At 44.5% G+C, this 144,179-nt stretch overlaps 1 protein-coding gene and 2 long non-coding RNA genes across 5 annotated transcripts; 1 reads left to right on the top strand and 2 right to left on the bottom strand.

The window, feature by feature from the left end:
• Positions 1-27,724: 27,724 nt before the first annotated feature.
• WNT5A (Wnt family member 5A) lies at positions 27,725-46,762 on the top strand. Its single transcript, XM_040246392.1, has 5 exons — positions 27,725-29,021; positions 34,895-35,028; positions 36,305-36,555; positions 40,733-41,025; positions 44,401-46,762. The coding sequence occupies exons 1-5, from the start codon at positions 29,016-29,018 to the stop codon at positions 44,857-44,859; spliced, it is 1,143 nt and encodes a 380-aa protein (XP_040102326.1). The 5' UTR covers positions 27,725-29,015; the 3' UTR covers positions 44,860-46,762.
• Positions 38,148-44,149, bottom strand: LOC120867941. Of its 3 annotated transcripts, none has more exons than XR_005722084.1 (4): positions 43,960-44,149; positions 40,116-40,248; positions 38,744-38,866; positions 38,148-38,462 (listed from the first exon to the last, which is right to left on the bottom strand). It is a non-coding gene; the product is annotated as an uncharacterized LOC120867941 (long non-coding RNA). The 3 variants fall into 3 exon arrangements; XR_005722083.1 differs by having other exon boundaries at positions 38,744-38,869; positions 43,960-44,143; XR_005722082.1 differs by lacking the exon at positions 43,960-44,149 and having other exon boundaries at positions 38,744-38,869; positions 40,116-40,383.
• A 25,903-nt stretch (positions 46,763-72,665) lies between the features above and the next one.
• On the bottom strand, positions 72,666-97,618 carry LOC120867938. The gene is made up of 3 exons (XR_005722081.1): positions 97,608-97,618; positions 93,994-94,008; positions 72,666-72,745 (listed from the first exon to the last, which is right to left on the bottom strand). It is a non-coding gene; the product is annotated as an uncharacterized LOC120867938 (long non-coding RNA).
• Between the last annotated feature and the right edge of the window lie 46,561 nt (positions 97,619-144,179).

Here is a 144,179-nt window from a genome sequence, read left to right as displayed (position 1 = left end):
CAGGTGTCTTTATTCCAAAGAAAAACAGTCTGAAGGAATATTTGTGAGACACCACACGTTTATAGCCTGCTCCCCTGGGGGCGCTTGTCCTGGGGCGAAATCGACTGCTGTGCCCAGCTCACCAGCATCCCCCCTCTGCCCCAACACCCCACCCCTGCACACCAACTGCAGGATTCCCTTAGAAAAAAACAAGTCAAGAGCATTGATCCCATTTAGTACTGATTTTTTCACAATAGAAATAACTCTCTTTTCTGCTCTGATACTCGTTACACATTCTCTGGTTTAAAAAATCCAAAAAGTGTAACCCCCCCCAAAAAAAATCAAAAGGAGAAACTTTTAAAGCACCACCCAGAAAAGATAATTATTAGCAATATTCTGGCATATGCATTTGTGAGTATGGGTATGGTGATGCAAAAATGAGACTGAACTATATGTATGGAATTATAATTTTTGTTAAATTTATTTTGGTTTCATTGGGTCTTTGTTGCAGTGTGTGAACTTCTCTAATTGGGGCACGTGGGCTGAGTAGTTGGGATGCATGGACTTAGTTGCCTCGCAGCATGTGGGATCTTAGTTCCCCCAACAGGGATTGAATGCTTGTCCCTTGCACTGGAAGGCAGATTCTTAAGCACTGGGCCACCAGGGATGTCCCCTGTAATCTGCTTTTTTCACTGAAAAAATATGGACACCTTTCCATATTAAAAAATTTAGAATAAAATTGTCATGTAGTCAATAAATCTTAAGCATGACTGTCACAGCTCCCTGTTAAATTCCTTTCAAGCACAAAATTTTCTTATGTATTTATAATAAATAAGAAATGGATAATTTCTAGTTTATTATTTGATCATTCTCTTATTTATATATCTATTTGTTTTTTCTCTTACTCTTGAAAATACTGGCTCTGTGAGGGCACAGATGTTGTCTGTTATTTTTACTATTGTATCCTTGGCAGCAAGCAGGCCGTCTGGCACAGAAAGGAGGTATATTAGTTTTCTATGCTGCATAACAAATCACCACAAATTTAGTGGCTTAAAACAATACCCATTTATTATCTCAAAGTTCTGTAAGTCAGACAACCATTCATGCTCCACTGAATTCTATTCTTAGACTAATAAGGCCAAAGTCAAGACTTTGGCTAGATTTAACCTGGCTAGATTTAACCTGGAGGGTCTGGGGAAGTACCCACATCTGAGCTCATTTAGGTTGTGGCAGAAATTAGTTCCTTGTGGTTGTAGGACTGAGGTTCCTATTTCCTTGTTTGCTATTAGCTGCTGGCTTCTCTTGGATCTGGCAGGACATTACCAGGTCCTTGCCCTGTGGCCCCCTCCATCTCAGCACAGCAGTTCCCTCTTATGTTCCAAATTTCCCTGAGTTTCTTCTACCAGCAAGAGGAAAGTCTCTGCTATTAAAGGGCTCCCATGATTAAATTAGGCCCACTCATTTTCTCAAGTCAAGTGATTAGTAACCTTAATTATATCTATAAAGCTGTAATCATGGTGTGAGATATTCATAGTCCCAGTGCCAGGGATTGCAGCAGGAAATCTTTGGGGTTTGGAGGAACTTTAGGATTCTACCTGTTCCAGCTGCCCTCTAATACCTATGGGAAGAGTGAGTGAATCAACTTATTCATTGAATGCACATGGCCTAGAGGATGCTAAGTGAACAAGACTGGCCTGACCCTGCTCTCATAGAGCTTGCAGCCTCGGCCAATGTTGTTCAGTAGAAATATATCGCAAGCCACATCTGTAGTTTTGAGTTTTCTAGTAGCCACATTGAAAAGAGTAATAAGATACAGATGAAATTAACTCTAAATATATTTAATTTTGTCCAATATATCCAAAGTATCACCGGAGCACACTTTACACTTACAGTGCATCTCAAGTTGGACTAGCCCCACTTCAAGTGCTGAGTAGATACACATGTTCGGTGGCTGCCATATTGGACAGTGACAGTCTAGGAACGTCACAGAAGGGGGGCAGTGCAGTGTGTGTGAGACTTCCTGTGCACCATCCCACACTCAGGAGGGTCAGGAGAGATCTCCAAGGAAGAAGTGAAATCTAAACTGAGACTGAAGAATAAGTAGGAATCAGTCAGGTCAAGGGTTCATGTGAGTGCATGTCAGAAAGACAAGTCTGTGCAATGAAGAGGAAAGAAAGCTTTAGGACTGCAGAAGCCAGTTCAGCTTAGGGGGAACAGGAAGTGTGGAGCTGGAGAGAGAGGCCGGCAAGCCAGGAGTCCATCCTCCACCCTGACAGCAATGGGGTTGTAAATGAAGGCTGTAACAGGGAGTGCAAGATGAAGTAGATATTGCTGTGCTGGTGAGAATGCAGAGTGGGTGCTGAAGGAGAGGACACTGGGTGTGTGGGGAGGGGTGGGGGGGGGGGGCCGCTGCGACTATCCAGGGCAGGGAGGTCAGGCCAGAGATTATCTCACTGTGGGTGGCTGCCCAGATTGCCTCCTTGGTAGAAGCCAGGATTCCTTTTTTAAAAATTTTAAAAAGTATATGCTTCTTTGCTCCTCAATGAAGGTTCATTTGCCTTTGCAACTCCTGGCAGTGTCATCTGAGATTTCTTTTTTCCCTCAAATCCATTTAGGCCTACTGGCAAATGGGTTGTCTGATGGAAGGAGCAGCGACACTTTTTGAGAGCTCCCTTTCCCTCAGTGTAAACCTTACCCTGAAGCAGTGTGTACGTATTCTGCCTTGTGACCTGTTACCCAGCTGGAAATCTTTGTCTCGACTGAATAAATGACTGTTCTTTGCTACTTTATCTTGGAAAAACATCAAGGACATGGGACATTCGCCGTAATTGTTTTTCACTCATTTCCCCAATCTGTAAAATATGACCGGTGCATTTTAGTACTACTTTGGGTTTCTCTTTACCTTTTAATCATGTGGCCTTTTAATATATTGGTCAGCCCCTTAAAAGGACGATTAAGAAATGCTTAATGCACAAAAGAATTAGAGCTATGCACAGCTCATGAAGCAGAAAGCATGCTCTGACTTAGAATTTTCATACGAAGTTCGCTGAGATTTTATGTGCCAGAATGAGTAATATGATCTGCTCTAGGAACTCCCTAGTTCTCTGGCTCTGCAAAAGTCATTTTTTGCCCCAATTCAAGTTTCTTAACCAGAAGGGTTACACCAAACTCCTCAGAGTATGAATTAGCCGAGTTCATCCAAGCCACATATTTCATTTGCGCTGCTTAACGAGGGTTCAAAATAACTGCCTACCTGTGCAGACGCTGGGATCTTTGGTTGGCTCATTAGTCAGTGTGACTTGAGAAATGCTGTGTATCAGCCACCAAATCAGACAGCTCAGGCTGTATGTAAAAACTGGCTCACACGTGTGTGAGTTGGGTGTGTGTGTGTGTGTCTGTGTCTGTGTTTGATCTTTCCCTTCCCCGCCTTATTCCCCAGATAGCTGCACTATTGCCATGTGCCCAGAAACTCCCAGAGTATTTCAAGGCAGTATGTGAACGGTAACCATGCAGGCACAAGGTGTCTAGCACCAGTAGGGAAGAAAGTCATCATCTGAGGGTTCGACGTGGGATGGTCCTCTCTTCTTACCTGTTCTACCGTTTCTTCGCAGGCGGCAGTTGTATGCCACACCCTGGGACCCTTAATGGGGACCGTGAGAAAACTTGAGGTGCTTCTGGATACCTCTTCCCCAGGGCCTGAAATATGCACACGGCTGACTGTTGTACTTATGTTTAGGGCTAAACATATACACACGAGCCACAGGATGGTGGGGATGATAGCCAACTTCATTTCACTCTGTTCTAGTTAAGGAGATACCAATATTCTTTAAGTTATGCTTTTATTACGCTAAGATACATACTAAAAATTACCACTGTAACCAGTTTCAGTGTACAGTTCAGTGGCATTTAACACATCCATGGCATAATTCAACCAACACCACTATCCATTTCCAGAACTTATTACCACAAACCAATATTCTGTGCCCATTCAAAGATAACTCTCCATTCCCCTCTCCCCTTGGCCCCGTAATCTCTTATTTATTTTGTGCATCTTTGAATTTGTCTATTCTAGATCTTCCATGTAAGTGGAATCGTACAGTATTTGTCCTTTAGTGACTGGTTTATTTCACTTACCGTGATGTCTTCAGGGTTCATCCATATGGTAGCATGAATCAGAACGTCATTTGTTTTGAGGGTTGAGTAACATTCTGTGGTACATATATACTACCTTCTGTGAGCATTTGTGTGCAAGCAGTCTGTGTAAGTCCCTGTTTTTCATTCTTCCAGGTATATACCTTGGAATGAAATTTTCTGTGTTCTTCTAAATTGTTTCTGTTAGAAAGTCTGTAAGTGAATGCTAAGTTTTCTGGTGTCTCGGCCATCTTTAATTCTCTAATATCTAAAAAGTCAAGTTTAAAAATAATTTAAAAACCATACTCATGGTAGAAAACCATGGAGAGGAAAAAATGTTGACACATGATCTGGTCACATAGAAATAATCTCTGTAACATTTGGGCTTATTTCTGTTCCCTTTCTTCTTATCAAGAGACATCTCTATCTCTAGGTGAACTATTTTTAAAAAGGCATCTTATTCAGATGTGTTTGCAGGACATAATTTAACTTCCTAGTCACCTCCTCACTCTATTCTTCCTCTGCATCAGCACCCTCCCTGATCCCCATTAGCCCTTATCAAAGAGAGGGATGGCGGGTGGGCACAGGGGTAGGGAGTGTTTACCCATAGTCCCTCCAATCTCCTGCCAGTTCCTCTCCCTACTAACCTCTGTGCTTTCTTGTTGCAGCTATCAGAAGGGCTGACTAAAGGGCAAGCGCAGCTCTGCAGCAATATTCTGATAATCTATTGCAGTGCAGCTCACATCGCTGTTCACCACCACCTGGAGCGCTCATGGAGACTGAAGAGGAGCTTTCACCTTCGTTACTGAGCACGGTTCTGTTCGACTCAGTGTTTCCTTCATCACCTCCTATCCTTTCCCATGGATTCAGACACGCTGGAGGGGAGAATGTGGAGGAGGGGGAGACAATGGCAGGTCCTCCATTTTTCGGTCGGGATTCGGGCATTTAAAATGTGTTCATCTCTTCTGAATGTCATTATTTGATAACATTTTACTTCTGTTACTTAAACTTCACTGGATGAATCTGAACTCCATGGGGTCGTAACTGTGGATTCCGCTTCTGTTGGACAACTAGCTTCATCTCCTGTCTCTCTGCTGGTTCAGTCTAAGTGGTCATCTCTAATGCATTAGATTATCAAAAAGTGTGAATTCTGTGAGTGAGTGAGTGGTGCTGGTAGTGTTTGTATACCGAGATGCATGGAGTGTTTGACAGAGAAACCAAAGCACCAAAAATGGTGAGCCTTTACCCTCCTCTGTTTCTTTAATCTGCGGTTTGAAGAACCACATTTCGATGGTGGAATCAGTCATTACCTCTGGGCCAGGTTGGAAATGAAATCAATTCTTTAAACCACTAATACTTGCCAAGAAATCGCCTTATGAGAACATGGTGTGTGTCTCTGACAATGCATGGCACATCTAAATCGATCGTTCATAGTGCTGTTGACCCTGTGTTTGTGCTAGGGAGTGGCTGCAGCCTGAGGCGCCTGCATATTTCCGTCCCATGTGTGTCAAACGTCCCGCACAGTGGGGCCGCAGCCAAGCCTCAGACTCTCGCCATGCCCGTACATCCGGGTCTCCACGAAGAAGCTGGGACTCATTCATACTCAAAATCCAAACGCTGTCCAAACAGCGAGTGTACGCTTAGATCTTCTGTAAATGAAAGGTCATTTCTCATTTTTCGTTTTGAAAAAAAGTCTCCAACATGGATTCCAAAACATTTTCAGCATCAAACATGAAAACATTGATGAATGAGGAATAATCACAAAAGCTGTGTATCTGTATATAGCTCTACACAACATGTTTGTGGTACAGAGTCATTATTTAAAGCACATGCCAGAGAGAGAGACCACATTTTCAGGTCTTTTACATACAGTGACATGGTCCTGAGGATAATTAAACTCCTCCTGCTTCCTCTCAGATTAAAAAAAAAAAGAAATAAAGTTGTTGTAACATCATGAGACTCGTGACCGAGTCTGGAAAACATGTGCGACTCTTGTATTGATCCATTTCCTTGTCAATGAAAGAAACCCTTCCACGTGTATGCAAGTGGGGGATGAAAATCTGCATTTCTAAAGGACAAACAGTGAATTTAAGCATGAGTGGCCTTAATAAATATAGTCGTCTTTCTTTGCTGCTGTGGAAAGGATTCTAAGCAGATGTTCCTGAAGTCTTGCATTGAATTTAGTTGTTATTACTTCTTAAAATGTTGGTGCAATTAACTCTGGACCTCTCTCGTGAGCCATAGAGATATTTAAAAGTCAGACACCTTATTTATCTATCTGAGAAGACGAAACTGTGTCTGGGTTGCGCTGTTCATCCTTGGTGCATTAAGAGTAGTATATTCAAGCAGGTTTCTTGCTTCTGGCTTTGTTCTTGTCCTAAGTATTGCGAATTGTGTAAAGCTTTCATGTTGCACAAGCAATCCAAATACATTCATGTTTAATAAGTTTGTCCTTTAACTATCAAGGCAATCTAGTTCTTGACTGGAGAAACGAGCAGAGTTCTTTACAAAAGTTATTTCGCACATTTTGACATAATGTCTCCCTGAAAACCCAGGCCTCCTCCAACTCGTGGCTGTGAACAGTTTGAGCATCCTTAAACAGGCTGCCTCACTGCCTCCTACAGCCAGATCCTGATCTGAACTCTGCCACTGAATACTTGAAGTAGGAAAGCCACTAGGCAGTGAGTGTCCTAGAAGCAGAGAGAGCAACCGACCATGAATAGTTAGCGATTTCCCAGTGTGTGCCAATTCTGTCCCAGCTGTTGTTTTGAGGGCTCATTTTTGCCCCACTTTTGTTTGCCTAAAGTATTACTGATGTTCCTTTTATGGGACAATTATCATTTAGTCCCTTAAAAATTAAATTATGTCTAATATAGCATCTTTCCATTATGTATCATGTAATATTCTCTGATGTTGAGGGGCTACCAAAAAATTCCCTTTTCACATATTAAAAATAGTTTGTTTACAGCAAGCAACTGTGCTGTTGGGAAGACCCTTCCTTTGCACAGACTTTAGCAGGTTTCCCCCTTGATCATAATCAAGTTGAGAAAGTTGAGGCTGACATTTAGGAGAAGTTGGTCTTCTTGCTTTGTGCAAAAGCAAGCTTGTACTTTATACCCCTTTTGATTTCAATGTACAGTCTCGATTTTGTACTTAATGATTTTTGTGTATCCAGTATGCACGTTAACAGCGTGTCAACTTTCATTTAAAAGTGGATTTCCATTTACTTTTTAAACAGTGTTCATGACGAGACCTCAAATGTGTTGACATAAGCTCTATCTGAGATGTTTTTGTGTTGAGTGGCGTTTGAATGCTGCCAGGGGTCAGTGTATCTAATTCCCAGAGACCCTCGTTTGATAGTGCTTCTTGTAATATTTCTCCAAGTGAGTGGCATGTGGGTTGTGATATTGACCATGTGATTATGGACTTCGATATGAAAAAAATAAATAAAACTAAGGAACCCTCAGAAACTACCAGTGGGCATGTAGTAGCCAGTCATTGTAACCTCGTGTCTAGTAGAAGTACAACGTACAAGGTATGTACAGTTCATAACTTTGTTATCATGTGTATGAGAAGTACTTTGTGCTGATCGCCTTATTTATATTCATCAAATAAACTTTGTTTCTTTCTGAAGCGGGTTCATTCCATCTCGAATAAATGCTCCAACTGTGATGGTTTCTAGTCTTGTTTGGGTCATGGATCCCCACCTGAAGAAGCTATGGCTGTGAAGACAAGAGAAAGAAAAAGGGAGGCTATGGACTCATTTTACCAGAAGAGCCAAGATGTGAATTTCCCTCTGTGTATAGCTGGAGCTCCGGGCGTATAGTGTGTTATGAACTTAAATTATCGGTGGCATCTCCCTTCCTCTTTCCCTTCCCTGTTGGTCTTTCTCTCTCAGTTCCTCCCTCTTCCTCCATCTTTTTATCCCTCCCTCTCTTCCTCCTTCCTGCCCTTGCTTGCTTCCCTTTCTTCCCTCTTTCCTCTTTTCTGCCTTGTTTCTTCTGCTCTTTCCATGAGGTTGACCTCAGTCCTGCCAGGCTCTCTCCACTTGGTGGTAAAGGTGACCCCAGTAGCTTTGAGTGTTCTTGGGTTTTTGAGAAGAGACAGCCCTCTCTCCCAGCAGCCACATCAGGACTCTAGAGGGACTCTTATAAGTCCTCTTGGGATCATACATCCAGCCTCACCGGATGTGGGACATGTAGTTTTCAAAGGAAAAAAATAGAGCTCTAGTCTAGAAGAGAGACAAGAAAGCTGAGTAGGTGGAAACGGTAGCCCTGCCATCACCTGGGTACACACACAGAATCATCCAGAAAAATAGAACTGTCCATACAAGGGCTCCCCAGCCTTTGTAGCTCACCTGTGGATCACAGTGGAGGACCAGCTCCTGGTTTCTTTTTAAATTTGAGTTCCAGGAAACAAGTGATTGACTCTTGCCAGTTGCAATTAAATGGTAATTAATTATTAGTGCTAGACAGTCTATGTCATGTGACCAAATGCCTTCATTTTACAGATGGAGAAACTGAGGCCCAGTCAGAAGTAGCTGATCCAGGCATATGTGGTAAGTTCACTGCCGTCCCAGACTGTCCCTGGAGCTTCTGGGACAGGAGTATGTGTGCCTGAAGACCCTCTGCAGAGGAGAGGATGAGACAGAACCTCCTCCCTGTTGGCCCTAGAAGACACAGAGAAAATAGCATTTTTTTTTTTTTTGTCTGTATTTCATGGACTCTGAGCTACCAGGTATGAAATTTTCTCACAGTCAGGGACGTTTGGGGGCAACCTGCAAAGTCCTGTGTCCTTTTCTTTATGTTACCTTTTTATGGGAAAAGAACTTTTGTTAGACGAGAATTTCTTACCTCATAGAGCCCCCTGAAGCAGCCGGCTGGCTTTCAGGCCTGATTGTATGAGGCCCGCTGGCTGGCAGACGTAATCTCTGCTCCTTCACGCACAAACTGGTCTGTTTGGAGGAAAACTACCAGCTCAGACTTTGCAGGTCCACCTATCCTTCAGTTCCATCGAAGCATGTAGATAAGCAAAAGGTTTTTTTTTTTTTTTTAATCTTAAAAATTCACCTTGACTGCCTTGTATCTGTGAACTGCTGTTTCAAAAAGATTGGAGAGACTTTCTAAGTCTTGGGGTTGCTAATCCATAATAATAATCACACTAATAAGTAAACAGATGAAAATAATTGAACATGATTGTGTATTTGCTAGGAGCCAGGCCATGTCACCAAGGACTCATGTGCACCCACCCCTTTATTCCTGACAACAGTTCCATGAGATGGGTGCAGTCACGACCCATGTTTCACAGTGCGGGGAATGGAGGCCCACAGAGATGACCCGAAACAGTGAGTATTTGTAGAGCACTTACTTGGTACCAGTGCTGTGCTAAATGCTGTGCTTACATGAATTCATTTATCCTGGCAGTAATCCCTTGAGGTAGGTGTTATCCCCATATATTCCGGTATTATTACTCCCCTCACCATACAGACAAGGAGAAGGAGGCCCAGAGACCTTCCACACCTCACCCAGCGTCTCCTGGATGGCACATGGATCATGGAGACAGGCTTTGCACCCAATGCTCGGGGAAGCTCCCTGCTTTGGGCCCCAGGTCAGGTGAGTGAGGGTGTATGGGACTGGGGTTCAGATCCTCCTGGTATCCACCCAGCAAAGCTTCTGTGTCGCAAGCTTAGTCTCAGCTCACAGAGGCCTGAGGGAATTGGTTGCTTCATCGGTGCCACTGCTGGTTCTCGTGAAAAGAGAATGGCAGTGGGGCCTAAGGGAAGTCGAGCCACATGTGAGAAGAGAGTGGGGATGAGCTTAGCACATCAGATTTTAACCTGCTAGTCCTGGGCCTCTCCTGTGCGTCCTAAGACCTCAGTGTCCGGGCATCGGCACCTGACCTCCTTGGGTATGCTAGGGGGAGCATCCTGTGACAGGCTACTCTGGACAGGTGTTCCCAGGTAGGCGAGGACCTCAGTGCCAGGATAAAGGGTGTAGATCTAATTATGGTGGCCACTGGTTCTCAACTCCGGTAATTGACCTCCTGCTTGCCTGATTCTTCCGATGTCAGAAGACAATATGTAGCTTGAGTTAAGTACCTTATACAATTAAAAAGACTTACTGTTTTATTTATACAAATTTACTTTAAGGGAAAAAATGCCTCCATCATAAATGAGAAAGTAGGGTAATTTTCCATACATAGCCGTCACCAATTCTAAGGGCAAAAGAGTAAATAAAAAGAATGAAGACAAAGTTCTGAGGCTGAAGCTTTCCCTTCCTTTGGTGAAAAGGGAAACTGGCAAAGGTTAGAGATGGGTTTGCGGAGCTGAACAGAGTGTTTCTCTGTTACTGAATGGGAAGGGCTGAAGATGGTCAGGGAAGGAATATGTAACTCTGTGGCTGAAGGGTGTTTCAGACTGTGCCTGTGGACCGCCCTGTCATTATTTCAAGGGCCCACTTTGATCTCCGAATTTTAGGAAACCCTCCTGCAGAAACAAAAATGCAGAGATGAGTTTTTAGATAAACTTTATTTTTAATAGGCTTTATTTTTAGAACCTTCTTAGATTTACAGACAAATTGAGCAGATAGTCCAGTGAGTTCCCATATAAACTTCCTTCCCACACAGATACAGTTTCCTCTGTTATCTTACGTGTTATCTTACATTCACATGGTAGACTGTCACCAATGGAATAGACACAAATACACTGTTATTAACGGAAGACTATTCTTCATGTATGTAAGGCCGACCCCGGGGGCCATGATGGGCTGCCCTCCTCTCCCTCCTGCTGGCGGAGGAAGTCCCTAGGAAGGAGCCTCCCAGATCCCGGGGACCAATGACAGCACACTTCACCAGCTAAAGCCGCCCCACCCCAGCCACGTAGAAGGACCTGTCAGCCCGCGGTGCCTCGGCCTGGTGACCTATCCGAACCCCACTCCATCTAGCCTGACCATCCCTCGCAACGAACGTATAAAAACCACCCCCAACACGGTCCAGGCGCGGACTTCCTTGACCTGCCTCGTTAGGGTCTGGGAACCCCGCCCGGAAGCGCTTCGCCATTAAAAAGCCTGTTGGACGCTCTTTTGGTGTCCTGGTCGCCTTTACCTGACAATGTAGACTTCTTTAGTTTTAGCCTAAGGTCCTTCCTCTGTTCCAGGAACTCCTCCAGAGTCTACATTGCATTTTGTTGTCACATCCCCATGAGTTACACTCTTTGTTTTTGGTGATCTTGACAGTTTTGAAGAGGACTGGTGAGTATATTGTAGGTTGCCCCTCTCCTGGGATGTGTGTGATCTTCTTCTCATGGTTAGATGGGGCGTATGGGTTATGGGCAGAAAACCACAGAGGTAAAGTGACACTTTCATTACATATCACGGGTACATGGTATCAACCATGGTTTTTGGCTGTTTGCTGTTGACCTTGATTGATCACCTGACTGAGGTAGTGTTTCTCAGGCTGGTCCACTGTATCACTCCTTCCACTTTATGATGGATTGTTGCAGTGCAAAGGTAAAGGATCAAATCTCTCAGATAGAACTTTCTGCTGGAAGTGTAGAGAACACACTGGCTAGAGAAGAAAATTACTCAAGTCTTTTGGATCAAAACTGTCTAAATCGCCAGTCCATTGATTTGGTCTGTTTTTTGAACCAGCCAGTTTCTCTTCCATTAGAGAGGCTTTTGTCACCTCTGGCCTTGCATTCCCCTGTTAAGTTACTTCAGCATCTATGGCAGGCGTGAGCCTTGTGAGTGGACAGACCATTTCCCTGGTGCAGGGCAAAGCCAGCATCTCTGTAGGTTAAAAACAGATGCTGACTGTGCCAGCACTCTGGCTTCGCTTAGAAAGGACTCAGAAAAGAAACTTCGCATAAACTCAAGACAGAACCTCTGTGTCTGCATAACTCACTGGATAAGGGTGTTATGGCTGTTTGAGAAGTGAAACGTGAGTGCTTATTTGAATAAATTTAACTGTTGGATTGTTTTATTCTTTTGCAAGTACCCATCCCCCCACCAAAGAATTCCTTCAAAAGTCTTTGAAGAACAAAAACATAACACAAGACAACTTGAGCAAAAATAAATATATGCAGGCACATACACATACGTGGCTTCGTGCAGTGAACAGTTCACACGTAGTGAGTTTCAGGAGTGGCTTGTTCCAGGGGCTCAAATGACTTCTTAATGTCCTTTTCCTGGTTTTGCTCCCTTCCTGGTATTCCATTCTTGAGCAGCCTCAAGGTTTCAGGTGAGACCCGAGGCCCCATGTCCCTCTCCCTAAGGGAGGAGTCATGTACTCTTCCCCACTAGGTGTGGAGCCCACCTCAATCTTGTGGACTGAGAAAGGGGAAGGGATGGACTCCCAAACAAGAAAGGAAAATGATGCTGAGGAGGCGAACATCAAAGGCACAGCCATATGATGTAGTCACAGTAAAACATCGAGGCTGGTTTATTTTACCTTTGACTAGAGCCTTGACCCAGAAGGGAGCAACAGGATGCCTGTTCTGATAGAAACAACATTAGACTGGAAATCAAGACATAAGTAAAATCGCTTATTTGATAACCATTTTGTTACAGCTGCTCAGTGGTAGCCTGCCATCGTATAACTGCATGTACTCTCCATTTCTGAATCTAACCGGCAGAAATAACGTATCTCTTAACTACCTGATATAGTACATGAGAAGATAAAATAAGACAGTAAATGAGAAAATGTTTAGAAAAAATATTTTAGCAACAGAACTCTGTCCACAATTCTAACAAAGTCCTCAGATGACTTGTTTCAGTTTTGAGAGCCAGTTTGCACAGAAGGCAGTCTTCCTCCTTGGTGGCTCATCTATACAGTATTCGGGTGGATATATCAAGATTTTAGGATAAAAGCTGTCGAGAAAGAATTACTGCTATTTGCCACAACACAGATGAATCTCCCACAGCATTAGGTGAAAGCAGATGAACACAAGAGAATACACTGTGCGATTCCATTTACACAAGGCTCAGAAACACACGAATTTCATCTGTGGGGTTAGAAATCAGGATGATGTTTAACCTTTGGAGGGTTTGTGCAGTAAGGGCGCAAGAGAAGGTTCGTGGGATGCTGGCTATACCCTGATTCTTGACCTGGAAGTTGGTTACATGGTTATGTTCTGTTTGTGAAGATTCATCAAGTGACATAATTTCTCTACTCTTGTGTCTCTATGTTGTCGTCGCTCAGTCGTGTCCAACTGTTTGTGACCCCACGGATGGTAGTCCGCCAGGCTCCTCAGTCCATGGGGTTTCCCAGGCAAGAATACTGGAGCGGGTTGCCATTTCCTTCTCCAGGGGATCCTCCTGACCCAGGGATCAAACTCTTGTCTCCAGCATTGGCAGGTGAATTCTTTACCACTAAGTCACCAGGGAAGTCCTCTGTCTGTATATCTCATTGAAAAAATTTATCCTATACAGGTTTAATGTCATTATGTATGAATCCAGTTGCAAATTGCAGAGGCTGGAAAACTAGGGCCTGTGGAATGAATTTAGACTTTGGATATTTCTTGTCTGACCAGCACTGTGTCTCAGGGTTCCTCCCACCGCCCCAGGGCAATAGTGATAGGCTGGGAGTCTGGGAACTTGGAGAAATGTTAGGTGTACTTGCCATTTCTCCACAGCCTTCATTTCTGTCTCTAAAGCTACACCTGGCCAACTTCACCCCTGCCTGACCCCCTGAAGGTATTTGACTTTTCAGACTCTGGACAGGCTATAATCCTGACTCCATCAGAGCCCAGAAAGTGACCCTGGGCTGGTTACTCAGCCTCTCTGTGTCTGTCTTCTAATCCTAAAATTATAGTACATTCCCAGAAGGTTGTTTTTTTTTTTTTTAACCAAGGATCAAATGGGCATGTAACACAATGCCAGCCATTCAAAGATTAAAAAAAAAAAATGGAAAGGATAACTATTAGTTGTAGTAATTTTTAAATAATAGAAATGTTTAATGAAATAGAATTGCTGATCACCTGTGGACTCCCAACCATTGTCTCACAAGAACTGCTGCTAAGCCAGTCCTTGTTCAGGTCACATTTGCTGTGCCAGTGTTTTCATCAACCATGTTTAATAACCAGTTACCAGATCTGGATATTGGGGGCTGTAAATTTCCCTGGTGACTGTTGCCAGTGGCAGGGAAAGAAAGACCTGGGTAATTACCACTTGTGTTTCCAGAAAACACATGAACTCAAGTCAAAATCAAGGGGTTTGGACAATAAAACATCAGGGTCTTACAATGCAAGAAAGAGCCGCCCAACCTGTATGATGAGAAATGGGTGCCTGGTTAGAAAACAGCAAAGGGGCGAAGACACATGTGGCAGACACTGCTGGAGCCTCTGCACTGGCAGGACCTTTTCTCTTTTTCCTTCCCAGATGCTGCACACATCTGGCAGAAGAATTCAGGTTTTAAGATTAGTCATGGGTTGGTTAGGAATCAGTACCTTCACCCCAGCCACAACCCATGGCCTTGGTCTTCCGTGATCTGTTAGTAATGCAGTTGCCTTTCTTTGTTTAGCATGGTTGTTTGGAAATGATGCAAGGCTGTTCAGTATCTTTCAAACAAGGTAGCTTAATAGGTTGCATGGAAATATCCCAAGACAGCAACAATTCAAGGACTTTTAGAAATATGCAGACACCATAACTCCAATAGAAAATGCTTAAGACAGCTCTTTGCAAGATGTTGGAGTTAGATCCAAAACTCTAGTTGAAGATTCTTTGATTTTTGAGCATCATGTTTTCAGTGTATGAGAAAAGAGGTTACAGTGGATTTCAGGGGAAAATGTCTTGCCTTTGGATTCCCCCAAAGTGTTTTATTTCTTAAGAAAGAAGAAAATGGATAAACTTTAAGCCCCACCCCCACCCCACCCCACCCGGTGCAATCTTTGTGTATCAGCAGGCTATCATTCCTACAGTAGGTTTGTTTAGGTGAAGTTTGTGTGTCCAGAAGGAGCTGTCCACATTAACACAGACCTGGGGCCTGGGCGGGGGGTTGGGGAGGGGGGCTGGGTGGAGTTGAGCAGATTAAGCAGTGATAGGAGAGAATTAAAATTTCTTAGGATGACCAGTTCCAACTCTCCTGGACTTCCAGAAATTATAAAAATCATGGGAGAAAAATTTCTCCAAGAGTTTTGTTTTGTTATAGTCAAAGAAACTGAATTTCAACAAATCCAAGGTGATCACAGTGAATTCTTAAAGAACAAGCTCAGGGCATGGCATCTGGCCATTTTTAGGAGGATAGATGCTCTGCTACCCAGCTAATGAAATGGCACTATTTTCTTTCTGACGGCAATGGTCAAAACTGATAACAGGGTAGTTGATTTTAAATCACCTACGATTCAAGGAGACAGTAAGAAATAAAAACTTGCTCCAGGTATTTGGAGGGGCAAGGCTGTTTGCACAACTGGACAAGAGAGACCGTTAGCAGCACTTTCTCCAGAGACCAGTTTTCTGTGCAGATGCATCCTTGCAGTTGTTCACAAGAGCATGGACTCCTCCTGGCTCACCTGGAAGTGTTCTCTTTCCCTAACCTCTGACTTGGTTCATACACTGTCACCCACTGTTAGAGGTATTCAGCTGAAAAGAATAGAGGGTGTCTGACTGAAGAATGATAATAAGGGCAGGTTGGGTTCCAGATTTTGTATAACTCTGAGATAGTTTATGCTCCTCTTTTCTCAATCTCAACAGAAGAGCAAATTGCAAGATGCTCCCCCATTCGAACCCCTTTACATGCTACAGTTTATCTCTAAAGGAAAGAATACACAAGCAGAATAACTTTGTAGGACAATTCTCCCCTTAGCCTTGCAAAACAGCAGTTGTAGGTACGATGAGATGTAACTGAGCTAGGCAAAACAGATACCACCTTTGGAGCAGGGAGCTGTATTTTTCTTCAGCCAAATTTTGGGAAAATCTGATGTTGGTTTGGACATTGGTATTAAAACAATCCATACAAGTTTGGGCAAACAGAACTGCAGAAATCTTTAAAAGCCAGTCGTTTTTGTGCTGAGGGCATCAAACTGAATATTAACACACAGTGGTAACTAGCCAGTCATTCTGTGCATGTGTTTGGACTTTCAGAAGACAATCTTTTCATATCCAGGTCTGTCTCTGGCTTATTTGACCTTGGTCTAATTGCTTAATCTCTCTCGGCTTCAGGTTTTCTATCTTGAAAGTGAGAGGAATAACAACATCCAACCACCTGTCTCATCCGGGTATTGAGTGGCTTAACGGGGTCATGTTTGTAAGGCCCTGGAAAACTCTCAAGAGAGAAAGTTCTACCACTTTTCCACTTTCGCCTGGTAATATTTTCGAGTCATAGATGGGAAGGGGTGCACTTAATGGGGCCTTTATTACAGACGGATGTTCTCTGCTTCCTTATAACTAGAGGACGGACATCTTTTGAAAGCAGACCTTTTCATTACTGTGAAATCTCTGACTCTCTTGTCAACACAACAGTCTGGAACTCCTGTGGTAATCCAGGCTTTCTCCTCTAGCTAAATAGTCTGTGGAGCTCTGAGGAAAGCACCATGATTTTATGGCCACAAGGAATTACCAGGACTATTTCTGTATCAGTAATACTTAGATTGACTTCTGGGGTCACACAGGTGGGTTGAGTTCTATCTATCTCTGTCATTTTCTGGCTGGGTGACCTGAAGTAGATCTCTCAGCCTCCCTGTGCTTTGTGTTGGAAGCACAACCTTGCGGTAGAATGCTTGCCGCAGTGTGAGCACATGGCAAGCTCGCAGACACTATGACCTGTGTTAACAGTGTATATGACCATAACTTCACGTATATATTCTCCAGGGCCATGAAGACTTATAATGAGTGCAAGTCTCCGACTGAGCAAATCCTAACTCATTGGAGCTTAACCAGAAGCTGGCTTGTAAGCTGGCTTGTCCTGACTGTCCATTCACAATACTCACATTTTGTAAGTACTCTAGATTTAGAAAAATGGGAAATTAAAAGCAAACAACTCAGCATCAGGAGTTTATACAAATTCCTAGAGTGTAATTTTTTGTCAGTACTAATCTAGTTCAATCCTCTGACTTTCTAAAGGCAATAACCACAGAGTACTGATCTGAGCAGATGGTGACTGCAGCCATGAAATTAAAAGATGCTTGCTTCTTGGAAGAAAAGCTATGACTGCAAGGAGATCAAACCAGTCAATCCTAAAGGAAATCAATCTTCAATATTCATTGGAAGGACTGATGTTCAAGCTGAAATTCCAATACTTTGGCCACCTGATATGAAGAACTGACTCATCAAAAAAAACCCTGATGCTGGGAAAGATTGAAGGCAGGAGCAGATGGGGATGACAGAGGACAAGATGGTTGGATGCCATCACCGACTCAATTGACATGAGCTAGAGCAGGCTCTAGGAGGCGGTGAAGGACAGGGAGGCCTGGAGTGCTGCAGTCCACAGGGTGGCAAAGAGTCGGACATGACTGAGTGTCTGAACAACAACAACAACAACAACTGCTTTGAGCAGCTGACATCCACTAAGAAGGAACTACATGCTAAACTCTGCGAATATATGTTCTCATTTAATGAGAAAATGCCAGTGAGGTAGGTGCTGTTAGTAACCTTTTCCCAGAGGGAAACCAAGCTTTAGTGAGGCTGTTATCCATCCATACAGTTATTAAATAAAGAAGACAGATGTCAATCCTTGACTCTGACTCCAGAGTCCTGTTCTAACCTATTACTATCCAACATATAATAATGTGAGCCAGGCATACAGTTTTAAATTTGCTAGGAGCTATATATATATTTTAAAGTTAAAAAGAAGCAGGAGAAATTAATTTCAATAATATATTTTCTTTAATCCAATATATCCAAAATATTATCATTTCAACATAGTCAGTATAGAAGTTCTTAATGAGATATTTTGTAATCTTTTGCTTTTTTCATACTAAGGCTGTGACTTTCAGTTTCTATTTTGCACTTGCGGCCCATCTTAACTTGGGGCAGCTGTATTGCAAGTGCTCGGCGGCCGCGGCCGGCCCATGGCCACCGCACTGAGTAGTGTACCCTCACCCGTGCACCATCATGCCTGAGTCTTTGAAGACTGTGTCATCCGGGTTTACCAGACTGTATTTATTGAGGAAGAAGATTTTCCTTTTTTCAACAAAGGTAACAAAAAGAGGAGGTTTAGAGTTATAGCAGGAGTTTAACATGTTAATTCGTACATTCTCGGTTTGCTAAACAATTAATTTATCATCAAAGAATAGCTTTTTCCTGGAACATCCTGCTCGCTGAGCTTTCACTTTGTCATATATAATATGTGTATTTATACAAGTTAGTATAAATAGAAAACCATTACATGAATGAAAGAATGAATGTATTCACTACCATGTAATAGGAAGATCTCTTAGGCAGGGAAGATATATAAGCACCATAAAGGCAAGAACTTGATCTCGTTTTTGCCCAGCTCTGTAACCCTGCATGTAGGAAAGTGCCAGGCATGCAGGAGGCTTACAAGAAGTATTCTCTGTAGAGCAACTCAACAAATCCACCTGGAGAAATGAGTTATTTCACATTTTATTCCTAATGGGCAGAAGGAATCTGAGTTCCTTCCTTCTCTCCCTTGAGTGGATTTTAATGCTCAAATGATGAATTTATTTAAACCATGTATGTTTCCAAAAGAAATAGCATCAGTGAGACCCCAGAAGTCGAGGGTCTACTTTTAAAAGACAGTTGTTGACTTCCTCACGGACAGTCCACGTATGTCAGAGGCAGGTGCCCTGGGAGGTGCTGGCGTAGGCCACAGGCTGCACCACCTGTCCCTCAGCCCTGAGTGTTTGGCCTCCAAGAGAGCCCCCTCGCATAGCCTCCCTGACCCCGGCCCCAGTGTGTGTCCTCAGAGCGTTCCCAGGGCCCTCGCCTGGCTCGCGTGCACTTTCCCCTCCCACCCCACAGGATTCCTGCATTGGTGCTCACCCACCCACCCCCGTAGTTTCTTCCTGGTCTGACAAGATGTCAAGATGTTCTGTCTCAGGAGAACCTGAGGACGGTCTCACATCAAATCTGCTTTAGTTTTGAGGGGGCTGGTCCAAACCCCAGTGACTAACAGGTCTCCTTTAACCCTGAAGCTGGCTCTGCCTTTCTAACTTAAAAATTAATTTCCCTAAAATGACCAAACACTGTTGTATTGTCAGAGTTCTTTGAACTGCAAGTGCCAAAACCCAACTCAAACTGATTTCACAAAAGAAAGGTGAGAAGGTTAAGATGGGCCTTAGGCATGGCTGGATCCAAAGGCTTCAACAAGGTCAGAAGGCCGGTGTCTCGTTTTGTTTCCATTTTAGGACACTGCTTACTCCTGTATCACCTGCATTTTCAACACTGCTTATGTCATGGGACGCTTCCTAATCCCTTGCCCAGAAACCACATTTATAGCCCATCAGGATTCTTGATCTGCAGGACTCATCTTTACCTGGCTGTGTCCTGGGGCCAGTTGCTTCACTGCTCCAAGCTCAAGTTTCCCTTCTCTGACTCAGGATAATAACAGCCTTCAGGTCAGGCTCGATATCATGTCCGTAAAATGCTTAGCACAGACAAGAGTGAGTGTTCTAAGACAGAACTGTGGGGAATTCTGTTTCCCAGGGGATAGGTAGTCAAGACTGTAGAAGAGAGACAGTTTACAAGTCCTGCAAACCTCAGGCCAGTCTCAGGTGGCAGAGGCCAGTGTGCGTCTGTGCTCACAGCCTCTAGGAAGTCCACAGTGCTTGGGAGCCCTGCAGTTACATGGCCGTAGGAAGGCCTGTTTTCTGATGGTGACCCATTAGGCCAAGTAAAGCCCTCCTTCTTGCTGGATCCCCCCTGGAACTTGTAGGGTAGCCAGCCAGCAAGAGGAAAGATCCTCAGTGTTGAACTTTGGCTCTTAAGAGGCCAGAGGCCCAATGCCCTCCCTCAGCAGCAGTAACAACAGATATGTTTACAGACACATTTAGGGGGCCTCCCTCTTATTCTAGAGCCTGTTCAGTTCTAGTGATTAATGTAAGTGCTCAGTAACTACCTACTCACTAAAATGAACAAACCCACATGATTACATGACCCAGAACATACACTACTGCTGTGATGAATGACGCACCATAACGCTTGTTAGAGTAATAGTTGATCCACAGTAGATGAGCCACAAGTATTAGCTGAGTGAGTACAAAATGAATGACTGAATGAAGAGTTTATCAGTCTCGGTTTTGGCTACTACTTTCCGTATGTATGAAGCTGATATTTGACTTGTTTTCTGTAGCTGCAATTCAGTCCCAACAAATAGATGATCTAAATTTAAGACTTGTTTTTATTTTCTGTTGTTGAATTCTAAAATAGATGATGCCACCATATGGATCAAATTCCATCTTCAAATAGAGATATTTTCAAACATCCTTGAATTGAGCGTGCAGAATGAGGGCGGCACGGTGCTTACATACCCACTAATCTCTGTTATGACATGTCTGCATGACAGAGAGGATCATACTCCCAGGTTGAGGAAGGGAGGGCTGTCCACAGATGACACGTGAGTGGAGCCATCATGTTCCTGTATATACTCGGTAGATATATGGACAGGCTGGACTAGGTAAATCTAATCCTTTGCCATTATTCATTTCACTTGCCTGAATTCTGTGGTATTTCCAAGGAGTGACTGCTTTTCTTCTGGGTTAAGTAGAAATCTTTGCCTAAGTCAAAACCACTTACTTTAAATACATTCGGAGACACCAGGATCTTTGGCCCTAGGAGTGTTTCTCATGATTTCGAAGTCAATGAATTGTCACTTGACCTTAATGGACACTTATAGATCACTGAATTACAGATTACACTAAGTGGAGAAAAGAAGCTTTTCTCCAAAATTCACTGATTTACTGAGACAGATTTGAGAAGTCATCACAGTGTCACTTTATTGAGCACTGATGATTATAGTGGCAATGTATACAAAATTAAAAGGACTTGGGATTTCATTCTGCTACTTGGAATTATTTGTGGTCCCTTTTAAGGAGGTCAAGGATATTTGCACAGAAGAAAGAAAATCTTGTCAGAGCCACTCTGGTTAAAATTCAGCAAGATGTGCAATTGCTATGATGAGTCAGAACATTCTTGAAAAGTTATTAATAAAAAAATGTGCCTCAGCTTCCTAGATATTTTTTTGCATAGGTTGGTATACCAAATAATTGACTAAATGGTAAAATTCTGTCCCTTTCATTTAGGTATGTTGCTATTATGTTTCTTTCTTACTAAAAAATTTTCTCCATCATTGGTTTGAAATTAAAAAACAAAGTGTCACATAGCTGAAAATAACCAGAAGAGGTGTTCCTATTCTTAAGCAGTCTTGAGATGCCCAGGTGCACTTTTCTTCTTCAGGCAAAGTCCATCTTAACACTTACCTTCCAGGTAGGCTTTCTAGGTAGTCATGAAAGGAAGACTGTTCACTGCTTCTAACCTGGAAAGAACAGATTTGAGCCGTACTGCAATCTGCTTAGAACTGAATCTGTACATGGGCCGTTCTGATGAGATTGTATTCTTTCACTAACTGGTTTCACTGCCTGCTGAAGTCCAAAAATTTTGAAAAATAATTGCACTTTTCTAGATTTCCCTTCCAGAGAAAGGAACTTAGCTGAAGAATTTGAAAACCTGCTCAGACATACCCAGAAGTTGGGCTGGGTAATGGGTTGTTTGGGAACAAAAGTAATTTTTAACGAGTGTAACCAAATCAGATTTCTAAACCCTAATGCACAGATTTAGGCATATGATATAGAAATCTGTGGCCAATAAATAAATAAGGCAACAATGAAATTCCAGCATTTTCTCCTGTCTCTCTGATGAGAAAGTCAGTTTCTTCTGTGCTAATAAAGGGACTTGGGTTCTACTGCAAAGAGTTAATCTATATTATCCTAAACCCAGAATCAAGAGGTACAGTGTCCCACAGAGAATGCAAATGGCAACAAGACTCACCATGCCAGCTGCCTTTTAAAAGAAAATGCCAGTTAAGGGGAAAAATCGCCTTTCCAAAGAAATGATATAGCAAAAGGGGAAGTCCTTCTTCACAAGAAACTATTTCTCCTATCAGACTCTTTCCGGTTAAGGTAAGCCTTATATGGGAGAGGTCAGAGGGGAAGCGGGGGGCACATCTGGGGAAACAGGGAGACATTAAAGAATAGTTTTGCCTTTATCGGTAAAGTATATATACAGTATTAAACCCCTAATATTTAGAGTCATATTATCAATGTTCAGACTGCTGCTTAGCAGTTATGCGGCTATGAGCATGGCCTTCATTCATTCTGAGCGTTTTCTCTCAGCCAGTCAATGGAGGTTACAGTCTGAAAAGAGAGACACGCCTGCTCTTCTGGTGCTTACATTCTAGCAAGGGGAAGCAGAAAACAAACATGCATGCCGATGAAACGATCATTTTAGACCAGGGTAGAACAAGAAAATCATACAGAGAACCACTGCTGGGCGAGCAGGGGTTCTCTTAGGTTACTGCGTATGTTGAGGTGACCTGAATGCAGTGAGGGGACCCGGGTGGGAGGAACAGCTTTCCAGGCAGAGGGAACAGTAAGTGCAGAGGACACATTGCAGTGGAGCTGGCAGGCAGGCCACCATGTTTGGACTTTATCTGGTAAACTGGGAAGCCCGTGCAGGACCTCAAGCAGGGAGTGATGTAATCTGAGCCTCACTGGGGAGAGTGAGCCCTCATGTCCTCATCCCTCGCTTCAGGGTTAACATGGGAGGAACACCAGACCGAGGCCTTTGCAAAGAGCAGGGAATCCAAAGGACGCTGTCCAGACAAGGTCAGAATTCACGGTGAGTTGCTGAGTGTGGATGCTGTGGTTGCTGATGGTGCTACTGGAATGAAGGCAGGGAAGTCACGGCTTCCTAGCAAGCCAGAGAGTGAAATAAGGACCCGTCTTTGACAGATCCATCAAAGTGAACCGGACTTGAATCAGGCTTTGCTGGTGTGGCTTATGGAGCTTACCTGAGCTCAGCTGGTAAAGAATCTGCCTCAATGCAGGAGACCTCAGTGAGGCTTATTCCGGAGGTTTCCAGGTTTGAGGCATAGTGAAATGAATTAAAAGATTTCAGGGAAAGACTCTTCCCACTAAGGTACACCTTTTGTGGAGCTGGCCAAGGCAAAAAGTGTGAGCACATTTGGGGAACCAGGGAGATAACTAAAAAAACAAAGAGGTTTCTCATTATTTATAGGTAAAGTATGGTTGTTAAGCCTCTGTTATTTAGAGTCAGATTACCAGGGGTCAAACTCTTGGGTTTGAACACCAGAACTGTTTGGGTTTATAGAAACTGTGACCTCTTTGAACCATATTGTGCAGATAATAACAAGATCTAACCTCATGAAATAGTAAAGATGAAACAAAGCAGTGAATTTAAAGAGTTCAGACAAGGGCTGGTATCTGGTACCTAATAAGAGGTCAATAAATGTTACCTGCAATTATTACTATTATTTATTACTCAGTATTATCTCAGCATTTATCAGCCTCATCCATATTGAATTCTACTGCACAGACCCAGAGGATCACATATAATTGTATTCCATATTTTTCTCTTCCCACACCTCCATCCATACCCTCCTTAGGCAATTCGTTTGTTTCAGGATTTTACTCAGAGACCCAGGGACGCATATTCCTTGTGTTGAAATCACTGCAGCCTTCTTCTCCATGGCTGGATCTGGAAAGAGACCTTTTGGACATGATCTCAATTGTAAGAACATTCCTAACAAGTTCCATGTTTACAGGTGAGGAAATCGGGGCTCAGAAGGGGAAGTGACTCCTGTAGTCACCAGGTCAACAAGAAGCAAAACTGAGATTCAGACTCAGGTCTGTTTGACCTCGATGTCTTGTAAAACTAAAAAAAAAAAAAGGCATTTATTCAACTCCCTCAAATACCCCTGACACCCACACAGAAAGTACCAGTGACTTTAGGGCTCAGAATTAGAAAACTGTGATCAGGCCCAACAAATGGAGAGCCCAAGGTTCTCAGAGAGACTCAGTCTGCAGGGAGTCACAGTGTCTCCCCACCCCTGCCCCCGCCCGCCTCCCACCGGCCAGTGGTAACACAATGTGCTGCTATTACCCTGACTGTGGCGATGTGGTGGCAGCAGCCCCGGGCCCCTTCCGGCCTCTTTGTCCTGTTTAGTGTTCCATCTGTGGGCCCCTCACCGGCTGCCCGGCTGGTCTTGACTCTGAGGTGGAGGAGTAAACATCTCGGGAATCTTTATTAGTTTATTTCAGAAGATGGAGCCTGTTTGTCCCTGGGGCCCGTCCCTTTTTTATGGCCTCCAGCCCTTCTTGACAAATTCTAGTGACTGGAGAGAAAACCGCTTTCTACAGCGGATCATTAAAACACCACCATAAACCCAGGGCCATAAAATATTATTTGCTGGGCATAAAAGAAGGGTAGATTTTCCCAGAATGACAGCCCAGCCCTGCTTTCTCCCACTGAGAAAGCCAGCACAGGGATGCGATCGTTCATAAATTCCTTATCTCACACTCTGTTTTGTGAAATAACCCTGGTGGGAGAGCAGCCAAAAATATTGATTTATTTGTTCCACAGGCTCAAAAGCATTTTTAATGAGTGGAGTATGGTGATGCCTTGCCAGTGTGTCTGCAGATGACTCAATCTGTATGCACACACCCAAATGCACACACGCTTGGAAAAGGGAAACCATGGAGTTGCACAAACTGGAGGCAGGTGAGGCCAGAATATCTGAAGAGGGAGGTGAAGGGGCATCCATTTCCCTCCTTCTGGCTGTCTGCCTGTCTGCCAGCCAAACTGACCAACACCCATGGTGGGGCTGCTGCTTACAACAGGGCCCATTTTGCAGAGGAGAACCTGATTGAAGGCTCACAGTGGATTTCACAGTTGGTTTCCCTTGACATTTTCCCCTGGAAAGAATTCCTTCATCCATTCATGCATTCATCAGATCATTCATCAAACACTACCAAGCACTTACTAAGCACCAGGTACTATTCTGAGCAGCAGAGTGAGTGAGCACTGTGGAAAACAGTTACCGAGCTTACTGCATCCTCCTGGGGTATAATCTCAGCACAGACATTATTAATATCATCAGATAAAGTTCACAATCTTTTATCTGAACTCCTTGGGGGATAGACTGATTTGTTGGAAATTTTAGAATTTTTTTTGAAAGATAAAATGGGAGTATATGATAATTTAGTTTGCAAATAGCCCCTGTGAGGTCTGGGGAAGTACCCAGTAACCCAACACCATTCATATTTCTTCTGTGAAAAGTATGAACATTCACTTCAACTGGGATAAATTAAGACTCTAAGTGATCTTGTCACAGGAGGTCCAGTTTCACCACCAAAGGAGCTTGAAAAGCCGTTTTCAGAGCTGCTTTTTGCAGAGGAGCAGGTAATGAGTACCCTGTGTGCTGCCTGACTCCTGCTAAGTTCTCCATGAGCTCTGCTGTTCATTCTCACTGCACCCCAGATTTTCAAGGTCACCTGTTTGATTTTCACTGCTTTCCTACCAGGTAGGTCATCATATTTCTGATTTTCTTTGTTGTGTGGCGAGGTTATCATATTTTTCGGGTTTTTGTTTATATTGTAACAAAATCAATATTTTTGTTATTGTTGTCATAGGTGTGTGTTTAAGAGGATTCTGAGAGGCTAAATGACATGTCTAAGGTTTCACAGTTAGAAAGGGGCAATTTTAGGACTGGAACTCCAGACTTCAGAGTTTATACTCAGCCATAACCCAGCTCTAGTGTCTTCTCCAGGAGAGAAAAGACAGCAGAGCAGGAAATAAAAGTGCTGGGGCTGTGTCTACACACACTAACAAAGGCAGTGGGAGAGAAGCAGGCAATTGTTCAGATAACTCAGAATATAACAAGTTAATACAACATGTTAAAAAAAAAAGAGATTTGTGGTGAGGAAGCTGGTGTTTCTGGACTGATGGTATGTGGGGGGCAAATTCTGCCAGTACGATCTTGTAAACATTGGCCTCCAGCACTTGGGTGACAAGCCCCACCAGGGGAACTATGTTCTTAGTCAGCTTACTTCTGGCCACTTGTCAGAGCCTCCGTGAGTGAACTGGGTCTGTGGGGCATCGCTGGGGCACCTGCTTGGGATGAGAGTGTGCTCTCCACGGCCCGGATAAGCCAGGTTGCAACCTGGGCCAAGGAACTAGAGAGGGAACTGCGGGGGCGGGGGAGGGGGCGGGAAGGGGGGCTGCCTGTCCAGCGGAGACCCCTCTTTGTTTAGACCCTCCCTCCCATGGGCAGATCTAAGGCTAGATTATACATTGGAAAATAGCCCCCCAAGTGGTCAAGGCCTAGAGAAGGTCTAGCGGAAAGCGGATTCAGGTGAATGGGCTGTGTCCCAAGGGGATCGAAGATAAACATGTATTGGCCCTTAGGTCTGCGCGCACCCCTGATGAAATGAAGCGAGCTTCACACTGCCCTTTTGATGCGCCCAGCAGGTCAGGGCCTTGGAGGGGTGCAGTCAGCTAGGACAAGTCAGGGTCAGGAAGGGACTTGGGAAGCACCTGCGGCGATGCCCTGGGGTAGTCCGCCAGAGATGGGAGTGGGGAATGGAAAGAATAAACAGCTACCATCCCAAGAACCCGCCTTAAGGTCAAGTACATGCTGGAGTTACTGCAGAAATGTTGTGTGTGTGTGTGTGTGTGTGTGTGGTGTGTGGTGTGTGTATGTGGGGTGTGGGTGTCCCTTCCACCTTCGGTTGGGGATGGCGAGAGCTGAGAAGAGTAACTGTGTTCCAGTGAGGCATGGTTTAACCTGGGTGGTGCCCTTGGCATACTGGGTGTAGGCAACAATCTGGCAACCCCGCCCAAGCAGGACCCCCAAACCACAGGTGTCTGGAAGTGCCTGGAAGTCGCAGCGGAACCCGATTTTGCCAAACTCTGCAGGCTTCTCACCTGAGAATGGGAACCAGTCAAGATCCAACCGGCAGGACCACGGGTCGCTTCTAGTTGCACTGGGTCACAGCCAGATGCTCAAATCTGCTACACTGGGGGCAGGACTTGAGCACTTACCCTCTTTTCCAGCCCGGGGGCTTGGGGACCCTCCCCCAGGGATAAGAATGGGGAGGTGGTCCTCCTAGAGGTTCTGTGGCATGGCGGCAGCCCGGGTGCAGCCCGGTGCAAGCAGCCTTGGACAGGCGAGCCAAGGGGTCCAAGCTGAAGTTGGGGTTCACCTTCCAGCGGGTAGGCGGCTTGGAAGGAGAGCAGAGCGCCAGGCGGCTGTCAGGCTGCGGCTAAGGAATGGACCTCTCTCTTTCATCAGATGCCTGGGGGATGGGAAGCCAAGAGGAGGGGGCTCCTGCTGGGAGTGTATCCCGACGCCCCCCTGCACCCCAGCTTGTGGTACGGCTTTAAAATCCTGCGGAGTTTGTCATAGGTCGGCCTTACCACGCATGCGCAAAGGCAAAGTTAGTTTTTTTTCCCTCCCATCCACCCCCCCCCCCCTCCACACACACACACACCCGCCCCTTCTTTCCAGCCGCCTTTGGTTCTCCAACTTAATTTTTTTTTTTTTCTCTGAGAACACCAGGGGAAAGAGGAGTCCGGAGAGAGGGAGGGAGAGGAGGAGGCAGTTGGCCAGGAGGGCCGGGGGGTGGGGGGGGGGACGCGGTCCCTGCGGTCGGTCAGTCTGTCTGCGGGGCTCAGGATCTCGTGGAAGTTTGCTGCAAGCTCCCAGGCGCCGCCTCCGCCACCCGGAGTCCGGTTCCGTGCAGCCTCTGCCGAGTGAGCTCCTCCGCCGCTGCCGGAACCCGACCGCCCGCCGCCCGCTGCCCGCTCTCCCGCCCCTCCGGCCCCGGCGCCAAACGAGGAGGTGGGCAGCCACGCCGGCCATGGACCGCCGGAGCTGAAGAGCCTCTGCGAAGCCCCTGGCCCTCGCGCCTCTTCGCCCTTTTCCCTGGAAAGGCGGGGGAAGAGAGGGGGACTAACCAGAAGAGAGAAAGAAGAGGGTAGGGAGGGGGAACCGGTGTCTCCCCCGGGGGCAGTCGCGCATCGACCCCGAACCCACCAGAGGCAAAACTTTCAGGGACGACTTTTACCAGTTTGCTCCCACCTTTTTGCCAAATCCTAAAAATGAAAGGACAAAACTTGGCGCTGACTCTGGCAGCTCGGATGACGACTGGAGCGTTTTCAGCGGCATCTCCAGGAGAAAAACCCGTGCGCGTCTGATTGTTCTGTGGCCCCTAAGCTGCAGTGCGCGTGTGTGTCGGGGGTGTGTTTGGGTGTGTGTCTGTGTGTGTACACAGACGTCCACACACTCACTTGCAGCCGCGGGATCAGCGCCTGGAAGCAGACGTTTCGGCCACAGACTCAGACTCATAGAGGAGGAGCTGGCGATCGGGAGGCGTGAGCCGCCGAAAGTGCAGGATCCTGGTGTGAATGAACCGGAGGCACCTGGGCGCAGGGATCACCTCCCCCACACCCCGCCCCGGGCCAGAGTCGAGTGGTGGGGCATTTTTTTTTCACCCTCTTGTGAAGAATTTTTTTTTTTATTATTTGTTGTAAAGTCTTTTGCACAATCACGCCCACATTTGGGGTTGGAAAGCCCTAATTACCGCCGTCGCTGATGGACGTTGGAGAGGGAGCGCCTCGCCGAGGAACAGTCGCCTGCGCGCCCTCGCCGGACCCGCGGCTCCCTTGTTGCGCGCCGGCCGGGCCCTGCTCCTGCTGCCGGCAGGCGGACTTCGGCGCCCCCTCGGTTCCCGCGCGCATCCCAGCGCTACTCTGGCTCAGGCACCCAGACTCGAACGCTAGTGACGGCTTAGGCTCCAGTCCCCAGAGCCTGCCGGACGAGCCCTGGAGGAAGCCGCAGCTCTCCGCAGGATCGTCTCCTCAGGCTTAACGAGGACGCTCCGCTCCAATTCTTCAGCTCTGGTGGCGACTTCCTCTCCGCGCCCCCTCCCCCTCGCAATGAAGGTAGGTGTTCTGTGTGCCGCCGAGGCTCGTCACTTCTTTTTCTCTTTACATTGTTTTCTTTTGGAAGTTAACTGACCCCCCCCCAACCTCTCCCTAACCCCCCTCCATTTCTCCTACCTCTGGAGACACTAGAACCCCCGGCGTAGCTGGCAGAGACCCCTACCCTTTCGCCCTCCCCCCATCCCCGTGCACTACCTCGGTCTCCCAGGAGACAGACCTCTTCTTGGCCCACCAAAAGTTCTGCAAACTCTTTTAGACTTTGGAGAAAAAGTGGGGTAGAGATAGCGCAGAAAAACTGAGAGGTCCGCAGACGACTTTCCTTTTGCCCTGAGAAACTCGTGTAGCTTACTATGTATATTTCAGTAACAGGATAATGATTCAATTCAACAAATATTTACCAAGCGCCCACTGGCGCAGACCCCGAGAGGGTGGGTGGCCGGGGCTCAGAAAGGGGAAGGGGACTCCTTGGTTGAGAGACTGTGAAGCCAGACCAGGAGCCGACTATTCCTTAGCCTCGTACCCCCGCCCTCTGCTGCCAGAGGCCAGGTTGCCGGCTCAACGCAGCCGGGGAACCCAAGCGCAGCAGGCCCTGTGCCTTTAAGAGTGCCTGGCAGGGGGCCAGCTCGCACCCTGGCGCAGGGATGGGGTCCTGTTATTAGCATTATTAGCCGCCACTGGGTAAGCTCCGCACTTTGCAGCGGTGATGGGGGTAGGGAGGGCTGGCGGTGGTTGCTCTAATTTGGTCCACTGGGAGAGCGCACCCCGGCCCCCCGCGCGGAATCCTCCTTGTCCTTTAGAAACATTTGGGCCTCCGGGTTGGGAGAGCGGGCGGGGGGCAGTTTGTGAACTCTTGTTTGTTTTAATTGTCAGTTGTATGTTAAAGCCGAGTCACACACTCCGAGGGTCACCGAGAGTTCACTTTTACGAAAAGTTAACATTTCCTGCAGTATAACTAGCTATTTTCCAAACAGTTTTTCCTCTCTGTCCTCCAAGCTTCGATCCTTATTTTCATTTTTCTTGAGTCTCCTCTTTTAAGTTTTCTAGAAAATAACTTTGGGATTGGAATTCAGATGTTTCCTAAAGCACCCCCCAAAAAAGTTTATAAAAAACCCACAACTTGGAAACCCCGTGGCCTGTTTTACTCTCCAATCGCAGTCTGGCATGGGGGCCCCTTCTCGTCTCCCGTCTTTCTTTAGATGGACAGCTCGCTGTTTGGAAGTCACTTGGAGTCAGTGGTGGGATCACACCTCCTCACCCACTGCCCTCCTGCCAACGTTCAAGGCTACTCCGGCCAGATGCAGAGATTTTGCTTCTAGACAAACTCTGTGGGGAGCCGAGGGTGTGCAGGCAGTGGACATTGTGTGTCCAAGTGTGTGGATCTGTGCCCTGCATGTTGTGGAGAGTGAAGGGCCAGTTGTTCTCGGGTCTTGCACATATTGAATCCTCAGCCAGGACCGGTGCCACAAAGGAAGACCCTTCCTCCCCAGGAGGCTCGGTCACAGTCCCTTGCGTTTCCCTCCGCTCAACCGAGCGCTCTGGTGCACAAGGGGTTAGCACCGTCTGTCGGAGTTCTGCTAGTCCTCTGCCTTTTTCTTTCTCGCTGTGCGGTGCCGGCTGCCCCCTGTTGGCTGCCTTCAGGTAGGACATCTTGGAGCCTGTGTCTTGGCTGGGCAGGCAGCTTGCTCGCCTCTTTCTCCCACCTCTGGCTTTACAAGAACATCCCTTCGGATCTCCAGGTCCCACTCTCCCAGGAAGGCCCCTCGGAGGCCCCCAGAGGACATGCTGCGCTGCGTTGCGCGGCTGCGTTAGTAAGGGGCCAAGTGTCCGACCCAGCGAATGGGGCTCGGGCGAGTTGGAAGAAGGGTTGGTAACCTCCCGAGCACATTAAGAAGCAGGAGGGTCCCCCTAGGAACTCTCGGGTCTGGTCTAGATGCCCTCACTGGTTCACCCTGTAGCCGAGGACCAGCGCTTCTTTTTCGCTCTTGGCCTCAGTTTCTTGTCTATTAAAAAGTAGAGTTGAAACCACCTCTGAAAAATGGGTGTTGAAGCGTTCTGTAATTTCCCTTCTCTTTCCTTCCGCTGACAAACAGTTCTTTGGGACAGAGTTGAGAGGCTGTGCCTAGAGATCTAGGGAAGGTAGAAGTGATGTTTCCCTCTATTCCCCGGTCCCCCCAGGTGCGTGTGTGTGAGAGAGAGTTGCCTTGCAGTCTGGAGATCTTGTCTGAGGATGGATGAGGTGAGGCCGGCAAGAGAACGATACTTGGCCACTGTCCTTCGCTCGGAGACTCCCTGGTACCCGACTTGGTGTCCCTGCTGAGTCAGGGCAGTCAGAAGCCGCACACCTTCCTTGCACTGATTTGGGCTCAAGGAACTCCCGCCTCCACCTCCTCTCTTGGTTCCCCCACCCCTTCCGACCCTCAGTGCTGTGGATACATCCGGGTGGCTAGGGGCAGCTCCGGCTCTCTTGCTCCAGGCTAGAGGCCTGGGGGAGCACGGGCTCCTCCTGGGCTCCCCCAAAATGGACCTCCTTTCAGCCCACCATCCCCTCCTGCTTCTCCTCGCGTTCCCCAACTTTGTGGCTCCCCCTGAATTTTTCTCCTGCGGTTTTCTCCATCTCTCTCTCCTTGCTTTCGGGAGAGACTGAAGTGGGGAAAACAAAATTTATCTCTCACTAAGAGCTGGGATTCTTAAGAGTTTCCTGTGCTTTTCGCCACCGCGAGCCCAGGTCAATCTAATTTATTCTCCCAGTTTCTCCATCATTTCCGCTTCCAGAGACTAGGGCCTGGGGGCTGGGGCTGGACGTGAAGTGGAAGGGGGTGCCCAGACCGAGTGAGGTGGCGCCAGTGGCTGAGGGGCGAGAATTTTCTCCCTGCCTCGAGGGAATTTCTTTTTAGGCGCTTCTGGCCTCCGACTTGGGCGTGCTTTCCCAGGCTTTCTGCCGCCCCCCAAAGTCCTCTAGTTTAGAGGATTCTCGGCCCGCACACCAGTTGATAAAGAAGGGGTAGGGACACTTTTAATCCAGCGGGGAAGAGTTTGGAGGACAGACAATATAAGCCGACTCTACGTGGATCTGTTCTGGGGCTGGAAACAAGGGCGCGCAAACGCCCTACCCCCACCTCACCCCTCCCTTGCGCTTGAACCTCTCAAATGCCCGCAGCCCTCCTCTCTGACGAGCACTAGAAACAGATTCCAAGTATCCTTACAAAGTCCATTTTCTCGGACCCTGAAATTGTTCAAAAATTTTAGCCTGGTCTTTCTTCGGTGAATTCAGCTTCTGCCCAGAACTTTTACCCTGCGTGTTACGGTCTCCGGAGAGGTCTTATTTTGTCCTCTTTTTGGATCAGTTCTCTTGGTAAACAGGCAGGGACGTTTACCCTACAGTTCGATGTATCAGTGAGTTGGCTGTGGGTTCCTTCAGTCTTTAAAACTTGTGGGGCCTTTTCTGGGTTGCACCGGGGATTGGAGCGGGAAGAGGGCCAAGCTGTTTCCGGGCAAGCGCGCGGGTTAAGTGGAGACGCGACTCGCGGGGCTCTCCCGGCAGATTCCCTTCGGGATACCTCCGGCCTACTCCCAGCCCCGGGCTTAGAGACCCGTGTCGCGGAAGCCAACTGCCCCGCTCCCATTTTGGCCCCAGTTCTGTGAACGAGTGGCTTCTCCCCGAGGTTGTCGGGCCGAGAGTGGGATCGGTTTGTGTGGCTTCTCTTCTAACAAAGAGATCCGCAGTAATCCGCGGAATCTGTTATCAATTTCTGCGCTGCCCGCGCCCCGCCCCGAGTGCCCCGCCCGTCGGAAAGCTGGAAAAGTGTGCGCGTCCCGCAGCGCGGTCTCTGCCTCCGCCTGGGAAGCACGTCGGAGAGCGTGTGTGTCTGTGCACGAGTGAGTGTGTGAATGTGCCAGAGTGTGAGTGTGTATGAGTGTGTGCACGCGCGCGGCCTTGGCCCCCGATGGAGAGAGTTGACTTCGCAGCTTGGGCCGCGCGAGAAGGCAGCCCTCGCGAGCTACCCCCTCCCCTAGAGGAAACTTGACACTTCGGGCGGGGGTGGGGAGGAAGACCGAGCCTTCTCTCTCCTGGGCTGGGGAAACCCCAGGCTTCTCTTCTGCGGCATGCGCCCCCCAGCTTTGCGACGTTTTAGGGATGAGTGGACCTCGGGCGCGGAGCCCTGGGTGGCGGGCACTGAGGACCGCATAAGCATTTCCTCTAAAGAAGCCCCGAGGAATCCGGGCCAAAAGGGAGGCTAGCAAGGGAAAGCTGAGGCGCGCTCCTCAGCCCCTTCGCGTCTCCACCGCTGCCTCGGTCCCCCCAGTCTTTTCTGGTGCCGGTTCCAGCCCAGGCCCTTCTGCAGCCTGGAGGAGGTTCACGTTTCCTTTTCCGAGGAAAGGGCTCCCTTGGCAGCCGAGGGTGGCGCAGCGCAGCAGGGTTACTCTTATCAGAGATGTAAAAGGGGATTTTGGAAAGCCGTTCCTCCCACCCGCCGCCGTCTCGCTCCGCCGCCGCCTACAGGTGGAGAAGTCACCAGTGGGGAGGACGGCGGCGGAAACCTCCAAGGCCGTCCCCTGCCCCCGAAATTCTTGACGACGGGAACCTTCGCTGCCGAGGCCCTCTGCGCCCTGGAATCCAGGGGCTCGGCCGAGGCGCGGGAGCCAGCGCATCTCTGGCCCAGCCGGGGGCTCCTTCGCACCGGCCACTGGCCCGGGCCTCGCCCTGCGCTCTCATCTTGCGGGACTGACCCAACCGCGTCCGAATTGGGCTGGAGGGTTGGGTAGCGGAGTCTCAAGACCACGCTCAAGGTGCCCCGATGGCGAGATGATGAACTCCAGACCAGGACCAAAGGAAACTGGAGTCCCCTCGGCTTCCTTTCCCCTTTCTCCGTGGCAGCTGCTAGAAGTGGGGACTGGAGGGACCGGTAGTGGGAGTGAGAAAATCAGATTTTGGGGGAGTGCTGTGGGGAGGGCCGGGAAGGGAGCCCCTCTCTTCGGACAGCTCGACCGGGGTTGGGGGGGCTGTATCCCTCCTCTGGGATACACTCCAAGGCGGAGGCCGAAGGCAGGGAGAGGGCACTGATTTCCGGTTTCCTGCGTTGGGAGAGCAGCTCGCCCATCCCCTTATGCCCCGTGTGCCCCCATCTCCTTCTCCCCACTCCAGTCTGGCCGAAGAGCGGTTTAAGGAAACCCAGGCTGCCTTGCCCGCTATGGAAGCGGCTAGCCCCGGAGCGGGCCGTAAACTGATTATGAAACTGATGATGTTAATTCAGAGCTGCATTTCCCAGCTGGGCACTCCCGTGCGCGCCGCTCCCGGGGGCCTCGCCCCCCACCCCTTGCCCTTCCCTCCCGCGTGCTGCCCCCACCCCCCACCCCCGCGCCGGCCACCCCGCCTCCTCCGCAGCCGCCGGCGGCGCGCTTCACTCGCCTTCGCGCTCCTCTCGCCCATGGAATTAATTCCGGCTCCACTTGTTGCTCGGCCCAGGTCGGGGAGAGGACGAGGGTGGCAGCGGGTCCCCGAGTGAATTCCCGAGGAGGGACTCAGCACAGCGCGAAACTAGAGGGGAGCGAGGGGGTGCAGGACGCGAGCAAGCAGGAAGGAGGCAGCGCCTGGCACCGGGGCTTTGACTCAACAGCATTGAGACATGTTTGTAATCGCTGGCGTGCCCCGCGCGCAGGATCCCAGCGAAATCAGATTTCCTGGTGAGGTTGCGTGGGTGGATTAATTTGGAAAAAGAAACTGCCTATATCTTGCCATCAAAAAACTCACGGAGGAGAAGCGCAGTCAATCAACAGTAAACTTGAGAGATCCCGGATGCTTCCGTTGTTTAAACTTGTATGCTTGAAAATTATCTGAGAGGCAATAAACATCTGCTCCTTTCTTCCCTCTCCAGAAGTCGATTGGAATATTAAGCCCAGGAGTTGCTTGGGGGACGGCTGGAAGGGCAATGTCTTCCAAGTTCTTCCTAATGGCTTTGGCCATATTTCTCTCCTTCGCCCAGGTTGTAATAGAAGCTAATTCTTGGTGGTAAGTTTATCCTATATGCATATTCTTTTACTTTAAGATTCGTTTGTATTGTATAATGAATGCTGCAATATTCTCAGTCGTGAATTTGGGTGCATTTATGTAATGCACACACACATATATATATTTTATATATATATATTTATATATGTATATATATATATATAAACATAAAATGTATCTTTAAATCAAATTTTTCTTTAAATTTTGTGAATTAAAATTTTTGCTAATTTTTAACACTGTGAAGCTTATCTTTAGCTCCATAGGGAATAGAAGCTATAAATTTAACTTTTGTGTTTTTTTTGAGGTTCAGATTATGCTTGTAGTACATCATGTAATTAAGGGAAACCAGAATTCAGTTCTCTAATAATTGTAAGCCCATCTATAAAATGTGCTTTTTGCTACCTCTAGGTAGTAAAAGTGAGCTCCAACACTTATTTTCTGTCACTTGACGTTACTAATTTTCAGGGTCTGAGGTAGGCAGAGTTACTAGGAAGATAGCTAAACTCCAAGTGGGGAAGTACTGGGGGCTTGAAATTTAATCAAAAGAGGTTATCTTGAGTAGTTCAGTGTCCCTAAATGCGGGTTTCTTGCTGGTAGGGGCCTAGAGGGTAGACTGCATTATATCTAGAGGATTATTTTTGACTGCGTTCTTTTTTTTTTTTTTTTTACTGTAAATGAACAGTGTTTTTCTGTCAAACATGACTTCTGTTCCCCAGATACTCTGTCTTGGGTCCCTCACAGTCACATAAGGAGCCCTTTTAAAACGTCCAGAACAGGGTGAATTTTCTTCCGTCTGTATACTTGTCCTCCTGTTCGTCCATCAGTCAAAAGGAACTGCTATCTCCTACCCGTGTCGAATTGTGTCTGCTTTCGGTATTCATACATTTTCAAGCAGATCGGTCCAATTTGTGGGGCAAAGTGAGTCATTTTCTCTCGTCAGACGCCCATCCCCTCCCCCCCGAGTGCCTTTTACCCCATTTCTGGTGTGGAATATCAGAAATTTTGGTTCAGGTATATGGCAGAAAGGGGCAAGGAGGGGAGTGAGAACTCTAGCTGAGAAGCCAGATGGCGGGATAGGGGCTATACAATGCCTCCGTTTTCTGAGTGGAGTTTAAACAGAGGAGTTCTATGAAGCCCGTCTCATACTTTGTCATGAGGACAAGCAGGAGAGAAAAAGCATCTGTGTGCTTAGACTTCTGTATTGCTGACATGTTTTCAGGGGGCCCACCTTGAGAGTTCACGTAAATCTTGAATGCACATCTCCCCCCCTTTTTAGGTCGCTAGGTATGAATAACCCTGTTCAGATGTCAGAAGTATATATCATAGGAGCGCAGCCTCTCTGCAGCCAACTGGCAGGACTTTCCCAAGGACAGAAGAAACTCTGCCACTTGTATCAGGACCACATGCAGTACATTGGAGAGGGCGCCAAGACGGGCATCAAGGAGTGCCAGTATCAGTTCCGACACCGGCGGTGGAACTGCAGCACCGTGGATAACACCTCTGTCTTCGGCAGGGTCATGCAGATCGGTAGGAAACCGTTTCAGATATTGTTAACTACATAGAAACTCTTATCCTAGGAAATGTCTCTAGTGTTAGAGACTTAGAGCTTCATCTGGTGGGACTCTTCCAGCAGGGTGGCGGCCTGGGACTTCTGCATTATGGCTGTGTTGGTGCCTGTCCTCTAGATGTCTAATGATAAGTTTTGGACTTCTTGAATTAGATCAGGAGGGGGTGGGCATCAACTACACCTTCATTTTTCTGATCACTTAATTTTCCTAAAAAGCATTTTGTGTAAAATAGTACCAGAACACTTATTTTGGTTTCACTAAAGTAGATGGGGAAAGCTGAGTCATTTCTGTCCTTAAACTTCAAAACTCTTAACTGTTAGAAGTTTCCTAACCTAAGCCACAATTCAGATGGCCCAGGCATCAAACTGAAAATTGCCATCTTGCAGAATGCTGGATGAGCTGGATGTAAGTAAGGTTTTAATTTTCCTAATACAGATATTTCCTAAAGCTATCTATCGAGATATATGTTAGATACTTTACTTTTAGTCCCAGGAAGAATTTTAATTAGAAGTGATCCAATTTACATTTGTGTTGGCCATTGATATAAGAACACCTGCTTCAAAGGGCATCCTGGAAACTTAAAAGTGTTCAATATATCTTTCACAGTCCAGTTCTTTATTTTTAAATGTGTTGTTGAACTTGTTATTCTATTCAGGGAGAAGGTGGCACTAAAACTGGGCTAAAGGCAAAGAATTTGGAAAATCAGTCTGCCTCTGGTTTGGTTGAATAGCGTAGGCTACAGTCTGACAGATGTGGTCCTGTGTGTGTTTGCTAGTGAATATTTTTGGTCTCTTTACTTTTATGCAAACAAGCCCATATAATTAATATGACTGCAGTGACTCCTAAAATAAGAAGCAATTTATCAAAGCAATTAACTATTTATACTGACTGAAGATAAAAAGTTGGCTTAATGTCCGTCACGGACGGATAAAATGCTTTTTAAAAAAACCCTGAAAAGTGCATTCATTGAGAACAAAAAAGAGTTGTCAGTGGATGTTTGAGCCAAGTGGCTTCATAAACTAAAATAATACAGGACTGGAAGCCGTTCCTCTAATTGAATGGGAGACCGGTCTGCAGCCTCAGCCTACAGAGCCTCCTAGGGCTTTCCTGTTAATGATTAAAATGTGCTAATGCATATTCTGGGCCCTGAATCTAGGAATTAAGCCTCAGGATCACAGGAGTTTTCCCCAAGTATGGGCTGCCTTATGTGGTTAACTTGGGGGTGTAGTGAAGATGTAATTCTCCTGCATTTTGATGATATTGTGAGTGATCCAATAACATCTTTGTCAGCTATATCACAGTAACCTCTCAGCTTTCTCTTCACCTTTGCCTTATGTGTTCCCTCTATCTGCCTTCCTCTCAAACTTTGGGAGTTTTCCCCACGTGTATGAGTTAGTGAAAAGCATATACCTATGATGGTAACAAGGAAGGAAAACAGCAACTGGAACTGGTTTTCTGTATAGTCACTGGGACACAGCTTTGATTTAAGATCCTCTTTGTATGTAGCCTGTTTGGGGCCAAAATGTTCAGAATAAGCTATCATTTGCTAAGTGGATTTGAGCTCTGCTGAAGATTTATTTAAAATGTGGTCCAAGATTCAAAGAGCCTGCTTCCTCAGGGAACAAGCAGAACCCCCGGTACAAAGGCCTGTGTTTAATTGTCTCCTGTAGACTCTCTGGTCCTTAGCTGTGTGGCACCGTCTTGGTTGATGGGAAGTAGGCAGGAGTGGAAGCTCGTGATGGCCCCAGAGGAGGGAGCCCTCCTGGATCCTACCATCCCCGAGGCCCCCTCGCCAAAGGGTCCTCAGGTGTCCGAGCTCTCAGAGCAGACAGCTGCTGCAGGGTGGCTCATGGTGGAACACAGGGCCTTAGAGAGACAGAGATGAAAAATCAATCGATTTTTATGGAAGAGGAACATGAACCCCACCCCAGCGGTGGAAAAGTTACTTCATTTTCACTTTTCTACTTTAAGGTTTGTTAGATGAGAATGAGCTAAGGGAAAATTTGAAACACCTTTGATGCGAAGTGTGTGGGTGCCCACTCCAGAGTATGGAGGTCACCAGGGGCGTGGAAGCTGGCTCTCCTCCCTGAGAGGCCCTGTGATGGGGCCAGTGTCTGAGCCTCAGGCTGCCACCCCCAAGCGCTCACCTACTTTCTCGAGAGGCCAGTCCGGGCGCTGTACGCAGTCGCCTCTTCATTATGAAAACGTCCTCATTTTTCATCATGCTAGTCTTTCCTTCCAGCTTTTGTCTGCGGCTTGTCTTTGTTTGCCTGCTGTGAAAAGATGTGTAAGAAAGGCACCGTCTTGCCAGAGGGTGAGGACAGGAGAGGCTGATCTCTCAGGGAGGAGCTGTCACCGGATGCAATGGTGCTTCTAGGAGGACTGGGTCCCCATGCTGCAGCCAGAGAGCACTTCTCATGCTGACGTTTTCCCTGCAGTGACCAGCTAGCTTAGAGATCGCTACCAGGTTTGATTTCTGGGACAGAAAAAGAACATGGTCAAGAATAGCACTGTCGTGCTTTGTATAAAATCCCTTTGATGCTCTCTGTATGCAGGACCGTGTTTTTTCTCTTCCTGTGTCTCCAGAGGATGGTTTCTCTCTCTTCCTCAAGCTACCTCTGTATTCTACGAGTCTCCCGTCCCCAGGGTTTTCTGTACTATCAGTGTTAATGCTCAGATCACTCCCTAGGATCTGTCTGCTCTCCTCATTTCTCACCACTCCCTTGATGTTCTCTGCCTTGCTAATTCAACTAGATAGATGGAACACCCCACAGGAACTTTCTGGATCCTCCTGCCAACCACCAGCACACTCCTCAAGTTATTCATTTTTTACAATGTGGGAGGGAAGGTTTGGTAAATCAGAGCCATCGCCATTTCTGAGAGGGGACTCACAGGTGGTCGCAGATTGAGGGGCAGAAGCTCAAAGGAAGGGCAGTCTGCAGGTTCCCCGAGTTGGCAGAGCCACCCGCCTGCAGGATGGTCCTTGAGTACTACGGTCAGCTGTTGCTGTGATTCCCTACCCCCACCAAAAAAAGCTCTTTAAGAGAAACTGATCCTGGTACAGGGATCCCAGTGTCAGAAGGGGCCTTTTCCCCCTGGGCATCTAGTTCAATACCCTTATTTTATAGTTGAGGAAAATGAGGCCTCCTCATCACCCTGTGCCCCTAGGCCCAGCTTCAGCTGGCCAGGTATTAACCCTTCTCCCTCGTAGTATAACACTTTCACTAAGTGACTTGTCCCATGTAGAAATGTCTCTAGGTACAAGTGGAAATTGGAAATTAAGATAGTCTATCCTCACCTCCATTTCTCTCCATACAAATCGGGCTCCTATAGAACTGTTTGACAGGAAGATATCCTTTACAAGTTTTAGGGAAGGAGAATCTTTCTCTTCTTTTCTCCTTAAGACTGTATTTTCCCCCTCTTTCTGTTGTTTTCCTGACACTTGGAGTCAGAGGCTGCTGCGGAGTCACAGAAGTGACATTAAAGAACGGCAGGCTGTTGAGAAAGTAAGACACTCACCTTCTTGAGAAGCATCAGGCCGGTCAGCTTGGGAACTGAGAAGAGGCGAGAATTTCATTTGTAACTCTCTAGGAACCGGTTGATAAATATCTTCTGGGGAAGTCAGGAGCCTTGTTCTGAGTCAGACTTGATGCTGCAGATGGAGGAAGGGGAAGCCAGGTTACTACCAGTGGGGCCACAGGAGCGGGAAGGGAGGGGTGGCTGCAGTGTTTGGCTTCCCTGGGGGCCTAGGGCTCTCAGTGGCTCTGAGCCTCTCTGCTCCTGTCCTGTAGGTCACTCAGAATGAAAATAGTAACCAATGTTTAAAATAAGTCTCAAGAAGTCTACCCCAATTGTGTGTTTTCTTCCCTTGGTGACTTCTTTCCTGGGCATTTGGGTTATTTTCAGAAGAGGTGATAGAACAATCCATCTCTGAGCATCCCGCCTTGGGCTCTGCCTGAAATGGCAGAGCAGAGGTGGGGTGTGTGGGTGTTAATACCCTCCTGGCTTGTTTCTGCGTGTTGGGGCGGAGGGCCTGGGGCCTGGGGCCTCCTAGTTCCCCCTCTAGGAGCCGGGTAGGTGTTCGCCGTCCGGGGCTGCAGAGTCAGGGGCGCCCGCTGACCGGTCCTCGCCCGCAGGCAGCCGCGAGACGGCCTTCACGTACGCGGTGAGCGCCGCGGGGGTGGTCAACGCCATGAGCCGCGCCTGCCGCGAGGGCGAGCTGTCCACCTGCGGCTGCAGCCGCGCCGCGCGCCCCAAGGACCTGCCGCGGGACTGGCTGTGGGGCGGCTGCGGTGACAACATCGACTACGGCTACCGCTTCGCCAAGGAGTTCGTGGACGCCCGCGAGCGGGAGCGCATCCACGCCAAGGGCTCCTACGAGAGCGCACGCATCCTGATGAACCTGCACAACAACGAGGCCGGCCGCCGGGTGAGCGTCCCGTCCCGCCGCCGATCTGGGCGGGGCCGGTGCTCCTGTCTCTCCCTGTGTTTCTGCGACTCTCTTCCTGTCTCCGCCTCCCTTCCTAGCTTTTCCGGTCTATTTCCCCCCTGCCTGCTCCTCTCTGTCCCTCCACTCCCCTCAGCCAGCTCCCCACAGGCCTCCCTGGAGAGGGGTGCACACCCCAGAAAGGCCTCCTGGAGCGGAAGCAGCCCGCCCGTGGCCAGCTCCAGCCAAGGGGCGCCTGCAGTGGCCTGAGAAAGATCTTTCTCCGCCTCTTTAATTAGTCCCCAGTGCAATTGGCCAGGCCAGAGCTAAACATGCTGCTTAGGTTCGCAGCCCTCCTCCCTGGAACAAGTTTGTGGCTGTGATTAAGTCGGGGAGAGGGAGTTATTTATTTCAGTAGGTGCCCAGTTGAGCAAGCCCTCGCCCAGCTCCCGGGTTACCTCCTCCCCTCTCTGTGCCCCTCCTTGTGTCCTCGGACAGCAGGCCTGATGGATTGAGGGTTTATAAAAAGAGCTTTTCTAGGAAAACTCTCCAACCAACGGGGTGGAAATTCGTAGGTCTGACGATCAGGCCTGGAAGGGAAGAGAGAGGACCTCGGAAGTGTCCAGAGAGAACGTCCTCCCAAGGCAGCCCACCTCCCCACCCATCCCCCGTTTCACTCTTTCCTTCCCCTGGTGGGGCTGTGAAAAGCTCCCTCACAATAGTTAAAAAGACCCTTTTTTTCCTGCGGTTAAACACATGGCACTTTATGGCTGCTTTAAAATGAAGGGGTGAAAACTTTTCCTAACTTTGGCAGCACTGAAAACCAGGACCATTATTTTTTTCAGAGAACCCAAGGTGGGTGCCAGGAACTTTCTGGTCAGAGATCTCACTCTTCTGTATTTTGGGGTGAGGAACAGGAATGGTAATCACAGAGTAACATCCAGGGGACAGGAAGGAACCTGAGAGCCCCCCAGCTGCACACCCTCACGTGAAAGATGGGAAACTGAGGCTGGAGAACCACTTCCAGGTGGGGGCAGAGAATTAGGGGATGGAGCTGTCAGCCCAGGCCCTTTTTTCCTTAAACTAAGGCGTTGCAGCTCAGGGGTAAATGGCTGCAGGTTTGGGGATTAAATAAATCTAGGTTAACACCCTGCTCTGTTTCTGAGCCTCCATTGCCCCATCTGCTCACCAGTTAGATGGACATTAACACTGTCACTTGGGGTTGCTGTAAGGACTCACTGGGGTCATACAATAGACTGAACTTTGTTATCAACACTTGGCCACCTCTGAGTTCTAATTAATAAGACTCAACTGAAGGGCTGAGTTCAGTGTCAACCAGTGGTAAGTGCTTGATAGATGATGACCGAGTCACTAGACCTAATGAAGCAGAGCACATGGGAAAGTGTGTGAACCCAGATCCCTCCAGGCGACCTGTTTCCTCTCAACTTTGATCTTGACTATGTGGGGGATCACAGAAGGACTCACCTCTGTGGAATCTTCCCTGTGATGCCTGAGGGGTCAGATGGTTGCTCCAGGGGAGTGTGGCCACTCCTCTCTGAGGCTCCCCCTTGCTGGGGTGCCTCTACCGGGGGTGGACTTTCCGCCCCTTGCAGCTGGCCCAGGCCTTGGAGTGGGCACGGCCACCCCACTGTCTTAGGAGCCTAGCACCTTGGTCCTGTTCTCTACCCAGCACACATCCCCTTAATCTGCATGCAGGGCGCCCTGCGTCTCAGACCACAAATGCCTCCAGGACAGAGGTATGGCTGACTCGGGCCCTACTGTGTCCCTCTCTGGTGCTTTCAGCCTTCTTTGGGGATTTCCTAGGTTTCTCTCATGGAGAGAAATCATAGGAGCTTAGCAACCAAGAAGAGCAGGTCAAGGGACTTCCAAGGGGAGACAGGTGGGGTCAGAGAGTGGGAAAAGCACATTCGATCTAATTTCATTTAACATGAGCATTTGTACATAGGTTTTTTGGAAATGTTATAGTTGGAGCAGTGAACTATGCTTGATCCTGGTGAATGAGGTTACAGAGAAGACGGTTTTCCTCCAGGATCGTAGGGGTGAGAAGAGGAAAGCTGGACACTGGGTCAGGAAATTGTATTAGACTCCTAGAAAGAGAATCTAGCTTCAGATTCTCCTCGAAGGGGAGTGAAGGTTAAACACGTTTGCAGAACCCTTTCCCACACTAGCCGCGGGCCTGAAACCCTTCATGTGGAGGGGGTTCACTTGAGCCCCTTTGAGGAAAGCCCCTTCTGAAGCCCTGGAGGGAGAGGGTGGCTGCTGCGGCAGGAGCTGCCTCTCGCGGCTCCGGCCTCCAGGTCCTGACAGGCCGCTGCCAGCAGTGCGCCGGCTCGGGAGGCTCACTGGCACAGCACTGGGCAGCTGGCACTGCAGATAGGCAGTGGCCACCCCTAGACCCGTGCTGCAGCACCAGGGGCCTGGCAGGGGCCCAGCACCATGCCCTCGTCAGACCAGCTTTACTGACTGCATCCTGCCCGCAAGTACCTCAAGCCAGCATCTCTTGGTTTCACCCTTGTAACACTGCCGTGAGGTTGGCACCGCCACAATTCCCTTTGCAGATGGGGAATGGAGGCCTGGAATGGTGATGCCCTTGCCTAAATTCAGGGGCAGGACAGAATCTGTGTCTGCCTGGGTCCAGGGTGCATGCGCTCAGCCTATGCAGAGCATAGGGGCTGTGCAGGAAGCAGGAGTGAAAGTACCTTGAGATCCAGGCCTGATCCCCGTCTATCTGGCCTGTGTGACCGTCTGGGCCGCTTACCTTCTCTGCGTCACTGGGCCCTCGTCCGGTCCCACCCAGGTTACAACCTTGCTGGGAGGATTTGGTGATATGAGAGTGGAGAGGCTGTTAGGACAGGGCTCGCCCCACGGCAGTAGGAACAGAAAAAGTGAGGAAAGATTTGAACCCTGACCACTTACCAGCTGGGTGCCCATGGCGTGAGCTTGGAGCACACCTGCCTGGCTTCCAGTCACGGCCCCTCCTTCCCAGGGCTGGGCTGGCAGCACGCCTCGCTGGGCCTCCCTTTTCTTCTCTGAGACGCAGGCGGTGGAGCTCTTCCCTCACAGGCCGCTGCTGAAGGAGGCCAGGTGGTCACCTGACGGCAGTCTCCTGCTTCCAAAAAAGAAGCCGAGGCAACAGTTTTGTTTCTTGTTCCCGTTCAAAACCAGGCAGTTTATGATGATGATGTGTGACAATGAGGGCCTAAGAACCGATTTGTTTTGCAGACTGATTTTTAAAGAAGGCCACAAAAGGCTCCAGGTCTGGAGGACAAGGGAGAGGTGGCCTGGACTGAGCTGGTGACCAGGGTCTGGGTTCCCAGGTGAGGGTGCCCCCCGCTGACTGTCCCCTTCTCCCCGCAGACGGTGTACAGCCTGGCCGACGTGGCCTGCAAGTGCCACGGGGTGTCAGGCTCGTGCAGCCTCAAGACGTGCTGGCTGCAGCTGGCCGACTTCCGCAAGGTGGGTGATGCCCTGAAGGAGAAGTACGACAGCGCGGCGGCCATGCGGCTCAACAGCCGGGGCAAGCTGGTGCAGGTCAACAGCCGCTTCAACTCGCCCACCACCCAGGACCTGGTCTACATCGACCCCAGCCCCGACTACTGCGTGCGCAACGAGAGCACCGGCTCGCTGGGCACGCAGGGCCGCCTGTGCAACAAGACGTCCGAGGGCATGGACGGCTGCGAGCTCATGTGCTGCGGCCGCGGCTACGACCAGTTCAAGACGGTGCAGACCGAGCGCTGCCACTGCAAGTTCCACTGGTGCTGCTACGTCAAGTGCAAGAAGTGCACGGAGGTCGTGGACCAGTTCGTCTGCAAGTAGCAGGCGCCCCGCCGCCTGCCCGCCGCCCGGCCCCGCTCCCAGGACCTGCTTATTTATAGAAAGTACAGTCATTCTGTTTGTTTTTTTTTTAAATGTTTTTTTTATCCCTAAGAATTGCAACCGGAACCATCTCCCCCTGCCCCCCCCCCCCCGATCCCATCTGAGAACTCTGTGGTTAATAATATTATAATTATTATTTGGCAATAAGGGGGTTGGGAACCAAGAAAATATTTATTTTGTGGATCTTTGAAAAGGTAAGACAAGACTTGTTTTGATGGTATAATGGATAGGGGGGATAAAACATGCCCTTGCTGAGATGTGTGCACATCTGGAGGTCAAGGAAACGTTCTCTTTGTCTCAGCTATTGCATGGGACAGGTAGCACCTCACTGCAAGGAGGTGGCCCGGAGCTATGCATGACTCAGCAGCGGTGAGCAAAAGGAGTTCTTCGGTCTGGGGAGCCGGAAGGTCTTGAGAAACAGACAAAACAATGAGAACCCCACCCCTCTCTTTCCCAGGGGCTGCCAGCCTGAAATGTTTCCAAAATATATTTAAAATTTAAGAACAAGAATCTTATATCCCTTCAAGAAAGAAGGTTTATCATATGTCTCACTGTCCTCCAGCATTCCATCTACAGCTGGTCCATTCTATTAGCTACTGAAACCTGGGGAGCAGGGAGAGAAGCCCTAGATATTAAAAAACAACTCCTTATATTGAGTCAGTTGGTTTAACATTCAAAGCTGTTGTGAGAATCAGGTTATCCACTTGGAAAAGGATCCGTGAGTGATTCTGGTACCAGACATTTTGTTTGGAGAAGGGCAGGGAGGTTGGCTTGGCAATAAAGGAAAATATACTGTAATTTTCTTAGGGATACTTGGTTAATAAATGATAATAATGAAAATACACATGAATTCCATTCACAGATCCTCAACCCGAACTTCAAGGTACTTGTGTGCAGTTCAGCCCTGCACCAGAGCAGAAAACTTAGCTGAGGGAAAAAAGTGACCTCCGCCCTCCCTCCTTGACCCCATGCCCCCTCCAATAACGTGCCTTGCTGCGCTGCCGCCGCGTTTCCAAGCGGAGCTCCGCTGGTCCCCTCTGATTGTAGGACAGGGAATGAAACCTTAGGAGCTCCTCTTGGAAAACAGCTCGCTACTTAAGGATTTTATTCCCCCTACAACTTTTATTTCGAGGAACAGTAGTTTTCTGTGTTTTCATGACATCACTTGGCGAATGGACGTCACGGAGGCGTGGCCCCATTTCTCCCTTCTGCTCCTGTGATCAGACTCTCCACTGACGCTTCCCGCTCCTCTGCAGGTGTCTCGAGAACTGTTCCCAGTGGACTTGAACAGTTGGTTCAGTGGTTCCTGATAGCTCAGTCTCTTGTACATAACATATATATATATACATATATAAATATAAATATAGTTATATCGGCGCAGCCAGTGATCTGGGTTCCAGTTTACTCTGGGGTTATTTCTTCGGTCTAGAGCCTTGTGGTCCTCCACTGCAATCCAAGTGGGATTTTCCCCGACGGTTTCTAAGCTGAACTTGGGCTGTGGCCCTGCTGCCATTACATGCTGAGCATCTGGAAGCAGCTGTGTTTCTGAGGAGTCTGGAAGGTCTTGGTCGTGGGCATGGTGGTTTGAAGATTCCTTTGTCTCCCCTGCTCCGTCCCCTGGTTGTCCAGCCTCGTTTTCTGCACCCTTTCTGGAGAGGGCATTACTTGTTCACTGCAGAGGTGGGGATGGAGAGGGCATACTGCCCGCATTTCTCTCTCCTCTGTTCACTTTGCAGGGTGGAACTTGGTGCCCTTTAGACCTGAGGGCACCTGTACCGAGTCCCTAGGGAATATCCAGCTCACAACATCTTCAGCTAGTTAAAACAAAAACAGCAAAAAACCAGGACACCTCTTTGCAAAGAGTACCATCACCTGTGTTCTCATCTCAGACTTGTGCTGTTTTAGAAGTTTGGGAAGACACGTGTTCTGCAGCCCTCACAGGCTCAGTGGCCCTCAGGTCAGCCCGGCCACCTGTGGCTCTTATTGCACAAGGATATTCGCTCCCCCTGCCCCCAGCTGCAGTGAATTGCAAGCAAAAGATCTTGAAAGTAAAAAGCACTAATTAGTTTAAAATGTCACTTTTTTGGTTTTTATTATACAAAAACCATGAAGTAATTTTTTTTATTTGCTAAACCAGATTTTTTGTTCCTTTCTAGTGATTCATGTTTATGAAGAGAGTTGAATTTAACAATCCTAGTTTTTAAAAGAAACTATTTAATGTAAAATATTCTACTTGTCATTCAGATATTATGTATATCTTCTATGGCCTTTATTCTGTACTTTTAATGTACATATGTCTGTCTTGTGTGATTTGTATATTTCACTGGTTCAAAAACAAACTTCGAAAGGCTTATGCCAAATGGAAGATAGAATATAAAATAAAATATTACTTGTATATTGGTAAGTGGTTTCAATTGTCCTTCAGATACTTCATGTGGAGAGTTTTTGAGAAAACATGAGGGATAGTTTAGGGGTGACTACATGTTAGAATAATAGAAGAGTGGAGAATTTTACCAAAACCAAACTATTTGGGAGCTTCAAAAGATTTCTATATGTAACAGAACAAAAGGGGAATTCTCTTTTCCTATATATGTTCCTCAAAAAAATCAAGCAGATGGCTTAAAGCTGGTTATGGGATTGCTCACATTCTTCGAGCATTATGCATGTAGCTTAATTGTTTTAGAGCGTGTTGGTGGTGTAGCATCTCCAAGAAGAACTGAAAAGGCACGTGCTTTTATCCTTGAAGAGAATTTTAGTGCAGAACCAGCGCATTTGGGTTCAGCACTGCAGCTAGTGCGCCATTCGACTTGAGCTTCTGTGGATGGAGTGTCTCTGTGCCCCTTGGGAAGCAGTTTTATGAAAAGCAAGCCTCGATCTGCAGAGAATGAAGGAAACTGAAGGTTCGTTGTGTTAAGTGCAATTAATATGGGCCCCTGTGCTTCTTGAAGGCGCAGTGAGTCTGGGCCGCGACGCACAAGTTGATATGTTAGCCCCTTGCTTTTTTCTTTCTGGATAACCTTGCAACATATTGAAACCTTTTAAGGATGCCAAGAATGCATTATTCCACAAAAAAACAGTAGACCAACATATAGAATGTTTAAAATAGCATTTCTGGGCAAATTCAAACGCTTGTGGTTCTAGGACTCACATCTGTTTCAGTTTTTCCTCAGTTGTATATTGACCAGTGTTCTTTATTGCAAAAACATATATTCGATTTAGGAGTGTCAGCATTTTTTTTTTTTTTTCATCTCATCCTGGACTGCATTCAAGATCTTCCCAATACAGGAAAATTAGCAAAAAATTTATATACAGGCAACAGCGAATGGAGCTATGTTCAAAATAGTAATTATGGGCTTAAGTAAAAGGAAGGCTGTTTTAAGCTTTAGTCCAGTGTATCTGTTCAGTTCTTTGAGCTGTTGACCTCCCGAAACCGGCACTGTTAGTAGGCCATGCAAACCCTCTGCTTGTTCTATTTGCCAATACAGTTATCAATTTGTTTTTGTAAGACCTTATTCAAGCCACCAGAATCATCAAAGATGACATGTTACCACAAGTACTGCAAATAAGAGACTGTCATGGACTGACTCCTAGAGATCGTTAGCAAAAGCAACCCCCGAAGAGTGAGTGATCCATAATGTAAACAGAGACATCTAGAAAAGGGACTAATAACTTGAAGGATATATATATGATGCAAATACACCCCAAGGCATAGGTCTGCAATACTGCATTAGCACTGTAAAATATACTTCTAAAATATTTATTTCTTTAAAAAGCATTTGTTACTCTCCCCTCTCTGTGGATTGGTGAGAGCCAGATGCAGATGCTATACTTTGAAAGTGAGACAATGAAATACATTCTTAATATTGGAAACAGCAATGCAGGAATTAAAAATGAGTAAAAAATCTTCTAATTTACCTATTCACACAGACCTTATATTTAACTCTGATGACTGGATAATATTTTATGTTAGAGAAACAGCATCTTGTGAGCCAACTTTTAAAAAATGAATGATTAAAGGTCGGTATGATTTTTTTCTTAAAAATGTATCAATTTTAATCTAGAAGATTTAATTAACATGCTGTCTCTGTATTTCAGAGGCAAACGAGAAATGAGGAAAATTGCACTGTAGACCAGTTTTACGTGCAGTGTACTATTTGCTGGGCTAGAAATGAGATAAAGATTATTTATTTTTGTTCATATCTTGTACTGCTTTTCCATTAAAATCATTTTATGAAATCAGTGCAATCACGTGTTATGTTTGGCAGAGATGGTGTTCATGACAACTGAAGTTTAATGTGGACCTAGAGCTTGATGATGGCTCAGAGAATCCAGAAAAAATATCCACATTTCAGGCATGTACATCCTATGGTCAGATTTCAAGGATCTATTGTGGATCCAAATACTTATCTTTCTTTTTGCCTACAGCTATTTCCCACCCCCTGCCATCCCCATCATTTCTCATTTGTTCTGCTGCTACTAATGTTTAATAGAGTTGTATTTGGGAGATTGTTAGTGCAGGCATTTAGCACAGTAACATCAGATTATGAAGACATTCCTGGGCAAGAGAAGAAAGAATGATTTAAGAAGAGAGAACAAAGTCTTAGGGAAACAGACTGAATCAGCTGGAATATTCTGCTGGCTCCCTTTTGGATGCTGCCATGGTTGCCAGCCAGCTGCTGAGATCAGGTTCCTTACCTTGGTGGTGTTGACATCAGAGGCTGGAGCATTCTTTATTGTGGGGGTGCAATGTTTAGCAGCATCATTAGCCTCTACCCATGAGATGCCAGGAGGGGCCCCCATTTGTGACAAGCAATAATGTCTCCTGACACTGGGGACAGTCTACCCCAGGGAGTAGAATCAACCCCAAGCTGAGAAGCACAGCCTGAGATAGAGGGACTGAGGTTCTGAGCACGCGGGGAAGGACGGCCGATGGTGGACGGGTGCTTGCCCCAGGTGACACCTGAGCCCGAGAAGTTCCCTGCAAGCTTCCCTGTGTGGAGGACGGGGCTGCAGCACCCCCCAGAGGGCAGCCCGACTGAGAATACAGGCTCTGCATCTCTAGTGGATGCCACAAATAAGACCTGGCGCAGCCAAACCAATATTTTAAAAATATACATAGGTTCTGAAGCCAGACTCCTGGTTGAGATCTTGGTACTGCCATTAGCGCTGTCCCCGTGGGGAGCTGTATAACCTCTCTGCGTGCTCGTGTTTGAAGTGAGAGAATATTATACTGCAGGTTTTGTGAATAAGAGTTGCCATGTTCGGGATGTTCAGAGCAGGTTCGAGTCCACAGTGAGGGCTTGCTCTCGGTTAGCTAGCAAGGACAGAAGTCTGGAAAGACTACACCCTGGAGGGCGGGGCCCCTGTTGTGTACAATACCCCCAGCAGCCAGCTCAGAGCCAGGAAGGCCCTCTGAGCGTTTGGGGGAGCTTTCACACCATGGCCCCCTGGCTGTGTGCTGCCAGATGTGCTTTCTTTGACTGGCAAAACATTAAAAAAAAAAAAAACTCAAATTAGTTGCCAGCACTTGAAAGATGAGTATGTTCACATTCAAGTGTGCAGTTCTGGCTACGACACGGGAAGAACTGGCCACCTGGGTCCATGGGGCCACAAGTCCCAGCACAGGGGACACTCAGCTGCACCCCAGCAGCCGCTGCCCGCCCCCCTACCCGTCCAGGCTGTGTGTCCAGTCGGCCAGGCTTTCTGTCACCTAACTGAGCCCGCGGGCTCACGCACTTGCCGTGGTCTTCACCACTGTTTTCCTTCTAAGTCAGTTTCTCAATGTCATCCTTAATGACATTGTGGCCCAAGTAATTGTGAGCAAGTTGCCATGTGCATCGTACCCTCGGAGGGGCTCACCACACGCCTCTTGCCTCAGAGACCCTGACCAGAGCTGCCCACCCCAGTGGTGACCCTTTGATGCTGATGCTGCCAACCCCGTGCTATAGACTCAGGGCCTCGAGACTCACAGGCTGAGCTTCTTCACCCTCTCTGACAAGCGTAGGCCCATTTTACAGATGAGGACACCGAGACCAGAAGAGTCAAGTCATTCACTTTACCACTTGTCCATTGTTGAATAACACAACACACTCATACAAAAATTAGTGGCTTAGAACCATAGCCATTGTATCTGCTTATGGTCCCGAGAGTCACCGACATGGGCCAGGTTAGCTGCAGGGGACCAGTGTCCTGCTGCTCTTACTTGGGGCTGGCAGATGGGCAAGGGGCTGGCTGATCCTACACGGCCTCTCATACACACCAAGAGCTGGTTCTGGCTGTTGGTTGGGCCTTTCTCTCCACACGGTCTCTTATCTTTAGGGATAAGGGGCTTCCTGGGCTCTTTCACGCTGTGGCACCGTATCCCCTGCAGGTGAGATTGGAAGCTTCAAAGTTCCACTAGAGTCATCCCTCTGCATCCACAGGTACAGGGTGCTGACTGTGGGACTCAAACATCCTTGGATTTTGGTATCTGAGGCAGTTCCTAGAACCAATGCCTGTGGCTGTGGAGGCGTGAATGCATATCACATCTGCTGCATTTACTGGCCAAAGCAAGCCCACGCACAGCCTGATTCCGAGAGAGAAACACACACCACCTCTCAATGAGAAGAGTGGTGAAGCCAGAGTGCAAAAATCCGCACCAAGTGCGAGAAGCTGCCGAAGACCTTGAGACCGTCTCCCTCACAGGCCAAGAGTCCTAGAGGCCCTCTCTCCTGCGGCAGCACCTGAGACAGGATTCCCTTCTCTCACCCCCAGAAACCAACCGTAAGCACGGTACAGTGGGCAGGACGAAGACTTTGGAGTCAAGAAAACCTGGTTCCAAGCTCTGCTCCTTTGAGCTGTGTGTCCTTTGGCCAGTTACTTAACTCCTATCCTCATGTGGATCATGAGGCTATGACGCTATAGAGTGTAGGTGACGATGGCTAGTCATGGAAGTAAAGGGCGTGGCAACAAATAGGACCTCAGGCAGTGGCTTGAATGGCAGTCATGGCGGCAGCAATCACCCCCCACCCCCCGACACGGCAGGAAACCAGCCACGTTCCTATCACCCTGCTTTTGATGACTCATGAGCCTCCCTGATTCAGCAAATTGCAGGGTGCTTCCTCGGAGGCACTGGGAGGGGGCTCCTGAAGGTTCTTGATCAGGCTCAGGCTGGGGAAGCAGAGGGTGGGGAGTGAGGAAGGGCTCGGCCTCAGCTCAGGCGTGCCAAGTCCTCCCCCATCCCTGGGAAACTCCAAGGACTGTTTTCCCATGTCTTAGGAGAGACCTGTACCACGAGCAGGGTGGGGACCTACCTCCTCTTTACGGAGTAAGATCCTGGGGCACAGGAGAGCAGCCTGGGCTCCTGAACCCCAGGTGCACCCCGCACCGCACCCCAGCTGGCTGGCGGCAGGTAACTGTGCCCTCGAGGGGAGCCTTTGGGCCAACTGCGCTTCCTTTGGGCCTCAGGTTTCTGTTTATAAAGTGTGAACAGTAAGACCTGTGCAACTCACACCACTGATTTGTTAGCAATTCCTCCCTTTTCCTGAACACACGTCCTGGGGGGCTTATTTTTTTAAGCTATTTTCTTTAAGTTTATTTTCTTTACATGACTGTTTGATTTCATGGCATCTGACAAAAAAAAGAAGGGTCACTCTTTCCATTTTACAGAAGAAAGAGAAGCCCAAGGAAATTAAGTGTCTTTCCCAAAACTACAGATCTGGTCAGAAGCAAAGCTGGGTCTCTCTGATTACAGAGCCCTTGCTTTCATCCACAAGATAATAGCGCCTCAGGGCTACTGGGAAGAGACAAATGGCAGGCTAGAAACACTAGGAACCCAACCTTTCATTCCTGACCCAGGCACTCGTCCTAGTTTTCAAGCTGAGACCACCTCAGAGTCCTTCATCCGAGTTCACACGCCTGCGCAAGGAGGCCCCGGTGTGGGTCAGGAAGGGTCCCCTCCACAGGGGAACCAGGCCAGGGAGACCCCGACGCTGGCTGTACCACGAGCCAGCAGGACCCTCACCATCTGGATGGTGGCCCCGCTCTGGCCACCACTTTGCTGTGTGGCTTTGAGCGAATCTCTCCCCTTCTCTGGGCCTTACTTCCTGACATGTGCACAAGAGTTTGGTCACGGTCACATGACTGAGTTTGATTTCCTGTTCCGTAGTTTCGCCTCCCAGGAATGTGAAGGCACGTGGAGATGGAGAACAGGCCTCAAACCCCATCATGTGGAAAGAGAATGCAAATGAAAACTGGGGCGACGCAGGGAAAGCATGTCAGTGGCATGCGCCCTCCTCCGGGGCACACGCTCTCACACCCACAGGTCCCTGCCGCGAGCCCTGGCGGGCATAAGGTGGCGGCGCAGGACAACTCTGAGCGTCGAAATCAGAACTGCCTGCACAATCTTGGGCAAGAGCCTCCACCCTTCTGAGCTCCCATTACCTGGTCTGTGAAAGGGGCAACCCTGTGCAGGGCAGCGGCCCGGGGAAGACCACCTGGGAAAGGGTTCGCCTAGCGGTAGGCAAGCGGTGACCGCTCATTAAACAGAAGCTCCTATCTTACCATCCTAACCCGCAAGCCCTCCTGTCTGCCGGGATCCCTCCCGCCCTGGAGAGAGAAGCCTGGGGCAATTACTTAGTGGCTGATGGCTCCTGAGTTATTCCAACACACTCGCTCCTCTGCACGCAGCTGGGCACCAGGCCTTCCGCAAGGTGCGAGAAAGAGGCCACCCTCCTATGCCTCCAGCTGCTCCACGTGACCCAGAGGTCATCCAGGCCGAACCTTCCAGAGGCTGCACGGCGATCGCCTGGAGCCTCCACATGCCGGCAGGAAAACCACACTCTGAGCACGTTCTCAATGAGCAGTGTAAACCACTTGAATTCGGGTCTCGCAAACCAAGAAACCAGTTCTAAGTGTTTTCACCTCTCCCACTGCTTCCTTCTAAATTTCATTAGGGCTGACAATTTGTATATCCACTTACAGTGTAATGTGATTTAAATGGCTGACCGTAACTGTTAGCGATGGAGTTTTCCCGGGGCGTGGGGAGCTGAGAGGCACCGGGGACCTTTTTCCAGCGCGGCCGGGCCCCCTCGGCACCCAGGCGGTCGTTTTATAAGCCTGGATGTGGCTCGTCAGACGCGGTGTCCGTCCTCGGAGATGGGAGGGCCTGCCTCTTGGCCCCATTCCCTCTTCACCCCACAGTCACTTTTGTTCTTGGAGGCCGAGCTGTCTTGGAGTTTTCGGCATGCAATAAAACACACCCGACCGCAGGCCCCGCGTCGAGCCAGGACGGCTGGGGGAGAAGCCAAGCCCCTTGGCCGGCCGGCTACATGGTTAGGCGGAATTGATAGTGTGTGTCCTGCTCTGCGGCTTTCCTTTTTGTTTTGGCTTTGTAACTAAAACAGAGCTGATGCCTCGGAGATGGGCTGTTCAGCTTTATTTTATTCCCATCAGTGTTTCACACACATTGTGTGTGTTTGTGTGTGTGTTTGCGGGGGAGGTAAGCCGTTATCATGGGTTGAATGTGGGTTTGAATCCTCGCCCTGTCTCGCTTGGGGACGTCAGGCATGACCTTCTGCGTCTCTTTGAGTATCCATTTCCTCATCTGGAGCAAGAAGCTGGGCGTTCCTTCCATGCAATAATTAATTAGGTGAAGTATCTAGAACTGTGCTGTCCAGTGCAGGAGCCACTAGCCACATACAGCTATTTCATTTTAAGTAAAACACAAAAGTAAGATCCCACGTGCTGCCGCTAAGACCTGACATAGCCATATCAAGAAGATGCCATTCATTTAAAAAACAATAAAATATCCAGTTCCTCAGTTGCACTAGCTGCGCTTCACATGCTTAACAGTCACACAGCCAAAGTGATGGTGATGCTACAGGGCTTTCCCACACTGAGAACAGGTCTGCTGGGAGCGCTGGCCTGGAACCGCACCTTGACCCACTGGACACTCAAGATGGACCAGCAGGAGGAACCGGGGGCCACCACCGGAACCAGCACCAGCGCCTGTGGTGGACAGGGGCTGATTCAAACCAGAAAAGCATTAGTCACAGCGCAGCTTCCCCAGAATGAAGAACGTGAAACTCACAATTCAGCTGTCTTGTTGCAAGGACCCGTTTCTCGTACGTAGAATGCCCAAACGTGGGAAAATACTCCACAGAGAGGCAGATGCAACAAGAACAGCCAAGACTGCAACGTGCAGAATGGAGGCTGTCACTGCACAGGTGTGCAGTGCCATCGGTTCTGGACTGTGTTAGCTACGGTTCTTTTGGCGGCAGTCCCGGAACCCCGCTCCAGCTGGAGGAAACCAGTGCTCCGTGGAAGATGGTGTCATGTCTCCTGGAAGCCAGCGAGGCCTCGAGCCATGGGGTGGCTCCGGGGACCTCGGATCAGAGAGACGCAGACCTGCCTTCTGCTGTGTGCTCCACGTTTTAATGTGGGACCCTGCAGCCCCCATTCTGGGTCTTTATTCAAAAGAACCCGAATCAGGATCTCAAAAAGCTGTCTGCACTCCCGTACTCACCGCAGGTTTATTCACAACAACCGAGACCTGAAAAGAGCCTACACATCCACCAGCAAATGAATGGATAACGTACACACACAAGGAAATAGTATTCAGCTTCAAAAAATTAAAAAAAAAAACAGAAATCCTGCCATACGTGACAACACATGAAACTCGAGGACAGACGTTACACTAAGTGAAGGAAGCCAGTCACAGGACAGGTACCGCGTGATTCCACTTACATGAAACATCCAAAATAGTCCAACGCCTACAGAGAGAGAGACTAGAAGGGCGGTTGCCAGGGGATGGAGGGGAGGGGGAGACGGGGGCTGCTGTTCAAGGGTATAGGGTTTCAGGCATGCAAGAAGGATAAATTCTTGCGACCTGCTGTACACCCCTGCGCCTGCCGTTAACAATACTGTATTGTACAGTTAAAATTTGTTAAGAGGTAGATCTCATGTTAAGTGTTCTTACCACAATTTAAAGGGGGGGAAAAAGAGGGAGAGAGAATTCTGATGAGGTGTCCAGAGAGCGCAGACACGGCTCCTGCAGGGCAATGCCGTTTCAGGACTGTATTTTGTGACGTCTAGGGGTGGTAAAGCAGTCTGTCATGCAGTCACAGATAACCGATGCAAAGAGCTATATTTTATTTTCTTTTGGGGGGGAAACCATTTCTCTTACTATTTGTTGTTGATTTTGCAACTTTTCAGTGAAAAACTTAGTCCTGAGAACACGTGATTTTAACGGGTGTGTCACACGCCTGACTTGCTGATATCCAGGGGTCTTCATCTCATTTTGCCCTTAGACTAACTGCTCTGTTTCATAATGGAAATGAATGGGGAAAACTTCGTCTATGTGTGGGTGGGGAATGTCTGAATAGCATGCACAAAAGTGTTCACAGCAGCAGAGTCAGTGTTTAATTTGATTGTTTATAATATTGATAATGAATTTTTTTCAAATAAGTCATTTTAACATATAAAAGGATATATGAAATAATGGTTGACGTGTGTGATTACGCCTGGGAAAACTGTGGAAAACGATCTCTGTCAGCTACCTTCAGGCTTGAAGTTAGAGCAGTTTTGGGTCCCAAGGGTGGAGGGTCGCTGAGGAGTTCGGCAGTTGTTACCACACTCCTCCCTGCCCGAGAGTCAGAGAAGCAGGATGTGCTAGGATAGTTCCAGAATGTCAGGCTAAGGGCTCCCAAGGAGTTTGCTCTTTGTACTTGGGACAGTGCTCTGTGCTGATAATTTTGTAAAAGTGCTGAGGGAACAGATAAAGAAAGAATTTAAGTCAGACTCACAGGGTGAAGCTTGGAGAGGGGGGAGAATCGGAATGCTAGTGGTAAAGAGCTCACCTGCCAGTGCAGGAGATGTGAGAGATGTGGGTTCGATCCCTGGGTCAGGAAGATCCCCTGGGCATGGCCAGCCACTCCAGTCTTCTTGCCTGGAGAACCCCATGGACAGAGGAGCCTGGTGGGCTGCCGTCCATAGGGTCGCATAGAGTCGGACAGTACTGAAGGGACTAAGCGTGTACACACGTGTACATGGTGAAGCTTGGAGAGCAGGGATAATTGGAGGACATTTACTCGACACAGAACATCTGGGTTCCCTTACATCTCTGACCTGGGGCTGGAAGAGCAGGGGACCAAGGACGTGTGGCTGAGCAGTTGCGGCTTTCAGCGGGGGTGAACTGTGCCGAACAGTAGTGGAAACCGGTCCACTCTGCCAGCAGTCAAGGGAAGCGAAGCTGTGGTGAGCACGGGGAGGTCCTCCTATTCAAGGCTGCGGTAAAGCGGGATGGCAAGCTCCTAGCAGGCAATGCAGCCCAGCCAACGGAGGAAGCTGGGAGAGAGCTCCCCCTTGGCTTCAACAGAGCTGCCTGCCCCCTTGCCATGGACGTGTTTTCTCAACAACTTGAAGACAGAAATGAATTAATGACTTCTTACTCATTTGTTCACTTGCTATCTTGCTTGCATATGAGAACTTTCATTACTATTATTCATAATTGTAAATTTATAATTTATATGTACAATTATTAATATCAAATAATGTTTTGCACCTCAAAGTCTATTGGGTTTGGTATCAATATGGCTATGGTTGTCTTCTTTTGGTTAGTACTTGTCTCTTTCAATCCTTTTATTCAACTGCTTTGAATCTTTAGATTTTGAGTGTTTCTTTTAAACATCTGGAGTTGGATTTTCTTTACTCTGACAACCTTTACTCTTTGTCTTTTAACTGAAAAGTCAGTTCATTATAGTGACTGTGATCATTAATATATTTTGAGCTTTCTATTTGTCCTACTTTTGCTTTTTTGGGGCTTCCCTGGTGGCTCAGCTGGTAAAGAATCCACCTGGTTCGATCCCTGGGTTGGGAAGATCCCCTGGAGAAGTGAACAGCTACCCACTCCAGTATTCTGGTCTGGTCTGGACTGTTCCATGGAGTCGCAAAGAGTCAGACATGACTGAGAGACTTTCATTCACTTTCTTTCGTTAATCTTCCTTTTTCTTTGGGGTGAGTAGTGTTTCTTTTTCCTCATTCCATTTTCTGGCTTTTTGTTTTGAAAACCACATTTCCTATTTTTTGACAATGTGGATACCCAATATGCTTAAACATTTACATTGAAGACAGTCTAATATTAATTAGTACCTTGATCCTCATCTCAAACAATGTGAGGTTCTTAGATCATTTCAATTTTAGTTTTTCTCCTAATGTATATGCTGTTATTTGACCAGTGTGTTAGTTGTTTAATGCCCTATAATAGACACTGCAAGTATTATTTTATACAGTGTTTAGATTTTCCAATATATTTGCCAAGATCTTGTTTCTCAGACCATCTGTGATTTGTACCGACCTTGCCTAGTGCTGAAAGTACAGCCTTTAGATGTTCTTTTGGTGAGTTATCTTAGTGGGAATTAGCTTTTATTTTATGGAAAATGTTTTTATTTAACCATCAGTCTTAAGTGGATGTTTTTCTGGGTATAAATGATAGTTCTTCGACTCTTTGCAACCCCTTGAATTGCAGCACGCAAGGCCTCCCTGTCCATCACCATCTCCCAGACTTCACTCAAACTCATGTCCATCGAGTCAGTGATGCCATCCAGCCATCTCATCCTCTGTTGTCCCCTTCTCCTCCTGCCCCCAATCCCTCTCAGCATCAGAGTCTTTTCCAGTGAGTCAACTCTTCACATGAGGTGGCCAAAGTACAGGAGTTTCAGCTTTAGCATCATTCCTTCCAGAGAACACCCAGGGCTGATCTCCTTTAGAATGGACTGGTTGGATCTCCTTGAAGTCCAAGGGACTCTCAAGAGTCTCCTCCAACACCACAGTTCAAAAGCATCAATTCTTCAGCGCTCAGCTTTCTTCTCAGTCCAACTCTCACATCCATACATGACTACTGGAAAAACCATAGCCTTGACCAGATGGACCTTTGTTGGCACAAAATATTATTATAACCAAGCTATGTGCTAGACACTGAGGAATCAGGTGTAAACTGGTGCACACTCTGTCTGTGTTCCTATGGGATTAACCAGATGGGAAAACAGACACTCAAACCGCTACACCCACGACAGTGTTGGTAACCGACATGAAGGGTCCACCGTGCTCTGCTTGTGCGAGGGAGCTCGTCCCAGTTGGGGGACCAGGAAAGGTTTCCCTCAGAGAAATGAAAATTGACTTGGGGATTAAACCAAAGCTCAGTGAATAAGTTGCAGGTACCCTGGGCACAGGCAGAGTTGGAAAGAGTGGAGTCGGGAGAGTATTCCAGCCATAAGAAATAGCAAATGCAAAGGCCCTGTGTGGTATGGCATGTCTGAGAAGCTGGAAGATGGTCAGTGGGACTAGATGACCAAGAATGGAGGTGATGGTGGCCAGCAAGGCTGGGAAGTTCAGCTGGAGGTCTGAAGAATCTGCAAGAAGAGCTTGCAGATTGTGGTGAAGATTTGGGGCCTTCTACTAAAATGATATCTTTCTATTTAGAATTCATAGTGGAGAAGTTGAAGGAAGGAGATAAGGAAAGAGGAAAGGCAGCTAGCCAGACAGGTTTGATTCCCAAGGATAAGACCCTGTCTAAAGTACAAGGCACTTGCTATCAAAGTCCTTCTGCTAATATGTCTGTAGCCATACATATACCTAAACTTCCCGTCTATGGTGTTCACAACTTGCTAAAGCGCATTTCATCTAAAAGAGAAAGGTAGATAATCAACAACTTTTCCTTGACTCACTTTTCAAAATAGTTGACAAAAAGCATTAAAGTCAGCGTCAGCAACCTCCTGTCCCATCCTCTACTCCTGTCCTCTGTCTCTCCCCAAATACACCATGGAAAAAAGACAGTCTCTCTTCAGCAAGTGTTGTTGGGACAATTGGACAGCCACGTGTACATCAATGAAGTTAAACACATCCTTCCACTATCCACAAAAATAAACTCAAAATGGCTCAAAGACTTAAACGTAACACATGACACCCCAAAACGCAAAATAGACAAAAATAGGCAAAACACTCCTAAATTGCAGCAGTGTTCTCTTAGGTCAGTCTCCCAACACAACAGAAATAAAAACAAAAATAAATGGGATGAATCAAGCTTAGCAGCTTTTTTACAGCAAATGAAAATCATAAATAAAAGACAAGACAACGTATGGATGGACTCGGAGAAACCATCTGCAAATGATGCAACTGACAAGAGCTTAATTTCCAAAATATGCCAATAGCTCTTGCAGCTCAATAATGAAAAACTATCCAATTAAAAATGGGCAGAAGACCTAAGCAGACATTTCTCCAAAGACAACATATGGGTGGCCAATAAGAACACGAAAAGGTGCTCAACATCACTAATTATCAGGGATATGCAAATCAAAACTCCAATCAGGTATCACTGCACACTGGTCAGAATGGCCATCATTGCAAAGCCTACAAATAACAAATGTTGGAGAGGATGTGGAGAAAACGGAACCTTTCTACACTGTTGGCAGCGATGGGGTTGGTGCAGCCACTATGGAACAGTATGGAGGTTCCCTAACACATTATTGATCACAGACATATTAATATGCCTTTTGCTACCTGAATATTGCTGACTAGAGACATATCAATACATTTTTAGGGAGTGATACAATTAACATTACCGTGTGAAATTGTTAGAGCTTTAAATCGATCACAGGTTCATTATATGACTTGATTGTTATTATCATCCACATTTTGCTCCATTAGGTTTTTGTTCCAACCATGAATATCATAAACACAAGTTTAGGACTGTAAAATTTTCAAAAAAGATACATCACCAAAAAAAAATTCAAAAATGAGTGGATATTTTTCAGTGAATTTTATGCAAATATTTTCTCTGATTGTCCAAGCAACATATATACTAGTATCTCAGAAGATGATAATTCTTCAGAATATAGTTATGATTCAGACGATGTGAAAATTAGACCAACAGAAAGACAAAAAACCTTACTGATTCTGATACCGACAGTGAAAATGAAGCTCACGGTGATGGAGAATGCTCCTTTGCTTCTGCAGAAGAGTACACTGAAGACAACATTTCCTGAAAATTAGAAGACTTTACAGCTGTGTCAGGTATAACCACGGGATGTGATAACCCACAAAGTGTTTGTGAAATGACAGATTTAATTTCGGGTAGTGACTTTTTTGAGCTGGTTGCTTGTCTAACTTGTATCACCAACAGAATGAAAAACCATATAAAAAATATGGTAAGGCTTTAAAATGGACCGATGTAGCCAACAGTGACATGAAAAAGTTTCCTGGATAATAATTTTGATGGGACAAATAAGAGTCACAGTGGAAAGAACACTGGTTGACTGATAACCTTACTTGAAACATCTATCATTCCAAAGTTTATGATAAGAAGAAGGTTCAAATAAATAATGTCACTAAAGTTGTCAACTTTAATGACAACTCCCTTTCCTACAGAGAGAATTTCAAAAGTTAAGCCTCTTCTGGATTCTTTTCTACCAAAATTTCAACTGCTGTGTATACTCATACAACAGCTATCACTCGATGAGACAATGATAAAAGGGGAGTGGATGACTCCGATTCAAAACCTATAATCCAGGAAAACCCCAAAAATATGGAATTTTGGTTAGGATGGTTAGTGAAAGTGAAAGTGAACACATATGCAACCTTGAGATTTACACCTTGAGGTGAAGGGAAGAAACTATGAAATAATATTATTGGCAGTAGCCCTATTTTGGGTCATGGAACCATGTTATCAAGACAATTATAATGGTGTGTGTCCACATCTGAAATATTTTTGAAAAATAAAACCAGAGTTTGTTGGGCTATAAGAGAGAATCATGGTCTATGAAACCAGTTTAAGGAGAAATCTAAAAATCTATAGAGGGGAAAAATGACATTCTTATGGAAGGGGGAAGCAATTCTTACATGGAAGGACAAGAGGCTAGTATGCACAGTGACAACTATTCATGACACCACCATAGCATCTATAGGACAGGAAGACAGGAGGACTGGCCATCGCATAACTAACCCCATTGGCACATTAGAGTATAATAAATATATGAAAGGAGTTGATCAATCCATCAATATCTGGCAAACTTTAATGTCCTCTGGAAAACTTGAAAATGGTATAAGACAGTGGGTTTCTATTTGAATAACTGTGGTTTGTTCAATGCATTTAAAATTTATTATAAGCTTGAAAGTGAAAGTGAAGTCACTCAGTCGTGTCCGACTCTTTGCGACCCCGTGGACTGTAGCCTACCAGGCTCCTCCGTCCATGAGATTCTCCAGGTAAGGATATTGGAGTGGGTTGCCATTTCCTTCTCCAGCTTAATGCTCCAAATAAACTGCCTCATAAGCAATGTTTCTTAGCCGGACCTAGATAATGGGTCACTCAGTGGTAGCCCCACACCTGGTCCTTCTTGTGGCATTTCCAAAAGAGCCCCCGGGAAACATCCACCCTATTGACTATCGCATAAAACAAAAGAACGTGTTCTAGACACAATAACACCCCCAGGACTAAAAATAAAAGGTGGCCAGAAAGTACAGAGTCTGCTCTTCGGCACAGTGAAACACTACGTATTTGTAAGAGGTGTTCTCTCTCCCTGCACAGAGGTGTCTGCCACGCTGCCTATCACACTATGTCACGTCATCCAGTCAATCGGTCCTGTCCAGTTCTTTGTGACCCACAGTCCGCAAGGCTCCTCTGTCCATGAAATTCTCCAGGCAAGAATACTGGAGTGGGTTGCCAATTCCTTCCCCAGGGGATCTTCCCAATCCAAGAACTGAACCCAGGTCTCCCACATTGCAGGCAGATTCTTTACCATCTGAGCCGTGCTTCAGTGAGACGTCTACAAAGTTTCAAACAGATACATTAAATGCAAGAAATTGTTATTTACTCAAAGGCAGGTGTTTCAATACTCACACATCACAAATTTCTGGTCATAGGCATTAGTTCCTGCAAAAATCACCCAGTCAGTAATGTGTTAAAACTAAAAGTAGAGTTATCATATGATTTAGAAATACCCGCTCCTGGGCACATATACAGACAAAACCCTCATTCGGAAAGACACTTACTTGCACCACTCCGGTCATCACGTCACCTCACAACAGCCAAGACATGGAAGCAACCTAAACGTCCAATGACAGATGAATGGACACAGATGTGGCATGGAGATACAGTGGGATGTTACTCAGCCATAAAAGAGAACGAAATAATGCCGCTTTCAGCAACATGAATGGACCAGATAGTGAATCTCACACTACGTGAAGTCAGAGAAAGACAAGTGTCATATCACTTATGTGTAAAATCTAAAATACAATATAAATGAGCTTATTTACATAAATAGACTCTCAGACATAGAAAGCAAACTTGTAGTTACCCAAGGGAAGGGGAGTGGAGAGGGATAAATTGGGAGTTGGGGATTAGCAGATACAAACCACTATATATAACATAGATACACAACAAGGTCTTACTATAGAGCACAGGGAATTATATTCAATATCTTTTGGGAGAGATCAAGAAGGTAGAACAGAAGGACATGGAGTTCCCTCCTCCCATAAATACATCAAAAAATCTACATGTGTAAAAATGCTCACAGAACACCTACTCACTGCTGGTAGAAGATCTCCTAGGATCAAAACCGCAAGAAAGGGCTTCCCTGGGGGCTCAGTGGTGAACCTATCCCTGCAGGCAACACCGGTTCCAGCACTGGCCCAGGAAGATTCCACATGCGTAGAGCAACTAAGCTGGCGCGCCACAGCTTCTGAACCTGTACCCTAGGGCTCGGGACCCGCAACGACCGGACCCACGTGCCGAAACTACCGAAGCGCACGCAGCCTAGAGCCTATGCTCTGCAACCAGAGAGACCACCGCAAGGAGAAGCCGGCACACGGGGACTAGAGTAACCCGTACTCGCGGCAACCAGAGAAAAGCCTAGGTCTCATCGAAGATTCAGCACAGCCAAAATTAAAGTAATAATAATATTAAAACTGTAATAGTATATAATAAAATTACAATAATATTAATTAATAATTTATAATAATAATAAACCTGCAAGAAAGATCACCAAGTGACCAGGTACAAACGAAGGGGAAAACAAAATGGATTCAGCATGGGGCCTGTACCCGTGGGAGGGTGCTAGGAAAGAGGAGAGGTTCCTTCACTCTGGGAACCCCCCTCAACAGCTGGGATACCAGCCAGGACAGGAAGGAACTTCACAGGCTCAGAGCAGAGTGTGGCAACCAGCCTGTGGCGGGCCAACAGAGAGGAACCATGTGGACGCTGGCCATTTCTGTTGGCTGCAGTCCACAGCCTGAGACTTGCGCCTGCTGGCGTGCGCAGTGGCTGGGTGCTGAAACTCAGGTTTCAACAAAAAGATCAGGAGAGAGGACTGGGGCTGGCTGTGGGGAGACCACCCCAAGGGGCTAGAATTTGTATACACCCCTGGTTGCCCTGGGGGTACAGGCAGGATGGAAGCCCAGCCCAGGTCGACAAGAAGCCCCCTTGTTAATGCACGTTTAGAGAGGGGGTAGGGCTCACCACTGCAATTTCTTTCTTGAGCCATGCACTCACAGTGGGGGTGGCTCCACCTCTATGAGGTCTGCGGGTGTGCAAGCCAGTGGGCTGACCACACATGTAGGTGGGGCCGAAACTTTAGCTGTATCTTGGCAGCTTTGGAGGACTGATGCTGCTGGCTCCTTTGAGCTCAATGCCTGAGTGACATCTGAGCCGACTGCAGGTATTCCCATGGTGGGTGCGTCCACATCAGCAGCTGCAGGCTTTGTGGGTGCAAGCATGTAGAGGAGAGGCCAGGGTCTGGGCTCACCCCATAGCTTCCATTTTGGGTCCAGGCATGCAACTGCCGCTTGTTCTGGTACCTGACCTCCATGGATCTGCACTGGAGGCTGGGTGAGCTCAGTGCCTGAGGGACATCTGGGCTGACTGCCTGCATAGCCATGGCTGAGGCATGGCCAAGGGCAGGGCCCAGATGACAGTGTCCTCTGGGAGTGGGCACAGTGGGTGATGGGTGACATTATAAGTGTACTTCCTGTACTTCCTGGTGTAGCTCCTGTGAAGGAATACTCACTGTCTCCTCTTCCAGCTGAAGCACCCCAGTCCCACCTACTCAGATCAGAGAGAGAGCTGGGGCCTCTACTCCAACAACTGGGGCGCAGATCCTGCCCTGGACAGGGCTGTGTAAAACACAGAGCAAAGATGAGATGCTGCTCAACATCCTGACCAGCTCTGGTCACACTACCAGTCATGACCCCATCAGGCAATAATGGCCAGAGCTCACCGAGGAAAGATGTGGTAGGAACCCATACTCAAAAAGGCTCTTTCATTAAAAATCCTAGACTCATGCAGGCTACACAGATATCACATCTAAATGCAAAGTTCCAAAGAATAGCAAGGAGAGATAAGAAAGCCTTCCTCAGGGATCAGTGAAAACAAACAGAGAACAATAGACTGAGAAAGACTAGAGATCTCTTCAAGAAAATTAGAGATACCAAGGGAAAATTTCATGCAAAGATGGGCACAATAAAGGACGGAAATGGTCTGGACCTAACAGAAGCAGATGTCAACCCACTCCAGTGTTCTCGCCTGGAGAATCCCAGGGGCAGGAGAGCCTGGTGGGCTGCTGTCTATGGGGTCACACAGAGTTGGACATGACCGAAGCGACTTAGCAGCAGTAGCAGCAACAGAAGCAGCAGATATTAAGAAGAGGTGGCAAGAATACACAGAAGAACTTTACAAAAAAGATCTTCATGATCCAGATAACCAGGATGGTGTGATCACTCACCTAGAGCCAGATATCCTGGAATGTGAAGTCAAGTGGGTCTTAGGAAGCATCACTACAAACAAAGCTAGTGGAGGTGACGGAATTCTAGCTGAGCTATTTCAAATCCTAAAAGATGATGCTGTGAAAGTGCTGCACTCATTATGCCAGCAAATTTGGAAAACTCATCAGTGGCCACAGGACTGGAAAAGGTCAGTTTTCATTCCAATCCCAAAGAAAAGCAATGCCAAAGAATGCGCAAACTACCACACAATTGTACTCATCTCACACGCTAGCAAAGTAATGCTCAAAATTCTCCAAGCTAGGCTTTAACAGTATGTGAACCAAGAACTTCCAGATGTTCAAACTGGATTTAGAAAAGGCAGAGATCAAATTGCCAACATCTGTTGGATCATCCAAAGAGCTACAGAATTTCAGAAAAAAACATCTGCTTCACTAACTACACAAAAGTCTTTGACTGTGTGGATCACAACAATCCTAAAGGAAAACCCAGTCAATCCTAATCAATCCTGAATATTCATTGGAAGGACTGATGCTGAAGCTGAAGCTCCAATAATTTGGCCACCTGATGCACAGAGCCAGCTCATAAGAAAAGACCATGCTGCTGGGAAAGATTGAAGGCAGGAGAAGGGGATGACAAAGGACAAGATGGTTGGATGGCATCACCAACTCAATGGACATGAGTTTGAGCAAACTCTGGGAGATGGTGAAGGACAGAGAAGCCTGGCGTGCTGCAGTCCATGGGGTCGCAAAGAGTCAGACGTGACTGAGCTACTGAACAACAGCAACAAAAGGCTACAAAGGGACACTTTTATAAAAAACAGCATTTCGAGACCACAGTAGATAACTGTTTTTCAATTCATAGTGTTAGAGAAATGCAGAAGCGGAGGCAACACTCCAATTAAAAGAACAAGAGAAATTTCCTGTAAGAATGAAGAATGAAGCAGACCTCTCCAGCACAGTAGATCCCTACTTCAAAAAAGGACATAATAAAAATACTGAAGGAATTAAGAAAGGCTGTTGATAGAAATACAGATCACTGTCACAAGGAACTAGAAACTGTAAAGAGGAGCCAATTAGAAAATGCATTTGCTGAGATGAAGCCAAGTTGCAGTCAATAAATAGCAAATGAAAAAATGCAGAAGAAAAAGTAAGTAGTCTGGCAAACAGAATAATGGAAATCACTCAATGAGAATACCAGACATAAAGACAAATTTTTAAAAAAATGAAAGCAATATACAAGACCTACGGGACAATACAAAATGAGTTGATCTATGTATAATAGGGATCCAAGGAGAAGACGACAGACAAAATGGGATAAAATATGTATTTCAAGAAACTATAACTTCCTTTGTGGGATGGGAGACAAGATGGTGAAGTATCAACATGTTAGGTAGAATAGGAAAAAAGAGTCCAAAATGGTGGTGGGACACGACTCAGTGACTTCACTTTCACTTTTCACTTTCATGCATTGGAGAAGGAAATGGCAACCCACTCCAGTGTTCTTACCTGGAGAATCCCAGGGACGGGGGAGCCTGGTGGGCTGCTGTCTATGGGGTCGCACAGAGTCAGACATGACTGAAGCGACTTAGCAGCAGCAGCAAAAGGCAAAGAAAGGGAAAAGCCTACAAAAATGGAACAAAAGAAAATCCATGCACCAAAGTGAGAACCTCAGGTGAAACAAACACGCCCCTTCCTGTGGCTAGCCCAATTTGCACAGGGCAGGCTCAGTGGGGGAGGAGACAAAACATAAAAAGAGGAAGTCAAGATAGATTGAGGTCTTTCCTCTGGAGTCAGCCCGCCCTCACACCTCTAGGGTGTACTGTCCTTTGTTTGCTGAATAAAACTCAGAGCTGTAACTGAGCTGTAACACTGGTCCACCATTTCAAATCTTTACTGTGGTAAGACAGAACCAGGGAAATTATACACTCTCCAAACAAACAGAAGACCTTTGAGCTCACTCCTCTCATGACCACACCAAAATCAGAATTAACTGCTAAACAGCCATCAATTAAAAAACGTTCAGTTTGGTTGCTCAGTCATGTCTGACTCTTTGCAACCCCATGGACCGCTGTCCCTCACTAACTCCTGGAGCCTACTCAAACTCATGTCCATTGAGTTGGTGATGCCATCCAACCATCTCATCCTCTGTCATCCCCTTCTCCTCCTACCTTCAATCTTTCCCAGCGTCAGGGTCTCTCTTTGCATCAGGTGGCCAAAGTATTAAAGTTTCAGCTTCAACATCGGTCCTTCCAATAAACATTCAGGACTGATTTCCTTTAGGATGGACTGGTTGGATCTTCTTGCAGTCCAAGAGACTCTCAAGAGTCTTCTCCAACACCACAGTTCAAAAGCATCAATTCTTTGGCACTCAACCTTCTTCACAGTCCAACTCTCACATCCATACATGACTACTGGAAAAACCATAGCCTTGACTAGATGGACCTTTGTTGGCAAAGTAATGTCTCTGCTTTTTAATAGGCTGTCTAGGTTGGTCATAACTTTTCTTCCAAGGAGCAAGCATCTTTTAATTTCATGGCTTCAGTCACCATCTGCAGTGATTTTGGAGCCCAGAAAAATAAAGTCAGCCACTGTTTCCACTGTTTCCCCATCTATTTGCCATGAAGTGATGGGACCAGATGCCATGATCTTCATTTTCTGAATGTTGAGCTTTAAGCCAACTTTTTTACTCTCCTCTTTCACCCAAGATGGACAGGTCATGGTGGAGAGTTCTGACAAAATGTGGTTCACTGGAGAAGGGAATGGCAAACCACTTCAGTATTCTTGCCTTGAGAACCCCATGAACAGTATGAAAAGGTAAAAAGATAGGACACTGAAAGATGAACTCCCCAGGTAGGTAGGTGCCCAGTATGCTACTGGAGATCAGTGGAGAAATAATTCCAGAAAAAATAAAGAGATGGAGCCAAAGCAAAAACAACACCCAGTTGTGAATGTGACTGGTGATGAAAGCAAGGTCTGATGCTATAAAGAGCAATATTACATAGGAACCTGGAATGTTAGCTCCATGATCAAGGGAAACTGGAAGTGGTCTAACAGGAGATGGCAAGAGTGAATGTCGACATTTTAGGAATCAGTGAACTAAAGTGGACTGGAATGGGTGAGTTTAACTCAGATGACCATTATATCTACTACTGTGGGCAAGAATCCCTTAGAAAAAATGGAGTAGCCATTATAGTCAACAAAAGAGTCCAAAACGCAATACTTGGATGCAATCTCAAAGAATGATAGAATGATCTCTGTTCATTTCCAAGGCAAACCATTCAATTTCACAGTAATCCAAGTCTAAGCTCCAACCAGTAATGCTGAAGAAGCTGAAGTTGAACAGTTCTAAGAAGACCTACAAGACCTTCTAGAACTAACACCCAAAAAAGACATCCTTTTCATTATAGGGGACTGGAATGCAAAAGTAGGAAGTCAAGAAACACCTGGAGTAACAGGCAAATTTGGCCTTGGAGTACAGAATGAAGCAGGGCAAAGACTAATAGAGTTTTGCCAAGAAAATGCACTGGTCATAGCAAACACCCTCTTCCAACAACACATGAGAAAACTCTACACATGGACTTCACCAGATGATCAACACTGAAATCAGATTGATTATATTCTTTGCAGCCAAAGAAGGGAGAAGCTCTATACAGTCAGCAAAAACAAGACCGGGAGTTGACTGTGGCTCAGCTCATGAACTCCTTATTGCCAAATTCAGACTTAAACTGAAGAAAGTAGGGAAAACCACTAGACCATTCAGGTATGACCTAAATAAAATCTGTTATGATTATACAGTGGAAGTGAGAAATAGATTTAAGGGACTAGATCTGATAGAGTGTCTGATGAACTATGGATGGAGATTCATTACATTGTACAGGAGACAAGGATCAAGATCATCCCCAAGAAAAAGAAATGCAAAAAAGCAAAGTGGCTGTCTGAGGAGGCCTTACAAATAGCTATGGAGAAAAGAGAAGTGAAAGGCAAAGGATAAAAGGAAAGATATACCTATTTGAATGCAGAGTTCCAAAGAATAGCAAGGAGAGATAAGAAAGCCTTCTTCAGTGATCAGTGCAAAGAAATAGAGGAAAGCAACAGAATGGGAAAGACTAGAGATCTCTTCAAGAAAATTAGAGATACCATGGGAACACTTCATGCAAAGATGGGTTCAAGAAAAAAACACTAGAATCTATCAACAATGATATTCTACATCCAAAGACATAAAGAAGAAACCACAATGATATGGTAGGAGGGGCACAGACACAATATAATCAAATCCCACATCCACTGGATGGGTGACCTACAAACGGGAATAATTACATCACAGATGTTCTCCCACAGAAGTGAGAGTTCTGAGTTTGATGTCAGGCTCCCCAGCCTAGGGGCCCAGCATTGGGAGGAGGCACCCCCAGAGCATCTGGCTTTGAAGGCCAATGAGGCTTGACTGCAGAAGCTCCATAGGAATGGGGGAAACAGAGACTCCTCCCTTGAAGGGTACACAGAAGGTCTCATGTGCACCAGGAACCAGGGCAAAAGCTTCATAGGAGTCTGGGCCAGACCTACCTGCTATTCTTGGGAGGTGACCTGGGTAGTTGGGGGGACCTCTTGTGGCTCACCCTGGGGACATAGAAACTGCTGGCAGAGATTATGGGAGTACTCATCTGCATAAATTCTCACTGGAGGCTGACATCTTAACTTAGGTCATTAGAACCAAGACCTAGCCCTACTGCCATAGGCTCCAGGGATGCCTCAGGCCAAACAAAAATCAGGGTGGGAACACATCCACACCCATTAGCAGACAAGCTGCCTAAACACCTCCTAAGCCCATAGCCACCTCTAGACACACCCCTTGACGTGGCCCTGCCCAGAGGGCCCAGACTCAGCTTCACCCACCAGTGGCCAGGCAAGAGCCCCTCAACCCAGGAAGCCTGCAGAAGCCTCTAGATCAACCTCATCCACCAGGGTGCACCAGAGGCAAAAATCTACAAGCCTGCAGCCTGTGAAACTGAGTCTGCAAACAAAGGCCAACACCTACTCTGGGGCCAGCCGGTCCCTAGCCCTTGGGTGACAAGAGGGGAGTGTATTGCTGAGACACATAGGACTTCCCTGAAAGAGGGCCACTTCTCCAAGGCTGAGAAACAAAACATACCGCATCACGAAAATACAAACAGATATTTAGGCAAAAATTAGGTGGGGCAGGAATATGTTCCAGAGGAAGGAACAAGATAAAACCCCAGAAGACCAACTGGACGGCATGGGGACAGGCGATCTACCTGGAAAAGGAAATCCACACAAGAAAGAGTTCAGAGTGATGATCACAAAGATGTTCAAAGAACTTAGGAAAACAAAGGATGCAAGAAGGAACAAAGTGAGAAGTTACATGTAGTTTGTAACAAAAAGAAAATATTAACAACCAAACAGAGCTGAAGAATAAAATACACGAAATGAAAAGATACACAGAAGGAATCAGTAGAAGGATAAATGAAGCATAAGAATGGATCAGTGAGCTGGAAGACATAGCAGTGGGAATCACTGCAGGGGAACGTAATATGGAAAAAAGATCAAGGGGTCATGGTCTGTTGCCACCTCCCTCCTGGAGCGGCTGTGAACTGCCGCCTCCATCTGCCCAAACCCCAGGACCAGGCACAAAGTGCTGTCTCTGCCCACCTGGACTCCACAAGTGGTTGTGAGCCGCCTCCACTCCCATCACGTGCTCCAGGGGTGGCCTGAGCCTCCACCACCGCTGACCGCTTCTAGACCAGGCATCAGCTGCCACGTCTGCATACCCTATCAAGGGCACAAAGATCAGCACGTGCTGAGAAAAGAGGCGATAGGCCCCTCTACTAACAACAACCCTGGCACCAAATATATTCAACTCAGACGAGCTACACAGTGATGTCTCCACACACAAAGGCCTCAGCAGACAACTGTTTCTTTTAACTCGGAAGGTAAGAGATATATAAATAAAGTAAAGAAGCTGAGAAACCACTCCCAGTTAAAAGACCATGAGAACTACCCTAAAAGGCCAAACAAGGCAACAGACGTCTTCTAATAGACACCGACTTAAGAAAGGATATAATGAAAATGGTGCAATGATAAAGAATCTGTCTGCCAGTGCAAGAGACACAAGAGATACAAGTTCGATTCCAGGGTTGGGAAGATACCCTGAAGTAGGAAGTGGCAACCCATTCCAGTATTCTCGCCTGGAAATTTCCATGGTCAGAGAAGTCTGGCAGCCTATAGTCCATGGAATTGCAAAGATTTGGACACAACTGAGTGAGCACACACACAATGAGAATATTTAAGGCATTAAGAAAGGCTATTGATAGAAATGCAGAGTACTGTAAAAAGGAACTAGAAACTATAAAGAGGAACCAAGAAAAAATAGAAAACTCATTTGCAGAGACAGGAACTGCAGATGAATGAAAGCAGAATAAGTAAATCAGAAAAACAAATAAGTAACCTGGAAGAAAGAATAATGGAAATCACCAAATCAGGACAGCAGACAAGCCAAAAAAAAAAAAAAAAAGAAGCAATACAAGACACCTGTGGGATAGTAAAAAGTGAACCAATCTACCCATAGCAGTGATTCCAGAACAGGCAGAAAGATAAAAGGAAATGGAAAATATATTTGAAGTAATTATGGTGGAAAGCTTCCCAAATCTAAAGGAAAGAGTATACCGGTACAGAGCGTTCCAAACAAGATGAACCCAGGCAGGCCTACACCAAGACATATGTTAATAAATGGCAAAAGTTAAGGATAAAGAGGATTCTAAAGGCAGCAAGATAAAAATAAAGAGCTAATTACAAGGGAACCCCCATAGGCTATCAGTTTATTTCTCTACAGAAACATTGCAGGTCAGAAAGGAATGGCAAAATATATTCAAAGTTATGAAAGGGAAAAATGTACAATATAGGATACTCTACCGAGCAAGATTATAATTGAGAATAGGAGAGAGAAAAAAATGCTCAGACAAGAAAAAGCTAAAGGAATATAGTAACACTAAATCTATCTTAAAGGAAATACTGAAAGGTTTTCTCTAAATAGAAAAGGAGTAAGAATCTATAGGGAAGATAAAAATCTCAGTTAAAAAGTATATCACTTAATAAGCCAGTACACAGATCTTTAAAAAAGCAAAAATATTCTGTGAAACTGTTAATAACCACCATGAACCAGAAAAGGATAAACATGAAAATGTAAAAGAGGACATCAAAACCATGAAATGTGGGGGAAGAAAGGAAGAAAATATAGATTCCCCCCATCCCAAATCTGTTTGAGCCTATATTATTACCAGTTTAAGATATGTACATACAGGAATGGGGCAACATAGTTGAAAATAGAGTAACATAGTTGAAAATAGGGTAACCATAAATCAAAAACAGACAAACATTCACAAAAACCTAAAAGAAAAGAATGTAAGTATAACACAAAGAAGATCATCAAACCACAAAAGAAACACAAAAAGGAAAAGGAAGTGATAAAGAAGAAACATAAAATGAATGGGAAAACAGGGTATAAAATGGCAATAAATACAAATTTATCAACAATTACCTTAAGTTTCAATGGACTAAATGGTCCAGTCAAAAGACACAGCCATTGCAGATTGAAGAAAACAGCAAGAGCATATATTATGCTGTCTACAAAAGATCCACCTTAGGGCAAAGGACTCACATAGATTGAAAGTGAGGGGATGAAAAACCATATTCCAGGCAAACAGACAACACAAGAGAGTGGGGGTCATAATAGTCATTTCAGAAAAAACAGACTTAAAAGCAAAGGCCATAAAGAAAGATAAAGAAGGTCAGTATATAATGATAAAAGGAGGATTTTACATGTGTCAGCAAATATGCACCCAATATCAGTTCAGTTCAACCGCTCAGTTGTGTCCGACTCTTTGCGACCCCATGAATCGCAGCACGCCAGGCCTCCCTGTCCATCACCAACTCCCAGAGCTCACTCAAACTCATGTCCATAGAGTTGGTGATGCCATCCAGCCATCTCATCCTCTGTCGTCCCCTTCTCCTCCTGCCCCCAATCCCTCCCAGCATCAGGGTCTTTTCCAGTGAGTCAACTCTTCGCATGAGTTGGCCAAAGTACTGGAGTTTCAGCTTCAGCATCAGTCCTTCCAATGAACACCCAGGACTGATGTCCTTTAGGATGGACTTATTGGATCTCCTTGCAGTCCAAGGGGCTCTCAAGAGTCTTCTCCAACACCACAGTTCAAAAGCATCAATTCTTCGGTGCTCAGCTTTCTTCACAGTCCAACTCTCACATCCATACGTGACCGCTGGAAAAACCATAGCCTTGACTAGCACCCAATATAGACACACCAAAATACATAAACAAATTCTAACAGACATAAAAGGAGACACTGACAAGACTGCAACAGTAGTAGGAGACTTTAACACCTTACTCACATCAGTGGACACATCTTCAAGATAGAAAATCAATAAGGCAAAAAAGATTCTAAATGGTACAACAGAACAGTTAGATTTAATTGATATTTTCAAAACATCACATCCACAGAACTCAGAATACACATTCTTTTCAAGTGCACATGGAACTCTATCTAGAACTGACCACACACTAAGGCACAAAACAAACCTCAACAAATTTAAGAGTACAGAAATTATCTCAGTATCTTTTTTGACTAAATAGCATGGAACTATGAAAAAAAAATGATTACATGGATACTAAACAAACAAAAAAACAGTGCAACCAAAAACCAATGTGTGAACATGGAAATTAAAGAGGCAAATAACAATATGTTGAGACAAATGACAATGAAAACACAACCATAGACAATCTATGGGATGAACCAAGAGCAGTTCTTGGAGGCAAATTCATAGCAGTACAGGCCTTCCTCCAAAAACAAGAAAAATTTCAAATAACAAAACCTACCAGTTAAAAGGATTAGAAAAAGAAAACCAAACAAAACAAAACCATAGTCAGTAGAACGAAGGAAATAAAGATTAGAGAGGAAATAAAACACAATAGAAAAAAAATCAATAAAACTAAGACCTGGTTATTTGAAAGGATAAACAAGATAGTCAAACTTCTGGTCAGGCTAGTCAACAAGAAAAGAGAATCCACATAAACAAACTAAGAAATGAAAAAGGAGACATAACAACTGATACAACAGAAACACAAAAGTCCACAAGAAAATACTGTGAACAATTATATGTCAACAAATTTGACAACTTAGAAGAAATGGACAAGTTTCTAGAAACATACAATCCACCAAAACTGAACCAAGCAGCAGCAGATACTTTGAACAGACTGATCACTAAAAGTGAAATAGAATCTGTAACTTAAAAGCATACTGCAAACAAAAATCCTAGGCCAAATGGCTTCACAGTTCTACCAAACATAAAAAGAAAAACTTTTACTGACCCTTCTCAAACTCTTACAAAAAACTGAAGAAGAGAGAACACTCCTCAAAACATTCTATCAATATGAAGCCATCATCATCGTGATATCAAAACCAGATAAAGACACCATGAAAAAAGAAAATTACATTCTTTGATGAATATAGATGCAAAAATTCTCAACAGAATATTAGCAAATCAAATTCAACAACGCACAAAAGTGACCATATTCTACAACCAAGTGTAATTCATCCCAAGATCACAATGATGATTCAGCATACACAAATCAACCAACATGATTCGCCATATATATAAAAGACAAAAAGCACGTGTTTATCCCAACAGATGCAGATAAAGCATTTTACAAAATTCTACATTCATGCATGATAATAAAAAGTCTTGCCAAAGTGAGTATAGGAGGAACACATCTCAATATAATACATGCTATTTGTGACAAACCCACCATCAATATAATACTAAATGGTGAAAAGCTAAGACTCCCTGCTCAGATCTGGAACAATGCAAGGATGCCCAGTCTCAACTCTATTCAACAGAGCATTGGAATGTCAGCCACAGCAATCACATGAGAAAAAGAAATAAAAGGACTCAAAATTGAAAGAGAAGAGGTAAAACTGTCATTAAGTGCAGATAGTATGATAGTATACATAGAAAACCCTAAGACACCTAACAAAATCTCCTAGAACCGGTAAATTCAGCAAGGCAGCAGGATACAAGATTAATATACAGAAACTGGATGCACTTTTTACATCAACAATGAAGTATCAGAAAAGGAATGTAAAAAAATAACAACTTTTAAATCATATTCTAAAAATTAAAATACTTAGGAATAAACCTGACGAGAGAGATGAAAGGTTTATATGCTGAAAAGTATAAAACATTAATAAAGGACATTAAAGATGACTCACAGAAATGGAAAGATACTCCATGCTCTCTGTCTTTGTTTATTCGGCTATACTGCACAGCTGGTGGGACCTTAGTTCTCTGACCAGGAATTGAACCCAGGACCCCAGGAGTGGGAGGGCCAAGTCCCAACCACTGAACTGCCAGGAATCCCCAAGCTCTTTGCTTAGAAAAATGGATATTGTTAAAACAGCCATACTACCCAAAGTAATCTACAGATTTAATGAAATGTCTATCAAATTACCTATAACATTTTTCTGAACTAGAACATATAATGCAAAAATTCATCTGGAACTATAAAAGACCCAGATTTGCCAAAGAAATCCTTATGAAAAAGGATAAAGCAGGAAGCATAATCCTAACAGACTTCACACAATATTACAAAGTTACTGTAATCGAAATAGCATGTATTGGCACAAAATAGACATATGGATCAACGGAACAGAATAGAGAACCCCCAAAGAAATCCACACACTTATGGTCAATGCATCTTTGACAAAAGAGGCAAGAGTATAATACAATGGGAAAAAGCTAGTCTCTTTAGCAAATGGTGTTTGAAAGCTGGACAGGTGCATGTAAATCAACAAAATTAATCTCTAAAATATGTAAGCAGCTCATACAGCTCAATAACAACAGCAGCAAAAACACAACCCAATCAAAAAATGGGCATGGGGAGGGAGGTTCAAGAGGGAGGGACATATGTTTATCTATGGCTGATTAATATTGATGTCTGGGAGCAACCAACATAATTCTGTAAAGCAGTTATCCTTCAGTTAATAAAATTTTTAAAAGTAAACATAATGAAAAAAAGGAAAAAAAAATGCAGAAGAAAATATAGACATTTCTCCAAAGAAGACATAAGGATGGCCAATAGGCATATGAAAAGGCACTCAATATGGTAATTAAAGAAATACAAACCAAAACTCTAATGATATATGGCCTCACACCAGTCAGAAAGCCCACTATTAAAAAGTCTAGGAAAAACAAATGCTGGAGAGAGTGTAGAAAAAGGAACCTTCCCATACTGTTGGTGGGAATGTAAACTGGTGCAGTCACTATGGAAAACCATATGGAGGTTCCCTGGAAAACTAAAAACTTGTCATATGATCCAGCAATCCCTCTCCTGGGCATATACCCAAATAAAATGGTAACTCGAAAAGCTACACGCACCCCTATGCTCATGGCAGCACCATTCACGATAGGCAAGACACAGAAACAACCTACATGCCCATCCACAGATGAACGGATGCAGAAGACGCAGCACAAACGCACAATGGACTACTGCTCATTCATAAAAAGGACAAAGTAATGCCAGTCTCAGCAGCACGGATGCAACTGCAGATTGTCACGACCAAGTGAGGCAAGGAAGAATGAGAAAGACAAATACCATACTATAAACACACACAAAGAATCTAAAATCTGAGTCAAATGAGCCAATCAATGAAACAACAGAATCATGACATAGAGAACAGACTTCTGGATGCCAAAGTGGAGGTGGTTGGGGGATGGATGGAGAGGGAGGGTGGGTTTGGCAAAGGCAGGCTTTTATAGATAGAGTAAATAACAAGATCCTACTGGATAACACAAGTATTCCCTGATAGCTCAGTTGATGGAGAATCTGCCTGCAATGCAGGAGACCCCAGTTTGATTCCTGGGTTGGGAAGACCCCCTAGAGAAGGGATAGGCTACCTACTCCAGTATTCTTCGGCTTCCCCTGTGGCTCAGCTGGTAAAGAATCCGCCTGCAATGTGGGAGACCTAGGTTCGATCCCTGGGTTGGGAAGATCCCCTGGAGAAGGGTAAGGCTACCCACTCCAATATTCTGGCCTGGAGAATTCCATGGCCTGTTATAGTCCACGGGATGGCAAAGAGTCAGATAACCCCCTGTTATAGTCCAGGGGATGGCAAAGAGTCAGACATGACTGAGTGACTTTCACTTTCACTTTCATTGTATAGCACAGAGAACTATATACTCAGTATCCTATGATAAACCATATTGCAAAAAGATATATAAAAAGAATATATATATATATATAAATCACTTTGCAGTACAGCAGAAACAACATTTGTAAATCAACTATATACTCCAATGAAAAATATTGATCAAAAAGAAAAAAATTGAAAAGAAAAGAGGACAGTTTAAGAGACCTCTGAGATATCAAACACAGTAACATTTGCATTATAGGGGGTCCCCAAAAGGACAAGAGAAAGAGAAAGGGCCAAGAAAATGTCTGAAGAGAGAGTAGCCAAAAACTTGCTTAACATGGGAAAGCAAACAGTCACCCCAGTCCAGGAAGTCCAGAGACCTATTCAGGATTAACTAAGAAGGAACATAATGAGACACACAGTAATCAAATTGAAAAAAAAAAAAATAAAGAGAAAGAGAAAATATGAGAAGAAATGAGGAAAAAATAACAAATAACATAAAAGGAAACTCCCATAAGGCTTAGCTGATTTTTAGCAGAAATTCTGCAGGCTAGAAAGGTGTGACACACTATATTTACAGTGATTATAGGGAAAAATCTACAGTCAATAAGGCTATGCAGCAAGGCTCATGTTCAGATTTGACAGAGAAATCAAAATCTTCATAGACAAGTGAAAGCTAAAATTCAGTCCACCAAACCAGCTTTACAACAAATACCAAAGAGGTTCTCTCGGTGGTGGAAAAGAAAAGGTCACGACTAGAAACCAGGGGATGATAAAATGGGAAAGCTCACTGGTAAAGGCCAGCGTCCAGTAAGAGAAATCATCCACACACAAACCAGTCGGAAGGTTAAAAGACAGACGTGGTAAGATTATCTATATAAAAACAGTAAGTTAATGGACCCACAAACTATTTAGATGCAAAATATAATTATCGAAAACATGAATCATGAGAGGAGAGTACAAATGCAGGATATTTAAAATTGAGAGAGAAGCAACTTAGAACAATCATATATTTACAGAGTGCTGTATCTAGATCTCATGGTAACTGCAAACCAAAAATCTATAATAGATACATACACACACACACATACACAGACCCAGACACACACAGACCCACACAGACCCACACGCACACAGACACACACACACACAGACACACACACACACAGACACACACACACACACAGACACACAGACACACAGACAGACACACACACACACACACACACACCCCTTGGTGGCTCAGAAGGTAAAGAGCCCGCTTGCAATATGGGAGACCTGCCTGGGTTGGGAAGACCCCCTTGGGAAGGGAATGGCTACTCACTCCAGTATGGAGGAGCTTCCCTGGTGACTCAGATGGTAAAGAATCTGCCCGAAATTTGGGAGACCTGGGTTTGATTGATGGGTCAGGAAGATCCCCTGGAGTAGGAAATGGCAACCCACTCCAGTATGCTTTCTTGGAGAATTCCGTGGACAGAGGAGCTTGGGGGGCTACAGTCCATAGGGTCGCAAAGAGCTGGACACGATTGAGTGCCTAACACTTCCACTTTCACATCAAATACCAAGAGAAGATAACGAAAGAGGAAAGGAAAAGAAAAAAAAAGACAAACCCCAAACAATTAAGAAAATGGCAATATGAACATACATACTGATGATTACCTTAAACATAAACAGGTTAAACACTCCAACAGAAAAACAGACTGGTTGGATGGATACAAAAAGACCCTTATATACAACTTCTAAAAGAGACACACTTCAGATCTGCACACTTACACACTGATGTGAGAACGGAAAAAGGTATTCCATGCAAATGGAAATCAAAAGAAAACTGGAGTAGGAATACTTATATTAGGAAAAACACACTTTAAAGACTGCTACAAGAGACAAAGCAGGACACTACATAATAATTAAGGGATCAATACAAGAAGAAGCTACAACAATTGTCAATATATGTACATAAAACAGAAGCACTTCAATATACAAGGCAACTGTTAACAGATATAAAAAAAGAAACTGACAGCAACCTAATAGTGGGGAACTGTAACACTCCCTTTCCACCAATAGATAGATCACCCAGAAAATCAATAAGGACACAAAGGACTCAGATGACACATTAGACCAGATAGGATTAAATAATAATTATACAGCCGTCTCTCCAAAAGCAGCACAATGCCCGTTCTTTTCAAGTAAAACCTTCTCCAGGATAGATCACATATTGGGCACAGAAGATATCAATCACAACACAAACCAAACAAAGATATCACAAAAAAGAAAACTATAGACCAATATCACTGATGAACATAGATGCAAAACCCTCAACAATCACAACACTATGCTATTAGAAATGAAGTACAAGGAAAAAAAAAAACTGCAAAAAAACAAACATGTGGAAGCTAAACAATATGCTACCAAACAACCAAAGGATCACTGAATAAACTGGTAGGGGTGGGAGTGGGGGGAAATGAACCTCGAGACAAATGAAAACAAAACATGACAATACAAAATCTATGGGGAACAGACAAAACAATTCTAAGTGGGAAATTTATAATGATACAAGCTTATCTAAGGAAGCCAAAAAAATCTCTAATAACCTAACGTTAAACTGAAAGCAACTAGACAAATGGAAACAAACAAAATTCAGTGTTTCTAGAAGCAAAGAAATCATAAAGATCAGAAAAAAATAAGTGAAACTAAGACTAAGAAATCAATAGAAAAGATCAATGAAACTAAAAGTTGATTCCTTGGAAAGAAAACAAATTGATAATCCTTAGACTCATCAAAAAAATGGAGAGAGTTCAAATCAATAAAATCAGAAATGAAAAAGGAGTAATTATAACAGACACTGCAGAAATACAAAGGACCACAAGAGACTACTACAAGCAAGCCTATACCACTAAAACAGACAACTTGGAAGAAATGGACAAATTCTTGGAAAGGTACAATCTCCCAAAACAGAACCAGGAAGAAATAGAAAATATGAACGCAATCGCAATTACTAAAATCGAATCTGTGATTTAAAAAACTTCCAACAAATAAAGTCCAAAACCAGAGGGCTTCACAGGCAAATTCTACCAAACATTTAGAGTTAACTCCTATCCTTCTGAAATGATTCAGAAAAACTGCAGAGGAAAGAACACTTCCAAATTTATGCTATGAGGCCATGACCACACTGATATCAAAACCAGACAAAGATATCACAAAAAAGAAAACTATAGGCCAATATCACTGATGAACATAGATGCAAAAACCCTCAACAAAACACTAGCAAACTGAATCCGGCAATACATTAAAACAAAACACACCATGATCAAGTGGAATTTATTCCAGGGATAGAAGGACTTTTCAATATCTACAAACCAATCAGTGTGATACAACACATGAACAAACCAGAGAATGAAAACCCTCTGATTATCTCTATTCAGATCAGTTCAGTCACAGTTGTGTCCCACTCTTTGCAACCCCATGGACTGCAGCACACCAGGCTTCCCTGTCCATCACCAACTCCCAGAGCTTATTCAAACTCATGTCCATCGAGTCGGTAATGCCATCCAACCATCTCATCCTCTGTCGTCCGCTTCTCCTCCCGCCTTCAATCTTTTCCAGCATCAGGGTCTTTTCCAAGGAGTCAGTTCCTTGCATCAGGTGGCCAAAGTATTGGAGTTTCAGCTTCAGCATCAGTCCTTCCAATGAATATTCAGGACTGATTTCCTTGAGGATTGACTGGTTGGATCTCCTTGAAGTCCAAGGGACTCTCAAGAGTCTTCTCCAACACCACAGTTCAAAAGCATCAATTCTTTGGTGCTCAGCTTTCTTTTAGTCCAACTCTCATGATGATCTCTATAGATGAAGAAAAATCTTTCAATAAAATCCAACACCCATTAATGATAAAAAAAAAAAAAAACCCTCCAGAAAATGGGTAGAGGAAACCTACCTCAAAATAATAAAGACCATATATGAGATTGATTATATTCTTTGCAGGCAAAGATGGAGAAACTCTATACAGTCAGCACAAACAAGACCTGGAGCTGACTGTGGCTCAAATTATCAGCTTCTTACTGCAAAATTCAGGCTCAAATTGAAGAAAGTTGGGAAAACCACTAGGCCATTCAGGTATGACCTAAATCCCTTATGATTATACAGTGGAGGTGATGAATAAATTCAAAGGACTAGATGTGGTTGCCAGAGTGCCTGAAGAACTATGGACAGAGGTTCCTAACATTGTACAGGGGGTGGTGACCAAAATCATCTCCAAGAAAAAGAAACGCGAGAGGGCAAGGTGGTTGTCTGAGGAAGTCTTACAAATAGCTGAGAAAAGAAGAGACAAGAAAGGCAAAGGAAAAAAAGGCAAGATATACCTAGCTAAATTCAGAGTTCCAGAGGATACCAAGGAAAGATAAGAAAGCCTTCTTAACTGAGGAATGCAAAGAGATAGAAGAAAATAGAATGGGAAAGACTAGAGATCTCTTTAAGAAAACTGGAGATACCAAGGGAACATTTCATGCAAAGATGGGCTCAATAAAGGACAGAAACGGCAAGGACCTAAGAGAAGCAGAAAAGATTAAGAAGAGGTGGCAAGAATACACAGAAGAAATGTTCAAAAAAGATCTTCATGACCCAGATAACCACGATGATGTGATCACTCACCTAGAGCCTGGCATCCTAGACTGTGAAGTCAAGTGGGCCTTAGGAAGCATCACTAGGAACAAAACTAATGGAGATGACAGAACTCCAGCTGAGCTATTTCAAATCCTAAAAGATGATTCTGTTAAAGTGCTGCACTCATTATGCCAGTAAATTTGGAAAACTAAGCAGTGGCCACAGGACTGGAAAAGGTCAGTTTTCATTCCAATCCCAAAGAAAGGCAATGCCATAGAACGTTCAAATTGCCATACAATTGCACTCATTTCACATGCTATCAAGATTATGCCCCAAATCCTTCAAGCTAGGCTTCAGCAGTATCTGAACTGGAAATTCCAGATGTACAAGCTGGATTTAGAAAAGGCAGAGGAACCAGAAATCAAATTGCCAACATACGTTGGATCATAGAAAAAACAAGGGAATTCCAGAAAAACCATATACTTGTGCTTCATTGACGATGCTAAAGCCTTGATTGTGTGGATCACAACAAACTGAAATATTCTTAAAGAGATGGGAATATCAGACCACATTACCTGATTCCTAAGAAATCCGTATGCAGTACAAGAATCAACAGAACGAGACATGGAACAATGGACTGGTTCAAAAGTAGGAAAGGAGTATGTCAAGGCTTTGTATTTTCACCCTGCTTATTTAACTTATATGCAGAGTACATCATATGAAGTGTTGGGCTGCATGACTCACAAGCTGGAATCAAAATTGCTGGGAGAAATATCAATAACCTCAGGCATTCACATGATACCACTTTAATGGCAGAAAGTGAAGAGGAACTAAAGAGCCTCTTGATGAAGTTGAAAGAGGAGAGTGAAAAAGCTGGCTTAAAACTCAACATTCAATAAATGAAGATTATGGCATCTGATCCTATCACTTCATGGCAAACAGATGGGGAAAAAGTGGAAACAATGTCAGATTTCATTTTCTTGGGCTCCAAAAATCAATGCAGATGGTGACTGCAGCTACAATATTAAAAGACACTAGATCCATGGAAGAAAAGCTATGACAAACCTAGACAGTATATTAAAAAGCAGAGATTTCACTTTGTTGACAAAGGTTCATACAGTCAAAGCTATTATTTTTCCAGTAGTCATGTATGGATGTGAGAGTTGGACCATAAAAGTGGCTAAGTGCTGAAGAATTGATGCTTTCAAACTGTGGTGTTGGAGAAGACTCTTGAGAGTCCCTTGGACAGAAAGGAGATCAAACCAGTCCATCCTAAAGGAAATTAACCCTGAATACTCATTGGAAGGACTGGTGCTGAAACTTAACCTCCAAAACTTTGGTCACCTGATGCCAAGAGCCGACTCATTGGAAAAGACCCTGATGCTGGGAAAGATTGAGGAAAGAGGAGAAGTGGGTAACAGAGAATGAGATGGTTGGATGGCATCACCGGCTCAATGAACACGTGTTTGAACAAACTCAGGGAGATAGTGAAGGACAGGGAAGCCTGGCATGCTGCAGTTCATGGAGTTGCAAGGAGTTGGACATGACTTAGTGGCTGAACAACAATGACAAACACACAGTTAACATTGTCCTAAACAGTGAAAAGCTGAAAGCATTCCCTCTAAGAGCAGGAAGAAGGCAAGGATGTCCATTGTTATCACTTTTATTCAACACAGTTTTAGAAATCCTAGCCACAGCAATCATAGAAGAGAATGAAACAAAAGAAATCCAAGTTGAAAAAGAAGTTAAATCGTCACTGTTTCCAAATGACATGATACTATACTGAAAAAAATCCTAAAGATGCTATCAGGAAACTATAAGAGCTCATCAATGAATTCAGTAAAGTTGCAGGATACAAAGTTGGTATTCAGATACCTGTTGCATTTCTCTACGCTAACAATGAGAGACCAGAAAAGGAAATGAATCAAACAATCCTGTTTACCATTACATCAAAAAGAATAAAATGCCTAGGATTAAACATACCACAGTGGGCAAAAACCCATACACCAAAAAATGTAAGAAGCTGATAAACAGAGGACGACACAAACAGATGAAAAAAATGTACTATGTTTGACTGGAAGAATCAATATTTTTCAAATGAGTGTACTACCGAAGGCAATCTACAGATTCAACGCAATTCCTATCAAGTCATCAAAGGTATTTTTTTACAGAACCAGATCAAAAAATTTTTAAATTTCCCTGAAAACACAAAAGACCTCCAATAAACAATGCAATCTTGAGATGGAAAAACAGAGCTGGAGGAATGAGGCTCTCTGACTTCAGATTGCACTACAAAGCTAGAGTCATCAAAAGAGTAAGCTAATGGCACAGAAACAAAAATATAAATCAAGGAATAGGATAGAAAGTCCAGAAATACTCCAGGCACCTACAGTCAGTCTACAATGAAGGAAGCAGGAATGTACAATGGAGAAAAGACCATTTCTTCAATATGTGGTGCTTGGAAAACTGGACAGCTATATGCAACAGAATGAAGTGAGAACACATTGTACTACCATATACAAAAAACTAAAGGTAAGAGAAAATACTATAAAACTCATTGAGGAAAACACAGGCAGAATAGTCTAACAAAAAGCACAGCAACATGTTGTTGAGTCTATTTGCAAGTTAATGGAAATAAAAACAAAAACATGGGACATAATTAAACCTTCATATCTTTTGCACCATAAAGGAAAACACAAAATGAAAAGACCACCTCGTAACGAGAAAAAATATTTGCAAATAATGTGTTCTATAAGAAATTTTCAAAATATACAAACAGCCCATACAGCTCAATATTTAAAAAAAAAAAAAGCACCATCAAAAAAAATGGGCAAAAGACCTAAATAAGACACTTCTCCAAAGAAGATATAAGGATGGCTAACAGTCACACAAAAATATGCTCAACATCACTAATTGCTAGAGAAAAGCAAATCAAAATTAAAATGAGGTATCATCTCACGCCAAGCTGAATGGCTATCATCAAAAAGTTTACAAATAATAAATGCTGAAGAGGGTGTGGAGAAAACAGTCCTACTGTGCTGCTGTGGGAAAGTAAATCAGTGCAACCACTGTGGAGCACAGTATGGATGTTCCTTAAAAACGGAAGCAGCAGAAGACCCAGCAATCCCACTCCTGGGCATACATGCAGAAAAATCTAATTAAAAAAGATAGATGCACATTATGTTCATAACAGCACTATTTGCACCAGCCAAGACACGGGGCTAACCTAAATATCCACCAACAGATGAACGAGGAAAGAAGATCTGGTATATACACAGTGGAGTATTGTTGGTATTCAGTTGCTCAGTTATGTCTGACTCTTTGTGACCCCATGGACTGTAAACATGCCAGGCTCCTGTCTTCCAATATCTCTCAGAGTTTGCCTCAATTCCTGTCCGTTGAGTTGGTGATGCTATCTAACCATCTCATCCTCTGCCACCCCCTGTCCTCTTGCCTTCAGTCTTTCCCAGCAACAGGGGTAGAATACTACCCAACCATAAAAGATGAACTAATGCCATCTGTAGCAACAGGGATGGACCCAGAGATTTTCATGCTCAGTGAAATAACAAAGGCAAATATCATATGATATCACTTACATGTGGAATCTAAAAACCATGATACTAATAAACTTATTTCTAAAACAGAAATAGACTCACAGATAGGAAAAAAAAGCTTATGGTTACCAAAGGAGAAAAGAGAATAGGGATAAATTAGGATTGTGAAATTAACATACACATATTACTATTTATATTTATATAAAACAAATAACAAACAAGGACCTACAGTGTAGCACAGGGAATTGTATTCAATATTTTTAATAAAGTATAAGAGAAAATAATCTAAAAATACATTATACATATGTTTATATATATGTGTTTATATATACATATGTAAAATATACACATATGTGTGCGCATATCTATCTACATACACACACGCACAGAACATTGTAAAGCAATTGTAATTCAATAAAAAATAATAAAAATTTAAAAATCTTTTGAACCTATGGAAAGAAAAAAAGTAAAAGAAGAAATTTGGCTGAAACATTCCCAAACCTAAAGAAGGAAAAAGATATCTAAGCATAGGAAACACTGAGAGTCCCAAACAAGATGAACCCAAAGGAACTTACACTAAGGCATATTATAACAAAAATGGCAGAAGTTAAAGATAATAAAAGTATTCTAACAGTCACAATAAAGAAAAAAGAGTTACTCTGGAACCCCCATAAGGCTACCAACTGTTTTCTCTACAGAAACGTTGCAGGCAGGCAGGGAGTGGCAAGATATATTCAAAGTCATGAAAGGAAAAATCTGTAAGTTGAATACTGTACCCAGCAAGCTCATCATTTATCAAAGAATAGAGAGAGAGATAAAAAATTTCTCAGACAAGCAAAAACTAAAGAAACACTACTACTAAGTCTCTCATAAAAGAAATATCAAAAGGTCTTCTCTAAATAGCAAAGCATAAAAACCCATAGGAAAGAGAAAATCATAACTGGAAAGTAAATCACTTAAGTAAGGCAGTACATATATGAAAAAAAGAAATTGAAAAAATTCTGTGACATGCAGTCATTAAAACAGCACTGTATTAGCACAAAAACAGAAACAGAGATTAATGGAACAGGATAGGAAGCCCAGAAATAAACCCTTACAACTGTGGTCAATTAATCTACAACAAAGGAGGCAAGACATGCAACGGAGAAAAGACAGTGTGTTCAATAAATGGTGCTGGGAAAACTGGACAGTAACATGTTAAAAAAGTGAAGTCAGACCATTCTTTAATACCATACACAGAAATAAACTCAAAATGAAATAAAAACCTAAATTTAAGACCAGAGAATGTAAAACTCTTAGAGGAACACATAGGCAGAATACTCTTTGACATGAACTCTAAGAATATTTTTTTCAGTCCATCTCCTGGAGTAATGGAAAAACAAGCAAAAATAAACAAATGGGTCCTAATTAAACACAAAAGCTTTTGTGCAGCAAAGAAAATCATAAACAAAACAACAACCACCACCTCATAATGAAAGAAAATGGTGCAACAGACAAGGGATTAAGCTCCAAAATTTACAAACAGCTCATGCAGCACAATATCAAAAAATAAACCACCTCATCAAAAAAATGGGCAGACCTACACATGTGTTCAAAGCAGACATACAGATGGACAATAGGCACATAAAAAGATGCTCAACATTGCTAATTATTAGAGAAATGCAAATGAAACTACAATGAGATATCACTCCGCACCAGTCAGCATGGCCACCAACAACAAGTCTACAAACAATAAATGCAAGAGAGGGTGTGGAGAAAAGGGGACCTCCTACACTGATGGGAATGTAAACTGGTACAGCTGCTAAGGAGAACAGTATGGAGGTTCCTTAAGAAACTAAAACAGAGCTAGCATATGAAGCAGCACTCTCACTCCTATGGACATGTCCAGAGCAAAACGTGGTTGCAAAGGATACATGCACTGCAATGGGCACCGCAGCACTGTTCATAATAGCCAGCATATGGAAGCCATCGAAATGTCCATTGACAGACGGATGGATGAAGACGACATGTTATGCATATAGGATGGAATATAATTCAGCCATTAAAAAGATTGAAACAATGCCATTTGTAGCAAAATGTAGGGACCTGGAAATAATTATACTGAGTGAAGTAAGTCAGAGAAAGACATATATATGTATATCACTTAATTGTGAAATAAATATATATGTGTGTGTGTGTATATATATATATATATATATATATATACATATAAACAAATGAGCTCATTTACAAAACAGAAACCGACTCACAGAAAACAGACTTCTGGGTACCATTGGGTAAGGATGGGGGAGAGGGATAGAGTGGAAGAGTGGGATTGACAAGTACACACTGCTGTCTTTAGAACAGCTAACCAACAAGAAATTATCATATGTGCACAGGGAACTCTGCTCAATACTCTGTAATAAGCTCAACAGGAAAAGAGTTTGAAAAAGAATAGATATCTGTATAACTGAATCACTTTGTTGCAATTCTGAAACTAACACAACATTGTTAACCAAATATACTCCAAAATAAAAGTTTTTAAAAATAAAAAAGGAATAAAAAAAACAATTATATGACCAAAGATGGACAAACTATAAGAAATGGACAAGTGTCTAGAAATGTACAGCTTACTGAAACTGAATCAAGAAAAAATAAGATATTCTTAACAGAATGATCACTAGAAGTGAAATAGAACCTACAGGGAGTTTTTTAAAACCTACAGGGGGGGAAAAAAAAGTCCAGTACTAGATGGCTTCACTGGAGAATTCTACCAAACATTTAAAAAAGAACACGTACCAACGCCTGTCAAAATTTTCTAACAGACGGAAGGGGAGCGAATACTCTCAAAGTCATTCTGAGAAGCCACTCTGATAGCAAAACCAGTCAAGTTCAGTCGCTCAGTCGTGTCCGACTCTTTGCGACCCCATGAATCACAGCACACCAGGCCTCCCTGTCCATCACCAACTCCCAGAGTTCACTCAAACTCATGTCCATTGAGTCCGTGATGCCATTCAGCCATCTCATCCTCTGTCGTCCCCTTCTCCTCCTGCCCTCAATCCCTCCCAGCATCAGAGTCTTTTCCAATGAGTCAACTCTTCTCATGAGGTGTCCAAAGTACTGGAGCTTCAACTTTAGCATCATTCCTTCCAAAGAAATCCCAGGGCTGATCTCCTTTAGAATGGACTGGTTGGATCTCCTTGCAGTCCAAGGGACTCTCAAGAGTCTTCTCCAACACCACAGTTCAAAAGCATCGATTCTTTGGTGCTCAGCCTTCTTCACAGTCCAACTCTCACATCCATACATGACCACAGGAAAAACCATAGCCTTGACTAGACGGACCTTTGTTGGCAAAGTAATGTCTCTGCTTTTGAATATACTATCTAGGTTGGTCATAACTTTTCTTCCAAGGAGTAAGCGTCTTTTAATTTCATGGCTGCAATCACCATCTGCAGTGATTTTGGAGCCCCAAAAAATAAAGTCTGACACTGTTTCCACTGTTTCCCCAGCTATTTCCCATGAAGTGATGGGACCAGATGCCATGATCTTCGTTTTCTGAATGTTGAGCTTTAGGCCAACTTTTTCACTCTCCTCTTTCACTTTCATCAAGAGGCTTTTTAGCTCCTCTTCACTTTCTGCCATAAGGGTGGTGTCATCTGCATATCTGAGGTTATTGATATTTCTCCCAGCAATCTTGATTCCAGCTTGTGTTTCTTCCAGTCCAGCGTTTCTTATGATGTACTCTGCATATAAGTTAAATAAGCAGGGTGACAATATACAGCCTTGACGTACTCCTTTTCCTATTTGGAACCAGTCTGTTGTTCCATGTCCAGTTCGAACTGTTGCTTCCTGACCTGCATACAGATTTCTCAAGAGGCAGGTCAGGTGATCTGGTATTCCCATCTCTTTCAGAATTTTCCACAGTTTATTGTGATCCACATAGTCAAAGGCTTTGGCATAGTCAATAAAACAGAAATAGATGTTTTTCTGGAACTCTCTTGCTTTTTCCATGATCCAGCACATGTTGGCAATTTGATCTCTGGTTCCTCTGCCTTTTCTAAAACAAGCTTGAACATCTGGAAGTTCACGGTTCAAGTATTGCTGAAGCCTGGCTTGGAGAATTTTAAGCATTACTTTACTAGCATGTGAGATGAGTGCAATTGTGCAGTAGTTTGAGCATTCTTTGGCATTGCCTTTCTTTGGAATTGGAATGAAAACTGACCTTTTCCATTGTTGTGGCCACTGCTGAGTTTTCCAAATTTGCTGGCATATTGAGTGCAGCACTTTCACAGCATCATCTTTCAGGATTTGAAACAGCTCAACTGGAATTCCATCATCTCCACTAGCTTTGTTCATAGTGATACTTTCCAAGACCCACTTGACTTCACATTCCAGGATGTCTGGCTCTAGATTAGTGATCACATCATCATGACTATCTGGGTCGTGAAGATCTTTTTTGTATAGTTTCTCTGTGTATTCTTGCCACCTCTTCTTAATATCTTCTGCTTCTGTTAGGTCCATACCATTTCTGTCCTTGATCGAGCGCATCTTTGCATGAAATGTTCCCTTGGTATCTCTAATTTTCTTGGAGAGATCTCTTGTCTTTCCCATTCTGTTCTTTTCCTCTATTTCTTTGCCTTGATCACTGAAGAAGGCTTTCTTATCTCTTCCTGCTATTCTCTGGAACTCTGCATTCAGATGCTTATATCTTTCCTTTTCTCCTTTGCTTTTTGCCTGTCTTCTTTTCATAGCTATTTGTAAGGCCTCCCCAGACAGCCATTTTGCTTTTTTGCATTTCTTTTCCATGGGGATGGTCTTGATCCCTGTCTCCTGTACAATGTCATGAACCTCATTCCATACTTCATCAGGCACTCTATCTATCAGATCTAGGCCCTTAAATCAATTTCTCACTTCCACTGTATAATCATAAGGGATTTGATTTAGGTCATACCTGAATGGTCTAGCGGTTTTCCCTACTTTCTTCAATTTGAGTCTGAATTTGGCAATAAGGAGTTCATGATCTGAGCCACAGTCAGCTCCTGGTCTCTTGTTTTTGCTGACTGTATAGAGCTTCTCCATCTTTGGCTGCAAAGAATATAATCAATCTGATCTCGGTGTTGACCATCTGGTGATGTCCATGTGTAGAGTCTTCTCTTGTGTTGTTGGAAGAGGGTGTTTGCTATGACCAGTGCATTTTCTTGGCAAAACTCTATTAGTCTTTGCCCTGCTTCATTCCACATTCCAAGGCCAAATTTGCCTGTTACTCCAGGTGTTTCTTGACTTCCTACTTTTGCATTCCAGTCCTCTATAATGAAAAGGACATCTTTTTTGGGTGTTAGCTCTAAAAGGTCTTGCAGGTCTTCATAAAACCATTCAACTTCAGCTTCTTCAGTGTTACTGGTTGGGGCATAGACTTGGATTACCGTGATATTGAATGGTTTGCCTTGGAGACAAACAGAGATGATTCTGTAGATTTTGAGATTGCATCCAAGTACTGCATTTCGGACTCTTTTGTTGACCATGATGGCTACTCCATTTCTTCTGAGGGATTCCTGCCCACATTAGTAGATATAATGGCCATCTGAGTTAAATTCACCCATTCCAGTCCATTTTAATTCACTGATTCCTAGAATGTCAACGTTCACCCTTGCCATCTCCTGTTTGACCACTCCCAATTTGCCTTGATTCATGGACCTGACATTCCAGGTTCCTATGCAATATTGCTCTTTACGGCATCGGATCTTGCTTCTATCACCAGTCACATCCCCAGCTGGGTATTGTTTTTGCTTTGGCTCCATCCCTTCATTCTTTCTGGAGTTATTTCTCCACTGATCTCCAGTAGCATATTGGGCACCTACTGACCTGGGGAGTTCCTCTTTCAGTATCCTATCATTTTGCCTTTTCGTACTGTTCATGGGGTTCTCAAGGCAAGACTACTGAAGTGGTTTGCCATTCCCTTCTCCAGTGGACCACATTCTGTCACCAGACAACCAGACAAAGACACTACCAAGAAAAGAAAATCACAGATCATGTATCTGATGAACGTAAGTGCAAAAGTTCAGCAAAACATGAGCAAACGAAACCCAACAGCACATGAGAAGGATCATACGCTGCAGTCAAGTTGGATTCATCTCAGGGTCACAAGGATCATTCAAAATAGGCAAACCAATCACTCTAATATACCACATGAATAAATGAAATAACAAAAACCACACGATCATCTCCATAGATTCAGAAAAAGCAATTGACAACATTCAACATCCATTCGTGATAAAAACTCTTACCAAAGTGGATATAGAGGGAACACATTTCAACATAATAAAAGCTGTTTAGGATAACCTTATAGCCTACATAATACTCAAACAGTGATCTATTTCAAGTCTTCCCACGAAAGTCTGGAAGAAGATGAGGAAGCCTACTCTCACCACTTCTATTCGACAAAGTATTGGAAGTCCTAGGCTTAGCAATCAGATAAGAAAAATAATAAACCATATCCAAATCAGAAGGGAAGAGGTAAAATTGTCATTATTTGTAGATGACATGATACCATATTAGGAAATCCTAAGGACTCTACACAAAATCTATTAGAATAGAAAAACAAATTTAGCAATGCAGCAGGATACAAGATTAACATACAGAAATCTACTGCATTTCTTTACACTAACAATGAATGGGAAGAGAAAGTAAAAAACAAATCACTTTTAAAACTGCATCAAAAAGAACAAAATAGGAATTAACCTGAGGAGGTGAAAGACTTATACACTGAGAACTATAAAACATTGATAAAGATAAGAGAAGACGATTTGAAGAAATATACCATTTTTTGGTATTAAAAAAAAAAGAAAGAAAAACAGATAACCTAATAAAAAACTGGCATGTGCGTGCGTGCTAAGTCGTTTCAATTGTGTTTGAGTCTTTTCGACCTCATGGACCGTAACCCACCAGGCTCCTCTGTTCCTGGGATTCTCTAGGCAGGAATACTCGACTGGGTTGCCATGCCCTCCTCCAGGGGATCTTTCCTACCCAGGGAGTGAACCTGCATCTCTCACATCTCCTGATTTGGCAGGCAGATTCTTCATCACTAGCACCACTGGTTTAAGACCTAAATAGACATTTCTCCAAGGAAGACATACAGATGGCTAAGAGGCATATGAAAAGATGCTCAACATCCACGAGCATCAGATAAACCCAAGTCAAAAGTACAACTGAGGTATCACCTCACACCAGTCAGAATGGCCATTACCAAAAAATATGCAAACAATAAGTGCTGGAGAGGGTATGGAGAAGAGAGAACCCTCTTATAGTGTTGATGGGAATGTAAACTGATACAGCCACTGCGGAGAGCAGTATAGAGGGTCCTTGCTGCGCCGTGCTTAGTTGCTCAGTTGTGTCCGATTTTTTGCCACCCCAAGGACTGCAGCCTGCCAGGCTCCTCTGTCCACGGGGATTCTCCCAGCAAGAATACTGGAATGGGTTGAAAAATTAAAAATAGAACTATCACATGACCCAGCAATCCCACTCCTGGGCATATGCCCAGGAACATCACAATTCAAAAAGATACATGCACCCCAATGCTCATTGTGGCACTATTTACAATAGCCAGGACACGGGGACAGCCTCCTTGTCGATCGACAGGAATGGATAACAGTGATGTGGTGCATATATACGATGGAATATTATTCAGCTATAAATGAGTGAGACTCTGCCATTTGCAGAGGCATGGTGGACCCAGAGGCTGTCATACCGAGTGAAGTCAGTGAGAAAAAGAAAAACATAAAGTGCACATTAATGCGTCTGTATGTAACCTAGAAAAATAGTATAGATGAACCTGTTTGCAAAGCAGAAAGAGAGACACAAACATGAGAGCACAAATGTATGGACACCAAGGGGTGGGTGGGTGGGTGAGGACACACTGGGAGATTGGGATTTACATACATACACTACTATGTATAAACAGGTGACGAATGAGAATCTACTGTATAGCACAGGGGGGAAAAGAATCTGTTTGTAGGATATACATTAAGTTAACCTTAAAAATGCATCTTAATATACATTGCTACTGCTGCTGCTAAGTCGCTTCAGTCGTGTCCGACTCTGTGCGACCCCAGAGATGGCAGCCCACCAGGCTCCCCCGTCCCTGGGATTCTCCAGGCAAGAACACTGGAGTGGGTTGCCATTTCCTTCTCCAGTGCATGAAAGTGAAAAGGGAAAGTGAAGTCAGGCAGTCGTGTCCGACTCTTAGCGACCTCATGGACTGCAGCCTTCCAGGCCCACTGTGCTAATTTGATCTCCTCCCCTTATCCCTTGGGGCTTCCCAGATGGCACAGTGGTGAAAGAATCTGCCTGCCAATGCAGGAGATGCAATGTATATTAGGTACAGACAAGTTGAACGGTTTAAAGCTGAATGGTTCTATGAAGACCTACAAGACCTTCTAGAACTACACCCAAAAAACATGTCCTTTTCATTATAGGGGACTGGAATGCAAAAGTAAGAAGTTGGAGATACCTGGAGTAACCGGCAAATTTAGCCTTGGAGTACAGAAAAAGTAGGGCAAAGGCTAACAGAGTTTTGCCAAGAGAACGCACTGGTCATAGCAAATATCCTCTTCCAACAATACAAGAGGGGACTCTACACATGGACATCACCAGATGGTGAATACCAAAATCAGATTGGTTATATTCTTTGCCGCCAAAGATAGAGAAGCTCTATAGTCAGCAAAAACAAGACTGGGAACTGACTGTGGCTCAGATCATGAACTCCTTATTGCCAAATTCAGACTTAAATTGAAGAAAGTAGGGAAAACCGCTAGACCATTCAGGTATGACCTAAATCAAATCCCTTATGATTATACAGTGGAAGTGAGAAATAGATTTAAGGGACTAGATCTGATAGACAGAGTGCCTGATGAACTAACTATGCAGGGAGGTTCGTGAGATTGTACAGGAGGCAGGGATCAAGACCATCTCCAAGAGAAAGAAATGCAAAAAGGCAAAATGGTTGTCTGAGGAGGCTTTACAAACAGTTATGAAAAGAAGAGAAGTGAAAGGCAAAGGAGAAAAGGAAATATACAGCCATTTGAATGCAGAGTTCCAAAGAAAAGCAAGGAGAGATAAGAAAGGCTTCCTCAGAGATCAATGCAAAGAAATAGAGGAAAACAACAGAATGGGAAAGACTAGAGATCTCTTCAAGAAAATTAGAGATAGCAAGGGAACATTTCAGGCAAAGATGGGCACAATAAAGGACAGAAATGGTACAGACCTGACAGAAGCAGAAGAGATTAAGAAGTGGCAAGCATGCACAGAAGAACTGTACAAAAAAGATTTTCACGACCCAGATAACCACAATGGTGTCATCACTCACCTAGAGCCAGACATCCTGGAATGTGAAGTCAAGTGGGCTTTAGGAAGCATCACTACCAACAAAGTTAGTGGAGGTGATCGAATTCCAGTTGAGCTATTTCAAATCCTGGAAGATGATGCTGTGAAAGTGCTGCACTCAATATGCCAGCAAATTTGGAAAACTCAGCAGTGGCCACAGCAATGGAAAAGGTCAGTTTTCATTCTAATCCCAAAGAAGGACAAAGCCAAAGAATGTTCAGACTACCACACAATTGCACTCATCTCACACGCTAGTAAAGTAATGCTCAAAATTTTCCAAGCCAGTCTTCAATAGTACCTGAACCGTGAACTTCCAGATGTTCAAGTTGGATTTAGAAAAGGCAGAGGAACCAGAGATCAACTTGCCAACATCCGTTGGATCATTGAAAGAACTACAGAGTTCCAGAAAAACATCTATTTCTGCTTCATTGACTATGCCAAAGCCTTTGACTGTGTAGATCACAACAAACTGGAAAATTCCTAAAGAGATGAGAATACCAGATCACCTGACCTGCCTCCTGAGAAATCTGTATGCAGGTCAGGAAGCAACAGTTAGAACTGAACATGGAACAAAAGACTGGTTCCCAATCAGGAAAGGAGTACGTCAAGGCTGTATATTGTCACCCTGCTAATTTAACTTCTATGCAGAGTATATCATGCAAAATGCCAGGCTGGATGAAGCACATGCTGGAGTCAAGATTGCCAGGAGAAATATCAATAACCTCAGATATGCAGATGACACCACCCTTATGGCAGAAAGTGAAGAAGAACTAAAGAGCCTCTTGATGAAAGTGAAAGAGGATAGTGAAAAAGCTGGCTTAAAACTCAACATTCAGAAAACTAAGATCATGGCATCTGGTCCCATCATTTCATGGGAAATAGATGGGGAAACAATGGAAAGAGTGAGAGACTTTATATTTTGGGGCCTCCAAAATCACTTCACTTTCACTTTTCTCTTTCATGCATTGGAGAAGGAAATGGCAACCCACTCCAGTGTTCTTGCCTGGAGAATCCCAGGGACGGGGGAGCCCGGTGGGCTGCCGTCTATGGGGTCGCACAGAGTCGGACACGACTGAAGTGACTTAGCAGCAGCAAAATCACTACAGATGGTGAGTGCAACCTTGAAATTAAAAGATGCTTGCTCCTCAGAAGAAAAGCTTTGACCAAGCTAGATAGCATATTAAAAAGCAGAGATGTTACTTTGCCACCAAAGGTCTGTCTAGTCAAGGCTATGGTTTTTCCAGTAGTCATGTATGGATGTGAGAGTTGGACTGTAAAGAAAGCTGAGTGCCAAAGAATTGATGTTTTTGAACTATGGTATGGAGAAGACTCTTGAGAGTCCCTTGGACTGCAAGGAGATCCAATCAGTCCATCCTAAAGGAAATCAGTCCTGAATATTCACTGGAAGGAGTGATGCTGAAACTGAAACTCTACTACTTTTGGCCACCTGATGTGAAGAACTGACTCACTGGAAAAGACCTTGATTCTGGGAAAGATTGAAGGCAGGAGGAGAAGGGGACAACAGAGGATGAGACGGTTGGATGGCATCACCGACTCGATGAACATGAGTTTCAGCAAGCTCTGGGAGTTGGTGATGGACAGGGAAGCCTGGCGTGCTGCAGTCCATGGGGTCGCAAAGAGTTGGATGTGGCTGAGCGACTGAACTGAAGAGACACATACTGTTTGATTCTACCTATTTGAGATACATAGAATAGTCAAATTCACAGAGTCAGAAAGTACATTGGCAAGTGCCAGGGGCCAGAGGGTGGGGTGGGGTGGAGAGGGGAAATGGGGAGCTAGTGTTTAATGGGGACAGAGTTCCAGTTTAGGAAAGTGAAAAACTGGGGTGGTGGATGGTGGGGGTTGCACAACAGTGTGAATAGAGCTAGTGGTACTGAACTGCACAGTTAAATATGGTTCAAATAGTGTGTTTATTATGTGACTTTTACCACATAAAAAACATACAAAAAAAAAAAAAGGAAAGCTATTCCATGCTCTTGGATTTGAAAAATACTGTTAAAACAGCCATGCGGCCCAAGGCAATCCACAGAGTCAATGTGATCCCTGTCAAACTAGCCATGATATTTTTCATAAAACCAGAACAAGGGATCCCAACCTTTATATTGAACCATAAAGATCTCAACTGCCAAAAACATCCTGAGGACAAAGAAGAAAATGGGAGGCATAACTTTACCAGACTTCAGACAATACTATAAAGCTACCACAATTGAAACAGAATGATACTGGCACAGAAACAGATACACAGATCAATGGAGCAGGAGAGAAAGCCCAGAAATAAAGCCACACATCTACAGTCAACAAATTTTCACAAAGGAGGCAAGAATATACAGTGGGGAAAAAACAATCTTTTCAGCAAGTGGTGTTTGGAAAGCCGGACAACTGTATGTAAATCAATTAAGTTAGAACGCACCCTCACATCATACACAAAAATAAACTCAGGATGGCTCAAAGACTTAAACATAAGATGTAACACTATGAAACTCCTACTAGAGATTATAGGCAAAAACTTCTCTGAGACAAATCATAGCAATGTTTTCTTAGGTCAGCTCCCAATGGAATGTGCTCAAGCTTATAAGCTTTTATACAACAAAGGAAACTTATAAACAAATGAAAAGACAACCACCGAATTGGGAGAAAATATTTGCAAGCAATGTGACCAATAAGGATTTAATATCTAAAGTATACACACAGCTCAGTTCAGAAACACACACAAAAAATTAAAATGGGTAGAAGACCTAAACATTGTTTTCCAAAGGCGGCAAACACATTGCCAGTAGTCACATGAAAAGATGCTCAACATTGCTAATTATTAAGGAAATCCAAATCAAAACTACAATTGGTCTGAGGGATCATCTCAGACCAGTTAGCATGGCCGTAATCAACAAGTCTACAAATAATCAATGCGGGAGAGGATCTGGAGGAAAAGGAACCCTCCTACACTGTTGGTGGGGAAGTAAACTGGTGAAGCCTCTACTGACAACAGGGTAGAAGTGCATTAAAAACTAAATTTAGAGTCGTTGCTTTGCTGTTGCTGTTTTTTAGCCTCTTAAGTCATGTCTGACTTGTTTGTGACCCCATGGACTGCTACCCGCCTGGCTCCTCTGGCCACGTGATACCGCAATTTCACTCCTGGGCATATATTTGGAGAAAACTCTTAATCCCAAAAGGTAAACACAGCTCAGCGTTCATAGCAACGTTATTTACAGTAGCCAAGAGAGGGAAGCAACCCAAATGTCCATTAACAGTCAAATGAATAGAGAAGATACATACACACAGGATGGATTACTGCTTGGTCATAACAAAGAATTAAATAATGCCATTTGCAGCAACATGCATGGATCTAGAGACCATCATACTTAGTAAATCAGTCCAAGACAAATTCCAACGATATCACTCACACGCCCAATCTAAAATATGACACAGATGAACGTATTTACAAAGCTAAGACAGACTCATGGACCCAGAAAATGAATTTATGGTTACCAAAGGGGACAAGGAATGGGGTGGGGGGATACATTAGGGACTTGGGATTAACAGATGTAGAGAACTATGTATAAAATATATTAACAACAAGGTCCTACTGTATACCACAGGAAACTATACTCAGTATATTTTAACAACCTATAATGGAGAAGAATGTGAAAAAGAAAGAAATATAGAGAGAAATATATGCAGACCTGAATCACTTTGTTATACACTGGACACTAACACAACATTATATAGCAACTATACTTCATTTAAAAAGAAAACACAAAATGTCAAATAACTACCAAAAAGTCCCTCTTCCCAGCACTAGATTCAATGTTCTCCATCACCTGAATGCAACTACAAACTACACAAGTGAACTCAGGTTTGTGACACCCGATCATTACAGAGAAAGTAAGCCTTCTGCAAGCCAGTGCTGTATGAGTTTTGGTGTACTGTAAATCATCACGTTCATGTCCTATAGCAACCAGAAATTTCCATAAACCACTTGCAACCCTAAAATATGTGTTTTTGTTTTTAACTTTCTGTGAATGGAATTCCTCATTTACACATCCATCCTTTGGGATTTTCTTTTTAACACTGAACATTTATGTACATTTTTAGAATGATAGGAAAAGCAAATGTATAAGATTAATTGTCATTTATTATTTTCATTAGGTGGTAAGTGAGGTGACACTAGGCAAGTTTTTTCTTCATATTCTCTGGGGGAAAAGATTTGCTGAAACATCTATTATCATGAGCAGACTGTATGTGCTATTTTAATGCATATAAGAGATGACTTCAGATTAAGTTAGTAGTCACACTGTAACCTGGCCCAGTGGAAGAACATGGAAGCTGGAGCTAGCAGACTTGGGTTTGAGTCCTGATACAACAACTCTGGAGTGAATGGCATCATGACAAAGCTTTGAGTCTTAAGTGTCTCTTGTCTAAGGATCCAGGGACCACACTATTTTGTAGGAGTTAATATTTAACATGTGAAGAACAGATTACTTGGAACCACTCAATAAATATTGGCATTTGCTTTCCCCTTTGCTTATGTTCCATCAAGCTGGGCTGTTCAAACCTCCACGTTATTTATTCTGTTAGCCGCGAGTTAGAATCACAAACTGCAGTTAAACATACTAATATTGCATTTCTTAAAAACAAATGTCTTATTCTAGCTGGTGTTTCTCCTACATTCTCCTCAGCAACAAAGCTTGTTTCATACCCTCCACAGAACAGCAATATCCCAGAATGCCAATATCCCGGGTAATTTGATAGGGATCTCACTGAATCTGCAGACTGCCTTGGGTAGTATGGCTATTTTAACAGTATTCTTCAAATCTCAGCGCATGGGACAGCTTTCTTTTCCTAATGTTGTTTATGTGGTAACAGTCACATAACATAAGACATACTGCTGTAACCGTATTTAACTGTTCAGGTCAGCAGCACTATGTATACTCACATTGTTATGCAATCCCCACCATCATCCACCTCTCCAAAGTTTCACTTTCCTAAACTGAAACTGTCCCCATGAAACACCAACTCCCCGTTTCCCCTCTCCACCCCACCCCACCCTTTTGCCCCTGGCATTTGCAAGCAATGCAACCAATAAGGGCCCAATATCTAAGGTATACAAATAGCTCAGTTCAGTAACAAGCACATTTTACAAATGAGTTGAAGACCTAAATAGACATTTTTTCAAAGAAGGCATACACATTTCCGATAGCCACATGAAAAGATGCTCAACATTGCTAATTATTAGGGAAGTCCAAATCAAAACTACAGTGAGTTATCACCTCAGACCAATCAGAATGGCCATCATCAACAAGTGTACAAATAATAAATGTGGGAGAGGATGCGGAGAAAAAAAGGAACCCTCCTACACTGTTGGTGGAGAAGTAAATTGGTGTAGCCACTATGGACAACAGTGTGGAAGTTCATCAAAAAACTAACAACAGAGTTGTCATTTTTTTGTTTTTTGTTTTTTCTTAATTCTCTAATTTAAGTTCGACTCTTTTATGACCCCATGGACTGTAGCCCACCAGACTCCTCTGTCCATATCACACACACACACACACACACACACACACACACAGAGGCTTGCTACTCAGCCATAAAAAATAATGAAACAATGCTATTTGCAGCAACATGGATAGACCCAGAGATTATCATTCTAAATGAAGTAAGCCAGTCAAAGACGAATTCCAATGATATCACTTATACATACAATCTAAAATATGATACAAATGAGCTTATTTACAAAACTGAAACAGACTCATGGACCCAGAAAACAAATGTATGGTTACCAAAGGGGACAAAGGATGGGAAGGGATAAATTAGGGGTTTGGGTTTAGCAGATGTAAACTGCTATGTATAAAATACATTAACAACAAGGTCCTACTGTATGGTACAGGGGACGATACTCAGTATATTGTAACAAACTATAATGGAAAAGAATGTGAGAAAGAAAACATACATACATAGATACACTTGCAGAACCGAATCACTTTGTTTCACTCCGGACACTAAGGCAACATTCTGAATCAATTATACTTCATGGGGAACACGTGTATACCTGTGGCGGATTCATGCTGATGTATGGCAAAACCAATACAATATTGTAAAGTAATTAACCTCTGGTTAAAATAAATACATTTATATTTAGAAAAAATAAATAAAAAGAAAACACACAAAAAACCAAATGACTACTGAAAAGTCCCTCTTCCCAATGTTCTCCATCACCTGAATGCAACTACAAACTACACAAGTGAACTCAGGTTTGTGACACCCGATCATTACAGAGAAAGTAAGCTTTCTGCAAGCCAGTGCTGTATGACTTTTGGTGTTATTGTAAATCATCGCATTCATGTCCTATAGCTACCAGAAATTTCCATAAACCACTTGCAACCCTAAAATATGTGTTTTTGTTTTTAACTTTCTGTGAATGGAATTCCTCATTAACACATCCATCCTTTTGGATTTTTTTTTTTAAAAAAAAACATTGAACCTTTATGTATATTTTTAGAGCTATAGTGAAAACAAAATGTTTAAGATTAATTGTGATTTATTATTTTCATTAGGTGGTAATGGAGGTGACGCTAGGTGAGGTTTTTCCCTCATATTTTATGGGGGAAAAGGTTTGCTGAAAAATCTATCATCATGAGCAGATTGTATGGGCTATTTTATTGCATATAAGAGATGACCTTCAGATTAAGTGCCCCATTAGTCACACGGGAACCTGGCCCAGAGGAAGAAATGGATGCTGGAGCCAGCAGACTTGGGTTTGAGTCCTGACACAGCAACTCCTGAGTGAACAGTATCACAACAAAGCCTTTGAGTCTTAAGTGTCCCTGTCTATAGAACCAGGGATCACACTATATTGTTGGATTTAATATTTAACACAGTGCTGCAGGTGAAGAATAGGTTACTTGGAACCATTCAATAAATACTGGCATTTGCTTCCCCTTTTGCTCATGTCACATTAAGCTGGGCTGTTCAAACCAAACCTGCAGTTAAACATACTACTATAATCCATTTCTTAAAAACAAATGTCTTATTCCAGCTGGTGTCAAAATCAGTAGAACATATCTCCTTCATTTTCCCCAGCACCAAAGTTCGTTCCATTCCCTCCACAGTACACCAATATTCCAGGACCCGAAAAGGATCATCTAGAAGCCAATTCCTTTGTTCCAAATCAAGAAGAAGCAAAAGCAGCCAGTTTCTGTGGGCCACAAACAATTAGTTTGTTCACAAAATCTGCACTTACCTGGATCCCCGTGTCTCACTGTCATCAGCAGAGCACCTTCAAGACCTTAACTAGAGACTGAGGCTGGGAGGCCAAGAATGGCCCAGATCGCATCTCTCATCCTCTAGGAGCTCACAGCCTAGTGAAGAGAAGATTAAGTGCTTACAAAATACGTATTAATATGAACAGCTACCATTTACTGAGGGCTTACTCTGTGGCACCCGTAGGCACTGCGTTAAATGCAAACCCTGTATGCACTCACTTAATCCCCATGAGATCTCTGAGATGGCCACTGCCACTCTACAGGTGAGGAAACGGCGCAGAGGGGTTTAGATGTTTGCAGAGACCTAACCACTCTTAGCGCTTTGCATAGCGAAGGAAACTATAAGCCTGAGGCAAAATATTTGTGAACCATCCAACTGACAGTGGATTAATTTCCAACATATAGCAACAGCTCATGCAACTCAATAAGCAGAAAAACAAACAAACGTCCCAATCAAAGAATGGGCAGAAGACCTAAATAGACGTTTCTCCAAAGATGACATACAGATGGCAACAGGCACATAAAAAGATGCTCAACATCTTTAATTATGAGAGAAACAGAAACCACAATGAGGTTGCACCTCACACCAGGCAGAGGCATTGTTGCTGTTCAGTTGCTAAGTTGTGTCCAACTCCTTGCAACCCCACGGACTGCAGCATACCAGGCTCCCCTGTCTTGCACTATCTCCCAGAGTTTGCTCCAACTCCAACCACCACCACCAGTCAGTATGGCCATCGTCAAAATGTCTACAAATAATAAATGCTAGAGATGGTGTGGAGAAAAGGGAACCCTCCTACACTGTTGGTGGGAATGTAAAGTGGTGTGGCCACTATGAAAAAAGTTACGGAGATTCCTTAAAAAACTAAAAATAGAGTTACTATATGATACAGTTGTCTCACTCTGGGGCATAAATCTAGAGAAAACTCTTAACTCAAAAAGATAACATGCAGCTCAACATTCATAGCAGTACTGCTTACAATAGCCAAGACAGGAAACAAGCTACATGTCCAACAAAAGATGAATGGATAAACACGTGGTATGTATGTGTATATAAACACACACACACAGTGGACTACTACTCAGTCATAAAATAGGACAATGCCAATGGCAGCTTCAGAGCCTGCCTCCATATGGTCCTGGGCACACTCCTCTATCCCTCTGAGCCTCAGCTTCATCGGTAAATGGGCTTGATTGCAGGGACTAAAGGCTACAAGCGAATGTGCTTGGTGAGTATCAAAGGCTATAGATCACAGGGGCTTCTTCCTGCCCCTGTGTAAGTGCTTCTGGAGTTCTAAAAGCAGAAGTGTGCACTTGGTTGAGCTGATGGGAGGGAAGCCTGTGTGGTGGGAGTGGGGTTCTGCAGAAGACAGAGCCTGAATTCCCGAGGAAGGGAAGTCAGGGAGATACCCTCCAGCAGGAGGGCTCCGGAAGGGGAGGAGCGGTGGGAACAGGGAGCACCCAGATGCCTGGCTCTGCCCCCGTGTCAGTGCACATGGGGGTACAGCTCAGGGGGAGAAGCCAGGCTCGGTGGGTCCAACACTCCCGCTGGGCATCTGCAGTGGGGTGATGCGGCTGAGGTCGGGTAGCAACTGGTTCTAGACGGAGGGCAAGCCCGGGCCCGTGTTTCCTGCACCCCAGGAGCCAGCAGCTCATTAAAGAGGAGGGAAGGAGCAATTACCTGCCAACTTCAGAAGCAAAAGACCAGAAGGAGCGGGGGCAGGAGGAGGGTGGTTCTCCACCTGGGGCCCCAGAAGTGTGCCAGGATGCAGAAGGGATGAAAGGAAGACGGAGACGGCTTCTGGGGTTACTGGCTGAGGTCAGGACAGGGTCAGTCAACCAGGTGGCCCGGAAGGCTGGGAAGAGTGGCTGAGGCTTGATCTGACCTGTCATGGGGAGCCCCAGGGAGCCCTGGACAAGGAGGGGCAGGCTTCAAGGGAGAGAGGGGCTGTGAGCGACTGAACTGCAGGGGGACGGGGAGGAAGGAAACCCCAAGTGGGGCTGTGCCCTGTATCAAAGGTGGTGCCGTCAAACAGAAATATGCCAACCCCCTGGGCAATTTACAATTGTCGGATAGCCAATTAGAGACAGCAAGAAGGTGAAATTACTTCTGATAATATATTTAACCCCAAATATCAAATATTTGTCATTTCAACATGAAATCAATGCAAAAATTACTACTGCAATAACTCACATTTCTCCTGTGCCAAGTCTTCAAGGCCGGGAGTGTCTCTTGGCCAGGACACCCGGATGCAGATTAGCCGCCTTTTTGGAGTCATAGGCAGCTGGCAGCTGTAGCACAGGACAGCACAGGTCTAGACAGAGGATAGGCTGGGCTGAAATGACTGCGGACGTGGCCCTTCCTGGCTTCCATCTGTGCCCTCTGTAGACTGCCACCAGCTCGAGGGCTCTGCTGTCCATCGACACGAGCCGTGAGCAAGGGAGCACCCCTGGCCAGCCTCCTCTCTGCTCTGGGGCCAGGCTGGTTATCTGTCTCCCATGCATGCCTTGAACATTATTTAGCCCTGGATTTCTCAGAGATAGTCCAAGAGAAAGGAGTTGGTCTTAGAAAATGAATGTCTCACTATTCTGAAGCGTCCCCATCTTCCGAGGGCTAGGGTGGGCTGAGGAAGTGGGTTTCAAGTCCATGGTAGTTGCTCAGCCCAAGATAACGCGTGGAGATGGCGGCACTGGAGACCTGATTGGGAGCCTGCAGCCAAGAGCAGGGGAGGCTAATTTAAAACAGCTGATTGTTATAGGTAACCAGGTGCCACGGATAAGACGCTTTAAGCCCCTTCTTTAAGCTGCCCATGCATCTCCTTGATTCCGGAGAAGAGGAACTGGCTTCCAGAGAATCCTTTTAGGTTCCTGGGATACCAGTGTGCCATGGAGGGTATGCAACAAACTGATGCTGGGCAACTCGGGCCTGAGTTTCAGCTTTATGGCCTCGAGAGAGTCGGGTCATCTTCCTGCACCTCAGTTTCCTTATCTGAGATGTGAGAACAGGAATGTATATGCTTGGGGGGTTTATTCAAAGGATAAGATGTGTGTGAAGCCCCTCACCTGGGACATGAGGGCTCCACAGATGGGAAGTGATTTATGGGTTCTGATTACTGTCATTGCCATTGCTATTCATGGAGCAGGGCCTGGGCTGAGTTTGTGGTTTGGGTCGGCAGAAGCAACAGGAGAAAGACGGGAGGGGGCACGGAGGGGCCCGTGGAGGGATGTCTCCTTACCACAGCCAGTCTGCAAGGGGGTCTCTTAGGGATGAAGGTGGAGCCAGAGGCCCCCCATGATGGGCAGGGCGGGAGAGGGGGCGGCTGGGAGCTTGTCCTGGGCGGGCAGGCTGGTGGGTGAGCGGCTCTCCAGCCGTAACTGTGAACTCTGTCTGGGGGTCATGCTCTTCCCCACAGGTTTCCAGCTCCACCTCCCACGTCCAGAGTTACCCAAACATTTTCCAAACCAGTCTGACCCCTTTCTAATGTGTTCCAGATGCATTTGCAAGAAACTGGAAAAATGCAGAGCCAAGTGAGAGGCTGTACATTTATAGGGCCGTATTGGGCCCAAAGATTTTGCCGTGGGTACCCCGTTCCAGGGGTCGAGTTGCCTCCAGGCCTCTTCCTCTCGTCTCTCCTGGGAGGAGTCCTCCACCAGCCACTGCTCCTGCTGAGGCAGGGTCTGTCTCGGGCACGTGCGTTGACCCTCAGACCCATCACTGGGCTGGGGTCACTCATTTTCTGACTGTTTATTGAGCACCTACTATTATTATTTGCTTTGTATGATTTTTAAAATGGAGATAAAACTGACATAACATTGTATCAGTTTCAGGTATACTGTATTTTCTTAATAATTTAGAAAAACAGTTTTGGTCTCACAAACTCCCTGAAAGGGCTCAAAGGACCTCCAGGGGGTCCAGGGATCACTGGGAACAATGTCTTTAGAGGAAAAGTACACGGATTGAGAGAGCTTAAAATAGGGCAACCTGACCCAGGCGCAGGGACAAGACCCTAGAGTAAAAAGGAGGACAAGGGTAAAGTATGTGCAAAGGCCCAGTGGTGAGGAAGAGTGGGGCACTCTCGAGGGACTGAAAGCAGTAATTACGAACCCTCAGCCTGGTGTATACTGGGGCCGCTGCAAGTCCCTCCACCCCTTAGGTTCGTATCACTAAAAATGTGTTGACACGCTGAGTACAGAGCTCATCCCTTCCCTCTTGGAACTGACAGTCTGGGAGAGGGATAGGTTATGGTCATCCCCACCAGCGTGACTGTGGTGTGTGCAGAGAGGGGGGAGTCGGGCCTGATTTGTGTGCGAGTAGGTAGGGCACAAATGGCAGGTTTGGAAAGTCAAGGTGGCAGGGGGATTTAAGTTCAGTCTTGAGGGGAGAGTAGGGGTGATCCAGGCCCAGAGGATGGTGTGTTCATACCAAGCTGAAGGGCAGCAGGGCTTAGAGGTTGCGAGGGAAGAGTTAGCCTGTCCTGTGGTGGGAACGGGAAGCTGCGCCGTGGAGAGGTGGCGAGACCGGCAAGGGCGACGGCTGTTAAGTGCAGGGTGCGGACCAGACCAGCTGACTCTAAGCTCTAAACCCATCGTGGTTTGTTGTTAAGACCACCGGCTGAATTCTAAGCCTTGGCTCAGTATCTCGCGGGTAAGTCACTTCGCCTCTTGGGACCACCTTATAGATGCTACATTGATTGGAGGTTTGGATTCCGGTCTGGTCTGCCTGGGCTCAGATCCCAGGTCTGCGATAATTCACCTGTGTGACCTTGGATCAGTCACTGAACCTCTCTGCGACTTAGCTCCTCCTCCCTATATACTAGGAATAATGCTAGTACCTACCACATATGATTACTGTATGGAATCAGTGAGTTATATGTACAGCTATAGGACTGAAATATTATTCCTGACAAATTCCTCACCCCTAAGAGGGATGTTCATCCCTACTTCCCCACTTTAGGTTTCAGCATCTGAAAACCTCAGGAGGTGTGCACCAGGTACTATTTTTATGTGAGTGCTTCCGAGAGGAGCTGAAGCAGAGGACCTGGGGGAGGGGTCTGTCCAGAGAAGGCCCCAGAGGGTCCTGCTTGGTTACATTCAGTCCTCTGGCAGGCCTGGGAGGCTGCTTCTGCTCTCCCCCACCCACCGTGGCTCCTTTCCCTCCTCATCCCCATGGACTTGTTCCAAAGGACAGCCTTGTGATATGATAAAAAAAAATGCCTCCTGTGCTTTCCTGACCGAGTCTTGTTTTCCTGCCACACTCAAAGCGGGCGAAGACAGGGCAGTGTGGCAGAGAAGAGTGTTGGGTGTCTGTGGTCGGACCGCACCGGTTTGAATCCTGCCTTCCCCAGGTAAGAGCTGAACAATTGGAGCGTGTGACTTGCTACAAAAGGCTCATCTGAAAAGTGAGATGGTAAGACCTCCCCAGGAAGCTGTTAAGAACGATAGAAGCATTTGGAATAGGAGGTGCTCAGTAGATACTTGCAAGGGTTGCTGTTTGTCAGGCAGTGAGCTCAACACGTTGTGTCACTTGGCCTGACGAGGCTGCCTTTGTAACTGTTCCCACTGGCAGCTGTCCGGTCAACGGCCCAAGGACACAGAACTAGGAAGGTCCACACCCCACTCCACCTTTTTCCAAAGGTTATGCTCTCACCTGCTGTCCATGTGGCTGCCAACAATAAATGCTTTCCAGTCTTCATGTTGCTACTTTCTGGTTGGGAAACTTTGGTTAAGCTGATTCCTTCATCTGAGCCCTGGCTTCCTCCTGCATTAAAAGATAATATGAAGTCTGAGATGTGAGTGGAGAAGAATGTGCCCATGAGGTTGGACTTCCACTGAGATCCTGCACTGTCCCTGCCTCAGTTTCCCCCTTTGGTAAGAATGAAGTAAACTGGCTTGATGGATTCTGAGGCTCTTTCTCTAACTGGGCCATCTGAGCTGCTTCTGGGGAAGCTGAGGTTAGAGAGGCTAGGGAAATGGCAGAGCCTGGAACTGTCAGAGCTGACAAAGCAGCCAGGGCCCTCCCCTCACCAGCTTGCTGAGACTCAGCGTGGCGATCACAGGATGAGCCCCCTCCAGATGCCGTACCCAGCTGAGAGGCCCCTCAAGTGCTGAAGAGTCAGGGCACTGGGATTCAGCCTGCCTGCCACTGAGTTCTGGCTTTATTTCTTACTTGCTGTGTATGTGACCCTGTAGGATGAGTCACTTTCTCTCTCTAAACTTTGGTTTCCACATGGGTAAAATTGGGTAGGAATGCCTCCTTCGTTGAGTTGCTGAGGGAGATGAGGTCATTCACATAATGGGCTCAGCACTGATCACACAGTCGAGCAGGTAAAGTGCTGACTGTGGCCAAGAGCCTTGAGCCCGATCCAGCGTACACGCCAGTCTTCTTGAGGGCAGGCACCTGTCTACCAAGATCTATATCCCTGGGGCCCAGCACAGCACCTGTCCGTGCTCAGCAAATGTCTCTGAAATAGAGAATCAGCTCCTTCCGGTCACAGATGAGGAGTCTGAGACTCAAGAGAGGGAACAGTCAGTGCCCAAACAGCCAGGTGGTGGAAAAGGCAGTATAGGAACCCAGCTTCTAGAATTGAGGCTGATTGTGTATCTGTGGCAGTGCACAAAACCTTGAGTTTTGTCATTTTGTCAAGACAGTCACCGGAAGGTGACTTGGAATGTCTTCAGTTAATGCCATGGAGTGGGAGAGTGGGGATCCAGTGTCTTTGGGTTTCCACTGAACCTTGGGAGCTAGCAAACACCTCTGTAAAACTGATTTTGATCATTTGTATGTAGAATCTAACATACGGTACACATGAACTTATCTATGAAACAGAAACAGAGTCACAGACATAGAGAACAGGTTTCTGGTTGCCAAGGGGTGGGGTGAGGGAGGGGCAGATTGGGAATTTGGGGTTAGCTCATGCAAACTGTTATATACAGAATGGATAAACAGTAAGGTCCTATTGTATAGCACAGTATACACAGTACACTCTATTCAATATCCTGTGATAAACCATAATGTAAAAGAATATGCAAAAGAATGCATAACTGAATCACTTTACTGTATAGCAGAAATGAACACAGCACTATAAATCAATTATACTTCAATAAACTAAAACAAAGACAGAAACCCAAACCCTGATTTTGGGAGGTCCTCACAGCCTGAGAGAATGCAGAGGGAATCTCTGGGGTACAAATAGCATAACTGTGTACTTGCATGCTTACGATGGGGCTTGCCAGGAAGATGGAGGGTCTGGTGCCAATGTTTCCAGACAGTGACCTTGCTAATAGTCTTTCAGTGACCCAAACATGTCCAAAGGCTTGCACAAGTCTGTCGAGCTCTCCTGCCTACCTAACTGCCCTGGTGTTTCCTAGCTGAGCTTTCTTGCTGGAAGCAGGAGGTGGGTTCTCATGGGGCTAGAGCTACTCCATATTGAGCAGGAAACATTTCTGCTGAGCCCCGTATAATGAGGTGTGGTGACCTCTGGTAGTGAAAGCGCATCCTCCCTCTAGGAAGGCCGCTTTGTGCCTGGGGACAGTAGGCATGGATGTGTGTGATTTGAGGAGGTAATGAGAGAGAATAGGTGCTGAAACATGTTTGTCAGATGGCCAGATGGGAGTGCACGGAGCGTCCCTCTGGCTGGGAGGGGTGAGGCAGCCCCATGGCCATGGGCAGAGAGGCCGCAGATACACTCGTAGGATCTTTGGGGCGTCTTTTTAAGCACAGGCTCAGAGAGCGGGCTTTCAGGTTTCCTATCTCCATCCCCAGCCTCTCCCCTGAGTTCCGGACTCTTATCTCCCTTTCTCTATTTGCCATTTTTCCTTGGGCTTCTTAAAGTCCTCCACCCTCCTGCCGACTCCTACACAAACTATAACTTCCAGTCCTCTCCATCTCAGCAATGATGCCATCAACTGTGCAGTTTAAGCCGGCTCTCCAGTCCCCACCCTTAACTCTTCCCTTTCCCTATGTGCAATCCAGCACTAAGTTTTATGTGCTCCATCTCCAAAATACATATTGACTCTAGGCAGGCTCTGCGTTTGCACCTGCCACTTTGGTCTCAGCCACTTTGCCCCTCTCCTGGACTCCTGGAAGGGCCGGCTACCCCCTGCTTCCACCCTGCTCCCGTGTGGCCCCAGTGATCCGATGCCACTCAGGTCTTGTCTCATCAGCCTCCCCTCCTCCCGTTCCCAGCTGCCCCAGCACAGGTGGGTTTTCTGAACCTGCATGCCCCAGGGTCTTTGCATTTGCTGTTTCTATTTGACTGGAACTGTCTCCCTCGTGGCCCTCCACAAGCTCTACTTTTGGCCTCCTTGGGGTCTCAATTCAAATCACTTTTCCCCCGTGATTTCTCCCTGACCCCGGCCCTCAGTGCCTCCCTGCATCTCACTCCAGCGATGTGCTCCGGGGTGTCTTGCTTAGTCTATAATCATCTTATTTTCCTGTTTAGTCTGTCTTCTGGAACAACAAACCTTTTCAGTAAAGGGCCAGATAGAAAATAGTTCAGGCTCTGTGGCCCTATGTCTGTCGCAATGATCCCATTCTGCCGTTTTAGTGTGAAAGAGCACGACATATAAGTGAATGTATGTGGCTGTGTTCCAACACTTTACTTGTAGACATTGAAATTCATGTAATTTTCATGTGTCACAAGACACTCTCTTTTTGATTGAAAAAAATCTTCAAAAATTAAACAAAACAAAACAAAACAAAACACAACTAAAAACACTTTTTTAGCTCCTGGACCTTACAGAAATATTCAGTGGGGCAGTGCGCTATCATTTGCCAACACCTGTCTTAAAACATAAGCTCTATGAGGCCAGGCTTCTGTCTGTCTTGTCCATCACAGTACCCCAAGTATACCACAGTTCTTGGTACATAAAAGATGCTCACTAAATTCTGGGGGAATAAAAGGAGACAGTGGGGGCTGTATCTGGAGCTCCCTGGACTTATCTCAAACACGCAGCCATGACATTTCTGAAAACAAGGAATAAAGGAACAAGGATAAGAAGGAAGAATGATCATGGGACAGGCATCTGAAGACCTGTCAACACAACTCTCTGGACTTCATGTCCATCCTTCCAGTCAGAACAGCAATCGACCACCCATGATCTGTATTTTCTAGCCCTAGAGATTCTGCCAAGGAGCCATTGCACTGTGTGAACAGTCTGGTGAACTGGCAAGTCAGCCAGGCTGTCAGGATTCTAACCCGTGGAAAAGCCATGGACATTTTGTCCTGGCACCAAGAGTTACCATCTGAATGAATTAATATTTACATGCATTTATGAGGAAAGTTGCTCTTGATCTTTGAAAAGGAAAATCAACCTTTCAATCCCACTTGGCATTTTGTATCTTTGTATTTCTCTTAGTTTACACCTTGCCATTGGCTCAGAATAAATATTTCTCTGATATTTTTTAAATAGCATTTGTCCCCCTGCTATAGCTTTGAGACAAAATACTTTTCTGGATAATGCTCTAAGAAGGAAAATATTTGGCTCTCTCCTCCGTAATTTTTGATGGAACCTGTTTATTGCCTTGTGGTCATTCCACTGGCGGTCATTTGATGCTTTGGGCTGCTGAATGAGGCCCCGTTTGGGCTGTGTCTCCGGACATCAGTAGAAACATTTGGAAACTTTAAAGAAAACTCAGACAATTGGCTGAATTTGGGGCAAAATATAACTAGATTCTACTTCTCACCTCATATCAAAATTCTGGATGAGCTAAAGATTTAAACAAGGAGAAAACATGAATGAACAGAGCATGAGGGATAAAAATGTCTCTAAACATGTTACTGAAGGCAGAAACATAAGAACAACTACAGAACTTCCTTGGTGGCTCAGTGGTAAAGAATCTGCCTGCCAAAGCAGGAGACACAGGTTCGATCCCTGGTCTGGGAAGATCCCACATACTGTGGAGCAACTAAGGCCACGCGCCACAACTGCTGAGCCTGTGCTCCAGAGCCCGGGAGCCACAGCTACTGAAACTTGTGCGTCCTGGGGCCCGTGCTCAGCAGCAAGAGAGGCCACCACAGTGAAAAGCCTGCTCACCCAGCGAGAGCAGCTCCTGCTTGCTGCAACTAGAGAAAGTCCACGCAGTGAAGACCCAGCACAGCCCAAAATAAAGTAAAATTAAAAAAAAAAAAAAAAAGACAATTATATAAGACGTGAAAATCTTCAGCACCAGACTACGCCCCGCCACGTCTCTTAAAATCTTGAGAAACCACAACCTTACACATTTATTTGCTGACAAAGCATTAATTAATTAAATTGTTTATCTATCTTGGGGAGAGGACATTTAAATTCTACTTTATTACCATATTTGAATTATACAATGCAGTGTTATTAACTAGAGTCACCATTAGACATTGAGCCTCGGAACTTACTCCTCTTATACCTGAGTTTTGTAACTTTTTACCAATTTCTCCTTATTTCCCCAGCTCCTAGACCCTGATGATGAGTCTTCTACTCTCTCTTTTTTTATATTTCATATATATGTTATGCAGATTTTGTCTTTCTCTGTCTGGTTTATATCACCTAGTATAATGCCCTCCATTTTCATCCATATTGTTGCAAATGACAAGATTTTTCAGGGCTGAATATTCCATATACACACACACAGACACACACAGATATATATATATGTGTGTATATAAATATATATAAGATAAAAATATATCTTATATAAAAATGTTACATATACATTTTATATACATAAATATAAAAAGTGTTATATGTATTTCTATATAAGATCATTTATCTTAAATATATTTATACATAAGATATATACATATCAAACTTTTTCTTGGTCCAGTCACCTGTTGATGGACACTCTGGTTGTTTTCACGTCTTGGTGATTTTGAATGATGCTGCAATGAACATGGGAGTATACAGTTCTCTCTTCAACATAATGCTTTGCTTCTCTGGGATATATACCCAGCAGTGGGATTGCCGAATCGTATAGTGATTCTATCTTAATTTCTCAAGGGACTTCTGTGCTGGTTTCCATAGTGGCTGCAGTTTGCATTCCCCACCAGCAGTGCGCAGGGCTCCCCTTTTCTCCAAAGGCGCGTGTGCGTGCTAGGTCAGTTGTGTCCGACTCTGCAACCCTATAGGCTGTAGCCGGCCAGGCTCCTCTGTCCATGGGATTCTCCAGGCAAGAGTACTGGAGGGAGCTGCCGTTTCCTCCTCCAGCGGATCTACCCAGGGATTGAACCCACGCCTCTTATGTCCCCTGCACTGGTAGGTGGGTTTTTTGTTTGTTTGTTTGTTTGTTTTTACCACCATATCCTTGCTAGCATTTGTTATCTTGTTCTTCTGAAAAGTCATTCTAACAAGTGTAAGGTGATAGCTCACTGTGGTTTTGATTTGTATTTCTTTGATGATCAGTGATATTAAGCACGTTTAATTTCTTTAATTTATACAAGTATATAATCACTGAGGGGAGAAAAACCATAACCGAAAACTGTGGAGTAACTATGTAGAGTTGTATACATAAGGCCGTTGGTAGAAAGATGAATAAAGGCCATAAGCAGATGACTCACAAAGTAAGTTCAACTGGCCAACAAATATTTGAAAAAAATCTTCACTCTTATTAGTAATTTAAAAAACCCACAAAACAACCCTGAGATGCAATGTTCTGCCTGTCAAACTGGCAACTGTGAAAAAGAACGAGAGTGAGTGCATGGTGGGCTCTTGGTGAGGCATCATGGCTACATTTATCCAAAATTCCAAACTCAGCAGTTCCACTTCTAGGAATTAAGAGTCACATAGTATTTGGAGGGTTTTCATTACCAGCAGGACAGGGACCCTGTCTGGCTTCGTCACCCTTTGTGAGCACCTATCAGGTGCTTGGTAAAAACTGATTGAATAGTGGATAACTGAGTGAACATGAAGAGATCCAGACTAAGGATGAAAGAGAGTTCTAAGTAGCAAAACACTGGAGACCTTCTCCGTGTTCATCAGTGAAACTGTTCAAACTTATCAACAGCCTACGTTGCCAAATGTCCAGTAGTGTAACCAGTGACATACTAGCCAGTTGACTAAACTGATATGAAGTCAGTCAAGGTGATGCCTTGGAGGAGACGTGTACGCTTTGTTTTCATTCCGTCAGGTATTTTTGCTATGGACACCACTGTTGCTTCTGTGTTGAACTGGCGCCTAAGCATATGAAACATTTTCCATATTAAAGGGTTAAATATATTTATCACTTACTGCTAGATTGTTAAAGATCTAATACACCAAGTACACACATGCCTTTCTTCTAGCCTCCTCTGGTGTCAGGATTTTGTAGAAAATACTACCTTCTACTTTAGCAGGCACCCACTACGCATGCGTGTGCGCACACACACGCACACACACACACAAGCCAGACCTCAGCCCTGGAGTTAACACCAGTATCAAAAACCTTGGAGAATAACATTCCTGTTTGAGGCAATCTAATTAAACTTCTCCTGTCAACTCAAAGTGGCCCCCAATGGACAGATCAAACCTATTTTTAGGTTCCAAGAGTTATAAGAAGAAATATTTAATTAGAATGGGGGGTGTTTAAAATAGCTTTCTCTCTTAACATCAGTGCCTGCTGGCTTGTTTTCCCTGATGTCATTAATCACTAGCGAACACATGTCAGAATTCACAGCTATAGCTCCTGTTGAAATCTGCCTTCTTTGGGTAGTTGGTCCCATAACTCAAAATGCCATGTCTCTCCAGATTTTGGCACTTTCTTGCAAGCCAATGGCACTGAGAGCTTTAGACAATTGATCTTTGAGCTTTTCTTCAGAATAAGAGCCCCAGGCAGGGTATTTAGCCCACGGAGCTCTGTGTTTCTTGGCACCAGTGGAGAGACTGTTGTATTCAGACTGGGGAGTAGAAAATGTTCTGTGGTGTTGCCTTGAGACCTGAGTGAAGAACTGGGCTACATAGGAAGCGATGGAAGGGAGGGAACTCAAGCTCTGCTGCTGCTGCTAAGTCGCTTCAGTCGTGTCCGACTCTGTGTGACCCCATAGACGGCAGCCCACCAGGCTCCCCCGTCCCTGGGATTCTCCAGGCAGGAACACTGGAGTGGGTTGCCATTTTCTTCTCCAATGCATGAAAGTAAAAAGTGAAAGTGAAGTCACTCAGTCGTGTCCGACTCTTGGCGATCCCATGGACTGCAGCCCACCAGGCTCCTCCGCCCATGGGATTTTCCAGGCAAGAGTACTGGAGTGGGGTGCCACTGGCTTCTCCTACTCAAGCACTGTTAGGGTTCAAATCAAATTTTTGGTATTATTTTATCATTCTTTTGGATCAACGAGTTCTTTAGAAATTGGAGGACTAAATTTACTTTGCTTTACCTAACAGTCATGCTGTCTGGAAAGCGATTTAGATTAGAATTTATTTTTAAAAATCATATGTGTGCTCAGTTCCTTCAGCTGTGTCTGATTCTTTGCGACTCCATGGACGGTAGCCCCACAAGCTCCTCTGTCCATGGGATTTCCCAGGCAAGAATACCAGAGTAGGTTGCCATTTCCTCCTCCAGGGGATCTTCCCAAGCCTAGGATCAGGAGCCTCCTGAGGCTCCTGGATTGCAGGCAGATTTTTTTTTTTTAAACCACTGAGCCACCGTGGAAGCCCAACTCACACAGCACTTAAGAAATGCCAAGCTCTACTCTCCGTGCTTTATGTGTTTTTAACTCACCGAGTCACCACAACAGCCCTCTGAGGTAGGTAGTATTTTTATCCCCATTTTACAGAAGAGGAAACTGAGGCACAGAAAGGATAAAAGACTTTCCCAAAGCCACTCCCTAGCGGGTGGCAGAGCCAGGATTACAACACTCTGGCTCTGGAGTTGGGTGCTTAGCCATGTCTTCTTTAATATGTTATGATTAATGGGGAGTTTCTTTCTTTATTGCTAATAGATTTTAAGTGTTGCATGCCTCCCAGAACTTCACCTGCTTGCTTCCTACAAATTACTGTCTTTCTCCTGAGCTCAAAAGTTATTAAAAGTCATTATTTGTGAGAGGAAAGGCACTCTTATACAGCACTTGTGGGAATATATATTAAATATGTTTTGCCTTTTAGTCCAATGTTTCTACTTCTAAAAATGGATTTAAGGAAATAATTTAAGATGTATATAGAGAAATCTACTTGAAGTGAATAGACACCTCGATCTTGTTTCCAGTATCATCAGAACCTAGACAGTTTCTGGCACACAGTGGGCATTTGACAAAGAAATATTAAGTGAACAAATTGCAAATAACAAACAAATAAAAGACAAAGATACAAACTAAACATCAGTGTCTACCCAGAGCATGGAATAATTTTATATCTATGGTATGCTATATAGACATTAGAAATCATGTCTAAGAAGAAATATCATTAAGAGAAGCTTTTACATAATCTATTAAGTGGATAAATGAAAACCAAAAGATTAGGGATATTATTTTCTTGGGTTCCTACCACCATCCTAGCAGCAAAATGGTATTTATAATTTTTCTGCAATTACTAAATCATTTATTCACTGTTCAGTTCAGTCATTCAGTGGTGTCTGACTTTGTGATCCCATGGACTGCAGCACACTAGGCTTCCCTGTCCATCACCAACTCCTGGAGCTTGCTCAAACTCATGTCCATCGAGTTGGTGAGGCCATCCAACCATCTCATCCTATGTCATCTCCTTCTGCTCCTGCCCTCAATCTTTCCCAGCATCAGGGTCTTTTCAAATGAGTCAGTTTTTTGCATCAGGTGGCCAAAGCATTGGAGTTTCAGCTTCAGCATCAGTCCTTCCAATGAATATTCAGGACTGATTTCCTTTGGGATTGACTGGTTTGATTTCCTCTCAGTCCAAGGGACTCTCAAGAGTTCTCCATACCACAGTTCAAAATCATCAATTCTTCTGTGTTCAGCTTTCTTTATAGTCCAACTCTCACATCCATGCATTACTACTGGAAAAACCATACCTTTGACTAAGTGGACCTTTGTTGGCAAAGTAGTGTCTCTGGTTTTTTTTAATATGCTGTCTAAGTTGGTCATAACTTTTCTTCCAAGGAGCAAGCGTCTTTTGATTTCAAGATTGCACTCACCATCTGCAGTGATTTTGGAGCCCCAAAATATAAAGTCTGACACTGTTTCCACTGTTTCCCCATCTATTTCCCATGAAGTGATGGGACCAGATGCCATGATCTTAGTTTTCTGAATGTTGAGTTTTAAGCCAGCTTTTTCCCTCTCCTCTTTCACTTTCATCAAGAGGCTTTTTAATTCCTCTTCACTTTCTGCCATAAGGGTGTCATTTGCATATCTGAGGTTATTGATATTTCTCCTGGCAATCTTGACTCCAGCTTGTGCTTCATCCAGCCTGGCATTTTGCATGATGTACTCTGCATAGAAGTTAAATAAGCAGGGTGACAATATACAGCCTTGACGTACTCCTTTCCTGATTTGGAACCAGTCTGTTGTTCTATGTCCAGTTCTAACTGTTGCTTCTTGACCTGCATACAGATTTCTCAGGAGGCAGGTCAGGTGGTCTGGTATTCTCATCTCTTTAGGAATTTTCCACAGTTTGTTGTGAACCACACAGTCAAAGGCTTTGGCATAGTCAGCAAAGCAGAAGTAGATGTTTTTCTGGAACTCTGTTGCTCTTTCAATGATCCAACAGATGTTGGCAATTTGATTTCTGATTCCTCTGCCTTTTCTAAATCCAACTTGAACATCTGGAAGTTCACAGTTCATGTATTGCTGAAGCCTGACTTGGAGAATTTTGAGCATTACTTTACTAGCGGGTGAGATGAGTGCAATTGTGCAGTAGTTTGACCATTCTTTTCATTGCCTTTCTTTGAGATTGGAATGAAAACTGACCTTTTCCAGTCCTGTGGCCACTGCTGAGTTTGCAAAATTTGCTGGCACGTTGAGTGCAGCACTTTCACAGCATCATCTTTGGGGATTTGAAATAGCTCAGCTGGTATTCCATTGCCTCCACTAGCTTTGTTTGTAGTGATGCTTCCTAAGGCCCACTTGACTTGGCATTCCAGGATGTCTGGCTCTAGGTGAGTGATCACACCATTGTAGTTATCTGGGTCATGGAGATCTTTTTTGTACAGTTCTTCTGTGCATGCTTGCCACCTCTTCTTAATCTCTTCTGCTTCTGTCAGGTCCGTACCATTTCTCTCCTTTACTGTGCCCATCTTTGCCTGAAATATTCCCTTGGTATCTCTAATTCTTTTTGAAGAGATCTGTAGTCTTTCCTGGGAGAAGGATATGGCACCGCACTCCAGTACTCTTGACTGGAAAATCCCATGGGCGGAGGAGCGTGGTAGGCTGCAGTCCATGGGGTCGCTAAGAGTCAGACACGACTGAGTGACTTCACTTTCACCTTTCACTTTCATGCATTGGAGAAGGAAATGGCAACCCACTCCAGTGTTCTTGCCTGGAGAATCCCAGGGATGGGGGAGCCTGGTGGGCTGCCATCTATGGGGCTGCACAGAGTCGGACACGACTGAAGCGACTCAGCAGCAGCAGCTAGTCTTTCCCATTCTATTCATTGTTAGAGGTATGTTTAAAATTATTCAGCTATTACATTTTATTGTTTTAATGTGTATTTTGTAGTTTTAAACAATCTGTTCATTTCAGAACATCACTAGTATTATCTGCCTGGCAACTTTTGAATGGCCTGTATTCTATTCTTTGGGTTTGGAATGTGTTTCACCTTTTCTACAATAAATGTATTACTTTTGTAATCAGAAGAAATAATTGTTTAAAATTTTACCTTCCATGGGTCAAAAGGAAGGAACAAAGATAACTAAGGATAGAAAAAGTAAGTGTTGATAGAAAAATGCCAAAAAATTGGTTACATTTAGTTGGTGGCATTAAGGTTAGCATTTCATTGCTTTTACTTTACATATGCTCTCCAATTATATGATAATGAACATATATTATATAAACAATAAAACATTCAATTTTTTAAGGGGAAAAGTAGCGCCTGGGTGGGGAATTTTTAAACTTGGCTGCAGCATTCCCCACTGGTTGGGGAATTTTCTGGTCTCCACATAAACTGCAAGCCTCTCCTGCCTGCCTCGACCTTACGATCCTGGCCATCTTGCTGACCCACTAGGGATCGCCATGCCTCCAGGGCCCTGACACATAGTAGATGTTCCCAGGTTTAATGATTGCACTAAAATAGCTGTGGAGTCACTGTTAATTTAATATTTTAAAATGTGTTCCGCTTGCTTCATAAGGCACGGTTTTCTCACCTCTACTAATCCCTCCCCCCAGGGTTGACACTGGCATCCAGGGGGTCAGGTGCATCAGCGCTTTGTGTTTGGAGTGAAGCCTCTGAACCACCTGGAGGATGGAGTGTTTGTCTGGGAGACTCGCTGTTAGGCTCAGACCCTGACCCTCTGATGGTGTTGAGCCATCTCTGCTGTAACTTTTTGGTGGTGAGTTTGTGGGTGACAGTTCAGCCTTAAGAATAGTCACAAAGCTCTGGATGGCCACTGGGGGTCAGTCTTATGCACAGGAGGTGCGAGGGCCCCCCTCCCCCTCCCCCAGTATCTTCCCAGCTTACAAACTGGCCATTGAGATTTTGCCACAGGAGATACTTCTTTTTAGTTTAAGATTTCCAGCAGGGATAATATTTAAGCACTGGCAAACATTTACACTTTAATGGGATGGAGGGTTCTGAAAGCACGTTGGGTAGGCAAGGACTGAAGATGGCTGACTGCCTCTTATCAGGCTTTGTGTTAGGAGCCTTAGAGAGTAACTGGAGACTTTATCCTCCGATTGGGATGCTGCTGAGCGTGAAAGGAGATGCTAACTGTACGGATGCCACGGGCAAAAACTGGGAATGCCTTGTAGCAACAGCTCTGCATGGCCTCCTCATGTACGGATGTATCTTGTTGGGTTCATAGCAAAGATAAATGATTATGTCTATTTAGATGAGGGAACTAAGGCTCAGAAAAGTCAAGGAACGTGTCCGACATCCCTGGTTTTACAGTTAACGTTCTTTTACTCCCTTAAGGCTCAAGGTCACTGGATTCCTGAGGTCAACAGGAAAGGGACAACAATGTGCGGAGAAGGTGGGGCTTAAACAGGGTAAAATGAAGAACAACCCAATGGTACTTTATACATGTCCTGATTTTGTCAGGACCAGCTCTGGAGGCAGTCTGAGATAAGGATTCTGGCTGAAAAAGTCCTGTCTCTCTGCTGCTCTGCCTCAAACGTGTCTCATCCCCAGGTGTTAGGCCACCTGTCCAGGAACTGTGTGTCCCTCTCTGAGCTGTGTGTGTGGCCTGCCGTGAGGCCAGAGCTCTGCTTCCTGTGTGTTCTTTTACTTCCATGCCACGGTCTTTCTGTCTCAGTCAAGGGTATGATCGGGAGGGTGTCTCATACAGGCTTTCTCTCATGTTTTGTGGTTTTGAAATTTCCCTGGATTTGCTCCATGACTGAGGGAAAGAGAGAAACTTGTTTCATGTCCTGGAGAAGTTTTCATCACAGATAGCCAAGGAGGGTTTGAGGCACCCATGCTTCATTCCAGGGTCTGGAATTCCAGGGGAGGAACAGGTGCTGAGCATTTATCTCATACTTGGGGGGCTTCCCACATGGTGCTAGTGGTGAAGAATCCCCCTGCCAGTACTGCAGACTTAAGAGACCTGGGCTCATTCTCTGGGTTGGGAAGGTGCCATGGAGGAGGGCATGGCAACCCACTCTGATATTCTGGTCTGGAGAATCCCATGAACATCGCTGGTGGTCACAAAGAGTCAGACACGACTGAAGTGACTTCGCATGCACGCACACATACGTTACACATATGTTCCCTTAGGAGGGAACACATTTCCTCCTTACATTTCCATGTGAGGGCTTCGGCCCAAGTCAGTGTGACCCACAGAACCACATTCACCTGGTGAATTCATTCCACAAGTAGTAAGGCTGGTGCTTCTCAACTCCTATTTCTTTTGTAGTTTTTCACGTATCATTGGTCTTCACGTCTTGACCTCCTCCCTATGAAGTGGTCATCAAAACTGAACTTAAACTCTCACCTGGAGCTTCTGGGATGTCCCAAGGAGATAATACGGCAAGAAGAGACCACCCTGCCACTCATCACCAAAGAGACAGCTGCAGTGGCCCAAGTACTCCTGACTGCATGAAGCCAGATGGCAGCCTGGGCACCTTTTGAGAAAGTCCAAAGCAAGGAGATCCAACCAGTCCATTCTGAAGGAGATCAATCCCAGGAGATTCTGGGATTTCTTTGGAGGGAATGATGCTAAAGCTGAAACTCCAGTACTTTGGCCATCTCGTGCAAAGTGTTGACTCATTGGAAAAGACTCTGATGCTGGGAGGAATTGGGGGAGGGAGGAGAAGGGGACGACAGAGGATGAGATGGCTGGATGGCATCATTGACTCGATGGACGTGAGTCTGAATGAACTCCGGGGTTGGTGATGGACAGGGAGGCCTGGCGTGCTGTGGTTCATGGGGTCGCAAAGAGTCGGACACGACTGAGCGACTGAACTGAACTGAACTGAAAGCTCTCATGACACCTCTGTTTCTTTCTCCAAGGCTACCCTCAAGGTCACTTCTAGATCTGAGCTCCTTGTTCTTTGAATATATTTTGTAAAATGTACTGTCTCACCATGCATTTTCTCATTAACCCCATTCTATTCAAGGGGAGACCAGAAGTTGACCCATTTCTACCAAAAAAGAAAACACAATTCTAGGTTCTGGGTACATGGATGCATCTTCTATAATTTTTCCAAATTCCTACATACAAAAAGGACAGCTGAGCAGCAAAACCACAAACCAACGGTCAACATTTACCGAACATCTCAACTGCCTCCCCCAAACCAGGGTATTCCTCCAAATGCCCAAATGGAGAGACTGAGGATAAACCATTCCAAACCACAAGACTCCCATGCGTCAGCATCAATGTAGAAGCAGCAGAAGGTAAGAACAGGGAGTCTGGTGAACTTGAGAACACAAGAGTCTGAAACTATACCACCGGCGACATGGCTGGCCAACTCAGGAGGCGTAGTTGAACCTGGAGGCGGGCTCCTGCTCGCTGTTCACAGGGGAGGGCGAGAACCCCCGTGAGGTTAAGAGGAACTCCAGCAACTGATCCTCTCAAAAACACCAATGGCCCTCTAGAGTTTAGAGTGTTAATCCTAGACACTTTTATTTTTGTTTGTTTGACATTCAAACCCCTTCAGAGTTTCCCCCTAACATGCCTTTCCAGTATAATTCCAACCACATCTTTCGATGTGCCCTCCATGCCAACCATGCTCTTCTCAGGGGTTCTACTTGCCTTCTCCACCTCCCTGGGTCTTGCATTCCACTCAGCTATCACAGTATGGCTCGGGTGAATTCTGGATAACATCACCGAAATGGGCAGGTGAGAGGCACAGTCGGTGGCTCTCACTTAACTTTTGGCACAACATTTTTATAAATACACACTCCTTTTAGAAGAGAATATACCTTCGGCCAGACGGAGTTCACTTAGTTCCACAAACAGCAGCAGAACTCCTATCACTGTGGTGGTTGTTACAACACATGTTTCCCTTGACTTCCTACTAATGTAAAATAGTTAAATCATGTTTTTATTTAAAAAAGTCCACCCCATATTTGGAAAAAGGCTAAAAGGCATTTGCTTGATTTCTGAAATAATGATGGGGCATTTCTATTTGCTCAGAGTGCCAGCCAGGTTCCAGGTCCATACAAGGTGGGGACCGTAACCAGTTTTGAAGATTCTCCAGGGAAATAGATGTCCAAAGAGAAGGCTCCAGTCAATTTGATGTCCCCCTGTTGACTGTGGCTCGGTCCTGCCCCCTGCCCCCATGGGATGTGAACAGAACTGCCCCTGTTGAGAGAGGGCATGGATGCAACATTTTCCATTTGTTCCACTGAATGTGAGTGTGTGGTGGGAGGACGATTTTGATATGCAGAATCCCACCACGTCCTTGGTCAGAGAAACAGATGTACCATATGATCTTGAGTGTGGCACCCAGGATTTGGGTCTAGTTCAAGCACACAGCTCGTAAAAGCCCAGACAATATAAAGTGAAGATGTAAAAGATAAAAGGGTTGCCTTCAGATGCCGTAAAATATTGTTTAAAACCATTCTTAACCATAGCATTCTAACCTTGACATTTCCATTTTTATGCATGGAAAAAAGGACGGTTCAGTATTTGTACTAACCGAGCCTCAGGAAATGAACATCTTCTGGCCATTAAAAGCAGGTTCTACTAGTTCAGTAACGGCATGTGAATCACTCTCCTTGCGATCCCGGGCTTGCCATCATGCTGTGGTATGCATTCATTTCCTCGTGCAAAGGACCTTGCTAATGCTTTAATTCCTGTAGGTAAATCCTGTGGGAAAATGTCATACTGCGTCTGAATTTCTGACGAAAAAGTTTTTTTTTTTTTAAACTAAAGAGAGATTGGTTGTAGCTGATTTAAGATAGCAACCATTATGGACATCTCTTGAATATAATTATGGTTAGACTTGAACCTTTAAATGTTTAGCTAATGCTGTTTTCCAGGCATCATTTAAATTAATAGCAAACTAATAATGATAAAATAAGAGCTTATGTATATTACACATTTTTTGTGGATTAAGCCTCGTGCTTTGTAAATCTTCCCAACATGTCTGGGGCAGGAGCTGATGGGCAGCTCCATTTTATAAATAAGGAAAGTGAGACTAGGAGGTAAAATTAACTTGCCTGAGGTCAAACGGTACCAGAATTTTCTTCCAAGTCTGTCTGGCTCAAAAGCCAAATTTCTTAAATCACTTTTGATGTACTGTATTTCGCCCACTTGAAATTTGTATAAAATGTAAAGTAAATTTTCTTAAAACCAGAAACTTTGTTTAAAATATACAACTGTCCCCCTTTTGACCCTGAAGTTGGGGGACTGCATTGCTCCCTATGTAAAGGCAGTGTAGTCTCAATAAGTAGTTTAATTGCCTGGGTTTTCATCTTTTCATTGGCAAGATTAAGACATTGAGCTAAACGCTCTTCCAAGAGCAACTTTTCCTTCTGACAGTCAGTCATTTGTCTGTTCAGCTAATGTTCTTTTGGATTTCTACTATAAGGAAAGACTGGGTGATTTAATTATAAAATGGAATAATGAGGTGTGTTCCCTAAGTATAAAGAATTTGGTTTAATGAGAGAGAAAAATTCACCAATCAGTAGAATCCAGTGTACATCTGTGCTGTAAAAGGTGTGCGTGTGTGTGTGTGTACACATATATACACATATGTGTATACACACATGCAGTCACGCGTAAACTAGTATATGCTCAGACACATACACACTCATGCCTGTGGGAAAAGAGCAGAGGCAGGGACTTGGAAACAGGGTGTTTCCCACAGCGTGACAGTAATCCCATGAGGAGCGGGGCTGAGTCTGTTTTCAGCCCCCCTGTGTCTCGGGCCTGGCAGATCAGTACAGATTTGCTGAGTGATGGCATGAGATGTAGTCTGGGTTGTAAAGGATTCATGAGGCTTCCCCAGGCCAAGAGGAGGAGGTGGGCATGTATTCCAGGCAGCAGGAACATCATGTATAAAAATGAGGAGCACAGAAACTTCGTGGTGGTCACAGAAGGAAGGTGCCTGCGGGGCAGCAGCAGAAAACACGGTTACAAAATGTCACCTTTGGCAGGGTCACGGCGGGTCCACAGCCACGGGATCTGGGCAAGGCGTGACTCTGTACAGCTCCCTCAGTGAACGGAGCCTGTAGCTCTGGGTGCCATACTTACTCATAGCTGTTGGACCCAGATTAATTTAACAGACCACTTAACAAATAAAAGGGTAAGAGTGGAAACTCCTCTAGGAAAAGATATTGTGGGTGGGCTCCCATTTTCAGGGAACAAAATACTACCAACCTGAATCAGAGGATCAGAAAGAATCATTGATGTTAAACAACGGACTGAACCTGAGTAGAGACCTGTTTGGATGCAGGAAGTTCTTCTGCCTGAGAAGGCCCCTCGGTCCACAGGGAGAACCGAGAGTACGAGTAAGCGTGAGGCATCAGTGGAAACATGATTTGTTAGCCCTGCCCATCACGAGACAGGATTCTATTTCTCCATCCCCCGCATCTGGACTGACTATATAATTTGTACTGAAACAGGAGGGGGCCAGACCTCAAGAGGCCCTACTTGCTTCCATTCGTTCTCTTGCCACACTGCTGCTACCACGTGAAAAACCCAGGCAAGCTTGATGGTTGTTACCCCAAAACTGAAACCCAGCCCTGCTCTAGACACGTGGCTAGGGCCATCCTAGACCAGCCAGCCCCCAGCCAGCTCACCCGCTGTTCATTGCACATGCTTAGGGGAGCCCAGCCTCATTCGGCAACACTGTCCAGGCAGCCAGAAGAGTCACGAGCAAGAACAGATGGCAGTTGTTTTAAGGTATAAATGAAGGAAGGGAGGAAGGGAGGAGGAGCAAATGTGATGGAAAAGGCTGATGATGTGTTGACTAAAATCTAGCTCTTAATGTAAGTTAGGTCCTGGCTGACCCACTGTACATCCCTTATTTCACTTAATTAGTTCTTGGTTGAATCACATTTGTTCACAAATGCATCAAATCTCTCTTCAAATGAAAGTCAGATTCCAAAGACTTCCAACTGGATTTGCAAAGATGTATGCCAAAAGGAGGGGCTTCCCAGGTGGTACTAGTGGTAAAGAACCCATCTGCCAATGCAGGAGATGCGGGCCTGGCTCCGGAAGATCTCCTGAAGGAGGGCGTGGCAACCCACCCCAATATTCCTGCCTGGAGAATCCCATGGACAGAGAAGCCTGGTTGGCTACAGTCCCTAGGGTCGCAAAGAGCCGGACATGACTGAAGCGACTTAGCACGCACGCACGCTAAGGATTTTTATTCAAAGGTTTTTGTTATCAAACGAATCTGGGTTTGAATTCCAAATCTGTCTCTTGCCTTCTGTATAAGCTAGGTAATGTATTTATCATGAACCCCAGTGTCAATTTCTGCATCTGAAAAGTAGGATTCAATGACTATACCTCAGAATACTACTCAAGCTTAAAAAAGAAGAAAATAATGACACCCTTGTAACAGCTGGAAGGACCTTGAGGGCATTATGTTAAGTGAACTAAGTCAGAGAGAGGATAGATATTGTGAGAGCTCACTTATATGTGGAATCTGAAAAAAAAAACCTGCAAACACCCAAACTCATAGAAAAAGAGATCAGATTTGTGATTGCCCGGGAATGGGGCGGGAAATGGAGGAGGAATTGGATACAAGTAATCAAAAGGTACAAAATTCCAGTTTTAGGATAATTGAAATATACACAACCGAAGATATAAAGTACCTCATGATGACTACAGGTAACACCGCTGTGTGGTATATTTTTAAAATGCTAAGAGAGTAGATTCTGAAAGTTTTTACCACAAGGGAAAAAACTTTCTGTTTTGGTATTTGTATGAGATGATGGATGTTAACTGAACATTGCAGTAATGATTTTCACAATGTAAGTCAAGTCAATATATGCTGTACACCTTAAATTTACACAGTGCTGTATGTTAATTATATCTCAATAATATGGAAAGAAAAAAAACGAATACTTACTCCTCTATTGAAGTGAAAGTCGCTCAGTCATGTCTGACTCTTTGCAATCCCATGGACTTGGAATTCTCCAGGCCAGAATACTGGAATGGGTAGCCTTTCCCTTCTCTGGGGGATCTTTCCAACCCAGGGATCAAACCCAGGTTTCCTGCATTACAGGCAGATTCTTTACCCACCGAACCATAAGAGAAGCTCAAGAATACTGGAGTGAGTAGCCTATCCCTTCTCCAGGGGATCTTCCCGACTCAGGAATCGAACTGGGGTCTCCTACACTGCAGGCAGATTCTTTACCAACTGAGCTATGAGGGAACCCCTCTATTGTGTGAGGGTTGAAGGAATTAATCCAAGTGCCTGTCATGGTTCCTGCATGTCCAGCAGTGACAGCTGCCTTCTTATTGCCACCTGTGAATTTGAACAAGGAAATTGAACAAGGGAATTGAGGGAAAGAATATCTTGTAGCAGAGGTTCTCACCCTGTTTCCAGTCTGCAGCCTGATGATCTCATGACCTTGGGCATGACACAGTCACTTTGTGGGCCCTCCCTGCTTTATATTTAATTTCTTATACTTTCTTTTCTCTCCATTAAGAAATACATCAGAGAGTGAAAGTGACATCATAGGCACAGCCTTTAAATCACTCTCAGCTATAAATAAAGACTGAATGATTGCAAATTTGAATAGCTTGTTACTTACAAATTACTGGCGACAAGCTGGTATCTGTCAGGATCCAGGAGAAGTAACGTGTCTTGTGCCTCTGTAGGTTTAACCAGAGTGCTCAGACATCCGCTCCCCTCTGCTCTTTGGATTCCAAGCATCACTCAGGCAAATCCAGTGCTGGCACGTGTTCTTGGCATGTAGTTCACTGTCTGGCACATAAGTCGTAATTGATAAGGATTTGCTGAGTGAACAACTGTACTCTCCCACCCTGAGGGAGCAACAGAGCAAAGGTTTCTCCACCCCCAGTAAATCAGCAAGCCCTGCAGAACTGGAAGGGAGGAACTGGGCAGAATGTCATGACTCGAAGGGTAAATAGCAACTTCCTGTCAGCAGCTTGACTATCTTTTCGGCTTTATCTGCCCAACAAGAAAGGAGCTTTGTTACTCAAGTGGACCACTACCAACGGCACAGTTCCCACTCTAAAGCTAAAAGAAGAGTTAGCCTCTTCAAATTCAAGTCTAACTTTCGCTTAAATTTCAGTCTGCTTTCCTTATTGAAAAATGTCCTGGTTAGAGAAGGGAGCAACAAGCTCTAAATAAGGGAAGTGGACAAACAGAGAGAATATTAGACGGCAGTGAATATTAAGCAAAAACAAAAGCAGGGAACAGGGCTTGGCAGTGTTGAGGGGAGTGCAACTTGGCATAAGAGGCGGATTGATTAATAAAGGGAGTAGGTGAGGCAGTGGGCCAAGAGATGTTGGAGGCAGAGTGTTCTGGACACAGGCAACAGCAGGTTTCAGGGTCTGAGGTGAGAGCATATTTAGCATGCCTGAGAACCAGCAATGGGACCTGTGAGTCTGGGGCAGAGTGAGCCCGGCAAGCCCAAAGGGAGGTAATATTTGGGAGGTAATGGGCTATCAGGTCATGGAGGGCCTGGCAGACCGTGGTGAATCTGTTGGCTTTTGCTGTGTATGAGATGGGAGGGTTTTGAGCACAACGGTGATATGCTCTGAGTCTGGTGATTAATGGACAGTCAGTTCAGTTCAGTCGCTCAGTCGTGTCTCTTTGCAACCCCATGAATCACAGCACGCCAGGCCTCCCTGTCCATCACCATCTCCTGGAGTTCACTCAGACTCACGTCCATCGAGTTGGTGATGCCATCCAGCCATCTCATCCTCGGTCTTCCCCTTCTCCTCCTGCCCCCAATCCCTCCCAGCATCAGAGTCTTTTCCAATGAGTCAACTCTTTGCATGAGGTGGCCAAAGTACTGGAGTTTCAGCTTCAGCATCATTCCTTCCAAAGAAATCCCAGGGCCGATCTCCTTCAGAATGGACTGGTTGGATCTCCTTGCAGTCCAAGGGACTCTCAAGAGTCTTCTCCAACACCACAGTTCAAAAGCATCAATTCTTTGGCACTCAGCTTTCTTCACAGTCCAATTCGCACATCCATACAGGACCACTGGAAAAACCATAGCCTTGACTAGACAGACCTTTGTTGGCAAAGTAATGTCTCTGCTTTTGAATATGCTATCTAGGTTGTCATAACTTTTTTTCCAAGGAGTAAGCGTCTTTTAATTTCATGGCTGCAATCACCATCTGCAGTGATTTTGGAGCCCAAAAAAATAAAGTCTGCCACTGTTTCCACTGTTTCCCCAGCTATTTCCCATGAAGTGATGGGACCAGATGCCATGATCTTCGTTTTCTGAATGTTGAGCTTTAAGCCAACTTTTTCCACTCACCTCTTTCACTTTCATCAAGAGGCTTTTTAGTTCCTCTTCACTTTCTGCCGTAGTATCCATTTTTTTTTTTCCTGTTTAATGGTCATTTGGATATTCTTTTTTTGAAGTACGTGGTCAAGACCTCTACTCATTTTTCTATTGGGATGTCAGTCTTGTTTTTTCTTTTCAATTCTTTTTCTAAATTCACTTGCGCTGCTCTGTTGACAACAGATTGAAGGAGGGAAGGTGAAAGTGGAGAGATGTGCTGAGAGGCCAGTGGGCGAGGGATGGCGGTGACTTGGGAGATGGCGAGGAATGGCTGGATTTCAGATGAGCTTTGAAAATAGAGCTGATGGCTTTGCTGCTGGCTCAGATGTGGGGGAGGAGAGGGAAGCCCCTTGGAATGGTGCTCCAGCCTCCTAGGGTGAGGCCTGTGATGTGTGGAAGAGGTGGCATGATTTCATAGGGGTAGAGATAGATGCCTAAGTGTTTTCACAAATCCTGTAACCAATGGATGTGACTCAGTCTTCCTTTCTGAAATCACTTCCAAGGGTAGTACTATTTGTAGTTTTCTCTGAGGGGCAGTCTTCAATCAGAAAGTCAGATGGTCAGCCGGGAGGCAGCTTTGAGTTCAGATAAGCCAGTATGTCCCATGGTGTCCAGAGGTCCCTGATGCTTAGCCAAGGGATTTCAGATGACACATAGTAATGAATGATACTGCATCCACCTCAGAGAAAGCAATTTCCTTTTCAATCCTATTTTCATTATATATCAAGAAACAATCTTGGCTTGGTCGTAAATCTTGAGTTCTTCTTGAACACCTCTTTTCAATGGAAGGAGACCAAGTCTTGAGCTCAGAGCCATAGCAGGCAACAGAACCTCACTGGAATTTAATAATGTGGTTTTGAATGCACTAAATATATTTACCTGTGGACTCACATTTATTCCTTTTATTTATTTTTTTGGACTTCTATGTATAGGACTGCCAATGAGTCTAACATTTGATTCAAGTAATTCCTTAAAGCATTAAGAGGATTGCAGATATTCTTATTTAATTAAAAAGCATATTCAATGAAGTGTATATTCATGCCACAGAGCACCCATGAGTATACAGCTTGATGAATTTTTGAAAAGTGGGCACACACTTGCAATCAGTGCTCAGACTAAGACACACAGTAGTGGAAGCACCTCAGGAGTCCCCTTCTCCGTAACTGTGTCCCCAACACAACATCACAGAAGGAGACTGCTGTCTTAACTTCTAATACCTTAGATAAGCTTTGCCAGTTCTGAAATTGATGTAACTGAAATTATTCAATATAAACTCTTTCATGTTTGCCTTCTTTTGTGTCATATTGCATTCAGAGTTTCATCTGTGTTGTTTATGCAATACTCATTTATTTTGTTCCATTACTATGTGTTACTCCAGGTGCTAATACATCACAATTTACTGAGCCATTCCACGGTGGATGGCCTCTGTTTCCAGGTTTCAGGCGGTAGGTGGCTATGAACATTTTCTTGTCTCTCTATGCATTTCTATTAGGCACACAGTTAGTTTTCAGTCAGTCTTCCAGGTATGCAGCTAAATCTCATTGTGGTTTTGATTACAGATTTGCATTTCCCTGGAGATTAATGGAATGGAGTACTTTTGTTTTTCTTTCTGTTTATTGGTTATTTGGATTGGATATTCTTTTTCTGAAATACCTGGTCAAGACTTCTGCCCATTTTTTTATTGGGGTGTCAGTCTTTTTTTTTTTTAATTGAGTTGTAAGAGTTCTTTTCAAGCTTGTTTTGGCTACTTGGGGTCCCTTGCATTTCTATATTGATTCTAAGATCAGCGTATCCATCTCTGCAAAGGAGACGGTTAGAATTTTGATGAGGATTGCATTGAATCTGTAGATCAACTTGGAAAATGTTACAATCTTAATATTAAATACTTTAATCCATGGACACAGATGTCTTTCCCTTTATTTAGATCCTTCTTTTCAAAACATTTTGTAGTGTTCACTGTACACCTTTTCTAATCTTTAAATTTACTAAGTATTTAATTCTTGTTGATGATGTTATAAATGGAACTGTTTTCTTAATTTTGTTTTCACTACTTCTGACTCCTAACTGACAGAACAGTAAGATCATAAATTTGTCTTGTTTTAAGCTATTAAGTTTGTGGCAATGTGTTACAGCAACAAGAGAAAACTAAGATACTCTTCTTATTCCAATTCTTTTATATTTGCTTTTATGTACTTTATGGCCCAACAAAAGGTAAATCTAAGTAAATATTCCATATGTAGTTGAGAAAATGTTTTCTAAAAGTGTTGCAACTTGAACAGCATGAGTGGGAACTTTCTAGGGCCACTTGTAGATGACTTTTGTCAGCAAATATGGATTACAGTACCACCCCATTCACAGTCAGTTGAATCTGCAGATGTGGAACCTTGGATATAGAGGGGTTAATGTAAAGCTATATGCAGATTTTCAGCTGTGCTGGGGAGGGGGGGGGGGTCTGTGCTTCAACCTTCCTGTTGTTCAAGGGTCAACTCTATAAATGTATCTATGCAACACGTAATGTTGGACACCTAGGCTCTTTCCATGTCTTGACTACTACTTTCCCTATTCTTGTCACTGTTTTACCTAATTTAGTTCTACATATATTTTACATGGCACAGTAAGTTATTATTATTATTTTGTGCGGTTAATATGTATTAGGTTTCACCCACACATTTGTACTTTCTATTGTCTCATTCTTTTCTCCATTTCCATAGCTCCATTTGATCTCATTGTCTTCTGCCCCTAAGAATTTTCTGCAGTATTTCTTTTAATGCATTTCTGTTGTATATGAATTCTCTAGGGTTTTGTTTGTTTGAAAATGTCTTTATTTCATGCACATTTTGAAGGATGTTTTTAATAAGCATAGAGTTCTAGTTGACAATTCTTTGCTTTCAGCACATTGAAGATGTCATTTCATTGTTCTTTGGCTTCCATTATTTTTGTTTAAAACTCAGCTTCCATCATTACTGTTTTTCTTTCAGAGGTAATATGTTTCTTTTCTTTGGCTGGTTTCAAGATTTTTTTTTTGTCTTTGTCTTTAAGTAGTTTTACCATGATATGCCTAGATGTGGTCTCCTTTGTTCTGTTTTAAATTGTCAAGTTTTAAAAATCTTTAGCTTGATGTCTGTGGGAAACATGCGGAAATTTTCAACTGTTATCTATTTGAATATCACTTCAGTTCAATATTCTCTTGTTTCTCCTTCAGATCTCTAAATACACACGTTAGAAATTTTTACCAAGTCCCGTATCTTTTGTATATTAACTATACTTTTCTTTTTTTGCTTTCCATTCTCAGTCTGAATATTTTCTGCTGTCATATATTCCAACTTACAGATTCTCTTTTCTGCAATATCTAATCTGTCAATAAACCTCATCTGTTGAATTCTTATTTTGGGTTATTGGATATTTCAATTCCAGACTTGCATTTTTCAAAGATTCTAGTTCTCTTGAAATTCTCCATCTTGTCATCTACTTTCTTGAAGTTATTATCTGTAGATATTTTGAAATCTATATATGATAACTCCAATATCTGACTCACATATAAGATTTTTTTCTTTGTTTTTAGGGATTTGCTTATGTCTCTTAGAATACCTGGTAAATATTGGTAAGCGCTGGACATACAACAAACTATGTCAAACTTAGAGCCAACTAGAAACGCTGGATTATATTGTTTTTTTCCAGAGAAAACCAAAGTTTCTTTTGCTTCTGGCACACTTTTCAAATACTGGTAGATCATTTTTTCTTTTTTTTTCAATCTGGGTTTGAATGGGCTCAACACTGGATTTTAGTCTTTATGAGCACTGAACTATTTCTGCTTCACTCTCACTGCTAATGTGTAGCCCTTTCATGGTTCCAGTTGAAAGTCTGAAGTGTTTACCAGGGCCCTTCTCTTTGGTGGACCCTGAACATCAATTTTTATCATGAGACTGGCTGTAGACTTCTGAGCCTCTGGGTCCTATGAAGTTTACAAATCAGCAACGTGTGTAGGAAAACAGTGATTCAAATCCTTGACTTATTTCAGTGTTCTTTCCTTGGCTCTTGGCTCTTAGTTCTTCAGGGCCTAGCTGTCTTAGTATCTCCCCAATGTCTTCAAACAGAAGTTCTTTGTTTTTATTTTTACATTTTATATATTTTATCCAGATTTTTAAGTTGTTCTTGGCAAAGAGATTGGTCTAAAGCAAACTAGTCTGTCATGACTAAAAGCAGGAGTCCATTGTACTTATTTTTGTCATTACCTTCTATTTTAAGACCAGTGATTCTGGCTTTCCTTTTATATTAATGAAATAATTTCCTTTCTAAGCACGTGTATTTATTATGAGAAATGTACAAGTTGTAGCAAAACACAACAAACAGTTTAATAAATACTTGTTTTCCTCCCCAGTGTGTAACCATACTCGAATAAAGAAGAGCTGACTTAAATGAAAGCACTACATAAATGGCAGTCCTGATGGTGCTTGGGGATGGTAAAAATGGTGGGATGGGGTTCAAAAAGTTGTTTTATATATAGAGAAAGGGAAATTCACAAAAGTCATTGTCTGGCCTGACATTATACAGAATATTCCTGGTAGAGCTGACACGATGACTCAGCTCTCTAGGCGCCCAATGTAATCCTTTATCTGTTCTAACACAGCTCCTAGAAGCAATTCTCTCTCCTTGACTGGCTCTCAGAGGTTTCATTTCTGTAGTTTATTTTCCATTTTGGCCTGAATTCTTCCACGTGTATCCTAAGCCTATTTTTATAATTGTCTTTTAGTTATTGGATTGTGAAAAAAAAAAAAAAAAAAAGAAAGTAGGCCTAGGCCTAACCCATGAGTGTGTTTCTGTGGTGTGTGTGCAAGTACGTGTGTGTGCGTGTGTATGTATGTTTCAAATCCCCGTCAGTTTTTACTAGCAGTTTCTATATAATGTTTGAGCCCATGAGATTCAGGGCGATTGATCCTTCTAAATGTTCTCCTCCTTTTAAAACTGCATACAAAAGAATGACCAGTTCTGTGGAATTTATTGTTACTAAATCTCCTCTCCATTTGCTTAATTGTATTATTTGCCTGGGGGATGCTGTTTGAATGTGGAGCCAAGTCAGCTAAATGAAACATGATCCTGGCGCAAGAAAATAATGATGTGTCCCTTTTGCTAAATAACAGTCTCCCCCTCATCTGCAGATGCTTGGAACCACACCCGCTTTCTCTGGAGGCAAAAGAGGGTGGTGCCCGGCTTGGTCTTGGGTGTTGAGGGCATTGGCCAGGGAATGGGCAGACCAGTGCCGCAGGAAGCAGAGCTTGGGGTTGGAGACCCAGCAGATGCTGAGGACACTGAGTGACTTGGACAAGTGGGATCCTTGGGCTTTCCTCTGCTCCTGGATTTAGGCCAAGTCTTGTCCCTGCCCAACCAAGAAGCTGAAAACCAATGCTATTGGGTAGCCATTTAGTTGAGAAAATGGTCAAGGCTGGACAAGGTTCGAGGTAGTCAGCTGCTTCCTTTATATCATAAAAGATCACAGAGGGGTGGCGGAAGGGGCTTCCCTGGTGGCTCAGTGGTAAAGAATCCACTTGCCAATGCAGGAGACATGGCTTTGATCCCTGATCTGGGAAGATTCCACATGCCCTGGAGCAAGTAAGCCTGTGCACAACAACTGTTGAGCCTGCACTCTAAAGTCCACGGGCTGCAGCTGCCGAAGCCTGCGCACCTTAGAGCCCGTGCTCTGCGACGAGAGGGGCCACCGCAGTGAGATGCCCGCGCACGAGTCAGAGCAGACCCACTCGCCACAGCTGCAGAAAAGCGCACACAGCAGTGAAGACAGCACAGTCCAAATATAAAGACACTGATTCAAATGAACATCTAGCCTCTTAACCCCCTTTTAAAAAAATCCCTGGGACTCAGTACTTAACGTTTCTAGATTAGTGGGTTTTTTTTTCCAATCATGTCATGACACAACCCATCACAGACAACCAGTCTCAACTTTTTAACCTTCCCTCTTGGGGTCCTCTGAAATCAAATAAGAGCAGGGGATGCATCAGAGATCACTCAACTAATACTTACCAAGTGTCCACGGTGTGCCAGGCACTGGTCTAGGCTCTGGGGACGTGGCAGTAAGGACTGCCCGTGTAGAACTGACATTCAGGGTCAGATGGGTAAGAAAAGACAAATCAAACACATGGATGATGTTATGAATGGAAAGTGCTATGGAAACAAATCCAAAGGAGATAAGGAGGGCTGAGTGGGGTAGGGCTCCTGTGTGAAATAGGGTGGTCAGGGAAGCCCTCCCAGAAGAGGTGAAGAGGATGAACTTTGTGGTTTGGGCTGTAGGGAGAAGTTATAAGTGGCTGCTCAACTGACAGTCTTGAATGCCTGTTGGGGTCAGAACTGTGGTAACAAATGTCTCCTAGACCCAAGCCCCTGAGAGTGTGACTCATTAGGTCTAAGGCAGAGCCTGGCCATCTGCTTTCTAGAAAACCTTAAGGCAATTTTGATGTGAAGGTTGAAAACCTACTTTAAAATATGTGTATTTTACTCTGAACTTTCTGTACTTTCAAAGCCAAAAACATTGTTCTAAGAATCAGAAATTTCACATTCAGAAAGGACTTTCCTGGAGGCTGCTATTTTGTTCACAATTACTGAGTGCTTGCTGTGTGCGGAGCTCATGCGCCATTCACTGTCTTATCTGATCTTCTTGACACTCTCCCTGCTACAAAGGGATCGACTCTGGGTTCAGAGCTCAGCTCGCTTCACTGCGAGTCTGAGGTGTGGACGAGTGAGTATGAGCGTCTGCTCGGTCTCCATCCCATGAAGGCTGCCACCTTCATCTCTCTGAGCCCAGTTTGTGCCAAGCCCAGCTAGACTCTTAGTAAAACATTTTCCAAAGAAAAGTTTCTGGACCAATACCTGGGTGTTAGGCCTTTGGGAAAACTCACTTTCTGAATTAAAAGGAACCTCAGAGATTATGTAGCTGCCCAGGAGTAGGAGAGGTGAGTCACGTCTGCCATGATCCTTTCCCCATTAGCTCCGTACCCATGGAAACCATCAGTAAAAGAACCTAAATGCAACCTCAGAACCTTCGTAACTCAGTGCACTAGTTAACAGCTACTGATGCAGCCAATGTGGCCCACAGAGAAGAAACTTCTTTGCCATCTGGACTATTCCTTCCTGACCCATCAGAAAGCCAGGACCCAGTGGGGTCACAGTTTATCATAGTTTATCTGGTTAGTTTGTACCAGAGCCGGATCTCATGTCAGATGATAGCTTCCTTTTTCTTTTTTTAATACAAGCCACTTTAAGTGGCCTAGGAATCTCATCCTTCAAACTCTATTATGTAAGATACATAGCTATAAACAACCATCAGCCATGCTCAGCTTCTGGATCAAATCATTTCTGCACAATGGCAGCAGCATAACATCTGATTCCCACTTTGGAGCTATGCCAAATTCTGGGAGACAGCAGAGGACCGAGGCATGAGTGCCTGTATGGTCCCACCTTGGTGCCCGTGCTGTGTGGTGGCATCTATTGGTGCTTCCCCATGGTCCGGTCTTCAGTCGCGAGCCTTCTGCCAGCACGCTGGTACCTGAGTCCACATTCCTCATCATTGGCCTGGATCCCAGGGCTGCTGCTAAGTTATTCAGGATTGCCATCCGCAAGGTCCCATCACATCCAACTCTCCTTCAGCTACTGGCCCTGGTTCCTTCTTATCATCCAAGGGTGTGGAATATTTCTGTCTGTGTGTCTGAGGGTATTCTGTGAGGTTGTCTCAGGCTCGATTTGCCCTGTCCACCATCTCAGATCCTATGCATCAGCCTGGGGACCCTGAAATCTCTTCTCCTTCCACTGGTACTCAGCATAGTATGGTGGTGGGGAAGATGGAGAAACTGGCCTTGGGTCCCCTTTCTATCAGTGCATGGATAGGCTGGTATCCATGTGCCCATGTTCAGGCTTGCCATTCACCTCCTGAGACCTTTCCTCTCACCAACCAGACTCATCCCTCTTCTCCCACATCTACTATTATCCAGAAGTTCCCTCCACGCGCATCTCTTTGCAACCCCATGGACTGCAGTCCAGCAGGCTCCTCTGTCCATGGGATCCTCCAGGCAAGACTACTGGAGTGGGTCGCCATGCCCTCCTCCAGGGGATCTTCCCGACTCAGAGATCTACCCATGTTTTTCGCTTCTCTTGTGTCTCCTGCATCGGCAGGCGGGTTCTTCACCACTAGGGCCACCTGGGAGGCCCTTGGGAAGAACTGAAGAAAAAAAAAGGTTTGCAGATTCCAAAAGCCAGGAAGAAACTCTTATTGCTTTCTCCGTTGCCTTATCTTGTCCTGAGGCAACGAACTCAGGGTGGCCTTACTTGAACAGAAAGAAAGGGAATGTCACACTATTCCAAAACATTATCTTCTCACATTAAGTTGCCTCACAAGTCTAGATTTTAAAACTTGCCTACTGACTTTCAAACTACAATCAGTGGGCCAGATCTGACCTGTTGCTTATTTCCAGATGGCCTGCAAACTAATGGCTTTTATATTTTAAACAGTCACAGTGGGGCTTCCCTGGCAGCTCAGTGTTAAAGAATCTGTCAGCCAAAGCAGGAGACACAGGTTTGATCCCTGATCCAGGAAGATCCCACATGCAATCGAGCAAGTAAGCCCATGTGCCACACTTCTGAGCTTGTGCCCTAGAGCCCGGCAGCCACAGTTAATGAAGCCCGTGTGCGTGGCTCTCCCAACAAGAGAAGCCACCGCAATAAGAAGCCGCACACCACAAGTAAAGAGTAGTCCCTGCTCCTTGCAACTAGAGAAAACCCGAGCACACCAGAATAGCCAAAAATAAATACAATTATTTTTTAAAAATACAGTCACATTGAAAATTATTGTGAGGTAACTATAGAATATCCCTTATTTGCATCTTGGTCCGTAAATCTGTAATTATCCAACTTTCTGAGAAAAGCTTGTGGACCCTGGGTTAGAACCCTGGGTGGGAGGGGGGGCATTGTATCCCGGCTCTCTGAGATGATGGGGAAAGGGGCTCCTGGTTTGCCTTTGCTTATTCACATTCCAACTCTTTAAAATAAAATATCATTGACTGCTCTACCCTCACCAACTGATCTCTGTTCCAGGGTGGTTGAAAAGAAAGAAAGTTCAGAAACGCTAATGAGGAAGAACCTTCCTAATAAAGGTCCCCCTCAGCCCGTCTGCTGCCCTCCGTCATCCCCGGGAGCAGACGCTATCTCTCTGGGGAGCTGCTTCCGACCAGCAGTGACATGTGAACATGAAGTTTCCTGCCTGTAAGCTTGTATTTTGGCATTGTCCCACAGAATACATTGGGAAACAAATGTAATTCCTATAATTTGCTTCTCCCGACAGGAAAATATGTCACTCGAGTCAAAGAATAATATATGTTGCTATATATTTTTAATAAAATGAGCAAATTGTTTCTGAGTATTTGGAAGGCTTAATTCTTCATTTGCTAGTTAATTTTGAAACCATTACAGTCCTGTGCATTACTCCCTGCAAAGACATGAAATTAACCATCATATTTTCTGCTGAGGTCTGAAAGTTGAGCAAGTTACTGTTTCACCCAAATGAGCTTCTTCCCCTTCACATTTGCTCTATCATTAACCTCTTTTTGAGCCTGTAGTAAAAGTTACATCATGATCAGATTCAAGGAAAGGTTTTGTGTAAGCCAGGCCTAACACAGATATTTATTATTGGGCTAACAGCTCGGGAGTCACAGTGATTTGGATAATTTGTTCACAATTCATGCTGTGACTATTTCAGACTCTTGAACACAAACACACGCTCTCCTGTTAACCAACTGCCAGAGTGACGGGGACAATAACTGCTTCTGAGAGCTGGGTTTTGCTAAGATCTTTGAGGAAATCTTGTTGGCATGGCTGATCTTTGCTATGAGCTGTGAAAATTCATCTTCTTAGTTTTGGTTACGTTGCTGACCATGCCACTTTGACTACTTGTACTTACTGTAGAGTTAGAAGCAATGATGGTAATGAAGGTTATTCTTTATATGTGCTCAAGCCTTTATATCTATCCTCTCTTGATCCTAGGACGCCCTGAAGACTAAGAGCATAAATACCCTTTCTACTTAAAAGAAAGGAACACCAAGACCCAGAGAGGGGAAACAGATTGGTGAGGCCTACACAGCCAAAGTGCCAGTTCTTCTGTCTTCGAGCTTTAAACGCCACTCCCCCCAACCTTTTGGATCGTGATATCTCTTCTTCTGATTTGCTGGTCAACGTTTGAGGGGACCAGATGACCCCCATTGTCATCAGATAGCCTGAGGGTGTTTAAGGTGCCTGAGAATAGAGTGTTTATGGAGTTTAGAATAGACTGAAGCATTTTAGTCCTGAATTTAGAAGCAATTTTACTTTTTTTGAGGTTTTGGTCAAACCACTTTAGGCAAAATAGAACTTCTTTGTTTAAAGGAAATAGACTTTTTAAAGTCTTGTAAAATAGACCCACAATGCTTTTTGGGACTCAAATAACTCTGACCCAAAACATTTTAATAAATTAAACGTACGTGGATTAGTAACAGACAGATTGTCTTTTCCTGAAATACACCCAGGCCGGACTCAGAAGGAGAAGCACAGAGAAACGTGTTTAGGGTTTCTGTGGACACTGGCAGGTACACGGCTTGATCTTCCTTTTCTTTCTGATAACGGAAGGGAGATGAAATCTGCTATTATTTCTGAGTCTATTTCTTTGGGCCTTTCCAGTATGCATCTCTGAAAGGGGCCATGTGTAACCGCTTATGGTACTGAATTGTGTTATCCCCACCTTCAATGGGTAACCTTTAATCAGGCACAGGAAGCGGGGGTGATGGTGTGTGACTTGGCTGTGTCCATTATCTTTGCTCCAATCTGAAGACTGTACAAGTAACATCAATAACAGGGTAGTGCTGGGAGGTTTTGGTGGGTTGTAAGTACATTGGGAAGACTGGAGGATTTAGAGTGAAATGGATTGGGGTTAATCCCAATCTTCCCACTCAGCTGTTACACAAGGAAGCTATGTGATCTCTGTGAACCATAGTATCCTCAGCTGTATAATGGAAATAATCACAGTCTATCTATCATGATTAACTGGGTGATCTATATCAAGTGTGTATTTAGCAGGTGTACAGCACACAGTGGGGACGCGAGAGACATTCAGTGTCTGCAGTATGGTGGATGCTGGCTGCTTTTACGTTGCCTCCATGCTCCTTCTCTTACTCATAGCACCTGATTTTCCCTTGGGGAGCCCTCTTCCCTTACCACATGGAGTCATACTGTGATTGTCAGTTAGGTGACCTTTCCTCAAGAGAGAAGGGAGTGGGCAGGTGGCCTAAGATAAAACAATAAATTGTCTCTCCTGGAATCTGACGCTGGAGCCAAGAGACTCAAGGGCTGAAGTTTTAAATGGCTTTTGCTGCCTGGGGAATATATATCTATGTATGCATGTGTGTGTAATTTTTAAAGTTAAGATGTGCCATTGTTACCCAATGTATGTATTATTTATATTGCTGAATTAATTTCTAACTGATAAATTTCATCATTGTTATTATCACATGCCTTAGGTAAAAACTAGATGGTCAAATGGTACATGAATAGATGGTCAATACCACTAATTATTAGAGAAATGCGAATCAAAACTCCAGTGAGGTACCACCCCACTCTGATCAGAATGGCTAACATCAAGGAGTCTACAAATGCTAAATGCTGCAGAGAATGTGGAGGAAAAGGAATGCCCGTACGCTGCTGGTGGGAATGTAAATTGGTGCAGGCAGCATGGAGAACAGTATGGAGGTTCTTAAAAAACTAAAAATAGAGCTACTATATGATACAGCAATCCCACTCCTGGGCACATATCTGCAGAAAACTAAATCAAAAAGATACATGCACCCCTATGTTTATAGTGGTGCTATTCACAATAGCCAGGACAGGGAACAGCCTAATTGTCCACTGACAGACGAATGGATAAAGAAAATGTGGTACATATACACAATGGAATATCACTCAGCCACGAAAACAATGAAATCATGTCATCTGCAGCTACATGGATAGATCTGGAGGTTACTAAAGTGAAGTCAGACAGAGAAAGACAAATATGTGATACCCTTTATATCTGAATTTAAAAAATGATATAAAAGAACATATACAAAACAGAAATAGACTCACAGACATTAAAAAAAATTATGGGAAATTAAGGGGGAAAAATTAAGGAAAAGCAGGGGACAAGGGATAAACTGGGGCTTTCCAGGTGGCTCAGTGATAAAGAATCTGCCTGCCAATGCGAGAGATTCAAATTTGATCCCTGGATTGGGAAGATTCCCTGGAGGAGGAAATGGCAACTCACTCCAGTCTTTTTGCCAGGGACAATCCCATGGACAGAGAAGCCTGGCAGGCTACAGGCCAGGAGGTCACAAAAAGTTGGACACGACTGAGCATCTGAGCACACACAACAGATAAATTAAGGGTCTAGGATTAATATACACGCACTACTATACATAAAAGAGATAACCAACAAGGACTTACTGTATGGTACAGTAAACTGTACGGGTGCAGTTGGATTTTACAATGACCTATTAAGGGAAAAGAATCTGATATATATTTATTTGCTGTACACAGGACACTAGCGCAACATTGTAAACCAACTATACTTCAGTTAAAAAAAACTCATAGCAGGCAACATACATACAAAAAAAGAAAATATAAATCTGAAACACAGTGTAAGGGAAAAAGAAAACACCATAAAAGAAAACAAAATTTAGCCATAAGCCTTTAGCCTGGAGATAGCCTCTTTTAATATGTTCATAAATGTACTGTCTTCACATATGTGAAGTTTGTATTTTTTGTATGTTTCCTTGAAATTACGGTTTATGAACACTCATAAACCTTTGAAGATGATGTCAGGGAGAGTGTGTGGGAACGTCTTTAGAGTCAAGGTAAGGACTGGTTTATAGTCTATGGAAACTTGAATAGAATTTGTATCCTGCTGTTGTGTGAAAATTGTATAAATCTTAATTATGTCAAATTGGTTCACAGTGCTCTTCAGGTCTACTATCTCCTTCTGCTTTTCTGTCTATTCATTATATTAATTTTTGATATTGAAACTCCAACTAAAGATTTTAATTTATCTACTTAAAAAATAATTGTAATATATGGTGGAACTATATGTATCTTTGTTCTGTGTTTTCCAAGTCTCCTGTAAGTGTATATACTTTCATAACTTAAAAAATTAAAAATGAAAAAAAGAAAAAAGGAAAAACAGTCAAGGTAAGGAGTTATTTGTGGAACTCCGGGCAGTGGAATCTGTGGAATTCTGAGTCGGCATTTATGTAGGAACTGAGTCTTAGTCTCTGGAGTGTGGCTCTGACGGTCACCTCGGTTCATGCCCAAGAGTGCTACTTTGCAAATCCAAAGTGGTTATCCAAAGCTGGCCATCTCCAGTTTTGGGGAACTCTGTCCACCAGATGGATAAGTGATAGCTTAGGAGATGGATGGTCAAAGGGTAAGGTGCTGAACACTCTGAGGTCCAAAAGATAGTGGGCTGCCGCTGGAGCCACCCCCTCTTTTCTCAATAGTGGACATATTTTCTTCACAATTGGGACATATTGGACACAGGAGTTACATCCTAAAGAGGAGAGTAAGGTAAAATAGAAAGTAGTCATGGCTACAATGCACACTGGACAGGTGACTGCTTTTTTGGGAGAACCCTAACTGAAGTGTTAGCTTGCCTCGAGAGACTGGTCTTTATGAACTAAGTGTCCAATGCTAGAATTATCCGCACTTTGATGATTACCTGCCTTCCCGCGTCCTCCCCTTTCTTTTACACCCTCAGGTGTAAAGCCAAGACCAGACACGCACCCAGCAATCTCACACCTGTCATCTTGTACTTCCTCCAGGGCGTATATCCATTAGCATGCCAGCTGAAACCATGAGTTCCTTTTTTTAAAGTTGTAAAAGGAATGGTAAAAATAAAGAAAAAACGCCCATGTTCTGCTGAGCAATCGTGGTTGGAGTCTCTGAAGCGGAGTGTTTCTGTGTGCAGCTCCCCTGGGCAGTGCTTGGAGAGGTGGAATTTTAGATCTAAACTGCAGACTCAGAGCCGCCAGCCTCAGAGGCCGTAACCATAAGACAAGTGTGTTAAGTGGTCCCCACCAGTAGGGGGGCATCAGCCTGCAGAACTGGCTTCAACCAGTACCTCCCAACCCTCCGTTTAGGGGGTTCTTCAGTTCCTGTACAAATCTCAGGGCACTTCTTTCCAGAGAGCATCAAACCCAGTTTGATCAGATACCTATCTGGTATTTAAAAAGAAAATTGTGTCATAAAGGACATCTTTAACATCTTTTTCTTTCTTTATCACTTGAACCATGGATTTAATAGACTCTGTGCAACGCTTGTGAACGTGGCGGATAGTACATTAGTCAAGTGGCCGTTTCCCTTAGAGTCCTCACTGCACCACGGATATTACCCTTTAATGCAAATTAGTTTCAAATTAGCCTACATTTCTATCATTTTGAAGTGTTTTAAAGAAGAACTTCCTCGAACTGATAAACATTATTGTGTATCATTCTCAGCAATTATAAGCTATTTACATGAAAAGCATTTAGC

This window comes from Oryx dammah, unplaced genomic scaffold (genome assembly GCF_014754425.2).
Source record: "Oryx dammah isolate SB20612 unplaced genomic scaffold, SCBI_Odam_1.1 HiC_scaffold_9, whole genome shotgun sequence".
Classification (NCBI taxonomy): Eukaryota; Metazoa; Chordata; class Mammalia; order Artiodactyla; family Bovidae; genus Oryx; species Oryx dammah.
This window is presented reverse-complemented; position numbering and strand designations above follow the sequence as displayed.

What these genes read in the sequence shown, in the direction of transcription:
- WNT5A (XM_040246392.1), top strand. An exon ending in ATAGAAGCTAATTCTTGGTG is followed by an intron (nt 35,029 to 36,304) that starts GTAAGTTTATCC and finishes CCCCCTTTTTAG; the next exon opens with GTCGCTAGGTATGAATAACC. An exon ending in ACAACGAGGCCGGCCGCCGG is followed by an intron (nt 41,026 to 44,400) that starts GTGAGCGTCCCG and finishes TTCTCCCCGCAG; the next exon opens with ACGGTGTACAGCCTGGCCGA.